Source organism: Zonotrichia leucophrys, chromosome 19 (genome assembly GCF_028769735.1).
Source record: "Zonotrichia leucophrys gambelii isolate GWCS_2022_RI chromosome 19, RI_Zleu_2.0, whole genome shotgun sequence".
Lineage (NCBI taxonomy): Eukaryota > Metazoa > Chordata > Aves > Passeriformes > Passerellidae > Zonotrichia > Zonotrichia leucophrys.
In genome coordinates, this window is record NC_088188.1 from 631,860 (window position 1) to 767,717 (window position 135,858).

Below are 135,858 nucleotides of genomic sequence, written 5' to 3' on the forward strand. Positions count from 1 at the left end.
GTTCAAAACATCCATCCCAAATACCCTCCAGAGACACCTCACCTTCTTGCTAGCATTTCCCACAGCATAAGCACAACCTTGAATGTTATCTGCACCGATTGGTATCCTTCCCAGAAATTAGGCAGGCGGTATTCCTTGAATTTATGGTGTCAAGAAGGCTTGCTCCACTACTGTTCCCTTCCAAACGAAGACGATCCCTTCCATCTTCCTCATGCCAGAAGTGTTTCATTCAAGTTTGGAGATCAGCTTTACTTTTCCCTCAGAAATCCATGCTCACAGTCTGACTCCGAGTAGAGTTCTCAAAGATAATTAATAAAGCACAGAGCTCCTCTTCATGGCTGGAAGTTCCCAGGAAATAAAAAGGCCCCCAAACACTGCCAAAGTTTAGACACGAAGCCCAACAGGTATCAGGCAGAAAGTTACGGCGTATCTGGTTTCTCTCGCACTATTTCTGTGCGCGCCCCAGTTCCGGTATGACCACTTCCAAGCACACGTTAAGAAGATCCTGACTCAAGGCCCCACAAAATAAAATAGAAAGCTCCACGGTCTGCCCAAAGGTCACATGAAACGCATCGACGAGTCTTCATAACTGGGAGAATTAAGACAGAAAGTGTTTTTGATTAAACTGAAGTTACAGTGATCGCATGGCTCTGGAGAGAAAAGAGGATATACAAGAAAAAAAACCTTTGCAAACCTGTTAGGCAGTGAGCCTGCTGGAGTCCGCAGGGGCCGGGCCGGGAGGGAATCCTGCTGTAAATCCCAGGCAAAAGTTATTTCCAGTAGCTTAACAAAACCGTGTGGCTCTCTCTGATGATGTTTGGGTTCGGTCTTAAAAAAAATAGAATTGGAATTTCTAACCAAAAAAATATTTTAAAAAAGAGGAAAACTCTCTCTTGCACACACGCAGCAGGCAGGTAGGTGCAACCGGAGCTCCACAGCCCGAAAAAGGATCCAGGGAGATCAAAGGGAGAAAATTATAGCAGGCAGAGAGCTCCCGAGGCAGGCATGGCTGAAAGTGAAGTGTCCGCATGTAATCGCCCGACCTGCGCCAGCACCCCCGCGCGCTCCGGGAAGGTTTCCAAAGCGCGGCGTCCCCGCAGCGGAGGCGGGCACCGGCCGTGCCGGCAGCGAGCGCGGACGGCGAGCAGAGCTGGGACATGGGCAGCGACCCGGCGGCGGAGCCGCTGCCGGGAGCGCGGGCGGCGGGGCGGGTTCGGAGCGCGGCTCCGGCGGCAGCGGCGGAAGGTCCCGGCGGGCGGGGAGCCCCGGGCCGGCCGGGCGCTCGTACCTGCGGACACGGGCGGGTGGAGCAGCCGAGCCGCCGCCCCCGGCCGGGCCGCGGGCTCCCCCTCCCGCCCCGCCGCCCGCCTGCAGCGCCCGGGCCCGCGGGGGCGGGGGACACCCGGCCGGGCTCGGCCCGCCGCCGCTCCGGGCCGGCCGCGCTGCCCCGCGGGGCTCTGCCCATCGCCCCCGCGCTCCGGCTCGGGCTCGGGGAGGTTCCAGGTCGGGCTGATGTCAGAGGTCTGGAATTCCGCCGCTCGGGCTCCGCGGGGAGGTGCAGGATGCTGCGGGCCGGGGCCGCGGGCTCGGGCCGGAGCGGGGATCGGGAGGGCACCGGGGAACCCACGGGCGGCACCGCGGCCGGGACCCGCGGCGGGCCGGGACCCGCGCCCGCTGCTCCTGGAAAAGGGGCCCCAGGAAAGCGAACTGGTCAGCAAGCGGGGTTGTAACACCCCTGGAGTCACTCACGGAAATTAATCAATTATGCCAACGAGAAGCCGGTCCCCTCTTTTGTAAACTTGTCGCTGTGCTGAGGGTTGTTTGTCGTGACAGCCACAACTACTGAAACACGACGCATGTTTTCAACTACAACACTCGATCATCTGCAATTTAAAACACATAAAAAATGCAATTCAACACCCATTTCTATTAAAAAACTTACTGCAGATTCAGTATAAAATGTCATGTTATCTATTTAAATATCTATATACTTATCTAAATATCAATACACCTATGAAATGTCAATATACCTACAACTATATACATATAACCATATATGTAAATCTAACTATATACACAATATAATTATACACATATATCAATATACCTATATATAAAAATATATCCTATAACTATAGACATATATATAACTATAGCTACATACACATATATAAATATAGCTGTGCACACATATAAATATAACTATATACATAGGGAGCCCAGCTGGCAGCTGCTGCACATTTTCACATGCTCTCTCTTGTTCCTTCCTTTCCAAAGCACCCCCACTTGAAAGGCACATCTGCCAGCAGATGGAGATCTAGGAAGAAGCAGGAATGCTGAGTAAATCTGGGGCCTTGTGTGTGTCCCCTGGCACACACATGGTGGGTGTGCTCCTATCAGGGACTAAAAAATACAGCCCCAACTTGGGAATTTGAGGCCTGCAGTTCAAAGTACAGGAATCCTTCTAGTTCTTCAAGCTTTAAATGTAAAACAACAGCAACAAAACAAATTATCAGCAAAGTTCTCCCACGCTCCAAGATCTTTGCCTTCCCTTCTATGGGTACCAGCTGCCCACTGTTAATTAATCTAAAGGCTGGCAGGACCTGCAGGAATGCCCCACGTGGGACACACACACCTTCCCCAATCCATGAAGGGCTTCACTGCCTCAGCATTGCCAAGGCTGGTGCTAAGATCCTACAGAAAACTTGAGGTGTGACAGAGAGCACAAACAAGAGGCTCCTTTTTTTTGTAAATTATCCTAATTCAGGGCAATATAGGGATATTTCCAATGTCTGGTCAAGAAAGTGAGCACACACCCTTAAGTCCCCACAGCAGCCCTGGGAATGGCACCCAGGAGAGCTTTAATCTCTCAGCAGAGACATTCACATCTGAGGCAAAGAACTGCAGCCCTTGTTCTTTCTCTGTACTGACAAAGACACTTCATTCTTCCTTAAATGTTTGAAACTGATGGGCGTTATGAGCTGAATTATTAACTAGCACCATTATCTGGAATCTACAAACTCCCCTTTGAAGTGAGCAACAGCTCTTCCAACTCCACCACCAGCTCCTGGATGCACAGCTGGGAGGGAAACAGCTTCCTACAAGGCTGAAGGGGGCTTTGGCTCTAAAATGTATCCAGAGGGCTCCTGGTGTCCTCTTATGTCTCACTAATCTGTGGACAATTTAGGTTTCTCTTTTCATTACTAGATTAGAGGATTGTTTGCCCTCAGATATTCTGCTGCTGGTTTTTCTCATGTACTTCAGCATAGAAATCAGCAGGCTGGTACAACATTTATTTTGTGATTTGAGATGTAATATTTGGACTTCTACATCAACTTCATCAGTTTGGTGGTTTTTTTTCCCAGTTATTTCCAGAGTCATCTGATTACTCAGTGTTTCCCTTAGAGCACTGCTGCCTTCAGCAAACACATCTGTGGACATCGGCTCCAAATTGTGACATCCAGGTTTCTGACAACTCCCAGAACTTCAGGTTTTAAGTACTAATTTAATTAATACCTTTTCCATGGAAGAGGAATTAGTGTTAGCATCTCTGCAGAAGTGTGTTGGTAAGAGTCCTAAGAGGCTGTACAAATGTAATACCTTAACTGTAATATTTTAGGATTCACACTGCCATCAATAACTAAAATATTCCTATTTCCCCTTTCTTTAATAGTATCAAAGTAGTTTTCCTGGCAATCTCTTTAAAAAGTAAAATCTCTTTTTTACCAAGGGAGAGAAAATTGTTTCCGTTAGGTTTTACTGCTGAATCTGTCCCTTCTAGAGATTCAGTCAGATGCTGAGTGTCTGAATGTTCCCAGATCACACTGATGTTCTCAAGGAAGGAAGGAAGGAAGGAAGGAAGGAAGGAAGGAAGGAAGGAAGGAAGGAAGGGAGGAAGGGAGGAAGGAAGGAAGGAAGGAAGGAAGGAAGGAAGGAAGGAAGGAAGGAAGGAAGGAAGGAAGGAAGGAAGGAAGGAAGGAAGGAAGGAAGGAAGGAAGGAAGGAAGGAAGGAAGGAAGGAAGGAAGGAAGGAAGGAAGGAAGGAAGGAAGGAAAGGAGGAAGGAAGGAAGGAAGGAAGGAAGGAAGGAAGGAAGGAAGGAAGGGAAGGAAGGAAGGAAGGAAGGAAGGAAGGAAGGAAGGAAGGAAGGAAGGAAGGAAGGAAGGAAGGAAGGAAGGAAGGAAGGAAGGAAGGAAGGAAGGAAGGAAGGAAGGAAGGCCAAACATCACTCAATATTTCCCTGTAATCACTTCTGCATAAAATAATAAGCATAAAATAATAACTATTCTTCTCCACCCCAAAAGGGCATCTAAGCTGAGGTGAGCACTACCTGATTATGTTACATAATACATTAATAATTAGTAGTAATACATTAGTAACTCAGGACTGAGGGTGCCAGATTGAAACTAAGCTCTTACAAAATTAAGCACAACACAAAGTCAGAAAAGTAGAATTCACAAAGTTAGAGTACATGTCCTCACAGTCTGAACTGTGCCCTCAGCCATCAAACTGGCCAGAAGAAATAAGCCAGAATCCCAGAATGGCTCAGGCTGAAAGGGACAACAGAGGGTCCCTGGTGGCACCTCCATGCTCAGGCAGGGCCATCCGAGAGCACAGGGCACAGCATTGTGTGCACAGGGCTCTGCAGGATCCCCTGTCCCTGTGTGCAGGGAGGGGCAGAGCAGGGCCCAGGCTCTGCTCCAGGCCCAGCAGTGGCACCAGAGCCACGGGCAGGGCCTGAGCCCAGCACTGCCCCTGCCCAGGAGGCACAACTTGTGCCCTGGGCAGTGCCCAGCCCTGAGCAGGCTGCCCAGGGAGGGGCTGGAGTCTCCCTCAGCACTGGGGATCCTGCAGAGCCCTGTGCACACAATGCTGTGCCCTGTGCTCTGGCATGGCCCTGCCTGAGCACGGAGGTGCCACCAGATGTGTCCCTCTCATAAGTCCCACCAGATGAAACCAATGTCCCAAGTTCCTTCCAACTTTACTAATTCTGTCATTCTGTGAGTCTGCTCAGTGTTAAATATATATATATTGATAATATGTGAATCATATTCATAGAATTACATTTGCATTATTTTACAGTGTTATCTAACAATATTCCTGAAGACCTGTACAAATATAGTAACTGAATACTCCAGTTTGGGAAGAGAAGAGTTAGAGAAAGGGTCTTTCTGAAAAAAAAAGAGAATCTTTCAAACAAAAGGGCTGAGAGTCCCTGAATTGCCCTTCAACACAGAATAAGCTCCAGTCATTGAGCCAGCTCATGTCCAGGACCACTATCAGCCTTCTCAGTAGTTACCCAAGACATGGGCCCTCACAACCAAACCATCTCTCCCCAAAACAGCGGGCTCACACACCTGATCCTTCAGTTCCTAGCAAGGAAATTTGGGCCCCAAACTCCAAACACCTTCCAGCAACAGAGAAAGTGCCCAGTATCTGAAGGAGCCAACAGGAAAGATGGAGCAAGAGTATTGCTGAGGGATGGAGGGACAGGATGAGGGGGAATGGCTTCCCACTGCCAGAGGGCAGGGTTAGACGGGATATTAGGAATGAATCCTTGGCTGTGAGGGTGGGCAGGCCCTGGCACAGGGTGCCCAGAGCAGCTGGGGCTGCCCCTGGATCCCTGGCAGTGCCCAAGGCCAGGCTGGACAGGGCTGGGAGCGCCTGGGACAGTGGGAGGTGTCCCTGCCATGGCAGGGGTGGGATGGGATGAACTTTAGGGCCCCCTCCAGCCCAGCCATTCCATGATGCTGTGACGTAGCTCTGTAGCTGCAGCTCAGGGGCTATCAGAGCTGGCAGTTTGGGGCTGGCCAGCACTGCACACAGGGAATGAGGCTTGAGGGAGGTCCCACCAGCTCCAGCACCAGCACCGGGACCAGCACTCTCCTGAAGCCTGTGTTTGGTGCCGTGCCAGGGACACCCAGCACTGCCCCACTGCACAGGGCACTGCAAACCTGGTGTACAGGAACAGCAGGCACAGGTACACAAAATGCAATTGCAACTTGTCAGGCACCACCAAATATAAGCCTGTGAGGATGCTTTGTAACAATCAAATGTTATTAAATTATCATTTCCACAGGAAACAGAAACTTAATATCTGTTTAGCAGAAATAATCTGACCACTTGTGTAAATTTTCAATGAAAATTTTTGCCTTCAGTGGCAAATCTCAAAATACTCTTCTATATAATATTAATACAACTTCTAATAGCTTCCACTTCATCACCATGAATTCACCTGCACTCAGTTACCTGCCAAAAACATTTTCTTCCTCTTCAAGGGTTTGTCCAGTTTTACATGGGATGACTCCCAAGGATGCTTTTATCATTACAGAGTAGGTCTGAAAGCTGCTGAAATGTTCTCCTGTGATCACAAGCTGACAGGGCACAGTCACCTCCAAAGGCCTTTTTCTTTAGTAGAATTCATATAGATAAAGCAACCTTCAAAGCAGAAAGAAGACAAGGAGAAGTTTCAAAACCAGCAAGTCCTACCCAAGAGAAACAATGAACCCCATTTTTAAAACCAGTGTCTGTCCTGCTCCTTCTTCTGGAGATAAATCAGAGTTAAAGGACACTGGAAAGGTAATTCCTTTTGACAAAGATGAGTCATATAAATATGATAAAGAGAAACTCAGGTATACTTAAGATACAGGTTTATTTTGGAAGAGATTTAGGGATGAAGGATTAGTCCTTAGTGCCTGATTATCCTCAGACTTTCTGGCTGAGGTAATGGTTAATAAAAAGCTAATTCCATGGATGAATTAATGAAAACAGGAGGCCACAGGATCACCTACGAGGGAAGTCGAGTCCTGCTGTGACCCATGCAGATGAGCCAGCCTGCAGACAGCCATCACCTGTGGAGGGGGGGAAAGGGAGGGGAAGAGAAAAGCTGGAATTGGAGAAGTTTAGGGGTGAAGTTAAGCAAAGTCCTTCCATTAAAGGAAAACCACTTTTATATTTTTGAGGTCTGGGTTTAAATGTAGTTCCTTTCATTTAATTTTTTTTCAGCGGTATTTTTTAAACCACAAACAAGGTGTTTCTCTTTTGCTTCATTGGCTGATTATTGTCTGAAGCAGCAGGATTTTAGGTAAGATCTGGCTCCCAATTCAGCTGTCCAGGGATGGATGAGCTCATCCTGCCAAAACCAAACCCATCTGCACTGCGACTTCTTCTGCCTCTTCTCAGGGCCCTCAGCTCACACCTGCAGTAGGACAGGTCATCTTCTGGGATGCAATACAGGATCTCACATGCATCTCAAACTGAAAAAGTGCTCCAAGTGCAATTGAAATTCTTTCAGTTTCTCTAGCTAGCACAGACAAGAAGAGACAGGGGCAGCAGTAAAACAATGAAAAGGGACAAAAGATGGAGAAGTCAGGACTCAGAAGTCAGGACTCAAAAGACTGATGGTTTGCTATTCACTTGAGCTCAAGAGTAAAAATGGTCAAATTTAGCCAAAGTGGTGAAAGGGAAGATGGGAGTTTCATTGACAACCAGCCCTTTTCAGGGACTGCCATGACTGAACCAAAAGCTTTGGAATAATTTTCTATCTCAAACATCCATTCTGAGGTTTGTGATCTGTGATTGTGACTCCCACTGTTCTGATCCTTAGTCCTGGATGAAAAAGAAGCTCATGATGAAAATGAGAGGACAAAGATGGACTGGGTGAAAAATAAATATTGGAATATCAATGGCTTGACTGGCTGCTGGCTATTCCCATCCTTACACCAACACATTATCCTAGCCATACCCTGGCCAAGTTGGATATGGTTGGATAAACTTGGATAAGCTTATATTTTAAAAAGTAATCATGAATAAAAGACAAAGGTTGATATTTGCAAGGCAGGAAACTGGATGATCAAGCTTGGGTAGGTCAAGCCTTTTTCAACACACATAAGCATAACTTGCTTTGCTTGTCCTTTGTGAGGGGAAAAGAAAGGATAAGCTTTATGCTGTAGTAGAAAAGGAAGCCCTTGCATTTTCACTTCAGATCTTTTGATATCTGATAAGCCAGGCCCTCCAAGTAAGGAGCACTTTCCTTACTTGGAATGATATAAGGCATTTAGAGTAAGTCCTGTTGTTCTCTTTAATAAGGCACCTTGGAGGTGGGGCTGATTCCAAAAGTCACCATAATTTTTCTCATTCATCAAGTGAAACTCAGGGCTGCAAAAAGCTGTCTGGGAAAAAAAGTGGAGCTATTTCCCAGTCTTTTCATAATAATAAAGAATCTCTTTTTGTCCAGGCAAGGACATTCTTCAAAGATAAACATAGACTCGTTAACTAAGATAAATTCTGGTGAAGTCAAGCAAAAAACTTTTGAAGAATAAACCACTGCACTGATGAGGACACCCACTATGCTGCTGCCCTGGAACCTCACTTGAATTACAGAACTGCTGTTTCATGTTCAGGGCTTCTTTGAAATAGATATTTGTAACCCACAATGCTTTCCCTTTTCTCAAGCGGATCCATTTTCAAATTTATAGCCTCTATTCTGGAAGTGCAGAAGCCTCCAGGTCTCTCCTGCAGCCTCCCCTGTCTCCCCTGCTCCCTGGGCTCCCTGAAGGTGCTGCTGCCATGGCAGGGGAGCTGCAGAACCAGCACAGTCACTGACAGGGCTGGGGCTCAACAACCCCATGGGGGCTCAGGGATCTGAACACAGCCACCAGACTCCTAAAAGTGTGCTCACTTTGCAGAGTGCTATGGCTGACTTTGATTAACATTTCAAAAGTCACACAGTAAAATAAATTCCAGAAATGTGTTCTTACCCAAGTGATTTGAAGACTGATTTCTTTGTCTTCAAAAACATTTATTCTAATATATGTTATATATTCTATTTATTGTCTGTATATACATATATATATGTAGTATTTATTTTACATATATTCTAATAAAAATGAAATTGGAAAATTGATCTACACACATATAGAAACTCCATAACCACAGTCCACAGTCTTTAGTGTTTTACTATCAGCCTTTTGATTTAGCTGCTTGACTTTATCATCACAGCAAGCCACAGAAAGTGGATTCACATAGGAATGGGAATTCACAGTGAAATGAAACACTGATTTTATTCTAAAAATCAACTTTGTAGATGAGGCACTTTTCTTCAGGTATTACTTGGAGATACATAGAGATAATTTAAAGGCAAAGGCATTATTTGCAGGGCAGACAGTCTTTATACTCTGCAATTGTTCTGAGCAAGAGAGAAGTCCTTGATGAAATCAAATTTAGTCCATTGTTGATAATCAGTAAATGTAACAGGTATAACTTAGGATGGGAAAGAGCTCAGATAATTAACTTGCAATGCCTGACACTTAAATGTGATTTTACACGAGATCATTGCTATGATTACCAAGAAGGTTTTTAAAATCTCTGCCTATTTAAAATCTCTCCCTTTTTAGTAGGATGTTGCTGTATTTTTGTGCTGTTTGGAGCAACAAACCAGGGAGCTGAACAACACAGAAAGAGCTGGTGGCCATCATTCCAAAGCAGCAAATGTGGGAATGACTCACATTACCCAAAAGCTAATTCTGAGCAGCTTTATGATGAAATCTGGGCATCTTTGAGAACATTCTGTGACCTGTGAACAGAACACAATTCTGGATACTGCCAAAACCCCTAAACGATATCTGTGAATCTCTCACTGCAAGCTCCAAAGTGTGTTTGTACCAGCAAACCTGAGAAACCAACAAAAGAAACCTTTGAAGGGCTCCAGTGAAGACAAAGTGAGCGAGCAATAGCGAGAGAGAAATTTCTTGTAGCTTGTTGGAATGATTCCATGGGAAAACAAACAGATACTACAGAAAAACCCAATCTTCTAAGAAAAAAAAAAAGGAAATATCTGAAGGGAAAAGGTGCTTGTGGAATAGGAGATAAGTGTTAGACATCAAATCCAGATCATACGCTGTTAAAAGCTATAAGTAAAAAGTCAAAACCAGTGAAGGAAGTGTTTGCTGAGGGCAGAGATATCAAAGGGGAAGGTGGCAATTAATTTCTAAGACTCCAAGATTGAAGCAAGAGTCAACAAAGAGAGCCAGGAGACTTCACTCTCATGTTCTCATCCTGCCCTCTTCATTCAAGAGAAGTTTCTAAGCTCTTTTGTCTAAGAGCTTGTGGTTGATCCAGACCTACCCAGGAGAAATTACCAGCTACAGCCCATTCTCTCACCAGCTGTCATGAAACACCTGATTGGGAACAATGATCTCCTTTGAGTACTATGGTAACAGGGATGAATGGCATTTTATGGAATAAATCAATATTTACTGATAAATTACAAAAAACCACATCTCCTTCCTTCTTCCAGACAAAACAGATCATCCTTCAAACAAATTTGGTTTGGGTCAGAAAGGAGATGTACTTGGGCACACAGAAGCTCTGGAGGGACCCTGCACCTCAGCAAGAACATACCAGGGAAGGCACATGGATGGTGGACAGACCACTGTCCTGAAGAACAGCAAAGTAGGGCAGGATCTCCATTCCAGAGAAAATGCAACTGAGGGAGCTGAGATAGAGGTGTTTAAAATCATGGGCCATGAGACAGACATGGATGGAGACCCAGTCACACCAAAGCCAAGTGGCAATTGAATGCAGGAGGCTCAAGGGACAGGGGAAGGTGGCTCTGGGCACAACAGCCCCAAGGTGAAGTCCTTGGCACAGTCATGCATGTGCCACTGTCTGCATCAATTGGGACAAACGAACTCCTGGAAATTAAATACACCAAGGGCTATTACAGACAACTTATGGTTAATTAATTCCCTCAGCCCACATGGAATCACAGAATCATTTGGGTTGGGAAAGCCCTCCCAGACCATGGAGTCAAAATTGTACCCAATCCCCACCTTCTCCCCAGCCCAGAGTGCTGAATGTCATGTCCAGGCCTTCCTTGGGCACCTCCAGGGGGGAACTCCAGAGCTCCCTGAGCAGCCTCTTCCAGTGCCTGAGCCCCCTGCCAGTGAGGAAATACACTCTGCTGGAGGCATTGTGGGAATGCATCAGTTCCTGCTTGCTGTGCTCCTGCCTCCTCCTGAGGCATCACTGTCCAAAGACACAGTGAGATTTGGGATGGGAGTTTGGTCTCACCAAGGCCAGTGTTCTTATCTTCAAAGCAGAGATCTGTTCATTGGAGAATTATTCAGACATTCACTAAATTCTGCTTTCTCAAAACTGGAAAAAACTGGATTAATTGGATAGAAATAAGCATGTGAAATCTAGCTGGAGGGTGATAACACTAACACCACATTCTTACAGACACCTTCCTCTTGAGACAATATTACTTTGTGCCTCTCAGTGTTCCAGTAAAGAACAAATCAATCACCACTTCAGCTGAAGACACAAAGGCTGCAGCTTTACCAGTGACTGTATCCAGTTCCACTCTCTGGCACAGAGGCTGTTAATACTGGGAAAATCTCTCCCTCTTCCATCTCAGAGCTGCCACATCCAAACAGCCTGATGGGAATGGCCCCACGCCAAGCACTGTACTAAGCCCAGCACTTTTGGGGAGAGCTCTCACCAGGCCAGTGGTGCAGTGATGAGGCTGAGCAAGACCCCCAGGCACTTCTCCTAGGGGGGGACCTGCACTCAGGAGGGGCCCACATCCTACTGAGGGCTTTTCACAGGTCCCAGGGCTACCTGCAAGCTTAGGAAACCTGAAAGCCCAGAAATCCAACCTGGGGTCCCAGCACAGCAAGGACATGGACCTGTTTGAGCAAGTCCAGATGAGGCACCAAGATGATCAGAGGGATGGAGCAGCTCTGCTGGGAGGAAAGGCTGGGAGAGTTGGGATTGTTCAGTCTGGAGAAGAGAAGGCTTTGGGGTGACCTCATTGTGACCTTCCAGTGCCTGAAGGAGCAAACAAAAAAGAGGGAGAGAGACAATTTACAAGGGCCTGGAGTCACAGAAGAGGGGATAATGGCTTCCCACTGCCAGAGGGCAGGGATAGATGAGATTTTGGGAAGAAACTCTTGGCTGTGAGGGTGGGCAGGCCCTGGCACAGGCTGCTCAGAGAAGCTGTGGCTGCCCTATCCATGGAGGTGTCCAAGGCCAGGCTGGACAGGGCTTGCAGCACTCTGGGGTAGTGGAAGGTGTCCCTGCTCATAACAGGGGTGGAATGGGATGAGCTTTAAGGTCCCTCCCAAATCAACACATTCCATGTTTTTATGGTTCTAAATAATAAATGCAAATCCAACATGACCAGCATCAGATGTGTTCCAACCTCGAGGTAGAACGTGCTACCTCATTTCTCCAAAGATCTGCTGGAAATTGAAGCAATGTCCAGATCATTTCCAGGCAGTGAGGGTGGGAACGGGCATAAAAAGGGATTATCACCAGCTCAGCACAAGACAGACCCTCTCCAGCATCATCCATCCCACTCAAGCACACACTACATGGGAAATACTGAGGAAGTAATTTAAGACCATCCTTCCACTGGGAACTTATAAAGTCAGGCCCAAAAGCTATGCTTAAGGGGAGGTAGTTACTCATCTGGGATTAACAGAACTCAAAGCTGTGCAGGAAATTAGGGAATGCAGCTGTGCCTGTTCCTGCCTGATCAATGAACACTCGGAATGGGTCTGGATACAAAATCTGCAAGTTCTGGTTCTGTACCAACCAAAGGACTGATGAAAATGAAAATGATCTCTTCACTGAAATGAAGAAAGTCTCTTCAAGAAGAGAAAATGGGAGAGACAGTGTTGTCTGCACTTCGACAGCCAGGTGGGATTAATGCCTTCCTGCCACAGCCCCAGCGGTCTGGTAGCTGTCAACTCCCTGCACACTTGATGAATTAATAGGCTCATCAGAAAGAAATTAATTGTCTTCCAAAGGCATCCATCTAAGAAAGTTGGAGTGATTCAAGCTCTGGGAGGTGCCTGTTTCTCTCCACTGACTCTCTGTGCAATCTCTGTGCAAGCCCAGGCACATCCAACTGACTATTACACATTCAGATGAATCTTAGGCAAGATGAATCCTACAACGAGTTTTGCAAGTGCATTACTAATGCAGCTATTCTGCTTTTCTCAAGGGAAAATGTGGTGCTCTTCACGCTGTGTTAAAGCAGATGTTTTCAGCTGCTTCTTATTTTAAGAATCCCCTTTTGGCCATGTGAATTTTAAGCCCTGCATAGAAAGACAATTATTTATCTTAGCAGGGGTGTATCAATCAGAGCACCACGACTGCTCTGAGGTTAGCACTCACCACAAAGGTGATCATGGGCAAAAGAACCTCGGCCACTGATGCATTTGAAGGCATGACTGGACTTGAGAGGTCAGGTGCAATCAATAACTCCAATTTCTCACATAGCCCCTTGACTGATTTTTCGTTATTCTCTGATAATAAAGCCTCACTGCATTTCTCTGATCCAGCCCTACCTCTAGCAAAGGTTTTGCTAATAGTAGAAAGCAAACAGAACTAAACTTCAAATAATTATGTTCTAAAAGACCCAGGTGGGCATCTTTTCTTTTACTGCTCACACAGTGAAAAACCCAGAGAAATCTTCTTGTTGCTGAAGTCAACGAAGAAGTTTGAACACACATAAAAAGAAACCTTTTCACAAAGTTCTACTTTGAATTAATTTACTGAGACTTCAACAGTGATATGAAAAGAGTCAAGAATAAGATTGAAAATATATCCTTTATTCCCCTCACTTAGGAAATACATATTTGAAGTATTACTTTGCAAATAAGCTAATTTTGGTGCTGTGTCCTTAAGATGAAGGGAATGTTTTTATGTGAACACAAGAATTAATAAGCTTTCAGCATTCTGTATGTAACACTGCAGAGAAGGAAGGAGAGCTGAGAGATTAAGGGATACACGAAATCACAGAATTAAAGAATGGTTTGGGTTGGAAGGACCTTGAAGCCCATCCAGTGCCACCCCTGCCATGGCAGGGACACCTCCCACTGTCCCAGGTGCTCCCAGCCCTGTCCAGCCTGGCCTTGGGCACTGCCAGGGATCCAGGGGCAGCCCCAGCTGCTCTGGGCACCCTGTGCCAGGGCCTGCCCACCCTCACAGAATTTTTTTTTAGTAACTTGTTTCAGCTTCTCTTCTGAAGAATAAAAATATTTCAGTGAGACTGAAAATTTTAGCAGAACCATTTTGGATGAAAGCAAGAAGTCATTATTTTTGTACTTTCTGCTCTTCAGTGCATAAAAAATACAACATAAAGAAGTTAGACAAGAAAAAGAAGTATTAGCAGAATGAACTGTTCTACATAATATTTTTGACTAATCTTTGCCTTTAAAAACTTAACCTGGGAAAACATGAGACTGAGAACTGTTCAATGTGTCATCAGTTCTTTATTGTCCTAATTTTGCTTAATTAAAAAAAATATTAATGTTAGGCTAACAGTGACTAGTTGCGGACAAATGTTTTTCTCCTTGCCCTTAATCCTCAGCAGGGATTGTCTGGAAATTACCAGGGAATGATCAAAATCTGGAGGAAGGGCAGGAACACCAAACAGAGAACCTTTTGGCTTCAAAGGTTTCTCTTCTGCTTAGACTTTCCAATTTCTATCCAATTCTCACTTGAGATATACACACGACAGAGCTCTGCAGAAATATATGCAAAAATATCACTTTTAACTCTCTTTCTGACAAGCAAGTACAGAAATTCTTTTCATACCTGATGGACCTGAGTCCTGCCCTGAGGATGTGCAGAGCTGGAGAACAAAAGTGGAGGTGGGCTGAGCCCATTGCTGAAGTGCAGCCGGAGTGGAAACTCCTTTATCTGGGAAAGTTTGGGAATGTTCCTGTCTCTGGGATGAGGTTGCTGTGTAAAAGCATGGAAAGAAAGGAATAAAAGCGCCCTGAGTCCACAGTGCTGCAAGGGGTACAGGAGCCAGTGAAACGGGTGCTGGGGAGAGACTTTTCCCAGGCAGTGCAAGGCAGCAAGAGGAGCTGAGGCTGCACAAGCTCAGGGGGAGCAGGACCACCCGTGCTGCACTGGCCCGGGAGCAGGCTGTGTCCCCACCCTGAGCTCACGGTGTGCTGCAGTGGCCGGAGGACACTCAGTCTCCTCCAACCTCAGGAACAAGTCAGCAGTGCTCAGAAACGCACGGAAACCCCACGGTGTAGGAGCCACTAAAGCAGAGCAGTCATTCACAAAGTGATGTGTGTTAAACCTGACACCGTGGTAAAAACCCATTGAAATCACAAAGCCAGGCTTCACCAGAACTCCAGGGCTAGCAGCTCCTGGACAGCTTCGGGAGAAGCAATGGGCAAATCCTCTGGGTGAGCCTGACAGCACTTTATGACAAAGCAGTTTCTCAAGAATAAAAATTCAAAGTCCACTTTTTTTCCAGTCAGCTCAACTAGTTCAGTTTAGACAAAAATATCCAACACTGCCATTTTGTAGATACTCTCTTTATTTTTCTCTTAACTTCCTCTCTTGCTGATTATTTAATTAAATTAGCTCATAAGCTGTGACACTTTGTAGTAAATTTGTCCAGTCACTGTCAGCAACACCCAGGATCCCTGTGCTTGCTGAATTCCTACAAACACACCTGCATTCGTGCCTTTTCTGCAGAGATGTCACATGCCAAGCACGAATTTCAGGATAGTTCACACCAAAACGGTTCATCCAGCAGCTAGGCTTTCTCACCCTGGAGTTCTAAATGAATTTTTAAAAATAGCCTCACATTTACCTCTTTCTGTCCTCTGACAGTCCAGCTTAGATGGGGCTTGGAGCAACCTGGTCTAGTGGAAGGTGTCCCTGCCCATGGCAGAGGGGTGGAACTGGATGGGCTCTAAGGTTCCCTCCATGCCAAACCATTCCATGATTCTACGATGGAAACTAACTCAAGATGGACAACTTACAGTCATCATTCTGCAAGTCCACATTAAATCATTAAAATTCACTAAATAAATACAACTTGGTCTTGAAAATCTATTAAGAGTTAACATTTAGGACTGATTATTTCCTGCTCAGAAAGAGCAGAAAGTAAACATTTTAATTTCAATTAGTATTTTTACCATATATTAACAGAGAATGACCAGACATCTGAGAATTCCCTTGTTTATATTTTTCTTTTGGATGGGGAAATTATGATTGTCTAGTTTTAGCATATCAACAAGAAACCACAGGATGCCAAGCTAGGAGGAACAATTGCTTGACATGAGTTGTTCCTGGATGTTTAACAGAAAGTTCCATGTTGCAAGACATTTGGAACAGACTGATGCTTTGCAAACAAAAATATCTTTTATCTCTCAAATTACCTCACATTTACAGCAAAGCCATGCCTAAATCATCAGGACAGGGAACTGTCACCATGTCAGAACTTGGCTGCACATGAAACCCAATGTTTACCTTGTTCTGCCTTTCTAGAAACTGCAACTCTGAGAACCAAAGCTCCCTAAAGCTGCATCCCATAGAAAGAGAGGCCAAAAAATCAAAAGGTCCTGTCCTAGGGTTTGCTCGACCACTGCCCTGCAGTGCATCAGGCAGAGCAGGCTGCACTGAAGTCTATAATGACTCATCTTCATCTTAACAATGTTGATACCAAATCTTAACTTAAATTCTTCCTAACTTGGTATTGAGGTTAGTTTTTTGCTTTCTCAAATGCTTAGTTCTATTTTCTTGACATTACAGATGAAGTCCCACAGATACCACAGAAAACACGTCAGGAATCAGATGGGAATTCCTGCTCTTAAACAATAACCAAAAATAAGGATTAGGATACTCTGACCAGTCCTAAAGGTGGATGGTGCTGCAGGAAGCAGGGTGAAGGTGTCACAGCAGCACATGGACCTGCAGGCTACGGACAGACTGACCCGGGAGCCTGCACATGCACCTGCATGGAGAACAACTCCTTCCCTTCCCCGGGTGACCCGAGCAGCCCTCACAGCCCCGCCATGCCATCACAGCCCCGCCGTGCCCTCACAGCCCCGCCATCCCCTCACAGCCCCGCCGTGCCCGCACAGCCCTCATAGCCCCGCCATCCCCTGACAGCCGCGCCATGCCCTCACAGCCCCGCCGTCCCCTCACAGCCTTCACAGCCCCGCCATGCTCTCACAGCCCTCACAGCCCCGCCATCCCCTCAGGCCACATCGCCCTCCCGCGCTGGCCGAGGCCCGGGGGTGCTCAGCGCCCTGAGGGTGGGGCTGAGGTAATATGGCAGGAAATGGGAGCTGCCATGAGGAGCGGCTGAGGGAGCTGGGAAAGGGCTCAGCCTGGAGCAAAGGAGGCTCAGGGGGCCCTTGTGGCTCTGCACAGCTCCTGACAGGAGGGCACAGCCGGGGGGGTCGGGCTGTGCTCCAGGGAACAGGGACAGGAGCAGAGGGAACGGCCTCAGGCTGGGCCAGGGCAGCTCAGGGGGGATTTGGGGAAATTCCTTCCTGGGAGGGTTGTCCAGCCCTGGCACAGCTGCCCAGGGCAGGGGTGCAGTCCTCGCCCCTGGAAAGGTTTAACAGCCGTGCGGATGTGGCACTTGGGGACATGGGTCAGTGCTGGCCTTGGCAGTGATGGAGAACAGTTGGACTCAGTGATCTCAGAGGGTTTTTTTTCAATCTTAATTATTCTGTGATTCTGAAGCTGCATGAGCAGCCTAAGCTTGGTGAGACTAAAGCTGTGCACTGCTTTTGTCAACTTTTTTTTGTTTCAAATTATGATAACTTTAAACATACTGGAGGATGCATGCAGCATCTTTCATCTACAGACAATTATTTTATCTAGGGACACACAGAGACACCAGAGGTCCCATAAATAAATGGCAGCACCCCAAGTTCACTTTCACAGAAGCCCAAGATTTTGGGAGTGAAATGTGTGAACTATCACTGAAAACAGACACACACTTCAGAAAGTTCGGAAATCCTTCCTGCCTGTGTCCCTCACTTTGAACTGTCTCCTGCACAGGACTCATAGAGTTCACAAGGCCACACATCACGTTCCTCTTCCTCTTCTTCCTCCACATCCCTGGCCATTTCAGTGTTATCCATTAACACACCTGAGTAACCCCAGCCCTTGCCAGCCTGACCTGGCTTCTCACTACACTGAAATGTGTGTTTATTTTGTTGTGTGGCTGCTGAGATAGCGTGGCACATCACACGCAGCCCCAGTTGTTAATTCACCAAGGATTCCTGGCAGTTGGTGCATGGATGGGGAAGGCTTTGATGTCCCTGTTTGTGCTGGGTTCAGACCCATTTCGGCAGATATTGATTACCTCAGGTTGAACGTGTTGGCAACGAGGGCTTTATGTTCCTGTGGTGATAACACTTCCCTCCATGCTTAATAAGCAGGAGAGTTCAGTGCTCTTCGCTGGGGTGGCCAGGCTGACGTGCCACTAGCCACAAGTGTCCTAGCAGCTTGTTACTTAATAAATACTGTTTATAAATAATGATTTATCTTTTAACTGTGCATGGGGGAATTGTGCTGTGGTGTTTTCCTTGCTGGGAATAAGAAGCCAACAGGTCCCACCAGTCAGCCTTCTGCTGCCTCTCCAGGTGACATTGGGACTGCTAAAGATGGAAGTTAATAAGAAATGGCCTTTTCCTGCAAAAATGCTGGTCATGACTAATATTGAGCAGTGTTGCTGTGGCAGAGCACCCACCACAGGTGGGACCGCCATGCCCTGACCACCTGGAACAGGTGGTAGGAAAACATCAGTGAGGAGTGAGGGGATCATAGAATCAAAGAATGGTTTGGTTGGAAGGACCTTGAAGCCCATCCAGTGCCACCTCTGCCATGGCAGGGACACCTCCCACTGTCCCAGGCTGCTCCCAGCCCTGTCCAGCCTGGCCTTGGGCACTGCCAGGGATCCAGGGGCAGCCCCAGCTGCTCTGGGCACCCTGTGCCAGGGCCTGCCCACCCTCACAGGGAACAATTCCTAATTCCCAATATCCCCTCTATCCCTGCCCTTTGGTAGTGGGAAGCCATTCCCTGTGTCCTGTCCCTCCATCTCTTGTCCAAAGTCCCTCTCTTGGAGCTCCTTTAGATACTGGGAGGGGCTCTATGGTCTCCCCAGAGTCTTCTCCAGGTGAACAATCCCAACTCTCTCAGCCTTTCCTCACAGCAGGGAATCCTGCCTAACAGTGCTTCCTTAGAAAGAAAACAGCTCCTTGAGTCCTTACAGGAGAGGCTGGAAGGCCCTGGTTATCCTGGGAAGGACATCCTGCAGGTTTGTTTGGAAGAGGGCAGAGGTGTTCTGTGCCCTACCTGTGATTCTGATTGTGAGAAGGGATATTAAATCCCTAATGCACCTTAATCAAGGGGAAAGCAGCTTGAAACACCCTGGGCAAGCAGAACTCCCCACAGAGGAAAGAAGGGGCCAAACCCAGCAGCACTAATATAGAGATTTTATTTCAACTGTATCGAGTTGTACAGCACATTTTGTTTGTCACAATGCCATCAAACTGACTGGAGTTTTTGCCAGCACATTGTGACGCTGGGACTCACAAGAGCTAAAAGCAGTTTGGACTAATGGCCTGAATGGGAGGGCCAGCAGTACCTGGTTTCTGGCTTCCTCATCACTTGCAGTCATTCCAACATGTGCAAAACAGGAGCAAATCCAAGTTCCTTCTGCCAGGCCAATGATCACGCTTTCATGTTCAGCAATGACTGCAAGGTACAAGGCAGGGGAGAACCTGAAGCAAGGTGCCTTCTCTTCCCAGAGCCACGTTGTTTGTTCCCAGTATGGAAAAGAAGCACAGTCTAAGTACAGGGTCTTCAGAAGATGAGCTTCACTTACACAAAACCAGAGGCTGACAAGTCAAAGTGCAGGAAAGGGTCCTTATTTCATTCCTCCTGATGGAGATGACAAACCATTACTGCAAGATCTGGGAGATCACAACAGAGTCAAGTCCTTTGCCTTGTTAGCAGACCAAGGTCCTCCCTGCCACAAACCAAGTCTCAGCTCCTGAAGTGCAGAATATATTGGAAAGAAAACCTACATTTCTGCAAAGAAACACTCCACTTTCAAACTCTTCTTCCTGACTAGTATCCACAGATGCCTTACAGAGGAGGCAGGATGGATGCTCCTCAAGGGATCCAGGGATTACAAGCCCACTGAAGCCCACTTTATAAACCATTCTTCCTTTCTAAACCCAGTTCTTTGTCCTTAGGATGAGTTGGGATTCCTGCTCTCTAGTTTAAAGAAGAAGCAGAGAGGCATTTACAAGTTGGCAACTCTGAACTTTGACCACTGTACAAGGAGACAAAAAAGAAGTCAAATTCAAGAGGCATTTCAGGTAGCACTGGGGCAAGTCAGAGAGATTGTTTCCACCACTGAACAAATGCCACACGTCATGGTTCTCACTGCAGCTGTACATCCTAAAGTGAAAAGCACAGACCGTAGTGTCTATGTCAGCCAGTGTCCTTCCCCACCCCCAATTTGGTATCGATGCTTCATTCTCCCTTCTTCGGGTTACATTAAGTGCACAGAAATATATAGCAGCATTTGGACTGAAACCCTCACATACACCAGACAGCACATTCCAGGAGGTAAAACAACACATTATGGCCTATACCCTCAAGGTATCAAGTTTTCAGGATAAAGAGCAGTAGGAAGTGAAGAGCTGAGGGCAGAAAAGGGGAGGAGGAGCAACACAGGAACATGAGTTCTGTTTCCATGCCAGGAGAAGATCAGGGTGCCATTCCTGTGTTAGCACCAGGCTGTGCACAACCGCAGACAAAGCAAAGGGGCAGAGCAGAAGTGAAAAGCCAATCTCCCATCTCCCCGTGGTGTTGGGGGCAGGGACAAAGTCCAGTGCGACACTGATCCCAGCGGAGCCTGAAAATGGGCACGATCTGCTCAGCCCTTTTCAGCTGGAATGAATTTCTCTTCAGAGCCCGAGAGAAAATCAATTAGTGATGGCTAGTGAGTCTTGTTCACCAAGCTGATCGCAAATCACACTCATGGGAAGAAAATCTACAGATCTGCTCCAGGCTGAGGCCCTTCCAATGCCCACGGGACCATCGGGAGCTTGCCCTCTTCCTTCTTACACAGCAGCCTGCCTTTGGAGGGGGAGGTGGTTCTAAACATGCCTTTCTATTGCTTTGGGGGGACTTTGCACAGGCAAACAGGTGTGAAAACGTTGCTTTCCAGACCACAAAAGGAAGAGGTTGTGATCTTCTCTCAGCCCTAGGCCATCAGGGCTACAACACACGGGCCCACCAGCTCCGGGGTGGGGACACAGCAAACTTTGATCTGAGCTCCTCTGCTCCAGCCCGGCAGCGAGGCTGCTGCAGACAGTGCATTCCAGCTTGGTGTTCAAGTGTTGCACCAAAGGCCTTCACAGTTACCCTGGAGGCAGAGTCACCCTTCAAACCCATGAGAGAAAAGGCTGGGCTTAGACAGGTCCTTTGTCTGGCATTCAGCTGGAAGCTGTGGCAATGGGTTTCTTCATATGTTGGCTCATGAGCTCCCTGGCACGAGACACTTGGATATGGTCAAAACAGGAGTTACAAACGAGGACAGGGTCGTACAACTGCTGATCAGGGATGGGCAGCTTCAGATGGCAGCAGGTAGCACAGAACACATTCCCACAGTTCCTGTCAAGGAGCAAGAAAACCAGTGAGAAGAGAGCTGAGACCACCACAGCAGAACTTCAGCAAGTTCTGGTCCAGGTCAGGGCAAAGCACCAGCCTGACTGAGGATTGTAAATATGTTTTTTATACTGTGGTCAGCAGTGCAAGCAAATTGCTAGTGCTGACAGGGACTCACTGCTGTCCCAGAAAGGGATCAAAGGCCTTGGAAAAATAGAAACAAGAACAATGTAGAATGGAACTCTGCAGGGAACTGATGAGGCCTGGCATGTAGTGGAAAGACCTAAAAGCTTCTCCTGGGAGCTGGAGGGAACAGACTTGGCAGAGGGGCATTTTGTGACACCAGGCCGAGGGGAGGATGGGCCCAGAGCACTGAGCACTGACATTTTTACCTGCAGTGGTGCCTCCGTTTGGCCAGCCAGAACTCACAGTCACAGTTGAAGCAGTGTGAGGCCATGTGGTCTGGGACCCACCGCGTGACCTAGGGCAGACACCAGTTAGCTCCCATCTGTAACCCCCCAGTGACAGCTCTGGGCAAACTGGGGGTGGCTTTGGGCCACACCTCACAGTGAGCCTACCCCACCTGAGCCATTAGCAGCAGAGATGTGTCAAGGACATGCTCACTGCCTCACTTCCAGGCCACTCTCTGCAGCTGTGCCCACCCAGGTCAGGTGCAAAAAACATTCCCTCCCACTGCATCACAGCTCCATGATGGGACACATACCTCAGTCTCCTTCTTATCCACAGGTTCCCAGCTTGCTTCTGACAAACATTCCTCACTGTGGTCCGAACAGAAATCCTCCGTGTCACTGCCGTCTGATTCCTTAAGACACGTCTGCAAAAGGAGACCAGGTCACCAATTCCCTCTGCTGCTGGGCACACACTCCAGGGCACGCCCTGCTCCACACACCCTGTGTGCTGGTGAGGGGCACCCAGGTGGCTCCCGAGCCCCCAGACATGGGGCAAAGCATCCATGAGTGTGTAGGAGTTTGGTCCTCAAGCAGCAGAGATACCACTGGGTGGAGGAGGACATGGCCAGGACAGGGACACAACTGACAGAGGAACAATCTTTCCCACCCCCCCAAAAGGTATGGAGAGCTGTGTGTTGGAGAGGGAGGTGTCCAGAGGTACAGGGACCCGGCGTGGGGCGGGAGCGGCCTGTACTCACAAAGTCATCCTCGTAGTCCATGGGGGGCTCGGCCGGAGGGGCGCAGAAGTGGCGAATGTCCAGGCGCAGCTGCAGCTCCCGCACCTGCCGGCGCAGCTGCTCCACCTCCTGCTTGTAGCTGGCCTCGATCTGCCGCAGCCGGTGCTGGATCACATCCGTGGGGAAGGGCAGCCCGTCGTCATCCGGGTACACAGGAGGCACGGGAGAAGGACATTTTGGCGGCAGGTGCTTGGGACCAGAGGCTTGTTTCAGGTGACAGGGCAGCCACAAACGGCTGGGCTTCCCGAAATGTGCGCTCACATGGCCAGCACAGGCTGAGGGCTTCCCACCTTCCCTGCCAGACCATGGCCCACTGAGGCACAGGCCTGGGGCTCGCAGGGGTTTGCTGCTCAGCCTCTTGCTGCAACAGCCATAGGAGAGGAGGTGTCTGGGGGTGGGCTCCCCGTTGGGGAGCGATGTCACCATGCCTTGAAAACTGTCCCAATTGCACCCCAGGAAGGAGAACTCGCTGCTTTGGCTCTGGGAAATGGGCTTGCGCCATTGCTCCAGCAGGACCCTCCCCGGCTGGCCAGGCTCCTCGAAGGGCATGCTCTGGCCAGCATCACCTCTGCCCTTGTCTGCATCTGGGCATGGGATACCCAGGGCAGGGCCTGGGATGTCCTGAGAAGGGGTGCCTGGTGCCAGGGACTCCTGGCTGGAAATGTCTGGGCAGGTGGTGATTCTTTTAGGACAGCCTCCTCTGTTGGACACAGTGCCAGCAGCCTTCAAAGGTTCCTGAGGACAGGTTTCCAAATGCCTTCCAGAACTGGTGGAAACCTTGTCACTGTTTTCCTGTCCAGAAGGATTAGGATCTGGACCTCTGCCATCCAGTTCCTCCATGAGTGTTCCATTTCCCTCTTCCACCTCCACAGGGACACTACTGGCTGGCAGAGCAGACTGGCTGCCCAGCTGCCTGCCCGGTCCTTCGTGCTCAGCATGGCTGCTGCCTTGCAGGGAAGGGTTCTCCTCCTCCTCCTCCCTGGGCTGTGCCTCTCCTGTGGTCACTGCAGCACCTTCACCCCCTTCAGTGTTGGCATGCCGGGCCTCCAAGCCCACCCGCACCTCCTGACAGTGGTTGTTCAGGTTGGGGTCACTGGATGTGCGGGTCAGAGGGCTGCTGGAGTCACAGGCTGAGAGCAGGTCATCCATAGATCTTGTCTTTGGTAATCTAGAACCCAAAACCAAAGCAAATCTTACAATAAACCCCCCAAAACTTCCCTGGTTTCACTCAAAACTGAGATGAGGACAGGGAAATATTCCCCATTACAGCTCCAGCGGTCAGTGGAGATGGGCAGTGCAGCTACAGGAGCTGAAATGCACAACACCACAGTGTGGCCTCCTGCCTTTGGGGTGCAGCAGGGACCTCAACTCTTTCTCTAAGTGTCTGGGGCACTGCTATAGAGCTCTTGCTCCTACAAGGAAGATGAGAACAATAACAGAGAAACTACAAGAAACTACAAGAAGGGCAGGAAGATCTGTGGGTATGCAACACCTTGAGCCTGAAGCTTTAAGCTCTTACCTGTCCAAACACCTGCCACTGAAGTCCTGGCTCTGAGATCCGGGGGGCATGTAGATGTCCATGTCCTCCTGTCCCAGAGGATGTGGCGAGGAGGCCGGGAGGTACACGGCTGTCCAGAGGTGCAGGGCGCGCACGTGGCACACGGGATGCAGCACCTGCAACAGCGTGGTCAGAGCCCGACGCCTCGGAAACCCCTTAGCCCCTCCCCAGGGGCTGCCAGGGGAAAAGCCTGCAAAGAGGGGTCAGGAGCTCCACTGACCTGCTCGGATCCGGGCATGTAGAGCAGGTTGTGGAAGTTCTTGTTGCCAGCCCGCAGCAGGGACCACACGGAGCACGTGCGCTTGTAGATGTTGTGCATCTCGCGCTCGCAGGGGCTGTTCCCCAGGAAGGTCCCGTAGAGGCAGGAGTACGTGTGCTGCACCAGCTTCACCTGCGGCGGGGAGGGGGAGCCACACTCAGAGCCAGGGGAAAAGGGGGCTCCTGCCTGCACGAGATGGCTTCCCCTCCTCTGGGATGACTCATGCACTGCCTGCCCTGGGTGACCTCACTGCTGTCCTTGCTTCCACACTGGGCAGGACAGGGATCACTTCAAATGAAGGGAAAGTAATACTCAGCTGATACCAAACCCATCCCTCTAGAACCAAATGACTCTCTAGAACCTTGTCCTGCATTTTTTGGTAAGACAGAGATTAATTTTTTTCCTCTATTTTTTAAAAAACATTTCAGACCCATATAGCTCTGAGATATGCAAATCAAACCAGTGCTGCTGCTGGCATCTGAATTCCCTGGGGTGGAAAGTGACTGGAGAAGGGATTCAGGAAAACCAGAGTATACAAACTCTCCACCACCCCTTCACAGGAGAACAGATTTGAACTAAAAGAAAACAAATTTAGATGAGATGTTACAGAGAAATTGTTCCCTGTGAGGGTGGTGAGACCTGGTCCTGTGGCTGTCTCATCCCTGAAAGTGTCCAAGGCTGGACAGAGCAATCTGGATTAGTGGAAGGTGTCCCTGCCCATGGCAGGGGATGCATGGAATGAGATGGGCTTTAAGTTCCCTTCCAACCCAAACCATTCTGGGATTCTGTGATCACATCACAATGTCCCAGGTTCTGCAGACCCCCTTTCTTTCAACTCCAGTACTGTAAAACATCATGACCTTCCCTTTTCTCTGCTCACATGTATTTCTTACCAGAAAAGCTTCATTAAATTCGAAGAGGCAGGGAAATTGCTTCAAAAGCTGATGCACAGCATCCAGCCACTGGAGAAAAACTGGGCACTGCTCATTCTGATCCTCCACCTTTTCCTGGTGACCACAGCGATCCCCAAACTTGTGACCAAAGTCCAGCCAGTCTGATTCAACGAGCACCTGGAAGCCCTGTGATTAAAAGAAAAACAGCTGCAGAGACTTTGCCGAGGACATGTGGCAGGACAAAGCAAGCCCCATCCACCAGTAAAGGCTGGGAAGGAGGCTACTGCGGTGCCTGGTTTGGGAGCAAAGCTCACCAGGGTTGAAGGTTTCCAGACACAAACTAACAGTTGTTATGTCTGTGCAGTAACCAGCTCAGAGAATTCAGAGCAGGGAAGCAGCTGAACTTTGAGCACAAGATGATATTTCCCACGGCACTTCCCCAGGCTGGGCAGAGGAATGACGAACAGTTCACCCAAAACAGGCAGGAAGAGAACAGGGAAAACTCAACACCCACCACAGCAGCTCAAAAACACCACTAAGCTTATTCCCAAACGCAGTGCTGCTCCTTTCCACGGGGATTCCAGGATAAAAGCTGCCTTTGAACAGACATGCACTGCACCAGAACACAATCCTACCTCCATGGTCCTGTAGTAAGGGTCCAGGAGAATCTTTGCCAGCGCCACAATCTGCGGGGTCCTGTCCCAGCCGTCGGAGCAGTGAACCAGCACCGGACGCCCTTCCCTGTCCACGGCACTGGAGACCAGCACTGCTGCCTTCAGCATGACAGACAGATGCTGCAGCCACTTGGTGCTCTCCAGGGCTGAAAGCCAGCTGCAAAGGGGAAAAAAGGCAAGAATGGTTCCTTAGCTCTCTAGTGAAGAAAAAAAACCAAACATTTTAATTTCAGTTTTCCTGGAGTCCTCAGCAAAAATCAGTCTTTTCTAAAACATGTCCCAGAGGACTCAGGGAGCCTGGGAAGAAGGGAAAAAATCCAACCCCAAATTTAATTATTCTCAAATACACCCAAAATTTAGAAACCCCCAGAGGATACACACAACCAGTTGACACTGAGACAGTGCCACAATCCCATCTGGATTAATGGATCGAAATCAGCAGCATTCAAGTGCTGTGAACATTTTCCCATCCCTCCATTTTCTTAGTTAGAAACCTGGGATAAAAAAAGGAAAACAGAGTGGAAACCCCCCCCCAGGTTACTGACAGATATGGCATCAAACTCAGCTAGAGAAGAGTCACTCACTTGCTGGGGTCTGGCACCTGACTGCAGACAGCACGCAGGTACTGGAAGCTGTTCCGGATGGAGTGGATGTTGGCCATGCCCATGAACACAACTTCACAGTTGGGATAATACTCTGACACAAGAGACAGGAACATTTAGAGAGAGCTAGGGAGCTACAGAACATTCTGAGCTGGAAGTGACCCACAAGGGTCATCAAATCCAACTCTGCTGCTACTGCAGCAACTGCCTCCACACCCCAGTGCAGCCACCCCTCCCACACCACCCCTGGTGTTCATTGAGTCACTCAGGTTGACTCACACGGTCATTTCCCAGCACTGCCAAGGCCACCATGTCCCCAAGTGCCATATCCATGGACCTGTTAAATCCCTCCACAGAGGGGGACTCTTAACACTGCCCTGGGCAGCTGTGCCAGGGCCTGACAACACTTCACTGAAGAAATCTTCCCCATATCCAACCTAAACCTCCCCTGGCACAGTTTGATGCCACTTCTGCTCATCCTGTGCCTTGTTCCCTGGGAACAGCAGAGCCTGACTCTCACCTGGCTGCCCACTCCTGTCAGGAGCTGTGCAGAGCCAGAAGGTCCTCCCTGAGCCTCCTTTTCTCCAAGCTAAGCCCCTTCACCAGCTCCCTCAGCTGCTCCTGTGCTCTAGACCCTTCCCTAGCTCCATTCCCTCTTTGTGGTCTTTCTTGTCCTGATGGGCACAAAAGTGACCCCAGTGGCCAGATAAGGGGGACTGTCACTGCCCTGTGAGCACTTTATTGCTGGTACAGCTCAGGTGTCATTGACCTGCTGCCCACCTGGGCACACCCAGGCCCATGTTCAGCTGCTGCTAACCAGCACCTCCAGGTCCTTTTCTACTGGGCAGCTTTCCCGCCACTCTGCCCCTGCCTGGAACATTCCAGTGGCACTGTTGTGAACCAAATGCAGGACCTAGCACTTGGCCTTAATGAACCTCATCCAACTGGCCCTGGCATGTTGATCCAGCCCCTCCAGATCCCTGTGTGGGAACATGCTCCCAGGGACCAAGCACCAAAATGCTGTCCCGCTCCCCAGCTGTGCCCTAAGAGCCACTGCCAGGCTCAAGAGGAAGATCTGGGATGTTCTTGGCCCTTGGTACCTTCGCATTCGCAGCCTCCTCCCTTGGCCCTGTTGGCCACGGCTGCCGTGTAGGACCTGGCATCGAGGATCAGCAGCTTCTGAGGGGTTCCTGCATTCTCCACGCCCGAACACGCTGTCAAGGACGAGTCTGCAGGGACACACAAGGACTCAGCTCGTGGCACCTCCCTCTCTCCCCCCAGTGCCACCGTGAGCCCAGAGAGCCCAGCACACACCACAGTCAATGGGGCCAGGGTGTGTTCTGCCCCCGGACATTGGGGTAAAGCCCCTCTGCCATGTCCCCATTGAGGAGGGCTGGCAGGACCCCTCTGCCATGTTCCCATTGAGGAGGGCTGGCAGGAGCCCTCTGCCATGTCCCCATTGAGGAGGGCTGGCAGGAGCCCTCTGCCATGTCCCCATTGAGGAGGGCTGGCAGCCCCTCTGCCATGTCCCCGTTGAGGAGGGCTGGCAGCCCCTCTGCCATGTCCCCATTGAGGAGGGCTGGCAGCCCCTCTGCCATGTCCCTGTTGAGGAGGGCTGGCAGGAGCCCTCTGCCATGTCCCCATTGAGGAGGGCTGGCAGCCCCTCTGCCATGTCCCCGTTGAGGAGGGCTGGCAGCCCCTCTGCCATGTCCCCATTGAGGAGGGCTGGCAGGAGCCATCTCACCGAAGTCGGCGTCGCAGGGCTCGCTGCCGTCGCTGCTCCCGGCCTGCGGCGCGGCGCCCGCCGCCCTGGCGCCGGGGTTCAAGGCACAGGCTTTGGCAATGGATGTCACCAGGTACTCGTCGTCGGCGTTCCGCCAGCCCCACCAGCTGATCTCGGGCTGGCTGCAGCGCGCGATCACCGCCCCGTTGCGCACGTGTCTGCAGGGACACACACACCGAGCCCGCTGAGCCCCCGCGGTGCGGGGCCGGCCCGGGACAGCTCCCTGTGCACAGCCACAGCTGAGCTCTCCTGGCTGCAGCTGCTCCATCCACAGCACTGACTCTCATCGAGGAGTGAAACAACCATTTTTCATCACCTCAGCACTGACAGAGAGGCTAAACCAGCCTCATACTTTTATTTACAATAATATAAAATCATGTAGGTTGGAAAAGACCTTCAAGATCCCAAGTCCCATCTCTGACTTCTATTTATATATATTAATATATCCTGTAACCTATAAATATATAAAATAGATATTATTGTATATAGATATGCCTGTATTTATAAACCAGAGAGAAGAACTTAAAATCATTATGGTTTAATTTATAAATACAGTCATATCTATATACAATAATATCTATTTTATATATTTATAGGTTACAGGATATATAAATATATATAAATAGAAGTCAGAGATGGGACTTGGGATCTTGAAGGTCTTGTCCATTCTATGAAATAGAATGGAATATTTTTTGGGAAAGTATTAGTTATTTCATAGAATCATGGAATAGTTTGGGTTGGAAGGGAGGTTGAAGATCATCTTGTTTGACCCCCCTGCCATGGACAGGGACAGCTTCCACTTGATTTTAAGGCTGCTCTGTTCTCTCCTTCTCCTTATTTTATTCCTTCCTCCAATTCCAGACCCATTGTTAAACCATTTCACATATCACCTGTAAGTTGGGAAGATGAGCTCACTTGGCATCAGACCAGGGAGTTTCTGGGTGGAGGCCTGAGCTGGTGTTTATCAACAACCCCTAAATGTGAACCCTTCCCTGGCTGTGCTTACTGACAAGGAGATCTGAAGTAGGAATCAGTGCATTTCTCACATGAACACACTGGTCAAGTCATTCCCAACTGGCCTGGGAAGGGAAGGGACTGTGATGTGACAAAGCTGCTGATAGAGAATGACCCAGAGAGTGTGAAATTTAGCATTACAAGTGAAGAGTATTTACAGATGATCAAAGCATAACCGCAGCTGTGACATGGAGCAGTTTGGTGCAGATCCCAAAGGCTTTGAAGTCACTGGGAAGCTCTCAAAAGCCTCAACTCGGTGCTCAAGAGAAGCAAGAAGGTTAAGGATGTGCTAACAGTTACTGGGAAAGGAGTAAGAAATAAAATATTATGGATTCACATCTTAACCATCCTAAAATGACACAAACTCCTCTCAAAAAGGATCATGTTGTAGTTAAACCAAGCTCCAGAGATGGGTGGCACAGACACAAGCAAGCACTGGAATGGCCATGCCATGTTTCAGAAACACAAGTATTTCTTGGACAACAAACAAAACCAGAGTGGACTCACAGCCACAGCGCAATGTGGAACTACCAACTGGTTCCAACACTTGGTGGCAGGTTCACCAAGTGACCATGAGACAGTCACCCATTCTCCCAAATGGGTGTAAGAAATCTAAGATAGCAGATGCTCCGAAGATGCACCAGGAAAGAGCACCTGCATCCCTGTCTCATTTGTTACCTGCAGCATCCTGAGGTGCTGCTCCTGCTGCCTGGTCCTTCCTGGAGATGGGAAAATGAACTCCACAGCCCTGAACCAGACCCACACACCAACCATGCTCAACCATCCCACCACCCCTCCTGCAGCATTTATCTGGAGACCACAGAGTCAAGGAATGGTTTGTAGTGGAAGGAACCTTAAAGCCCATCCCATTGCACCCCCTTCATGGGCAGAGACATCTTCCACTGTCCCAGGTTTCTCCAAGCCCCATCCACCCTGGCCTTGGGCACTGCCAGGGATCCAGGGGTAGCCCCAGCTGCTCTGGGCACCCTGGTGCCAGGACCTCACCACCCTCACAGGGAACAATTCCTTCCCAGTATCTCATGTCACCCTGCCCTCTGTCAGTTTATGTAGCTTCCTTAATGAGATCTCACAGATAATAACAACGAAGACTTTAAACTGAAGCCTTCCAAAGAAATAATGTTCATGTCTGGCCAAGTCAAAACACCGTGGGGACCCTTTACTTGAAGTGCTGCTCTGTTTTGCAAGGTGACTTGCACAGCAGTCACTCCCAGGAGATCTATTCCTGCCTTCAGGATCACTCAAGGATGGATAACAGAGAGCAGCAAAGGCTTTGTTTATAGTAGTAAATGAAACAGAGCCAAGGTGTGGACTTAAGCACCAGCCTGTGATCATCCAAGCCTGTTTGTGAGCCACCCACAGCTCCTGGCCTGTGCCAAGCAACATTTTCCCAGACAGCTTGAGCACGTTTTGGGAAGGGCAGGTGCTGTGCCAGGGGCTGCTCCCGGCAGGCAGCCTGGGGAACAGGACAGGGCGCGGGCACTGCAGCTGCAAAGCTGCCCGTGTCGCCACGGTCGCGCTGAACTCACAGAACTCTTGGTAACACAAACCCCTGAGCCCTGAACAACGGCTGGGGACCTTCAGGGGACACGGTGACCTGCCAGCAAACAAGGAAATGTGGCAGCACCAGGGCGTGTGAAGCCACCAGCAAGCAGAAAGTACAGCAGGTGCCAGCAGAGGAACCAAAACCACAGATGAGCTTGCAAGGAGCTTCCCAGGGCAGGGGAGCACCAGAACCCGACTCTGCCTTCCCTGCACATCTCCCCAGCACCAGCACAGGAGCCATTTAAGGCCTTTTCTTATGTGGGAGTTTTGGGGAGGTTTTTCTCAAAGGAAAAAGTTTCTTTCTTGAAACTGGAATGTCAGAAAGTGCCAGAGTGTTTTAACTAATATGGAGCAAATGATTCTTTAGGGATCCTCAGTTTAGTTTTGACTAAACGACTCAAGACCCTTTCATGGTCCAAAGCTGCAATATGAAGTGCCTCTGTAGTTTATCAGTTGAGTTTTTCCTCACAGAACTATTCTGAGCACAAGGCTAGAGCACATCTGATACTGTCAGCACATGCCATTTAACCTCCAACAATCCTCCACAATGGATTAATACATAGTTTAGTGGAAGGCAGCAGCAGGGGGGCTGGAAGTAGACAATTCTCAAGGTCCTTTCCAACCCAAATCATTCCATGATCCTATGATCTCCCAAGTATCTCTGTTATTTCCTGGACAAGTCAAGGAGCTTGGTTTACAGCACAAGAAAGAGCCTGGAGAGGGTTTACTGAGCTGAGCCTGAAGGTTCCCAGCTGAGATGTGTGTGTATAAACGCTCCATTTCCACATCCCTGGGATAAACTCCTGTCTCACTGTGGCAGGATGTGAGAGCCGAGAGCGAGGCTCAGCCGTGGGGGGGAGCAGGGCCCGCTGTCCCCTGGCAGGGGATGCTGAGCATGGGGAGGAGCATTCCTGCTGCCACAGGCCCAGGGTCTCTTCAAGGGGGCTGAGCAGACACAGCCAGAATTGCCACACCATGCCCGACTGCCTCTCTACTTAGCTAAATAATTGATTGCATCCTTTGCCTTGTTTTAGAAGTGGATTGTGCCTGGAGGCTTCTGCATCTCTCCTGTGCATCTCCACTGAGGACTGAGCTGGAGACCTGAATTTCTGTTTTACTTAATAGCTAATTTATACTTTTTTCAAGAAATTTGATAATGGGATACCTTTGGTGTCATGTTTTACAGCTCTGACTGGGACCCAGTGAGATCAGCCTTATTCAAAAGCTCTGAGGTCTGTCAGAGTCCCTTGGGATGCAGGCACCCATCCATTCTCTCCTGAGCTCCAAGTGAGGAGGAGGAGCTGAGTGTCAGGCTTTTCATTTCCACACAGCACAAGGCATTGCAGAAGCAGCCTTGACCCTCAAGGACCCTCCTGCTCCAAAGACTTCAATCTTGAGGGCAAAGACTAAAAAAAGTGCATGAAAATCAGGGACACATGGGCAAGCACTTGCCTCATCTTGTAACATCACTTGTCAGCGTCTTCTAATCTGATCTCAGGCTGCAAAGGGTTGTACTCAGCTCATAAATTACTGGGTACCATTACAGAGATGTAAAGCAAGGAACAAAATAATTGCTGGAGTAGGAAAAAGACATGGCTTTGCCCTGGGGTGGGTAGGCACAGTGGGACAAGCTCCAGGACCAGGCCATTTTTAGCAAAAGGAATCACAAATACAATTAACTTCTGAGCTGAGCTGGCTACAAGGAGGGAAAGGCTCCATCCGATAAGCTGTGCTCATTCCCACTCTGCTGCAGAGCTGAGTTCCAGAAGGAACACACAGTGTTTTGCCACATCCAACAGCAAGCCAAGAAGTGTGCTGATACAGAGTTAAGGTACCTGTAAATTCACTGGTTTTCCTTCCTGACTTTCCTATTTTCCAATTCAGCTCTGATCTTTTAAGGTATTTTTATATTTGGATTTGGTGACTGCTAACACACAGTCTAAGGCTACAAACCATAATGTAGATTTTACAACAGCACAACTGCCTGGGTGCCTCTTTCCATCAGCCTGCTGTTGGTTTCAAACACATCAGTCTCCTGGGAGATACATTTAGGTTAGGGTTAGGGTTAGGGTTAGGGTTAGGGTTAGGAACCAGCCCCTACTCTGCAGAGCCCTGCTCCATTGACTGCATGGCCTCCTGCATCCCCCTCTAGATTATTTCTGGAAGCAAGGTCAGGGAATATTTCATAGGATTACAGATTATTCTAAACTCAAAGGGACCCCCAAGGATCACCCAGTCCAACCCCTGGCCCTGCACAGACACCCCAACAATCCCAGCCTGGGTATCCCTGGAGCTCCTGGAGCTCTGGCAGCCTCAGGGCTGGGACCATTCCCTGGGCAGCCTGGGCAGTGCCAGCACCCAACCTTTCCCTGAGATCCACCCTAAATGTTCCTGACACAGCCCTTCCCTTGGGTCCTGTCCCTGGTCATCCAAGAGCAGAGATCAGAGCTGCCCCTCCACTGCCCCTTGTGAGAAGCTGCAGATTTGGGCATTCCCAGGTCTGTCCAGGCCTGCACACCCTGCTGAGCACAGGGCACCCAGCAGGCTCCTTTTGGCTCAGATTTCTTTTCAAAGTAGCAGCCAGACAAGGACCAACGTGTGGAAAGATTTTGAAACTCTGAGAGAACTTTAATTTGACCTCATCTTGCAACATCTCCTGTAGGAGGAAAGTCACCCACACCTTCAAATCTGACTGAGAACAGCAAAGGACAGTTCTGGAACACTGCTTCTCTCTTCTGGAAAACACCCTGCTGCAGATGGTGCTGGGAGAAGGAGCCCTGGGAGCAGGCAGGAGGCAAAGCACAAACAGCTTTCCTGCCATCCCTGTCCAAAGCCCCTGCAAGACTGTGAGGACATGGCAGCTGTCATGGCTTTGGGGGAGGGAATTTGGGTTTGCATTTACCTGTACACCACCACAGGGATCCTCTTCCATGACCTGAATGAAGCCACATTCTCCAGCTCCTTGTCAGTGATCCAGACAGGGACCAGCAGCTTCTGGGGATAACTGGAACAAAGTCTGGAGAAGAGAAAGCATGAAAGGCAAGATGAGGACTGAGCAATCAAAAATCTGTCCCAGAGCAGCTCACATTTCCCCAAACTCAACCTGCAGGATTTTGTCTCTTCCTCCTCATATCTGTCTCAGCACAGTGAGACAACATGTGCTGTCAGGAATGCGCTGAGAGAAGACAGCCTCCTTTCACCCCAGGCCTCATCTCTGGCCTCATACTAAGTATCCTAGTACTTCTCAGAACACCTTTGGAACAACCACTGGATTTAAGAATTCATGAGGGTTTAGGGGAACAGTCAATAATTTACATTAAGTTTTTGTTTTCTTGTAGCAGGTACACACAGAACTTCTGGTAAAGAATAGCCAATCACTTTCTGCCTGAGAGAACAGGATACATTGTTCAGTGAGGAAGACACAAATCTGCCCAGAAATTTAGCAGTGGGGACTTGGGGGTATGCAAATAAAGTGACAGGAGTGAGATCTACATCATAACTTGTTTGTTGGGTGCCAGAAGTCAAATTCTTGTAGTTATCTGAACACGCACCAGCAGTGAGAGGAGAACTCTGAGAGGAGAGAGCACTGTCAGAGGGCAGGGTGACATGGAATATTGGGGAAAAATTGTTCACTGGGAGAGTGGAGAGACCCTGGCACAGGGTGCCCAGAGCAGCTGTGGCTGCCCCTGGATCCCTGGCAGTGCCCAAGGACAGGGCTGGGAGCAGCCTGGGACAGTGGGAGGTGTCCCTGTCATGGCAGGGGGTGGAATTGGATGGGCCTTAAGGTTCCTTCCACCACAAACCATTCTGGAATTGTAGCACACACAGAATTCCAGGAGTGCAGGGGGGGCTCTCTGGCTCCTGCAGCTCCTGCCCTGCCCCTGCTGCTCCCAGCACAGGCCAAGGGCAGGCTCAGACACAGCAGGGCCTGGGAGCTGGAGCAGCTGAGCCCCTGCAGCCAGGCGGGCACAGGAGGGTACATGGCAAGGAACATCAAAGAGCAGCTCTGGCTCAAGGTTATCCCACATCATTTAGCAGGAATGTTTCAGGGTAGATGGGGAGCAATGTGAGGAGGGTGAAAGGATCCAGCCAGTAAGCTCCAGAGGATGGTCTGGTGTTCCTGAGCCCAGGCTATTCCAGCTGATGGCAATGACCACAATTCAGTATTAGTTTATAGTGCTAGTGAAGAACTGCCTGCCACGCTGCAAAATGGCACTCCAGTGTCTAGACAGCTCCTCTGAGAGCCCCAGGCAAAAAGCAATGGTGGCTAAGGGATAAAAACAACTGGGTGAGGATGAGGAATTCAGGAAGCAAAATTAAAGCTGTCAGTTAAGAAGGTGAAGTCCAGGTTATTTGTGGTAGGATGTCTGGGCTTGGACATCTCTGAAATGCCTGAGATTCCTTAAGTAAAGGTGGTCACGAAATTAGAGAAGCAGTGAAGCATGACTGAAGATGCAGGAATGTGGGAGAGGGTTAGCACCTGTTCAGGTCTGGAGGAACTTCTGGAATAGCTGAGTCTATACGTGAACAGGCTCTGCTGAAGTGCAAACAGTTCCCTGGCACCTCAGATGAAATATGGGTGATGTTTTAAAAGTACAGACTGGGGAGAGGTAGTCCAGAAGAGGCTCAGGAGTGTATCTTGCAAGAGTTAAATCACTAAAACTCTGCAGCCTTAGGGAAACACTAAGATAGAAATCAATAAAGTTCAGGTAGGAAACAGGACATCTTTAAGAAGTGAAGCCAAATTCAAGCAGGGTGCATAGAAACAGGGAATAAGGTTAAGACAAAGAGACATGTCTTTCTAGGCTAGAATTCCAGAGGAATACAGTAGAGGAAGTGAAAACCCAGGATAAGCAATTCTGTTGGCTTAACAGTATCTTATAAACCGATACAAGGAAGGATATCTGTGGCACCTTACTTTTCAGGGTACAAGCTTTATAGGAAGGCCTAAATAGGCTGAGCTTGTGAACAAAGTGTGGGCAGCTTCCAGGGGAAGGTGGCAGTGACAGTGTAATACTCAGAGTGACCAGCATCCACCAGAATGTGCACAGATCAAATCCCAAGCCTGAAGAGAAACAGGACAGCATTGAGACAACACTACCAACCCCTGGAGTGACAGTAATGGCATCCACAGGGGCTGGAAGAGAAGCAGAAAGGCTGCAAGGGCAGAAATTCCCATGGGAGACTTGTTTTGCTTCCACACAGGTCTGAACTAAAGGTGACATTTTCAGACACACACAGGTGTTTCTTGGTGCTACCAGTAAAATCATCAAGTCTCTGACTCTTCCTTTGGACCTAAGCTGCTCCAAAGCAGAATAACTGAAAACTCCCTTTGTTACAGCATTCATCACTCAGTAGATTCAGTCATGTTTTTAGAGGGGATGAGGCTCCCACAACAGCAACAACAACAAAAAGGGTCAAGTTCAGGGCACTTGGGGTTTGAGTCAATATGGCTCTTGGGAGGGAGGTCACTCCTCATGTGTGAGAGCTACCTGAAACATCAGTGAATGAGCAGATAGGGCAAATTTAGATTTTCAGAAGGGGTTGTTTGAAATTTTTTGTGTGCCTGTGTTTTTAAACGGGTATGTCCCCACAGAGCTGAAGAATGCCCCTTTAGGAAACAGCTGCTCTTGAGAAGATCAAAAATAGTTCAGAAGCTCAACGATCATTTTTCACCACAACAGGAGTCCTAAAGGAACCACCTGCAGCGGGGTGCCCTGGAAAGCCCCAGGACCAGCCTGAGCCAGACAACAAAGGGAAACAGCCTTGAACTGTGAGGTCTGATGGCAGGAGAGGGCAGCTGGAACAACACAGGAATCAGCACCTGTGAATGGGGATTGATGGAGAACCTTCTTAGCACAGAGATAACAATGAGGGAGAGGAACCATGAATACTCTGGTTTGGAAGGGATCCATGAGGATCGAGTCCAGCCCCTGGCCCTGCACAGGACACCCCAACAAGCCCATCCTGTCCCTGAGAGCCTTGTCCAAGCTCTTGTTTCACAGAAGGCAAACACATGTGCCACTAACAGTCCTCACAGACTTACTGTCCACATGTTCCTGTGGCAAATCCAAGCAGGGACAGTAACTATCCCCTTCCAATGGTATGGATACTGTTAAAATTTATAGAGAAGTGTAAAAAAAGACAAAATTTGAATTAAGAGCAGTCTCAGAGACCAGTAGGAAACACCATCTGGCTAGAGCAGTAACAGAACTCCAGGCAAACTTTCTCCTCATAAACTCAAAAGTTAAATAAAATCACAACTGTAAAAAGATGAAACCTAAAAATGAGCGTCAACACTGGAGGCAAAGTGTTTTTGGTGTTTTCCTTTTTCTGAAGGAACTACATGTGTACCAAACACCAGTGCTAAGGCTGATATGAAACAACTACCTCAGAGAGCCTGTGTGGACCAGATGGGCAATGCTGGAGTGATCCCATTTCCCTGGGTATAACACCCCTGAAGATGTGAGAGCCAGGGAGAGACCATGTAATAATTTTATTATCACTGTAGACTTTTATCAAGATTGAAGGAGTGGTTATTATAAGCTTGTATTGCTCTCACTTTACGAGGGCTGTCGCCAGGAAGGAGATAATAGTTCCCAGATAAGGACATCTCAGAACAGACTTGAAAGACAAGGAACAAAGCCATTACCTTGGAGTATCCTGTCTTTAACAACACTGTTTTGCCAATGCAGGGAAATAAAAGATAAAAGGACTATAAACAGTTAAAAAGTAACCTGATCCCTGTGAATAGAGGCAGGTGGTTATGATCAAAAGGCAGGGCAGGATTTAAAGCTACACTCCCCCAGCAGCAAGAGAGAACTGGTTTGAGTCGCACAAGGCAATTGCACCACCCCTGAGATCCTGGGATGTCTGCAGGAAGCTGGGACCTGCAAGGATCTCCAGGGAGGAACTTGGCAGGTGGAGGGAAGCAAAGCCAGGCCCACACCCAGCTTGCTGAGGTTTGTTTTAAGTCCTTTCTTCCCTGGTTTGATTGGAAATCAAACACCTGTCTTCAGAGAAGGTGGTTAATGGCTGTGAATTATTGGCCACGAAGCAAAGCACAGATGGTCAATGGAAGCTGAACCTCCTGAAATAGTCAGAGGGAACCACACCCCAAGACCCAGCAGGGAAGAAGACCCTACACACAGAGACTTTGTCTAGGGCAGGAACCCAAAGGCCGTGCCCTCCAAAACAGAGGAGTTCAGGACAACAACTTTTATTTGACAACCTTGGAGAAACTGTGTAAACGCCAGCAAAGTCATGTGAACAGTCCCAAAGCAATGATGTGGTCAGTGGGGCAGAGGTAAAATGGAAATCACCCCCCAAATTTAGTGCTTGTGGCCTGGATTCTTCAGGAAAAGAGAAGAGGCAGCAAGCTCCAAAACTGGGATTTCCACAGTCCAGTGTGAGTGAGATTTCTCATGGTGTCCACAGGAAACCAGTGACCTACAACTGTCCAATCCATAGGTGATGGGGATGTCTGGACTGGCTGGGACAGAGAGGAAAGGCTCAGGGATACCAGTGGTTTCAAGAACAGGATTATAGGAAATGCACAAATGAGTACGTCCATCAAAGTTTGAAATCCCATTGGCTTATGCCACCTGCTGCAAACAGTGCAGCTGCCCTTTTCCAAGAGTCCTGAGCTCCTGCCGGAATAGAAGGCAGGCTGGAAACACTGATTAGTGGCAAAAGGTCCCTTCCACTGTGAGAGTAGGAAAACCTTGCAGAGATTTCCACCCCAATGCCCACAGGGAACACTTTCAACACTGGCTCAACCGAAATGTGACACAGTGATGGAGAAGCCCCTGTGGGACGTGCCCAGCACACCACCATGTTCCCAGGGAATGCTCTTTGCCCTTCCACATTGTGATGCTCCCAAGCTGCACTTTGGGACTGCCACCTCTTGTTCTGCCATGTGCCACTGCCAGAAGTTTTACTCCATGCCCTTTGGGAATGCCTTGCCAGCAGCTGGAGCAGATCACCCTTCAGCTTCTGCTGCTCCGACTGAACGAGCCTCGCTCATTCCCAGACTCCTGGGCCTGCAACAGCTCTCCACTGGCTAACCCCAGCTCCTCACAGAGCTGAACAGCTGCCTGAGTGCATGAAAACTGTGGCTGTTATGTCAAACTGAGCATTTTAGAGAGGAGGACTGACCACAAAGACAAACCCACAATGGATGGACCTCCAGACTCCCAAATATTTTCCATGAGGAACAAGAGCTGATAAACTACCTGAGTCAGCATTTACAGTTCCTGCTAGCTCTGATGTTTGGACTGTATTCCCTGTCCAGTTCCACGATGTGAAAGGCAGAAAGAAAAGGGATCTGGCTCATACTGTGATCAGCCTGGGGGCTCTCAAGGCCAGGAAGGAGGATTAGCTGGAGTTTGCCTCACCCACTGCTCCGCATGGGGATTGCCAAGGGAAAAGGAAGGCAAGAGGAGAGCGGGGAGGGGCTGTGATGAAACACAAACACTCACTTGTAGTTGTTGTTGATGTCAGAGACACGCCAGGCGTTCTGCAGGTCGAAGCCCATCCTCGCCAGCTCCATCTCAAAGCGGAACCTCACGTGGTCCCCTGAGGAACAGAGCACAGGAGGTTACTGACAGCACACAGGAATCTGAATCTGTTTGTGGAACTCCACAGCAACTGGCACAGGCTGGAGAGAGGCACAAAACCACAGAAAGGTTTGGCTCAGCAGGGACCTGAAGCTCATCCTGTTCCACCCCCTGCCATGGCAGGGACACCTCCCACTGTCCCAGGCTGCTCCCAGCTCTGTCCAGCCTGGCCTTGGGCACTGCCAGGGATCCAGGGGCAGCCCCAGCTGCTCTGGGCACCCTGTGCCAGGGCCTCTCCATTCCCTGATTCAAGAATTCCTTTTAACATCCCATCCAACCCTGCCCTCTGTCACTTTAACACTGTTCCCCCATGTCCTGCCACAACCCACCCTTAAGAGAAAATCTCTCCCTCTTTTCATAATCCCCTTCAGGCCCTGGCAGGGGCTCTGAGCTCTCCCTGGAGCCTTCTCCTCTCCAGGTGAGCACCCCCAGCTCTCTCAGGCTGGCTCCAGAGCAGAGGAGCTCCAGCCCTGGGAGCATCTTTTGGGCAAGGAGAAACTCATGGGCAACTGTATGGCAGAAATAATTGTGCTTCAGAAGGCAGGAAGACTTGACCCTCACAGGGGTACCTCTGCTTGTTTTGTCAAGTCAGATCTCATCTCAGGGCACATAAACAGCCTCTCCATGTCAAGGGGGTGTATGAGGGGTTAATTTAACCTGCTTCTGCCCATGTGGCAGAGACAGCTTCCAAAGTGGGTGTCGGGAACCCTATGGCAAGGAGCACTGAGCACCCACCTGAGGCAGTTCCTTCCTCCAGACTGCTCTCAGACACTGACTCAAGGTTTCCTCTGTTGTGTTTTAGCCTTGCCTCACTAATTCTGGATGCCTTTGTTGCTCCAGTGTCAAATCTTGTTAATAAATAAATACTGCAAAGCTCTTTACCTCAACCATATCCTGCAGCAACAACTTGAATCGGTGAGTTTATTTACACTAAACACTTTCCCTAAAGGAAACACAGCAAATATCTCTGCTAGGGTTTGGGGTATGGTAAGGAGACAGAGCTTACCTTTCCTCTATCAGCTTCCCTTGGAATAGCTGTATTACTGAACCCCACCCTCCACCTCACCTGTCTTTGGACATTTGATTCAGGCTACTGTTGCTCTCCTCTAGGATCAGCTCATTTTTCAGTCTAAAGCCAGGTTTCTCACTCATTTTAATTCTGTTTTTAAACACCCTCATCATTGATAAGACAAAGCAACTGCAAGCAAACTTTGTGTTCCAGGGAAGGGAGGCTCCCAGTCCACACGAGGGCACCAGCACAGCTCTGGTTTTCTCTTCATGGACTCAAAGCTTTGATTTGCTTTGATTTTCTCTTCATGGACTCATCCTGTGTGAGGATGAGCCAGAGCTCTCCACCGACCTGATCCTGGCAATGTCACAGCATTTTTGGGTGTTGATGAAGAGATACAGATGGGCTCATAATAATTAGGCTGCCTCAAAACTGATGCTGTTTGCCACTCCAGGACAGGACTGCCTGAGGTCTCTATCACTGTGATTAGAGAACTTAAGTATGGGATGTTTTCTCTCAAGGAGAAAGGGAAAAGCTGCTTCTGTGTTGCTGGTTCAGAAAGTTTTTTGCTGTGTTTGTTACTAATTCCTTTCACTGTGCTTCTTATCCAGCAGGATATCAAGCTGGATCTCTAGGCCAGGCACAGGATGACCCAGGGAGGCAAATTTGAAACTGGACAGGGTTTATGAACAAGAGCTCAACTGCAGTGCAGGAAGGGCCAGGCAGGAGCTCACCAGGACGGCAGAGATGTGCATGTTGATCCTCCTCATCCACACACACCCCCAAGCACCAGGCGTGGTAGGCGAATGCAAAGAGGTCCTCAGGCTTGGCAGGGCGGGCAATGGCTCGAGTCAGCCTCTTCAGCCACTCCTGGCACTGCTTGAAGGTGGAGAAATGGCACCTGCAAACCCAAAGGCAAATCACCCTTAGTGGGGGACATTCACCCAGCCAGGACTGAGGCAGGAAAAGGAACACGGCCCCAAGCCTCAGAACCCTGACCAAGGGCAGCTCAGTTCCAAAGCATCACAGGGGGAGCCACCAGAGCTGGTCCCAGCCTGCAGCACCAGCAGCTGCACCACAGCAATAAACCAGATACCTGATCACTTTGGAGTCTTTGCAGATGATGTGAAGCTGGAACATATCCCGACACTCCACACTTTCCATCATCCTCAAAGGCACCTGCAAGGGAGGGACAGATGTAGGGCATGACACCACAGGCCAGAGCAGCCCTGGCAGCCGTGCCTGCAGGCTCCTCACGCTGCAGACAGTTCCACCAGTCACGAGCTGCTTCTGTGAACTACAATCCCACTCCCAGGGTTATGGAGCTCCATGAGTCAGCACAGAGCTCTTCTATGATTATTATTCTGATTTCTGTTCTCTCCCTTGGTGATCTCCCACTTGGGGCCAGTTCCTGACTCAACCACATCCAGTCAAGCACAGGTAACTGAGCCAAATAACAGCTGCAGTAAGGGACAGCAAATCAAGGCAGTGAGAGAAAGCATCAAGCTCCCACTGTCTGACTCTGCATTGGTGAGATGTCTCATTAAAACTGGCTTCCAAGAGACCTCAACAGCCTTAAAACCACCAAAGTTATTGCTTGAATTTAAAGAGAACACCGAAGGAAAGACCTAATTACTATCCAAAGGAAAACCCCATCCTCACACTTAAATACAGTAACCAAACAGCAACAGCACGCCCAGGCCTGGCATCCTCCAAGAGGAGGTTGGAACACCTTCCTGTGCCACAGCCCCCAGGAACGGGGTATTCCCACCCCTCCCTGCTCTGAAACCCTGGCAGAGGTGATGGTGCAGGCAGGGCCAGACTCACATTGATCACAGAGTCCTTGAATTTGATGTGCAGGCGGTAGTTGGAGATGGCGATCACAGCGTCGTTGGCATGGCCCAGGTACTCCACCCCCTCACCCTGCAACACAGTGAATGGCACCTGCAAGGGAGACAGCACCAGTCAGGTCACACAGGCACCTTGAGCACTGAATTCCCAGAGCCACTCTTCCCACTGCCTCCACAGTGCATCTCCCAGGTGTCCCCCATGCCCTGAGAGCAGGACAGACAGCGCGGGCACCGCTGCCCAGCCCCGCACACGGAGCCAGCAACAGCTCCTGAAGGATCACCTGTGTGCCAGGCACACCTGGCAGCGAGGGACAGCTGCTCTTCAGAGAGGGGAAGCCAGCCCTGGCACAAGAGGTGTGGAGAGGGACATGACTGCAGCACAGCTCAGAGAGAAGAGGACAGTGCTCTGCCCAGCTCCTGAAAGAGCCCAGCTGCATGGGAAGCACTGCAAGGGGCTGCCCAGGGAGGTGGTGGTGTCACCATCCCTGCAGGTGTCCAAGGAACAACTGGATGTGGCACTCAGTGCTCTGGGCTGGGTGACAATGTGGGGATCAGCCACAGGTTGGACATGATGGTCTTGGGGGTCTTTTCCAGCCTCAGTGATTCTGGGATTCTGTCCCAGGGCAGTGTCACTTATGTGATCCTGCTGTGCCATTTAAACATGGGGTGCCCTCAGCTGCCCTGTGAGACTCAGTAGTACCATCCAGGTAAACAAATGAACCAAAGCTGTACCCAGTTTCTGCTAACAAGGCTCTCAGGGATTCTGTGTATAGTTATTTATATGACTGACGAGGCTTGTCCTGATTAAACTGCAAGAAAGCTTCATTAAAGTTACCTCCATAATCAAGTATCTGTTTTACCCCATCAGTCTGGACACGTCATAGTTGTTTTTAAAACACAGGATTCTGGCAGACAGTCAAGTTTGACTTTTTTTATATTAAAAAAAACAAAAAGAAGGCAGAACAGCCTAAAATTCACCAGGCCTCTTTGTCCTTAGCTAATCAGGTTCCTCCTGCTCCCTGAATGCCACCTACACCAGGTGATGTTGGTACCCAATTATGCAAAAAATGTCACGACAATTTATCATTTCAGCCAGAGCTGAAACCTGCCAGACAGGGCAGCTGATGACACAATTCATTACACTGTAATCAGTACAAGCCAGACCACCTTCTCTTTATTTTGAAGTTGTTTCTATGGCTTGGGTATAAAAACCTGAATTTGAAACTTCAAGTGACAAGTGTACTAACAACTTCTCCTTTCTTTGTACAAAAATAACCACCCTAGCCTGGCATCTGTCCGAACACTCCTCAAAAATATTAATTATTTGCCTAAGAGAATATCCTCTCTTTATTTCTGCAGTTGATTTCTGCAGGCTTGCCAGAGCTGTTTTTATCTGGCATGTGTCTCTCCTGCTTACGTGGCTCTTTCACACAGCAACAGAAGGAGACAGAACAGGAAGGGGCTGGTAAGGGAGGGAAATCCTGGAATAAACCAGAAGGTGCCCCAATACAGCTTGTTATCAACTGATGGCATCCCTCTAGAGCCACAGGATCCTGGAGTGGTTTGGGCTGGGAGTGACATCCCAACCCAAGCTCATCCAGTTCCACGCCCTGCCATGGGCAGAGACACCTTCCACTGGGCCAGGTGCCAAGTCCCATCCAAGCTGGTCTAGAACACTCTGCTTTACAATAAATTAACAATTTACTGAAGGCAAATTACTCTTGGGAGGGTAGAACTTTACTTCTCCAAACAGCAAACTAAGGCAGAGTGTGCTCTTCTCCAGAAGTCTCAGCTCAGAGTCGCCTCAGCAGCTTCACCCCCAAAGGCACAGCCCTGCAGGCCTGACCCTGCACAACCCCCCAGCCTGCAGCTGTTCCTGCAAGCCAACAGCTCTCAGTCCCTTTCCCCAGCATTGTTTGCCAAGGCAGTGACAGTCTCAGAACAAACTCAAAGCACTGCAGCAGCAAGAACAAGGTGAGCCTGGCTCCAGCCCCAGGACTGTAAGCATCGGAGGATGTTAAAGGAAGCACCAATTCCCAGGCGGGAATGCTGCCCTTGCTGCACAGCAGCAACAGCACCCAGGGCTCTTCCCGGGGCTCTCTGCAGCAGGAGGCTGGCACCATAAGGAGCTTCCTTCTTCCAGCCACCATGCAGCAGGAAAACGCCAGGGGCAAGGTGCTCGAGGGGAGAGCAGGCAGTGCAGCTGCACAGAGCACGGCTCCCTGCTCCAGAATCTCCCTGGATGCAGGCTGCAGGGCAAGGCAGGCAGCAGCACCTCCCCCAGGGAATGCCAGGGCTGGCTGTGCACTGCAGCAGCTCCAGCTGCATCCTGCCAGGGCTGGGCAGCCAGGGCCAGGGAACAGCCGGCCTGGCCCCCACGCACAGGGAGCTGCAGCCCCGAGTGTGCCCCAGCCCGGGGCCTCCAGGACGTGCTGGGCTGGACAGCTGCTCTGCAGAGCCCAGCCTGCCACATCCCACAGCTGTTTGGGTGTTTTTACTCCCTTACCTGCAGTGACTCCTCCTCCTTTATGAGCTCCTTCGGGGGGAACAAGTCCTTGGCCTGGATGTACTCCAAACTGGGAGGGCCTTCCTCACCCTGCATTGCAAACAGAACACACAGTGAGACAGCCTTGGCCAGAACACGCTGTGAAAGCCAAAAATTGAAGCTGCTGGATACTCTTGGCAGCCCAGGAGCTTGGGGGTACCTGTGCATGGAAATGCCTGTTCTGCCTCCAGACCCCAGCAGTTCCTCTGGCTGTTCAGAATGCCCACAGCACAGTGAAATGCTGAAGCCTCCAAGTGCCACCTCTTCCAGCTGAGTGGTGTTTGGAAAGCCAAGCAGACACACCTTGGCCACGGGGACTGATGTGACAGTAACTTGTCACATCAGCTGTTCCCGTTACGTGGCACCAGAGGAGACACACCATGACACAGAGGGTGTCCATCCACAGGCCAGTGCCAGCCTGCTCTTCCTTCTCTTAAGGATTGCTTTGCTTTAGGAGTTTTCTTTTCACTCTCACACCAAAGAAGTCTGGGAAGAGCCTGAATCTTCTGCAGGAGAAGATACAACTGTGACAAACCTAAAATCCTATAACAGGTGCACCCCAGTACACGTAATTCACAACAGGCACTACTGATTGGTGCCAGCACCAAGGCCAGGGCAGCTGGGTATGTCCAGCCTGTTCAGATGGACACCCAAAAAAAACCCACAGAGGCCTCAGGATGGTCACACAGAACCTGCACATCCCATCCTTGACATGTGGAGTGTATGTCTCAGTTTGGAACACGAGAATCTCAATGCACTGATATAATCAGAATATCCTGAGCTGGAAAGGATAAGGATCATCAATTCCCACACCTGGCCCTGCACGGGACATCCCAAATCCCACCACATGTCTCAGAGCATTGTCCCAATGCTCCCTGAGCTCTGGTGTGAACTATTGGTAACAATTTTCACCAGCCCTCACCCAGGCCCTGTCACATCACTGAACTGCTGCCAAAGGAGCGCCAGACATTCAGCTGCAGATGCTCATTGCTGGGAGTCCAGGATGCTGCTAATTCCACATGTATTTGGTGTGGGAAGGTTTTCTTCAGAAGGCTGCTTGCTCTCTAGCTCTAGGCTCTAGCATTTACTAGGAAACACTGTGTTCTGTGAGCACTGAGTAATATTTTAAAATGAATAATAAAAAATCTTTCTGGGTATGTCACCCAAGCCAGAATCCCAATTTCAACCTGAAAAAAGGAGATCCCAATCCTTCTGGCTCAGGAATATTTCAAATTATGCTGAATTCTCTTGTGCTTCTGACAGGGCCTGAAACCTCAGCGCCTGCAGGAAGAACCTGGCCTGAGGTGCTCCCTGGACCTCAGACAGGGGCAGCCAGACCCCTCCCACCTCACATCCAAGGAACCTGCACACATGTAACATGCTGTTAGAGCCTTCACAAAACTCAGCATGAGGGAAAGGCACTGACCCTGTCACCATGCTCTGAGGGACACAGGGCACAGCACCAGCTCCAGCAGCAGCCAAAGCTCACTGGAGACCGCGGGCGGCCCGGGCCCCTCCTGCCAGTGGCTCCCTCCAAGGCTGAGGCACCAGCTCAGGGGAGCACAAAGGGAAGGTGTGTGCCCGTGTGCCGGTGCAGCAGCCGGGAAGCAGAGATCCTCTCGCATCCTCACTTCGCAGCTCGCTGAGAAATCCCAGGGAGCAGCAGGAACTGGAACAGGGCGGCCCGAGCTCTCCCCCCGCCTGGGTGTCCTTGAGTCCCTCCTCGCCTGCAGCACAGGGCAGGCGGAGGCCGAGCATCCCCATCCGCCACAGCCCCATCCCCGGTACCGGCAGGGCGGGGGGCAGCACCCTGCTCTCTTCACAAGCCCTCGGCGCCCATCTGGCCAGGAGTGCCCTGGGGGGTGGAGGGTGGGTCTGCAGGAAGGGTCAGAGCAGGGAACCCCCCCTCGCTGAAGGTATTAAGGGTGCCGAGTGCAGGACCCCTCAGCTCAGCACCGCACCGAGTGCAGGAGCCCTCAGCTCAGCCCAGCACCGCACCGGAGGGGTCCTGCACAGCCGCGGCCAGGGAGGGGGCGCGGGGCTCCCGGGGCTCGGCCGCTCTCGCACGGCAATTCCCCAGCTCCAGACAGGGCGCGGAGCCTGCGGGGCCCAGCAGAGCGGCCAGGGCCTGCCGGGGCTCAGCCCGCGGCGCCGGGCACTGCTGTGCCCTTGGGCCCGGCCAGGGCAGCGGGGACGGCCCACGGTGTCCTCCGGCGGCATGTGGGAGCCAGGAGAGGGGGATCCCCCTTCTCCCCGGGCAGATACAGAGGATGCCTCCACCGGCATGTGAGCTGGAGAGCGCAGCTGGCTTATGGCTCCGCTTCCATGGAAGAGAGAAGGGGAATAAAAAGCAGCACTTACAAAGCAGTTAAGCATGGAGCAGGAGACGCGGCCTGGCAGACTCATGTTCATTTTCCGAGACGGCAGCAGGGCCAGGCAGGCACAAGCAGCATCTCCTCCCTCCGGCTGCGAGCTGCGGCCCCGGCACTGCGGCAGCGTCCCCGCTCCGCCGGGAAGGGCAGGAGCATCCCGGCCGCCGGCGGCCCGAGCAGGTGCCGGTGCCGCCGCCGACAATGGAGGGAGGGCGGGCGGAGGACGGGCAGACTCCACCTCCCTCCCAGGGCCGCCGAGCGCGGCTCTGCCATCTGAGCGTCTCCGTGACGGGCGAGACAGAAAATGGAGCGGGCGGCGGGATCGCGGGCGCTGCCCGTTCCATGGCGGGAATTCCCGGCCCATGGCGCTGCTCCCGCCGGCGCCTGCCTCGTGCCGCACGGATGGCGGCACCGGGAGCGCCGGGAACAATAGCGGGAGGGCTGCTTCGTGCCCCGGCACCGCGCCCTCTGCCCCAGGCCCTCCACCCTGGCACCCCGGCACAGAGCCTTCTGCCCCGAGCCCGCTGACCCCACACTAACGCCTCCACAGCAGCACTGAGGCCTCTGCTCCGAGCCCTCTGCTCCCTGTGCCCTCTGCTCCGAGCCCTCTGCCCCAGCCCCGTGCCCTCTGCCCCGAGCCCTCGGCCCCAGCTCTGTGCCCTCGGCCCCAGCCCTGTGCCCTCTGCTCCGAGCCCTGTGCCCTCTGCCCCGAGCCCTCTGCCCCAGCCCTGTGCCCTCTGCTCCGAGCCCTCGGCCCCAGCTCTGTGCCCTCTGCTCCGAGCCCTCTGCCCCAGCCCTGTGCCCTCTGCCCCGAGCCCTCTGCCCCAGCCCCGTGCCCTCTGCCCCAGCTCTGTGCCCTCTGCTCCGAGCCCTCTACTCTGGCATCAAGCCCTCTGTCCTGAGCCCTTAACCCTGTGCCGACCCCTCCACCCCAGCATCAAGCCCTTGGCCCCAAGGCCTCGGCACCAGCACTGACCCCTCTGCCCGCAGCCCTGCACTCCAATGCCGAGCCCTCAGCCCTGGCCCTGCTCCCAGAAGCTCAGCCAGTGGAACATCTCTTCCGTGCCTGGACCAGGAGATGAGGATAAAGGGGCTGCCTGCTGCATCTCACCACTCAACGCTCCCCAGACTATAAGTCCTCTGTTCCAGGAGCTTCATGTGCACAGGGACTAGTCAGATGTGCCTGGCTCCCACCAGCACCTGTGTGCTGGAGCCTGTGCCCTGGACTGGACAAGGCTCCCCTTGCTGACCACTTGGACACTTAGCTCCCATGTGAAGTTTCCCCAGCTCCCGTTAGAAATGCTCACAGACACAGGGTAAGGCCACGGGCGTAGGAAATGCTGTGGTTGAGCACCCACCTCCCCACACCAGCCCCCTATGAGCTCACTTTTACTACCTCCTGTTCATCAAGCCCAGGAGCAAATAGCTCCCAGGTTACAGTCTATCTCAAGAACCACAGAAGCAGCTTCTTGGGCAAGCCCATATTCATTTCTACCATCAGCTGCTGCTCTGCTCCCACCACTGAGCCAGAGGGAGAATCTCTGTTAAAAAGCAAAATTAAAACCTGACCCTTCATCAGTCCTCAAAGGCCCCAGTATCTGGCTCAAATCACATCAACTTTTTGCTCCCAAAACACAAATCCAAACAGAGCACAGCCTGTAGCCATTGAGCTCCTCTTAGATGTGTTTGCCCCAAAGACACCACAGACAGCTCTCCCCAGCAATACCAATGGGATCTCAGAGAGCTTTTCTCAACTCAGATAAAAGACTTCAGCAGTTCTCTACAAAATTGTTCAAGATTAGATTATTCAGAGCTGCCTTGGCTAAAGGGACAGCTTTGTGACACCCAGACATGCTGCCCACTGTCCCTTGCAGAGCAAAATTCAGTTCCAGGAGCTCCCTTGCTGACAAAACAATCCCACAGACTCACATGGTTACACTAGTTTCACTACTTAGGATTAAAGACTTAGAGGAACACACAGCCACAGCTGCAGATAAGCTATGAAATCCCATCTCACCCTCGCCTTGCCCCACTCCACCATTTACATGGAGCACAGAGGGTGGGTGGTAGGCATTGCTCATCCTTAGGGCACCTGAACCAGCCAGCACCCACAAACCAGAGCACAAGGACAGAGGGTTATGGACACAAACAGAGGATTACACATAAGGACAGAAGGTTATGGATGAGGTTACAGATTTGTCTTGGCCAAAAGTGAGTGGCAAGTGAGATGCCCTGCTCCCTGCAGGTGACCTTTGCCTGGTCACTGGAGGGAATGCTGAGAGAAGACAGAGTAGCTAAAGCTGAAGGAACATTTTATACTAGAGAGAAAGTGTGGCTAGAAACATTGCAAAGCCAATATTTATTGGGGTTTTGACATGTATCAGGGGAAAAGCAACACAGCACATTCGGGGAACAGCTGAAGTCCAGGAGTCTCTTGGGCAGAGTGTGAGCACACACAGCACAAGACCAGTCTGTAACACACAAAATCACTGACAAGGTAGGTAAGAGGTTTGCTCCAACCAACAGTAAGATTTTTAGGGCCAAGGCTCAGTTCAGGGTACAGGAATTGTTTGCATTGTAACCCCTCTAAGCTGCAGCTGTGCAGAGTTAAAGGGCTGCTCGTCAGATCAGTACTCTGAATTTCCAACCAAAGCTGACCTGAACATCCACAAATAGAACTTCTGCTTTCACTGAAATATTTCTGCACTTTTAGTATCCGAAGAAGATTCACACATGACTTAGAAACTTCTGCCCAAGCATTGAGCCTGCTGCAGAGCAGAAACTTTGTTCTGAAGTTTAGTGGCTTCACAGACTTTCAAGAGGAACTTGATTCAGACTCTGCTTTCACTTCCTTCAAGAGTTCCCAAAATACCTGCCCTCCTTTCCCTCCAGTGACCCAGGCAAAGGCAGGAGTGGTGCTGGGCAGCCCAGCACAGGACTGCACAGTGCTCCAGACTCCTTAGCTGGCTTAGCCAGAGGGAATTCCTAAATGCCACCCCGGATGCCTCCCCAGCTGGGCTCTCTTCTCCACTGCCACGGAGGAAGAGAAGGTTATTTCACAGAACTGGGCTCCTCTCAGTGTTCTCAGTGTGTGTGTGTTCATGTAAGCAGAGAGAAATCTCCTTCATCATCTCCCAACCACCCTTACAAGTGTTTCTCAGTTCTGAGGAAGAGGAGCTGAATATTATGTGGGCAGCATGTTCTTAAGGGCAGCTGGAAGTGATTTGCCCCTTTTCCCTCCCATAGCAATGCCCACTGTTCCTGTGCTGCTCCTCCCACCCCTCCAGACATCTCTGGGTCCACGCTGCAGGTAAACAGCTTGCAGCCTTCTCCTGAAGGTCCCAAAAGGGATTTAGAGGCTTGGAGATGATACAGTGCTTGGCAAAGATAGGACTGGCACTCAAGGGGCCATCCTGCAGCCTCCAAAGGAGATGATATTCCTCATGGAGACACACCTACATGCACAGGGTTCACAGGGAACACCTGATCCCACCTGCCCAAGGAATCTGCATTGGAGCATGGGACAGGCATCAGGATGCTGAAATCTCTCTTGTGGTCTGGAGCCAGTCAGCATCCTGAAATGAATCATTTTGCCAGTGGCTGCTCCAGCTTTCTGCAAGTTTGGGAAAGTGGGGGCCAGGGAGCAGCTAATTCCCACTGGGCCAGGTCCCTTCTAACCCAAACCATTCCATGACTTTAAGAGAAAAACTGGTCCCATTCACTGCAGGGAGTTGCCAGCACACCTGACTCAGCCTTCCACAGACATGTACACCCTTCCCAGCCCTAGCGTAGCTTTATCCTCTATTTCTTTTTGGCACCACAAATAAAATTGCTCTCTCCTTAGAAGGCACCACACCCATCCCTTCTATAGATTGAGGGTGGGCTGCTCCTCACCCCAGCACAGGCCATCATCCTGCAGATGGAGGGGAGGGAAGGCAAGGGCTGGCAGGAATGTGCATGCACAGCCCTGTCCCTGGTAGCACATCCACTGCACAGACTGCCCTGATCTGCCTCCAGCTGGAGAAAACCGACAGAAAAATTGGCAGGAGGAGGAGACTGCCCTGGAAAGGGAATTCCAGGACATGAGAAGGCAGCGGGAGCCAGGGAAGCTCTGTCTGACAGCCAGGGGCACCAGCAGCACAGGGGCCATCAGGATACTCCACTTTAGATCCTTCCAGGTCTGAATATTTATTTTCAGTGAAGATCAAACTAAGAACTGGTTATCTAGATCTTTTTTTCCAGGCGAGACGGGGAATGGAGAGACTTGCATCACTTATCTTATTCTAAAAGTTAAAATTTATTCTCTTTCTGCCTGGCAGATGCCTACATTGGGTGAGATGAGCTGCCCTCAGACACATATTTCTCTTTCTCCATAAGCTGATGCTGAGACTGATGAGCTGTGGCCAAAGGCACTTCTTGTTCTGCCTCCCCTGCTTCTGTCGCACAAAGGCATCTTTGTTTCAGGTCCTCTTACATAAATAGTTAATTTCCTCAAAGGCTAGGGAGGTTTGTGGGTGAACTGAAAGGCTGCTGAGCCTGAGGTGGAAACAAACCTTAAACCTGTGCAAAGAGAAGTTACTGTTTTATACCCCATAAATCAGGACTAGGATGGTGGGTGTCATCTTTTAGTCTGGATAGGATGATAGAATAATTTATAGACCTGTAATACTGCATTTGGTATTTGTTCAGAAAGGTGCCCAGAGGTGAGCATGGAATTGAATATGCAGCAAGAAACCTTTGAGGAGAGGGACAAAAGGGCACAAGTCATGGGCTGTCAGCTCCATGCAGCAGCACGAGGGAATGAGGGGTGGCTGCCAATGCCCACCTCGGGTGAGTCATGGACCCTCCACAGGGTAAGAACCAGACACACACAGTGCCAGTGCCCCAGCAGCCAGGAGAGGGAATGCTGCTCTGGGAGCATCCCAGCAGCCAGGAGGGGGAATGCTGCTGTGGGAGCATCCCAGCAGCCAGGAGGGGGAATGCTGCTGTGGGAGCATCCCAGCAGCCAGGAGGGGGAATGCTGCTCTGGGAGCATCCCAGCAGCCAGGAGGGGGAATGCTGCTGTGGGAGCATCCCAGCAGCCAGGAGGGGGAATGCTGCTCTGGGAGCTGGGCACTGAGTGCCAGCACAGCACCTGCACCAACCCACCTGCCAGATTCCTTTTCAGTAATGTATTAAGGTACTAAGTGCTTGTTGGGGCTCCATTAGCCAGAGATCAGGATTAAACCAACACTAGTGCTGTCTTCAAGGTCATCCCCATCAGCAGCTGGTTTTGGGGAAAGGTGGGAAGAGTTATGCAACCCAAGCTGTTAACACTAGACCACAAATGTGGAGCAGCAGAAAGGGAAGAGCAGGTGGTGAGGCAGCACATCTGGGGTGCTGCTGAGTAAGGGCAAAGCTTCTGGGCCTGCCCTTGCTAACCACAGGACCCTGGTGCTGCGGCCTCAGCCTGCCCTGAGCACAGGGAATTAAGGCAGCACTCAGTGTGGATCCAGGCAGCCCCGAGGCACCCCTAACCCAGAGCCCACCTCCAGCCCTCCCTGAGACTGACTGAGGAGCCACAGTCCTCTGGAGAGGGCACACAAGGACCCCAAGGAGGCTCTCAGGAGTTTCCATCAGCTCTCTGCCTTCAGCTGCTGGCAGAAGCTCAGCTAAGGGGCTGAAGGTAAGTGCTTATTTCTACAGCTTGCAATTACAAGTCGCTTTCTCTCCCTTGCCATGGGAGACAAAATGCACACAGTCTCTTCCCAAAACAGTGGGTGAAATGGGAGGGGCTTTTGGTGGTTGGTTTATTTTCTCCAAAATGACAAAATAATTTTCAAAAAATCACAGGAGCATTTTAATGAAATATTTAAAAAAACAAAACCAATCTTTTCAGAAGATCCTTTGAAACGGTAAAGTTATCTTAGCATACTGATAAGGTGTCGTGGTTTGAGACATTGACAGGAAGTAGGGTTTTTTTTTGGATATGCTGTGGCCACCAATAGGTGTTCAGATTTTAATAAGGTTTTCATTTTCCTTGTGGTTTTTTTTTTCTTTTCTTGTAGTTTAGTTAATAAAGTTTTCTTTATTTCTAAGTAGGAGCCTGCTTTGCTTATTCCTGGTCACATCTCACAGCAGACACCAGGGAGAGGGTATTCTCATGGGGGCACTGGCATTGTGCCAGGGTCAAACCATGACATAAGGAAACCCTCTCATGCAGAGGAAATCAAACAATGATTACACCTAAGGGTGGGCAGGGCCAGGTCAGGGTAAGGTGTGTCCAGACACAAGAAAGGAGTTCAGGGAAAAGCAAAACTTTCATGTTTTAGTAAATCCAAAATTCCTGTCTCTGCACTCAAAAAAACAAACAAAAAACCCCCCAAAAAAACAACAAGAAACACAACAAAAATCCAACCAAGCAAACCAAACCCAACCCCTGTCCCTAAAAAACTCCAAATCCCAAAAAAAACCCAAAAAATCACAGGTCCATGGAGGGGTGATGAGAACTAAAGATGGCTTTGCTACAATGAATTTAAAAGGCTCTTCAGATGTCTGGAATGTGTGGAGATCTGCAAAAGGGGAGGAGATGCTCACAGGCAGCACCACACTTTATTGTTATTCCCAATACAAAACCAGCCAAAACAACACGGGGCTGGTTCCAAAACAAAGCAAGAGGTGCTCGGCAGCACAACTCTGACACAGCTAAAAATGTTCACCTGGTTTTTAAAAGCCTGATGATTTCATGGAAGGAAAACCTACCAAGGGCTCCTAAAACATCAATAAATAGTTTCTGGATTACCAAGTCGCTGAGCTGCAGGTCCTGCCAGGTGAGGGCACACAGCTGAGTCACAAACCCCTGCAGCAGTCACTGGGCCCTGTCACTCGGCTGTCTGACCAGCCTTGCCCTCAGGGCGCTCGCTCTGGCCTCTCCGTGTTTCCTGGGGAGATTTTTGAAGCGTTTTCCATGTGTTTATTCCCTTTTGTTCATTCATATCTGGTTACACCTGCATCCCTCTCACCTCACACTGGGTTTCAGGCCTCCAAGGTGACACCAGGGCAGCTCCAAGCTGAAGCTGAGGCCTTTCTCAGGATCTGACAGGCGAGGACTTTCACCTCCCCAGCCCAGACTAAGTTCCTCACCCTGCAGTGTGGGGATCAGCTCTCCCAGCAGAAGCACAGCAGATCTTGAGGCAGCACCAGGGAGCATGAGCACAGGGGCTGCAGCAAAAATGCTGAGTGTGTAGCTACTGGAGCTGAGAGCTTAACTCATGCAGAGAGCACGTTTCCTTTCCTATTCCAGTTGTTAACAAAATACATCGGGGACAATCCCTCAGGAGACGTCACCATTTCCTCAAGCACTCTGCCAGATTTTTAGATTTTTTTTTTTTTCTAATGTGTTTAAGCTAAATTTTCATGTCCTCAGTGTGAATTTCCAGCCCTTTGTCTGTCTCTGCAGTTCTCCTCAGCACCCCACATCAACACGAAGCTGGTGCTGGTCTGTGTCACTGCAGCAAGTTCAGGCTCTGCCCACCCACAGCCCACATGCACATCACCCCTCTTCAAACCACCCCCCTCAGGACACCCTCAGCACATCTTTCAGCATTCCCAGTCTCCAGCTTTTTCCTCCCAGCAGATCCCTTGTATTTTGGGTTATTTCTTGCTGGTGGTATTAGAGGCCCTTTATCCAAGTTTATCAGCAATCTGGCTGCTTTGGCTGTGGTTCAGATTCTCTGCTACCACATTTTTCTGTGACTAATTCTTGTGAAATTTCTGCTTCTTTGGTGGCACCAGAGCTGTTATTAACATGGTGTGAAATCCTTCACTGAGAGGCGACAGAGGAACACAATGAGAAACCCCAGCAGTAAGTTTTAAAGAAAAAATAAATCAGTAAGCCACAGAAACTGAATGACTATGTCAGTAGTACAGGGAGACAGAAGGGAGTTTCAGTCTTACTTTTTTTTCCCAATATATTCCAATAAGAGATTTAGGAATAAATGTTTCCTGTTAACAGCATCTTGGTGACAGTGATAAATCCCCTCTATTATATTATTGTATATAATACACAATACTGTTGCACTCTTCTTGCCCATTCTTGTATTTCTTCTCCTACATTTAGCAGCAGTACAAGATTTGGACACACAAAGAACAAGGCCACCCAGAGAGGACAGAGGCAGACCAGATCCATGAAATCATTAGGGTTGGAAAAGCTCTCTAAGATCAGTGAGTCCAACCACCCCCAAAGCACTGCCAAGGCCACCAGTGCCCCATGTCCTCAAGTGCCACATGCACAGGGCTGTTAAACCCCTCCAGGCACAGAGACACTGCCACTGTCCTGGGCAGCTGTGCCAGGGCTGGACAACCCTCCCAGGAAGGAATTTCCCCAAATCCCCCCTGAGCTGCCCTGGCCCAGCCTGAGGCCGTTCCCTCTGCTCCTGTCCCTGTTCCCTGGAGCACAGCCCGACCCCCCCGGCTGTCCCCTCCTGTCAGGAGCTGTGCAGAGCCACAAGGGCCCCCTGAGCCTCCTTTGCTCCAGGCTGAGCCCCTGCCCAGCTCCCTCAGCCCCTCCTGGGGTCCAGGCCCTTCCCACTCCTCAATGTCCATCCTGTAGAGATGAAATAGGACATGGACTCACCATCCTCAGACACCGTCCAAACCCTCCTGGTTCAATCACAGCTCAGTCTCTTCTTGTTCTTCCACAGCAACAGTCTCACCTGCACCAAAGAGGAGACAACCCAGACCAGAAGTTTAGTTTACATGAATTTAGTTTAGAAATTTAATTTACAGGAATGGTACTTCAGTGTGAACACAGAGGGGGAAAAAAATCAAGACCTCCGAGGCCAGTGCCCAGTCTCTCCCTATCCCTGCCAACCTCTGCTTTGTGCCCTTTCCAGGAGCTGCTGGAAACCAGGTTCAGCATCAGGGGGAGCCACCAAATCCTTTTGGTCACTCACTCACACAGCACCCAGGACTTGTCACATAAGCCTGCAAGAGCCTGTGCCCCACAAGCACAAAACCCCCACTTTGGGGGAACACAGGAGGGAGCTGAAGGAAGACAGGCTTGGTCATTGCAGTTCAAGGACCTGGGGAAGATCCTTCACAGGGAACTTCAGTGTTTGGAGAAGATCACTGTGGTCCTGGGAGGAAAACACCTCTAAAACCCATTGGGTCCTGCCTGGGAGGTGGGGCAGGATGCAAACACTCCAAGGAAAAACGAGCAAGTCCTCCTGCCAGCTTTGCCCTGCTTGAGGGAGGTCACAGGGGGCCATCTGTAGGAAGAGGAAAGCCAAGCAGCAAGACTTGAACAAGGTCCTGCTCCAAGATCTTTTCCAACAGGACCAGATGCTCCCACAAGTGATCCTGGGAACTCCATGGAGGAAGAGACCCTTCCTCAAAGCTTTCAGGTGTCTCCAAGATCAGTTGATCACCAATACCTCTCACATCTGCCCACATTTTGCCTCTGTTTTGCTCTTCCAGCCCCCCAGAGGGGATGGAATTATCTACAAAAAACGCTGGGACCAGGGATGGGCTGAGCCCTGGGCACTCCTGTGCCTGAGCAGCCTCCCACTGCCCATCCCTGGCAGTGCCCAAGGCCAGGCTGGGTGGGGCTTGGAGCAGCCTGGGATAGTGGGAGGTGTCCCTGCCATGGCAGGGGCTGGGATGGGCTTTAAGGTCCCTTCCCACCCAAACCATTCTGGGATTCTGTGAAACAGCACAGAAATCTGCATGTGTGTGTCCCAATGTTTTTAAATACAACATTTTAAACAGGGATCTTCAGTATTTCAGTGTAGGTTGAGGGTGGCTCAGAGCTCACCAACCCAACCTGATTTCTGCCAGTTCCCTGTAGCACGTCAGAACCCCTGGAATGCTCAAAGTCTTCCGTAAATTTTGCCACCATTCATTTTAACCTTTCTCCTCCTCAGGTGAAATACAAATGCCAACAAATGTGCAATTGGAGATTATCTAAACATCTCACACAACACATCCCAGCTGGGAATCCCCCTCCTTCCACAACTCAGGAATTGTGTTGGCTACAGAAGAGCTCTGAATACCTGCCCAAGGCTTTCCTTTGCTCAGGGATTTCCTTCCCAGCCCATAATTCAGTCAGGTTTGACACCCACACATCAGAAGGCCAAGCTGAATGCCAGCATGGAGGAGTCATTGCTGAGATGTGATTCCCACAGTGAGGCAGCTGCTCCCACCCTGCCATGCCCAGACTGGAATCATTATCCTTGGCCTTTCAGATCATCTCTCACATCCCGCCATGCACTTGGCAGGAAAGGACAGCAGAAAGGCATGGCAGGTCAGAAGGGACTTCAGTCTTGCGCAATAGATCTCTACATTTGATTCTTATCTTTCTGGGGCCATGGAGCTGCTCTGAGGGCTGGAGCCAGGCAGGGAGAGCTGGGGGGTTCACCTGAAGAAGGAAAGGATCCAGGGAGAGCTCAGAGCCCCTTGCAGAGCCTGAGGGGGCTCCAGGAGAGCTGAACAAGGCATGCAGGGACAGGACACAGGGAATGGTTTCCCACTGCCAGGATGGGATGTTGGGAATTAGGAATTGTTCCCTGTGAGGGTGGGCAGGCCCTGGCACAGCTGTGGCTGCCCCTGGATCCCTGGCAGTGCCCAAGGCCAGGCTGGACAGGGCTGGGAGCACCTGGGACAGTGGGAGGTGTCCCTGCCATGGCAGGGAGTAGAACAAGATGGTAAGCAAGGTCTCTTCCAACCCAAACCATTCTGTCACATTACCTTACACTTAAAAGCAGATCACCAAGTTCCAGGAAACAATGAAACTGTGATTCCCACACATTGGGAATCGAATTTCCTATGAAAACAGAAAAAACCAAGCAGTGCACTATCACCCTTCAAACCCAGATCAGTCTGGCTCTTTTGAACTATACAGGCCTTTTTCCCACTACTTAGCAAATAATCTCACATATCAGACTTCACAGAGGAAAGAGCCTCCAGCAGGAGCTACAGGAGAATCACTGCCAGCCGGTGACTTGCAAGTGATGTGAGAAGCACAATCAGTTTGTAGGTAAGAAAGGGAAGAAAAATGTTAAATATGCTTTTTTCACTAAATCTGAAGATACTTGAATTATTGCCAACACTGAACAACAGGAGTACTGTTCCTGCAGTGTGCTTTGAACCAATGCATGCAATCATTGCTAATGGCCAGGGCAGTTTCTCTGTTCCTTCCTTGTACAAGTGAGTAATGACCAGAAACTGAAACTGTGGCTGGTCACGACTGAGGAGGCTCCTCCTCACTGCCATCCCCCAGCTCTCTGGCCAAGCTGCCCAAGAGGAAGGCAATCCATGGCAGCAGGACTCCTGGCCCCATGAGCTCAGCCTGCTGGAATGCTGCTGCTCCTGTGTCCCCAGGGCCTTCCTCCTCCTTGGGGGCAGGGGCAAAGCTGAAGGGGTTCCTGAGGATTAATGGGGTGAGAAAAAGCCAGGAGACAGCACAGAAATCCAAGTGCTGCTGGTACCTCTGGGGAGCCTCCAGCCTTACCCAAATGACACCCGGCCCAGGCCACCAGGCAGTCTTGCTCCAGCACTTCTGCAGATCCAGGTGCTCCTGGGCTGGATCTCAAATGCATCCCTCTGCTTCAGGGCTGGCCATGGCCATCCTCCTTTCACAGGCTGCCGTGTCCCACTGGCTGCTGGCTCTGCCCTGTGCCCTCTAGCCCTTGGGAGAGAGGTGGCAGCTCTGCACCCAGCAATGGTGTCCAACACCTCTCTGGGCTGCACCCACCAACCTCTCCTGTGGAAGTCAGGTTTGGCACCTGCTCAAGGAGCTGCCTCCCATGTGAGAGGCTGGATTACCCTAAAATCCAGGATAGAAGCTCTCCTTAAAATCTTGGTGATGGGACGGGCTGGGGATGGCCACCTGCTATGCCAAGGTGGAGGCTGATGCTACAGAATTAAATGAAGAAGGGAATAGGGACAGAGAAAGCCAAGACAAAAAGGATGGCACTGAAAAGAAGATAAAAGAGAACAATGGCCTTTCACACACAGATGGAATCAATCACAAAATGCTTTTGGTTAAAAGGGACCTTAAAGGTCATCTTGTTCCAGCTCCATGGGCAAGACCAGGCTGCTCCCAGCCCCATCCAGCCTGGCCTTGGGACACTGCCAGGGATCCAGGGGCAGCCACAGCCTCTCTGGGCACCCTGTGCCAGGCCTGCCCACACTCACAGAGAAGAATTCCTTCCCAATACATCGAACCTAAATTTCCTCTCAGTCTGAACCCATTCCTCCTTGTCCTGTCACTGGCACACCAATAGGTCATGTTGAGTTTTTTCATGTTGAGCCACCCCAAAGCCCAGAGGCTCAGGCTTTTCTGCTGCTGTGCAGCCACAGGCAGAGCATGGGGCCAGCAGCTGCCTGCCCTCCCCATAGCTCACCGGAGGGAGGCACTGGTGCTGCTGGTGGGGCAGGTAAGGTGATGCCACCTGACACAGCTGGGCTGCGGGAACTAGAGAAAAGAATTAATTTCTCTTGAGCATTTTTATAGCTTGTAACCTCCTCTGGAACTCTCAGTCTGGGAGACAAACCCTCAGATAACAAAGCCGTGTCAGGGTTGAGAACACTCGTAAAACTCTTCATTTGCTCTGCTGCTCGCGTGACTCACACCACACTTCCTTATGCAACCACTCTGCTGCCTCCAGGGACCTTTGGCCCTCCTGGTGAGAGACAGAGAGGGAGGGACTGGAGCAGTGTGGAAACCTCTGTCCCCATTCCCTGCAGATGGTGGAAGATGCTGCTGGAAGAACCTGGCCAGGACCACCAAGCTGTGCCTGCATCCTCCAGGATGCTCAGCCCTCATCCCTGGCCAGGCCGCCACACAAACACCAGGAAAGGACTGCTCCTTTTCCAAACTGCAGCTCCCCTCTCCGCTGCAATCCAAGCCAGGATGTGACAGGAACTGGGAATCTCAGCAATCCCCACAAACAACTGGGCTGTCAAAACCCAGGAGAATCACTTCCCATCCCTCAGGTCTCACGGAGCTGCAACGAAAGCACAGTGCTGAGAATTTACAGGAACCTCTGGAAAAAGCTGAAAGTCCTGCCTCTAGCTCAGTGGGATGAACAAGTGTGGGGAACACAGAATATTGAGGAACAGCTCCCTGCCAGCACAGCACCAACAGGGTCCTGTGGGGAGGAGGGAGGGTGCCCACACACACGGAGCTCTGGGAAGCTGGGAAAGGGAGCAAGAGCTGGCTAAGGCTTCCTGGTTGCAGGAGTGCCATGGGTGCCCCAGGCGAGCTGGGTGGCCCCTGGCAGCTCCTCACTCCCTGCTAGGAGACTCGATTTTAATTGCTCATAAAACTCCAGCCATTGTTTGCAGTTGGAGCAGAGCTCTCTGCACTCAGCATCTGCCCCAGGCAGAGATTTTTGCTTTAATTTCAGCTAAAATGGTAGAGTTGGTCCTGGTACACTTAAAGGGGAAGAACAAGTCCAATATTAAACAGGGGATGTTAGAAGGGAAAAACCAGGAAACCTATTAGCCTTATTGTGATCCCAAGTGAAACAGAAACAGCCATCTCAAGCCTCTCACTAATTAGAGGCTAAAAATGTAATTGTCAGACCCCACAGTTACATGCAAAGCAGATCTTATGGGGTGGTCTTTGTTATTTTAAACAAAATCACAGCTAAGAGGGTTGTTTCTAATGATGGCCATGACCAGCTGCTCTTCAACAACAAAACTCTTACTGCTGAATAACTATTAAAAAGAAAAGATCGGGCTACCGGAGCCCCCGAATGTCACAGCAATACCAGATGACGGTGACAAGTTGCCAAAGTATTCAGATTGCTCTGCAGCATGGAGGGATTATAATATATGGTCTAACCAGGGGGAAGGGCTGAATTCCAGGATGAAGAATTACCCATGGATGAAGGGCTGCTGCAAGTCCAGATTAGAGGCTCTCACAGGCATCCCCACTTGAGCTGCTCAGCAGGGACTGGCAAAAAGCCCACTGCAAAATGTATAATAGCAGTGATGAGAGAGGGGACTGATGGGTGGCACTTCTGTCCCCAGCACTGCTGGGACCGTGGCTACAACTGCCAGAGCTCAGCCAGCACACTTGGAGCAGGAAGAACAATGCCATGTACTGATCCAAAGCAAAACCAGCTCACCTATCAGCTTAAAAACCCAATGATAATAAAATAAAAGAATTCTTTGATATACTGCAGTATTTATGCTAAGTATTGGTCCTGCTGACAAGGACAGATCTCAATCCAATTGCTGGTAGATGAAGTTTCAGAATGGAATCAATTCCATCAAGCTTATGGGAAAAGTTGTCCTTTTTATTGATTGGAGTGTTTAAAACTCCATGAAATGGAGTACTGGAATACTTGTTTTAGTCCAGGTCTGAATACATGAATCTCCACAGGCTCTGGTAAGCAGAGCTGCCCATGGTGGCACACCCCAAGCACCCACCTGTTCCCAGGATCAGTGACTTGGGCTCACAGACTCTCGTGTTCCAAGCTATCCTACCTGGGAGATGTGGGGAGGACAAGAGGAATCACCCCAGGGGACAAGGCCACCTGCCCTTACACTGCAGGGCCCATCCTGAGCTCCAGGGATGGCCTCAGGCCAACACAGAGCCACTGCCTCACTCAGCCCATGGCACAGAACCACAACCACCCCACCTCACCCACAGCCACCAGGAGAAGGTCACAACTTGTAAACTCTTCCTGGTCATGCAAGCCAGGAGTCAGGTCATGATTAAAATACCCTTGAAAGCATTTTTCTTCATATTTCAAAGTAATCATGGACTTCCTGAAGGCTGCTGAGGCTTCAGTTGCATTCCAAGGGGGAACATCTAGGTTCAATCATGGAATTGTTCCCAAGAGCTCAGACCAGGACACATAAATCAGCTCTCTGCAGGACTGCAGGGTTCAGGGAAAGGTGCCATAGCCAGGAATGCTCCTAACTGCACAGCACCATCCTGCAGCAGAAAAGCCCTCAAAAACACCCACATGTGGCCAGTGCTGGGCTGCTCCTCATGCCCATTGCCAGGGCAAGCACACAGCTGCACAGGGAGGATGCTGGAGGCTGGGCTCAGCCACAGAGGGACACAGGGAACACAGGGACAGATTATCCAGGCCTGAGGGACAGAATATGCCTGTGCCAGCTGCAAAGCAGGGCAGGAGACGTGTGAGGATAAGGTTACACAGGGCAGCAGGACAGAAACCAGAGCCCTGCTGGGACAGCAAATCCCCAAGGAAGAGCAGGAGGAGCAGCAGAGCAAAGGAGAGAACGGGCAGAGCGAGTTCAGGATTTCCTGAGCACAACTGCCATGGAGTCAAATCTCCCAAATGGTGAAGGTGGGGAGAATAACATGGAGATTTAGCCAAGCTCAGGGTTCTGCAGCAGCAGTTCCAGGCTGAGGAGATGAGGGACTTCACTTTGACTGGGCTGTGTCCAAGAGACTTATCACAGAAGTGGGGGAAAAAAAATAGGCATAGGAGGTGAGCAGGAGCAAAGGAGAGCTTTGCTTTTAACAGGGGAGAAGCTACACAGCATGGAGAAGGATTCAGAGGCAGCTGAGAAACTGAGCAAGGGGGCAAGCAGAATAGTGCAACAGGGAGGAACAGACAGCACAGGGGCAGAGATCAGAGGACAAACCAGAGGAGAACTTGTGCCTGGTGCAGGGAAAAGAGCAGAGTGCCAGGAGGAGTGCAGAGAGGCAAGAGGGATTGCTGACACTGTATTTGGATCTTCCCTCTCTAAAGAAATAAGGTCCTCTGCAGTAAAAAAGAAGAGGAAAGAAGGTTGGAGAAATCAGAGGGGTGCCTGGAGCAGCCACAGGCTTAATGCACAATAAAAGCAAAGCTCTGGTTTAGTAAAACCCAGAGCAGCTCTGCCAGGAGCCCTGAGCCTGCACAGCTGTAGGCAGGCCTGGACCCCAGAGCTGCCATGGATGCACCACTGCCAAAAGGGAGAATGAACAGGAGTCATTTTGGAAAAGGAAACACAAGAGGTAGCTGAAGATCACAGAGCCTGGGAAGAACAATGCAGACCCTGGGGCAGAGTTGCTGGTGGGAACAGAGGTCACTGAGCTGGGCAGGCACCACTGGAGCAGGAGCAGCACTGGGGTACAGGCAGTTTTGGGGTTTGTGCTGCTGAACAGGGTAGGACTGAGGACTGCTGAGGATGGAAGAGCAGTGGAAGCTTTGGAAGGAAAGATGCAGGAATGTATAAGAGGGTGTGGAAAGAGCTGGAGGGGGAAACAGGCAAACAAGACTAGATCTTGGAGGAGGAAAACACCACTAAAATGTAAAAAATGCTGAACTCGATAGGCTGGGCCGGGGATACACCTGGAGCCAAGACCTGCCAGCCAACTCTGTGTCCGGCTCAGGGGACAGCTTAGCCTGGGGACACTGTCAAAGCAGTGTAATGACTACTTGTTTTGCAGAAGAGTGAAGGAACCGGGGAGGGGGAGATCCTTATGGCGCATCAAAGCTCCAGGACCATGTTCCCAGCAGCATTTTGTCTGCCCCATCCTTGCCTCTGCCACATCTTGCTCAGCCAGGATTCAGGAGAGATGGATACACATGTGAGCCAGAAAGCAGTTTATATACCATGTGCAAGATGGAACAAAATTACCTTTAAGGTCCTTTTCAAACCTTGCATTATGTGAGTCTGTGAGATGGGGGTGCACAGGCAGATTCTGACAGACCCAAGCTGCAGGGTCCAGCAGTGTCACCCAGATGCCATCAAGGTGTATGGGATAATGAGGGAAGAGAACAGAGCCCAGCACTCTGCCAGCAAACGAGCACTGCTATCCATCTCTGCAATGATTTTAAGCATAATTAATTTCAGCAGCCAGCCTGCCAGCTGACTCTGCTCTTTGCATTAATGACAGTGAGATCGGAGTTTCAAGGGGAACGCAATAACGGTGAAGGAAGCAGAGGCAGGAGCAGGAGTTTTGCAGCTCATCTCCCCTCTCCTGCCGGGGCTGGGGCAGCCGGTGGCACCAGGTGGCAGCAGCACACCGGGGACGGTCCCCTGCCAGCTCCGCGTCGGGCTCGGAAGGAGCAGGGCCTGGCGGAGGCGCTGCCGTCCCCGCACGGATCCCTTCCCATCCCAGCCGGCCCCAGGCACCGCACACAGGGACAGAGTCCTCGGCCTTTTCCATGGGGGCACTGGAGGAGCCGCGGACCGAGAGAGCCCTGCTGCCCCCGTGCCATGCCCACCCCACAGGCCTTCCATCCCAAGCTGCCAGAGAAGGAATTAAAAGCCAAGGCCCCAAGCTGAACTCCATAACCAAGCCACTGACAGAGACAGGAAGCACAGCTTTGGCAAACATTTTCAAAGTTGCCTGTAATTCCAGCCTGTTGCTCTCCAGCTTTGTTTGCTTTTCTTTAAAAAAGCAGTTGGGACATTTCAAGGCTTTATTCAAGTGCAAACAATTGCCTGGTCCCTACCCAAAGCAGTGCAGCCGGACCCATCCCAGCTGCCATGCAGGCTCCCCCTGCTCCCGGCTGCGGCTCGGCAGGGAGGGATGTGCCGGCCGGGGCTCTCCCTCACGCTACCCCGGCCCTCCCTGCACTGGCTCCCCCTGCTCCCGGCGTCCTGCAGCTCGGCAAGGAGGGATGTGCAGGCCGGGCTCCCCCTCATGCTGCCCCGGCCCTCCCTGCACTGGCTCCCCCTGCTCCCGGCGTCCTGCGGCTCGGCAGGGAGGGATGTGCAGGCTCACATGCAGGGATGTTCTCCCCCTCATGCTGCCCTGGCCCTCCCTGCACTGGCTCCCCCTGCTCCCGGCTGCGGCTCGGCAGGGAGGGATGTGCAGGCCGGGCTCCCCCTCACGCTGCCCCGGCCGTGCACCGACTGCAGCTCAGCCTCAGCAAGGAAGCAGCAACAGCTTCAAGGAAACGGTGCCTGCACTGCCGAGGTCACATCCCAAGTCGCCAGGCCAGAGAAGTGCAGTCTAAACTGGTCTTTATGCAAACACTCAGTTCTCATTATGCACAGGGAGAATTCACCTTTAACTCCCATCAGCCTGGGGAGTCTCTGACAGCCACAGTTTTTTCTGAAAGGCAATCTTTGTGACTGCAGAAAAAACCTGAGATATGTGACCAAACACACCAAAAGGCTCTGAAATCCAAAGCCAAAGACCTGAAGCATGCCACTTCCCCTCCCTACCCCACTACAGATTTTCCCAGCCAAGCTCAGGGCTTTTCCAAGCACCCATGTCTAACACCCTGGCAATCAACATGTGGGTACTTTAAAATAATTTCAACCAAACAGCAGCAACACAATGTCAGCCCTGTTATTATTACAACAAATGTAACTATTATTATTTTATACAAGTGCACAAACATACCCATGTGGTATTACTTTGGGAGTCCTAAGGTTTCTGAGGCATATTCCTGCAGCCAGAGGACAGGATGGATGGGGGGAACCAGGTAAAGGGCAGTCAGGACACCTCTGGCATCCAAAGAGGTGCCTGCCTGCAAGGATCTGGAATCTCCCCTGGGACAGTCAACAGAAACAGTGTCTGAAAGCAGAAAATACTGCTTTTACTGCAGGTGATCACAATAACACTGCTGGGATTCACAGCCCTGTCACAGCCACACTCAGGTCCGGCTGAGGCTCCTCAGCTCTGGAAGCTCATGTTGCTGGCTGGAGGCAGACCCAGGCCAGAGCTCAAGTGCCACCATTCACCACAGGCAAAATTTCTAGGAAAACCTGTGTTCTCCAAGGGTAGCTTTCTTCCATAGGAATAAAATGAAGCATCTTTTAGTAACCCACATAAACACATATGTGAAAAAGCTGTGACCGAAACCATCAGCAGGTCTGAGAGGACAAGGAAGCATCAGGATTTATTCTCTTGACTCACCCAGACCAAGCCCAGTTTCCCCAGCAGCCTCCTCACAAGGGACAAGGAGGATCCTGTGCCAGGCCCTGCAGCACTTGACCCTTGAAACGTGGCTGGGAACACACAGCTCTGCTGAACACCCCTCCCCACTCCTGGGGGAAAGCCAGTTCCTCTCCAAAACTTGCAATAATTGTGCCATCACAGGAAGAAACTCTAAAACAGAGCAATGAACATCTGCTCAGGGCTTCTACCATCAAGCTACAGAAGACCACAAGAAGAGATGAAAACCCTTGAGAGTTATTAATAAGCTAAGAGCTCACTTTCAATTGCATGTCCAACCTGAGCATGGTCAGAGCTGTTTGCTCCCATGGAAACCCTGAGTTTGCAGGCACTGTCTCCTGATGGTTTGTTATGTCTACAGCTTGAACATCCTCCTTCCCAAGGAACCCTCTCAGGGTTTTGTGTTGCCACAGCTGCTCTTCACAACCAGGCAACAAGCTCAAACTCGGAAACTTGGCCTTCATGAAGCTTTTCTGGAGGTGGCATCCCTCCCAAAACCAAGCAAAACCTCACCTGGTGTTTAACAACTCCCCTTTCCCACCCCAAGCTCCCAAAGTTTAAGAAGGTTAAATCAGAGCCTTTGGTCTTTACTTTCCAAGTATCTGGAGCCTTTCAAACCTGGTTTGCACTTCAGCAATGGAAAATCCCACGGAGGTAGTGCCTCGCACACTGACCTGCTTTCATTAATAACCTCACCTCAAAGGATGCGGGCAGGTCAGCAAGTTCAGTTGAGCTTAAGTGCTCCCATCTCGTGCTCTCTCTAAGCACGAGCTTAACTGCTTCTAAAAACAGCCCTGGCCACGCCGGCTGCTCCAGAGGCACTCACAGAAAGGGAAATCCCCAGCCAATTGATACAGGGGAAGAGAAGGCAATTTGATATATATAGCAAGTGCCCAGCTTATCTAGCAGCAAGAGCTGCTCAAATTCACACACCCTGTCCCTTCCCTGCTTCCAGCAGCATGAGGGATGAGGGTGGGCACATGCTGAGCTCAGTACTGAGAGGAGCCAGAGGATTTGGTCTCATCTGCTGCAACTCACAGAGGAAACAGAGCCTGAGATTTCTTCCCCTTCATAATTGACTATAATAAAACTCATTGAGGATCAAATTCCTACCTCTACAAGGTTTAGGACAAGACTGCAATGCATCAGACTTTATCTAACCCAAAGACAAATCTCAGGAAGCATTGGGATTTTCATCATCTTTGCCCAAACACAGTTCCCTTCCTCCTGACAGGGCATCATTGACATGCACTGATGGAACCCCACAGTCACCAACACCAGTGGCAGCTCTATCAGCAATTCTAGCTGAATCCAGGCTTTCCCCAACGCTGTGTTTGGGCTCCAGCCCGTGCTGCATCCTGGGCTCCAGCCCCACAGCTTCTGGAGAACAGGCAGAATGGAAAGCTGGGGCTGCAGCACTCAGTGAAACATCCCAGCTCCTATTGCTCCAGTATGAAGCCTCAGCTGTAGGGAGGAACAGGAGTGGCAGCACAGGGGCAGTGGGATCCCACCCGCTGGGCTGCTGCTCCCCAGGGAATTCCAAGGAGGAACTGGCTGCTCATTCCAGCTTCGGTTTTGAGTGCTTTGTCATTAGTAAAACATGCTGAAAATGTGACTTCCTCTGCCATGAGGCCTATTGAACCTTTTCACAGAAGTCTAAGGAACTTCCTCTTGTATTTCAATAAAAGACAAGCTCACAGGAAGAACAGTTCCTCTCATGCTTCTGGGAATTCCTCTAGTAAAAACACCTATTGAAGAAGGAACAACACAGTGGAACAAAGAGAAAGGGAGGTGGGGGATTCACTTGTCCATAAGTCTGTGGTTTATTATAAAACAAAACTATTAATCCACTTCACAGCACAGAACCACTTTTACTTCCTCTTTTGCCGCATTTAGCAATGGCAACAAAAGCTTTCTGCAGAATTTCCTAATGAGCTAAATCTGCACAGAACCTCTGCATTCAAGAGCTTCACATTAAAAAATAATCTCAATTTGATCTCCTTGCTGAACAAAACAGGCTCTGTCTAGGATCATCTTAGCCAGATCCAAAGGTGCTTAGCTACCCACTTTGGTTTGGAAATGCAGACATGAGACAGCAGAGAGGGATCCATCTGCTCACTGGCATGCTGGGAAGAGTGGCACTCCCTGGAGAGCCCTGACAGATTAACTTGGCAATTCCAGAAAGGGGAAAGAGCAAAGAACAGGGTAAGGAAGATCTGACCTCGAGGCAGCCCAAGGAAGTGCAAAGGACAGCAGGGAGGGATATGAGTCTCTCGCTGGCACATCCAGCCCTGGCATCCACTTCCCAAGGATCTGCACCCAGCCTGTGCTGGCTGCCTGCCGGTACCGTGGCATTCCCTCTGGCAGCTGCTGCAATATGGCTCCAGGCTGCCCTGTAACAAGCACAGTACCTTGGATGCTGGGAGCCACAGGCTCCCCGAGGAACACTCAGGGGTATGAGTCAGCCAGAGGCACCAGAAAGGACGTGACCAATTCCTCAGGCCCATTCATTCAGTTCTTCTAATCATGTATTGTCTCAAAGTCCTGCAGAGGTTTCTATGCAGCCCCTGCTCCTCCCTACATCCATCAAATCTCAGCCTGAGGCAGCTCTACTAATTATCCCTTCCTGCACCAAGACTCATTCCTCACCTTCAGCAAGCAGCAAAGCTCCTCTCCAACACAGTTCTTTGTGCTCCCATCAGCTGTGGGAGACAAAGGATCTGCTCTTCCAGGGTGATAATCCCCAGTATCACCACATCACACAGAAACAGCCAGCATCCCTGTGGAAGGTTTATGGCAAAGATGAACTGTGCCCAGGTCATCTCTTGGAAAGACGCTGCCCCAAACGCCCCCCGTTGTTCTCACCAGGCATGGTGGACACCCACTCCAAGGATCCCAGGTGCCAGAGGGAACAGAAGTGGAGCTGTCACAAAGCAAAGCTGCTGCAGCAACAGCTCTGCTGAAGGGACCACTGGCACGGCCCTGAGGGATGGTGCAGTCCAGCAAAGATGCAGGGAATGCCTGGGACTCACCCTTGGGGATTTCTGCACCCCCCTCCAGTGCCTGGGAGTCTCCCACAGCCCCTTCCCTCACCTCAGCAGTTCTAAAGAAAAGATTCTTGTCATTATTCTTGTCATTATGTGCCCTTTAGGAGGCACCACAGGTTCAACATCCCCTAGCAAATAGGGACTTCACAGCACAAACCAGCAGTTCTCCTTGGAAATCAAGGGACTTTCTCTTCCTGCAGGCAGCAATTTCCAAACACGAACGTTCAGGGCACAGCACTAACAAACATTCAGAGGCCAATGCAATTTCACCTGAGTTGAGAGACAGCAAGGCCCTGAGCAGGGCAGCAGTGAGGGAGCTGGAGTGCAAAGAGGAAGGAAATGGTTATCCTGGGTATGATAAAGCTCCCTCAACATAGTAACAAAATTACTTTATAAAGGCACTGTACTCTGTGAGCTGTAGCACCAACCAAGGCTGGCAGGGTCCGAGCTGGCATCACTACCAAAATTCCCAATCAGCTGCTTACCAACCAGCTCAGCTAGGTTACAGCTTCTTTGGGAAGAGCCACTGCTGACCTCAGCTCATCCCTGCTCCTGCACATGGTGTTATTCCCTCTTTCTGCAGAAGGGAAAGGGGCAACAGGCAGATCCCTGGGCACTCAGTGGAAACCAGGTCTAGAGGAGATGTTTCCTTGCTACAAGCAAGATGAGAATTCTCATTGCCCAGACTCCCTCTCACTGCACCCACTGCCCCTGGCTGGGTTTGCACACACTTCCACGGCCTCAAGACATCACCTGTTTGTTAGAGAAGTGTGTAGACACAAGGAACCTTCTCATCTTAGAGAAGTTACCTCTTGTGAAGGGGTGGATATGAAAAGCACAAGCCAGGACTTCCTGATAACAAAATATTAAGCACTGGCACCTTCCAGGAGCAGCAGATCTTCCCTCCAGGTGATGAAGAGCCCAGTGCAGGTGAGACAGATACTTGCAGAGGACTGAGAAGAACCAGGCACATTGTTTGGGAGCACAAAGGATCCAAACACACAGAAGGACAAGCTGATACCCCAGAAAGAAGAGCCAGAGTTAATCCCTCTGCAGGGCTCCCAGCCATGCCACGGTCCATTGGGATTGGAGGAAATGGCTGCCCTGGAGCACACAGACAGACACTCACCATGCCAGAAGTCAGCAGCACTTCCCCAAGTCACAAGGGCCACAGCTTTTAAAAAATAAAGCAGCACTGAACTATAGCATCAAAGGAAACAAATCCCACATAGAGAAGACGTACGTCTCGGGCTGCAAGAAACCCTGAAGCAGCACTGGAGAGGGAATGTATGGCTGAAAAGGGTCCAGACCTACCCAAGGGCACAGGAAAGTTGACAAGAGGACACAAACCATGAACTTCAGCACAGCCAGAGGGAAGTTTAATACCCCAGGTCACTGGGAATGTACCACAGGCACAGCATCCTCAGTGGTACATAAAGCAGCCTGAAAAACAAGTCTCTAGTGTTTCCAGAGGAGCTCACCAACTCCCACTTGGCTGTGTTTCTTCCCACCAAACCTCCAAATACTTCACAGCTGTCCTTCCCCCATCCCAGCACACACACTGTCCTGGCACATACAGGCTGCTCCATCCCACATCCAACCTCAGTGTCCCTGGGCCCCGTGCCTGAAGAGACTCATTTCTACTGCCCCAAGCCTGAACTCCAGGGCAGCACAGGCTTTTTGGCCTGTGTCCAGATGCCATGGGCTTGCTCCAAAGTTTTCAGCAGGAACAGAACATTTTAGCCTTTGGGAAGTTCAGTCTGCCTTTGGGAAGGAAGGCAGAAGTGCCTCTGGCATGGGCACAGCTGCAGGCCTGACCTGGGGGAGGCAGGAAGGGGGTGCTGTCTGGCTGGAAAGCAGAAGTGAATACAAGCCCAAATGATGCTGACTGGGGTGAGAAGCAACAACTTCAGGGCTCCTCACATCCTCCTAAAGCTCCTCCTGAGCACCCCAGGTCACGAGGCACCTGCAGTGAAGCTGCCAGGTGGTGCTGGCAGCCAAGCTGAGCTGCAGGAAGCACGGGCATGACCCAGGCTCCAGGCTGGCAGCCTGCCATGCTCTCCCAGGACACCCTCAGTGAGACATTCTCCAAACTGGGTGTAGGTGCCCATAAATGAGACACTCAACTGGACAGCACTGCTCTCGTTCCCATTAGAACAGTGAAACAGATCCCACCCAGCTCACACTGCTGTCCCTGAGTGCTGTGTGCCAGTCATGCTCCTGCTAGAAGGAGATTTCTGCTGAGTCCTTTGAAAGATTAAAAAAAAATTATTGCAAATCCAGGCAGCACAGTTGAAACAACAGAGACAACTGAATAGATTAATGCTGGATTGCCACAAGTCACTCATCCACTTGGGGGAAGCTATCTACTTCAACAAGTTTCTAGAATAAAACAAACCAACAAAACCCTCTGAAGTTTCCAGAAGGAACAATGCAAACTGCAGCCGTCGCTGGCTCGGAGCGATCCCCAGCTTCAGCAGGGACCAGCAGGGAAAGGCTGGCAGAGCCCAAGCAATTGAACTGACTGTAGAATAGAAAGGCTCTGAAGGTCCTTACCATAAAGCTGTCACTCACAGGCAGTGCCATGTCCAAGCACGTTCTGAGAACAATTCCACAATTCCATTTTGCAGTGAAGAACTGGTCAAGTTGGAAAAGGAACAAGGACTCCACTTCCCAGCCAGTGCTGTTCTGACAGCATGAAATGGCAGAAAGCTGAGCTCCAGAGAATACCCCACTGCAATTCTGGGCTTAAGTTCAGCTACAAGACTTTGCCCCCGAGCAGATAAGTTGTGAGCCATGTCTGCCTCTGTCTCTGCTGCAGGCACAGGCTCCTCTGAAGCAGGGAGGAGCTGGCAGTGGTCAGCAGCCTCAGCAAGAGTCACCAGATTTGGCTCTTGCTCCATCTCAGACAGAGGTACCCAATATGTCTTCTGTACTTTCCCACCTATCTTATTTCTAGCAAACCCCATTCCCAAGGCTTAGGAAAACCACAATGCTAACTGCCATCCCCCCTGTCAATGCTGTGCCAATCTCTGTGGCAGGATCAGACCCACAGCCCTGCCAGAGACAGCGCAGTGTTTCTGTCCCCCAGGAAATAAAAGTTGGCAAAAGCAGAGCTCTGTCCTGCATGGCCGGGCCAGCCAACCATCCTGGGTGTGCAGTGCCTGGGATCAGCTCTATCTCACAGCTGCTGAGCAAACACTCCACCTAGAAGTGAAGCAACAGGATCCACGAGGGAAGGGAGATCAGGAATGCTCTCCACCACAGACTAAAGGGAATAAAGCGCCTAAAAAGCTCACAACATAAAAGGAAAGCTCTGAGGCCAGAAACTTGATACATGTTGAAACAGAATATACTGACACATAACTCTCCTCTCTTGGGATAGGCCCTGGGGCAGGCTTCTCCCTCTAGAAGAAGAAATTTGAGGGCATCTCCCAACTGAGAAAGAGCAATACAAAATAATAATTAACAGCAAAGGCCTTGCCGCTGTTAAAAGCGGGAACTGTCGGATTAGTTCTGCTGGGCTCTGTCCCACTGAAGTCACCTCTGTGTGGAAAGGCCCAGGCTGCTCCCAGAGCCACCACACACAGATCACTGCACAAGGACATTGCAAACACACCCCCTGAAAACCATCCCCACCCCGCTGGGAGAGGCAAACCAGGTATGTCAGAGCGACCAGAGGCTGCACAGCAAACCTCAGCATGTGTGTCAGAATGTCTCAGCAGCCCAGCATTGACTAAACTAGAGAGAAAGAGAAGAAAGTTGGAAATAGGTAAAGGGGAATGTGTGCAGCTCAAAGAGGACTCCAAGAGCTCAGACTTTGATACAAGGTGCCCCAGTAGCAGCACAGGCCTCCTGGAAGGAACACAGGCTCATTTCAAACACGATTCAGGCACTGACCATGTCTCAGATTCATTTCAGTTCACACTCCCAGAAAAGAGCCGGTTTCCAGAGCTGTGCCAGCACATCCAGCAGCACTGCTGCTGCCAGAGCCTCCCTGTCAGTCCCCCTCTGAGGCTCTGGCTGCAAGGCCACAGCACCTTGCACCAGGGCAGTTCCTTCCACGTGGGAATTGCCCATCTCAAGGGAAAGCATCCCCCTTTCCTTGGATTCGGCTCTGGGCCACAACGTGTGGATGCAGTTGTACTCACTGCTTTGGACAGAACAGGCACCAAACCACCCTGGAAAGTAGGCCTGAGCAGGCATTTGCTATTTATAAGCCAATCAGCTGATCTCTCCGGAGGGAAATCCTACCCTTTGGGGCTGTTGGGAGTGTGTGGAACTGCGGGAATGTCAGGGAGGAACAGGAGGGAAGCTGTTACACTGGCCCAGAGCGTGCTCCAAGTGAGCAGACAAAATTCCTCCCTGCTCCATCACAGCCCCAGCATCCTCCTGAAGAACAGGCAGTGATTATGAGCAGGGATTAAAGTGTTATGCTAATTTGCTAAGAGCAAAGTAATTTTTTAAATAGCTCTCATCTCCATTCATCATTATCTAAAAAGGGCCCTGATCTAGTTCTGCAAAGAGCGACAAGTCTCACAGCAAGAGACCACTAGAAATCCAAAAACACACAGGAAACTGGCTGGCTGGAGCTGCCTTGGAAGGGGAATGGTATGAGCTTTCATAACTCTTTGATAATTATTAATTCCTTGTGGGAGCATGTCCTGGAAAGTTGAGTATGATGTGCAAGTATGCAACACTGATTTCTTTCCTCCTGTTCACATTTCTCTCTCATAAAAATAACCTGGGTTAGATGACACTGCTGGATTTTCCTGTGAAACAATGCTCAGTCATTTCCAACACCACTGCACACACTCAGTGCAACCACACACACCACAAAACAATCTCAGTTCTCTCCACCCTCCTTTTTCCTCACCTACCAAAGTATTGCTGAGAACAACCCTCTCCCTCTGCTGACAGCAGCCTCTGAAACAAACTGGAGACAGCAAAGAGGGATGGAAATAGCTCAGTCTCAAACAGCACAGACTAAAACAACATCTCTTGGAGGAGAAGACCCAATTCCTAGAGCAATCCTCACCAACAGGGCAGACTGGAGTCCCCCAGGCCTGGCACCTCCTCCAGGTGAGCAGAGCCCAGCGAGACACGGGCACCAGGCTGAGGGAAGGCTGCTCACATCAGCGCTGTGCTCCCCAGCACTGGCACAACAGACACTTTGAGAAGCCCCATGTAAACAAAAAACAAAAGCAGGCCAGTGCATATTTGGCAGATTGAGATCACAATAAAAAGCCAGCACAGCAGCATTCTCCAAAGTCTCTGTGGCAAGATCTGTCCCTAAAGCTTCCCTTGATTTGGGTTTTGGGTTTGGTTTTTTTTCCTTTTAGCTTGTTACAACCAAATCTGACAGGTAAATGACACCATTGTTGAGACAGATGGGCTGGACCCTGCCACAAAACTCACAGCAGTGACACCTCTGAAGAAATTGTTCCAGTCAAGGCTCTCTCAAAAAAATTAAATAGCTGTCACAGCCAGATAAACAGATTCCTGAGAATGCAGCAAGAAAAGGGGAACTCAGATGTTCCTAGAAATGTATAAGTGAAACATTTACATTTATTTCCCAGTTTACTTAGATGTCCATCTTCCAGCAAACCCCCTTAAGGACAGCACAGCCACCTCACAGACCCCCAGGCAGAGCAGCCCCCAAACTCCTGGGACTGTGAGCCCAGCTGCTTTTATTAAAACAACGAAAAACATGGAGCCTCCATGTAAAAGCTGGCAGCCAATACAAAGTCATCATGACTTAGGGAAGTTTGTTCTCAGGCTTGCATCTCAATCACCTAAAGATTTTGGATTCCATGTACATACCCTGACCAGCCAGACTGAATTCCCAGTCTCCAGCCTCTGTTCTCCACAAGCAGATGCAGACTGGCCAGATCTTCTCTCAAGTTCTTGCTGGAGAATGCAGATGGAGCTCTCTCAGCACCACATAGCAGATTTTTCACCTTTATTCCCACCTCATACATATCCAAACTCTGTCCAGCTTTCCACCAGCTCTGAACTACACACAACCACAGCAGCTTTTGCACCAGCTTTTTTGTGGGAGCTGAGTTAACACTCCCTCTCCTCCTCCTCCTCAGTGAGGTACCAAAGACCACCTCCAGCCTAGCTCCCTGTGTTCAATGCATTCATGAACCCAGGCAAAAATTCCTGCTTCCCAGGACAGATCCCACTTCTCCCTCCCCCATTTCTCTGCTCCCATTTCAGACTCTTCCTGAAGAGTCTACTTCTTTGCTTTCTCTGGTAAAACATATGTGGTCTCCCCAAAGTCCAGTGCCAAACTAACCAGAAAAGTGTCAGATTCTCATTTCCCCTTTTTTGCTCAGCACTCTGAGTTGCTCATGCAGTTTCTCAGCTTTTACCTGTCAGCTTCCTTCAAGTCATTGCCAAAATCACCAACAGGATCTTTAGAGACAGTTAACATAACATGCCCAATAATGTCCTAGGACCCTCATTTTACCATGGATTATTTTGAGCTCATTCCACTTCAGTTAATTCAGCAGGAAACCCCAAAGGCATCACATTAGCTGTTTTAGGGAAAGCAATGTTTACAATACAGTTAGCTGAGGAGGTTCTAAATAATTGTCAAACCTGCATCACCATCTCCACACCAAACTTCAGCCAGCCACAGTTCCACACCAGCACAGAACCAGCACGGAGGGGAGGCACCTGCTCCGAACACGGCCGCGCGTGGCCTCCAGGGGGGCACCGAGCAAACCCCACCGCACGCGAAACAGAACCGGCTCCGTGCCGCTACTCCGGATCTCTGCGACACAAGAATCTCCCACCCGCAAGCACTGCCAGGCGGGCTCTGCACGGCCCCAGCGCGCGGGGACGGGAGAGGCGGGCGAGTCGCGCCCGCAGCCCCGGCCCGGGAAGGGCTCAGGCCCCGCGGCAGGGCCGGAGCGGGCAGGGCCGGCCCCAGCGGGAGCTCCGCGGCCCGTTCCTCGGTCTGACTGTGACCCCGCCTCCGCCCGCCGGCGGCACCACGGAAGCTCGGTGCAGCCCGGCCCGCCGGGCCAACGCCGCCACCTCAGCGCTGCTGCCACCGGGCGGTGCCGCCCCTCACGGACAGGCCCCGGGGAGGCCGCGCTCACCGGGCGGCGGGGAGAAGGAGCGGGGCCGCGGCGGGCGGCGGCCCGAGGAGCGGCGCTGGGCGCCCAGGGCGGCGGGAGGGGAGCGGGGGCGGAGAGTCCCGGGCAGCCCCGGCCTCACCTGTCCCGGCGGGTCCCGCCCGGCTCCGGCCGCGCCGCTCCCGCCTCTGCCGCGTGCAGCTCCCGCCCGGCCCCCCCCGCCGGCCCGGGCAGCCCGACCAATCAGCGCCCGGCACCGCCGGCGCCACCGACCAATCAGCAGAGAGAACGCGTCCCCGCCCAGCGCCACCAGCCGCCAGGCCACGCCCACCCACACTCCCGCCAGGCCTATCCCGTGACACGAGAGGGGGCGGTGCCCGCCGCCCGACGGCCAATGAGAAATCACAGCGCGTCCCGTCGCAGCCAATCGGCGGCCGCGCGGCGCCGCTCCTCTGACGGGGTGGGCGGGCGGCGGGAATGGGGGTGGCTGGGCCGGCGCGTCACGTGACCGCCCGCTGGCAGGGTCCCCCTCATCCCCCGCGGGCTGGCGGAGCCCTCAGTCCCTCGGTGCCAGGCAGCGTCCAGGGAACAGCATCGGTGCTTCGGCCGGAGGAGGCTGGCGCGGGGTCGCTGCCTCCGGGCCAGGCCTCGCGTTCTATGGAAGCCCCCGAATAGTCAAGAGATCGTGAAGTCTCCCTGCTCTATGGCCCCGCTCAGCCTCGGGCAGCGGCTCCTTCTCTCTGCCTGGCTGTGCTTCCCCCGGGGCTGGGTGGCCTCTGCCCCTCGCCTCGTCCCTGCGTTTCCCTATCTGTGTCGTTACTTGTGCCGTTCGCATCCCCGGCCTGCCTGCGGTCAGAGGGCAATCTCAGGCTTCCTCACATTCTGGGTTTTACCTTCCAGCATCCCGCGGGCTGCATCACAGAGCAGCTGAAACTGGAAGGGCCCTGTGGAGATCACCCAGCCCAACCCCGCTGCCGAGGCAGAGTCACCCAGGGCGGTGACAGGAACGCGTCTGGGTGCGTTTGGAATGTCTCCAGAGAGGGAGACCCCACGGCCTCACTGGGCACTGTTCCAGCGCTCCCAGCTGCCAGCACCAGCTCACCGGAGGCGGTGTCTCTCTGCAGCCTCCGGAAAGGAAGAGCTGAGCCCAGCCTCAGACGGGTCTGGAGGGTTTGGGGATGTGGACAAAGGGATGTTGGTCCTCGACAGAGAACAACCATCCCTGCCTGGTATCAGCTGTGAGTGGGGCTGTCCCGGGCCTGCCTCTGGGAGGTGCAGAGGCACCTCTGCCTCCTTGTCCTGCAGATGTTGAATCTTTGCAAATGCATTGCTTTGGGCAATTTCCCCGGGAAAAATGTGTGGGAAAAGGAGGAGGTGAGTGATGGCAGGAAAAGCCTCTGGGCTGGAGAATGAAGAAGGGAGCAGCACCCTGGCTTGGCAATAGGGCGAGGGGAGCAGGTAGAGAGGTGATAGGGAGGAGGCAGCACCTGGAGGGAGCTAGCTTGTGGGGCAGATGGTGCCATCCTGAAGACGAGCTGCTCCAGAATGTGCAGAAAGAGTTTGTGGAACATGTGAGCCACCCACTGATCTGTTGGATGCTGGACAACTGCTGACCCAAGGGGTTCTGAGCCTCGGTCAGGTGGAAGAGGTTCAGGATCAATGCAAGATGCACGTGGATAAGGCTTGGCTCTTCAAACACTGTGCTCCAGAAAGGGCACCAAGGCCAGCCAGATTGTCAGTGACAGCCTCAGGATGCTGGAGCAGCTGGGTGTGAGCTGACTCAGGTGAGAGATGAAGGGCTGTGGTGTGCTCCTGGCCAGAGCCTCCAGTGGGATGCGGGAGCAGCCCTGGGGAGTGCCTGAGGCTCAAAGGCAAGGGGCAGTCGGGTATCACAGCCCTGAGACCCCTGTGCCACCCTGTGATGACAGAGCTCTTGGGGGTGGCTGTCCTCCCTGGGCCTGAACAGGATCCCCCAAGGGGCCCTGCCCTGCATCAGCCCCTCTTGCTGCAGGCACTTCCCAGTGTAACTGAGGGGCTTTCTGCTTGCAGGCCCTTCTGCTGTGCCTTTCCTAACACTGAGGTGCCCCCTTAGCCCCCGCTGGCACCCAGGGCCAGCACTGGATCCAGCAGTACCCCCTGAGTACTGCGGCATCAGGGACTGAAGGAGCCCACATGCTGTGGGCAGAGCAGGTGAGAGGAGGGCTGGAGCACAGCCCAGCCCCCTGATGGAGCAGGCATGGCTGAGGGGAGTCAGGGGTCTGCCGACCAAGGAGCAGGGCAGGAGATCACGGAATAAATGAGACTGGAAAAGACCTTGGAGGTCATTGATTCCAGCCTTTCCTGCAGGGAGCCCCACGAGCAGGGCAGGCCGCAGTTCAGGACACCCGCAGGTCCCTGCAGCAGCACCAGGGCCAGGGCTCTGTGACCGCCGTCCCTGCAGGCGGGACTCCCACCCCTCCCCGGCTCTGCTGCTCTCCCTCTCCTGCCAATTCCATCTCCCCCGCGAACCATTGCGGTGCAAATTGGCTTCTCCTGCTGGGTCTCAGATGGCTCCAGGCCATCATGGCTGCTGGGAGAATAGGAAAGCAGAAGCTTGAAGAAAATACTCACATCACTTGTGTCTTCCCTAGGATGCCCTGTCCTTTCTCCATGCTGTTGGCCAGATGGGCCAAATAGAATGATCTGGGAGAAGGTGCCCTAGTGTCCCGGTCTGGCACCCAGCATTAGTCACTGTTGCAGTGAGGGACGCCAGTGAAGTCACACTGGACATCTGTCACCCCAGATCCCGTGTCCCTCAGGTCACCAACAGGCTCTATTTCTACCCAATGCCTGACAGAGCAGTTTTGAAGCCATGCCTGCAACAGTCACATAGAGGTCTTCCTAAAGGTGGCGTTTGTGGTTCAGCTGTGCCAAGGATCAGACATCCTGCTTGGAGCAGAGCTCAGCCAGAACACGTCTGTTCTTGGCAGGCTCCTTGGGAGCAGGCTGTCAGCAAGAGCTCTGGTTTTGCATCTCTGGAGGCATCAGCAGCCTGACACTCGGCAGGCACAGACCCAGTGAGCTGGTGCAGCCCATGGCATCCCTGTGCCACCAGACAGATGCCTGGACGTGCCCCTGGGATATCTCTTGAATTCCCTGTACCCTTCCCATGCAGGAACAGAGCTGCTCTCATTTCTCCCTGCTGTCTCTCTCACCCCAGGTCCAACAAAGCTTCCCTATGCTCCCTCAGCAGAAGCCATCACAAGGATGAACTGCAATATAGCTCTGCCTCTAGAAAGCTCTACCTCTGCTCAGGCCACTGATCTCCTGCCATGGTGGGACTCTTCACCTTGCACCTTGTAGCTGCCTTCTGTCTTTGCCCCAAACCTGGTACCTGGCCAGCAGGAAAGAGTGGGGAGAAATCCCCCACAGATCCTGGGCTCCAGAGTTTGTGCCTTAGTCCAAAGGTCTTGTGTGCTGATAGCTGGGGCCAGACCCCACCCCCAGCTGGCTGGTGGCACCCAAGGACCTCATTTCAGTAGCTTGTGACTCTGGAGCTTATTGGTCTGACATTCTTCACAGGAAAAAAGTAATACATAAAATTGTTTGAATTTAAGAGTAATATAGTAGAAAACTCAAAGCCAATGCAGCCCAGCTCTGGAGAGGAGAGGGAGAGGGACAAGAACAGCTCTGCAGAAACACAGCAAATCTCCAAAGCAGTCCCTGGTGTCTGCTCTGCTAGGCAACTACAGCCAGACCTGGAGTAAAGCATCCTCAGTCTTCTGCCCTCCCTCCCTTTTGGGGCCTCCAAACAAGCCCAAATTAAGCAGACTCATCCCAGGGAGCAGCAGACACCTGGCTCTGGAGCAGCAGAAGCAGAGATGGTTAGTGTGTCTCTCTGCTTCGCACACAGAGTGTGTCTCCAGTTGTGACAGAGGTGATTTGTCACCCCCATGGTCACTTCTGCCCTGTCCCTGGCTTTACCAGTTGTCCAATAAAGGGATTTTTGCAGCAGAAACCCTGCTCCTCTGCCTCCAGCCCACGGTGGGTGGGGGTGTTACGCTGCCTCAGGGGGATGCACAGCAGGTGGGAGGGGAGAAATTGTCGGGAGCACAGGGATGAGGCAACACCTGCCTTTGGGACAGCCTGGGCAAACTGCTCCTTGCTCAGGAGGCAGATTCCCTCCCTCCCCAATCCTCACACTCCCCCAGGCATAGAGCAAAGTTGCAATTTCCCCTGGAAGCCAAGAAAGATCTTCAAGCCTGTGTCTCATGTGCACTGCTCCCACAGCTTGTCCCATTAGGGCCCAGTCCAGCTGTCAAATCCCACCAGCATCCCTGCTGCCAACTGAGAACCCCCTCCTATGCCCCCCACACATGCCCTGCCCACCACGGCCACATCCAACCCCTGCTCTGCCTTGGCATGGATTCAGCTTTATTGCACATTCTGCACAGTCACAGCCAGATCCATGGGAGGGTCTGGCAGCAGGAAAACAAGAGGGCTCTCCTGCCCCTCTGTGTGCCTGACACCTCTGTGCAGGCAGACAGTGTCCTGAGCCCCTGGTACCCCATCTCCCTGAGAGGTGGCAGGAGATCTCAGCAGGATGCAGGCGCCTCTCTGCTCTGGCTGCAGGAGAAACAGGATGGGAGAAGGTCTTGCAGGCAGGATCAGACTGCAGTGAGGGCAGCCAGTCCCAGCTGAGCCCATCCTCAGAGCCCGAGCCCTGCATCACTGTCCAGAGCTCCTCAGGACCCACATGGTCCTTGCACAAACCCTGGTTCCCAGTGCTACAGCTGTGGCAGGAAATTGAGGACAGCAGTGATGAATTCTTCAAATTTATCCTGATGGACTATGTGGCCTGCACCTTTAATGTACTGGATCTCTGCCTTGGGGAAGAGACGTTCGATCTCTGGGTAGTCTCTGGAGCTGCAGGACAAGGGAACATGCCATGATCAGAGGTCCCTCTTGGTGTCTTCCCTCACCCTCCCCAAGCAGAGGATGATCCCAGATATGACTCCTTTCCTGCTGGGAAAGCCCAGGAGGCCCCCAGGTTCCCCCTCGCTCCAGTGTGTCGGTGTCACTGGCTGCTGGAGGAACAGCCCTTGCTCAGGACCTTCCTCATCCCACGGGCTCCTCCCACTCTTGGCAGCTGCAAAGAGCACAAAAGGTCAAACCACAGACCTGGAACTGCTTCTATCCAGTCTCACCTGATATAGGGCGAGTCAGACCCTCCCAAGAAGAGTGCAGGACCAGGATATGGCTTTTGGAACACAGGGAAGTTCATGAGATCTGTCAGGTGCCGGGAAATGGCCTCCAGGTTCACCCGCCACACGTAGCAGCCCTCCACCTCCACCAGGTTGGTGAGGAGGAACTGTCTCAGCTGTGGGAGCTGCCATGGAAGGGGATCATGTACTCTTCAGTAAGAGCAACAAAACAGGATGTCCTGGCACCCTCCATCCTCCCCATCTCCCACAGGATGTCCTACCTTGACCACGGGCTGCAGCTGGTCGTCGGCCAGCTGGCGTGCTGCCGAGCGGGACAGCCCCGCCGGGACCTTCACCTCCTTCATGGCCGAGATGTAGGCAGAGAACTCGGACACGGGGGCGGTGGGGCCAGGACCAACGTCTACGGAGATGAGGCGCTCCACCAGGTCTGGCTGGAGACACAAGCAGGGGAGGTCAGATGCCATGATCTTCCAAGATCTCCCCAATGAGAGCAGGCACAGAGCTCCACTCCCAGTCAGATTCCCTGGAGGCTCTTTGCTCCCTCCTGTCTCAGTAGAGACCTCCATGTGCCCTTCCCAGAGTTGTCCTCAGCACAGATCTCCAAGCTTCCTCACAATCAGTGCTGGAGGCACAGGGCAAGCATGGGCTGGTGGACATAGATTTGCTCCTGCTCCTGCAGCCTGGCTTACACCACCCCCCCTAAAACAGACAAGTCTCTGTGGAGCTGGGGACAAAGCCGGCCCTGGTGAACAGTCTCAGAAGGTGCTGAGGGCCTTCCTACAGCTCCCCCTGGAACTTCCTGAGCCTGTGACCCACTCCCAGCCCCGTGCCTGCTGACCCGCTGCAAGGCCAGCGTCATGGCTGTCTTGCCCCCCATGCTGTGTCCCACGAGGATGCACTTGGTGATGCCCAGGCGGCTCAGGAGGTGCTGCACGTCCAGGCTCATCGCTTCATACGTCATCATGGGGCTGTGGGGGCTGCTGCCGTGGTTCCGGGCGTCCACTGTCAGCACCTGCCTGGGCAGAGCAGCGTGTCACCCCAGGCACTGCCCAACATGACCCTGACCCATCCCTGTGTGCTGCGCCTCCCCCCACGCCCTGCGTCTCACCTTGCCGCTACCACGGCGTGCCAGTGTCTTGGCCACTGTCTGGAAGTTGCTGTGGCTACCAAAGAGCCCGTGGAGCAGGACGAGGGGTGGCCGATCCCTGCGACCTTCCACCTCCACGTGGGTCAGGGGCACTGCACTGCAGGGAGACAGGAATGGGGCATGGCCAGAGGTGCAGGGGGGAAGTGAACTTGGCCCTCTGCCCAGCCCTGGGGAGGCACATTTGGAGTGTTGTGTCAAGCCCTGGGCTTCTCAGGAAAAGGGAGACAGAGCTCCTGGAGTGGGGCCAGCTCAGGCTGGGAGGATGAGGAGGGCCTGGAGCATCTCTGTGCCCAGCAAAGGCTGAGGGAGCTGTGGCTGCTCAGGCTGGAGAGGAGCCCCAGCTGAGAGGGGCCCTCAGGCCTGGCTGTCCCTGTGTGCAGGGAGGGGCAGAGCAGGGCCCAGGCTCTGCTCCAGGCCCAGCAGTGGCACCAGAGCCACGGGCAGGGCCTGAGCCCAGCACTGCCCCTGCCCAGGAGGCACAACTTGTGCCCTGGGCAGTGCCCAGCCCTGAGCAGGCTGCCCAGGGAGGGGCTGGAGTCTCCCTCAGCACTGGGGATCCTGCAGAGCCCTGTGCACACAATGCTGTGCCCTTGCTCTGGGATGGCCCTGCCTGAGCACGGAGGTGCCACCAGGGACCCTCTGAGCCCTGCCCAGCCGGGCCCGCTGGGACTGAGAGCGCGGTCAGGGCTGGGCCAAGGGCAGGCAGGGAAGGGGACGTGACGGAGGCGTGGCCAAATCCGTCCACCACCCGTGTGGAGCACCTAGGAGCAAGGGGCGTGGTTTGAGGGAGGCGTGGCCAGATCCCTTGTGGCGGCCACGCCCCTGCTCGCGGGATCCCCCCTCGGGACCCTTCCCGGGACCGCTCCCGCCGCCCCCGTCCCGCCCCGCGCGCAGCCGGGCCCTTACGTGGCCACGGAGCGGGCGGCAGCGGCGGCGGGCTGCGGGCGGGGCGGCGGGGCGGGGACGCGGAGCAGCCGGCGGAGCATCATGGCGGCGGCAGCGACGGCGGCGCGCGGGCCGTGACGCGACGTGCTCGAGTCGCCCCGCCCCGCCGGCGGCGGGCGCCCCCTCGCGGCAGGACGGAGGCAGCGCGCGCACGGGGAGGCTCACGGCGGGGCCGCTCCCGCTGCTGCTCCCGCGGGCCCCGGAGCGGGCAGCGGGCACAGGGACTGGGGCTCGGGGAAAGTGAGCTGGGCGGGGCGGCTCCCTGCGGGCGGCGGGGGTTCCGCACGGCCCTTCTGCCCGCTGTCGCCCGTAGGCACAGCGGGACCGGCGGGCTCGGTCCCGCACTCACCGCCCCCGGCCTCGCTTTCCCCAGGACCGGCCCCGCGCTCCTGCGGCGGCTCCTGCCCCTTTGTCCCTGGCCGCTGGAGCGTGGCGGCGGGCGGGAGGGAGCGGCCGAACAGGGCGGCCTCGCCCCAGCGCGGCTCCCGGGCGAGGGAAGCGCTTCGCGGCCCCCCCGGCGGCCCCAGACTTTGGACTGCGGGCAGGGAGTGTCCCTGCGGCATCCAGCGGCTCCTCCGCTGCTTCCCGCCCCGACCGTTCCCGGAGAGCTGCCCCTGGAATGCGCGGGGACAACGGGTCTCCACGCCGAGCAGGGGCGCCCGGCGCGCTCGGCTGAGCCCTCTGTCCCCAGCCCGGTGCCGCTCGGGTGCCGCCGTAGCAGGTGCCTTGGGGGGCTGGGCCGCCGTGTTCCCCCTCCCCGTGCCCACCTCGATCGTGCCGCACACGTCAAGGACACTCGGGTAGCAAAACAGGACACGTTTATTGACAAATGTAACCGGTACAGACCACGCGTAACAGGGACAGACGGTGCCGGGCCAGCAGCGATGGGGGGACACAGCAGGGGGCCCCGTCCCTGTCCCGTCCTCATCCCGCCCCACCGGCATGGCAGGACCTCGCCGAGTGCCGCTTCTCCCGCCGACCCGAAACTGCCTCGTGTTTAACCGAAACTGTCTCTATTTACACAGCCCGGCCCTGACCCCGCACCCGTCCCCTCCTTCGCGCCTCCCCCCGCCCCGGCGCTGCCGCCCCCGGGCCCCACGGAGGGCAATGAGGGTCCCAGGGTGGGTGGGTGGGGTGGGGGATATCGAGGGGGGCCGGGGGACCCTGGGGGGGCTCAGACATAGTTCCTCTTGTCGTAGCTGGTGACGGCGGAGCGTGGGGCGGAGTAGGCCACCTTGCTTGTGGGGTACCTGTCGTCTTTGGGGGGGCAGGAGCAGCAGAGCAGGCCCCCCCCCAGCAGCAGGAGTGCGGAGGCCGCCCAGCCCACGTAGAGCGAGGTGCCCAGCTCCCGCTTCTGCGCTTCGATCACCAGCGGGTTGTAGAAATCCCGGATGATGGTGTTGGCCGACCAGCAGACAGGGATGAGGGTCAAGACGCCAGAGAGGAGGAAGATGACGCCGGAGACGATGGTGATCTTGGCTTTGGTGCTCTCGTCCTCCACGCAGCGGGTGCACTGGGCGCCCACGATGGCCACCATTAAGCCCAGCACGGCCAAGATGATGGCCACCACCAGCAGGGCGCGGGCGGCTTGCAGGTCCTGAGGGAGCGCCAGCATGGAGTCGTAGACCTTGCACTGCATCTGCCCCGTGCTCTGCACCACACAGTTCATCCACAGCCCTTCCCAGATGATCTGGGCCGTCACGATGTTGTTGCCGATGAAGGCCGACACCTTCCACATGGGCAACGCGCAGCAGATGATGCTGCACAACCAACCCAGCACCGACAAGGCCACGCCGCCGATCTCCAGCCCCATCGACATGGTGGACGGTTCAGTGACGCGCTCCAGGCGATGGCAGAGAAGAACCCACGGACCGAGACCGTCGCCACCACCCGCCGCCGCTCGCAGCTGGGGGATCAGCTTACACCTGTGCGCAGTGCTATTTATATGGGCTGGCCCCGGGGTGGGGTTTCTGTGCTGGCTGCTGGACGCTCCTCTCTGCTCCTCCGTCACCGTCACCTGTGTCCCACACCCTCCCCTTTGTTTGCAGAGATGGCGCCGGGTAACCAGAGAAGGGCGGGAGGAGGAGAAATGCCACCTGCCACGGCCATCGCCTGGTTTCGGCCGATGGGTATCAGGAAGCACTAGCAGCGCGCTCATTCCCACCAAACCCCTTCTGTGAACCTGGAAATCCCTAGGGTTCACCTTTCCCCCACGGAGGAAATGTGGCAGGTCAGGGTTTGATTTCTGTAGTGTTGTCAGTGCTCATGTTTAACTGGGGTTCGGTGAGCGTTGGGCACCTTTGCATCACCGTGCAAAGTGCAACCCCTCCGCCATGCCGTGAGTTTGTGTCACCATTCCAGGGGACCTGTGGGTGCTCCTGGCCCTGCAGGAACCCCTTCAGCCTGGCCCCTCCTGTTCCCACCCTGCTGGGCCAGGAGCACAGTCAGAGATCCTCTGACTGACTGATAAATATCTTTACTCATCCTGCACAAGTCTTGTGACCTTGAAGGAAGCAGATAATGCACGTAACCACCCCAGCAGCATCACCCTGACAACCTGAGCTGGCACTCGGCAAAGGGAAAAATATCCCAAGGCATGAGCAATCCCTTCAGACCTGGCAGCAACAGCCCCATGGCTGTGAGGTGCATGTTTCCCCCCCAGCCTTGCATGCTGGGGGTAGTGCCAGTGCTTCCAATCCCCCTCCCCCAGGAATGTGATTGCTGGACACAGGCTTGCTCCTACCTGTTCCCTGCCTGCTCCAAAAATCTCCTCTACAACTTATTAACTACTCAAGAGCGCAGTGGGATGCTGGCAGCTGGCGCCGTGCAGTTGGGATGGGGGGGGAGCCCTGCAATGCCTGGCTGTGCCCCACAGTGCCCTGATATCCCACAGCCAGAGGGCTTGGGGTTGGGTGCCCCCAGAGCATCCCAACGCCCCATAGCCAGAGGGGTGTATGTGGGTGCCACACAGCGCTCTGATACCCAGTATCTGGTGGGTCACCTTCTATTGCCCTGCAGCACCCTGAACCCCACATCCAGTGGGGTCACCCCACAGCACCCTGATACCCAATATGTATCTGGGTCAGCTGTTGTCACCCCATGTCACCCCAGCACCCCATATCCACCCACCCTGACCTCCAGCCCCCTGCAGCACCCCATGTCTGACCTCCACCACACTGTGACACCCCAATACCCCCATATCCAGCCTCTGCCAACCCACAACATCCCAAAAATATCCTGTACTTGGCTGGGTGAGCTTGTGCCGCCCCAGTGTACTGTGATCACCCCCTCGAGGACAGCAAAAATCCCCACAGCCAGCCGGGGGTACCCAGGGCAGACCCAGCCCGTGCAAGCAGCCCCCAGGGTTCTGTGCCCCTGCTGGGGCGCTGGGGGTCCCGGCCCTCGGGCTGGGTGTGCACGGTGCCGTGCTGCCACAGGGCCGGGCTGCCAGCGGCCAGCACAGGGGGCCGGGCTGCCCAGGGGCCCACGGGTGCAGGCAGGGAGTGCCCACAGCCACGGGTGGGGGAGTGCACACACGGCAGCTGAACACACACAGACAGGTACAGGCACACAGATACAGGCACACAGACACACAGACAGGTACAGACACACACAGACACACTGACAGGTACAGACACACAGACAGACACACACTGACGGGGACAGACACACACAGACACAGGTACAGGCACACAGACAGACACACACAGACAGACACACAGACAGGTACAGACACACACAGACAGACACACAGACAGACACAGGTACAGAGACACACACAGACACACAGACAGGTACAGACACACACAGACACAGACAGGTACAGACAGACAGACAGACAGGTACAGATGCACAGACACAGACAGGTACAGACACACACAGACACACAGACAGACACACAGGTACAGACACACAAACACACAGCTACAGGCAACCCCCCCCCACATACACACACACATTCAGACACACACACATACACACACACAGGTGCAGGCACACACACACACGCACAGACACACAGACACACACAGACACAAACACACACACACACACACACATACACACACCACGAACACACAGGTGCAGGCACACACACACATACACAAACACACACACACACACACATACACACACCACGAACACACAGGTGCAGGCACACACACACACAGACACACACACAGGTGCAGGCACACACACACACACACACACACACACACACACACACACACACACACACACACACACACACACACACAGGTACAGGCACACACACACACAGACACACACAGACACACACACAGACACACACGACACACATACACACACAAACACACACACACACTACACACACACAACACAGGTGCAGGCACACACACACACAGACACACACAGACACACATACACACACACACACACACACACACACACACACACACACACACAGGTGCAGGCACACACACACATACACACACAGACACACACACAGGTGCAGGCACACACACACACAGACACACACAGGTGCAGGCACACACACACACACACACACACGCACACACCCCCTCTGCTGGCAGCAGCGCCCCGGCATGCAGCTGCGCACAGAAACACATGGACACATAGACACACAGACACACAGCGACAGACTCGGACACACAGACACATGGAGACAGACAGACACACGGACAGATTCACAGACACACAGACTCACAGACACGTAGATTCAGACACACAGACGCAGACTCCCAGACAGACTCAGACTCACACAGCCAGACACTGACACAGAAGCAGAGGTGAACAGGCAGTGGTACAGGTGCACTCACACACACCCTCCCCCAGTGCACATGAGGCTGTGGGCAGGGGTTCCCCTGGCAGGGCTCTGGGCCAGGAGGGGACCCCAGGCAGGGCTGGGGTATAAGGAAGGGGAGTTGGCACCCCAGACAGGGCTGTGGGGCACAGAAGTAGGGGCAGGGCTATACCCCCAAGTCTGTGGAACAATGGGAATACTCAATAGCAGGGCATGGGGCAGGGAAGATAACCCACATAGGAGAGAGGGATACCTCTGGATAGGGATATGGGACAGGGAAGATATTCTAGGTAGGGCTGTGGGGCAGGGGAAGAGTGGGATACTCAAGGCAGGTGTATGGGATAGGAGCTACTGGGGCAGAGCTGGGGTGGGACAGGGCAGTGAAACACCACAGCCCCCGAGCCTGCAATCAGAGCCCCACACGCGGCGTCCCCACTTTGTCATCCCAAATTGCCCAAAGTACAGGCTGTGCCCGCTGTCGTGCCGGCCTGGGGCAGCTGCCGCCGCCTGACTCACGACGGAGGAAGGGGCAAATCACCGGGGTTTCGGGTTGCTGGCCACCCCCGGCAGGACACATTCTTGTGGTGAGCAAACCAGAGCACTGGTGTTTACTGAGGAGCTGAGCAGGACCAGCGTCCCTGGGGGATTCCTGAGAGCACCCCCATCCCAAGCACTGCATCTCCCTCCCCAGAGCAGTCCCTCTGCACTTCCACACAGCTGGGGAGGGATGAGGATTATCCAAGTCCCTCGGGATGGGGACAAAGTGTGGTGGCTGCAAGAACTCTGGTGACACGGGGACAGGTTTTCTCTGCTGTGATGCAGAGACCCCGAGCAAATGTCAGACCCAAAGGTCACGGCAGCATCACCGGTTTGGTGGCCCCAATGGAAGGCCACCTGCGCTGACAGGGGGGCACCCACTGCAGCATCCCCCATCCACGCACCGGCAGCACCCGGGGGTGCGCGGGAGGTGACGGCAGAAACCGCCCCGGGGCCGCGGGGCCGCGTCCCGCTCACGTGTGCGGCGGGGCCGGGGTGTTCCCGCCGCTGCGGTCGGGAACGCCGGCGCTTTTCCCCCGGGGCAGCGGGGCCGGGGCGCTAAATGCCGCCTCGGCTGCTTATATTTCAGGCGCGGGGCTGCTGGCTCTGCCCCGGCCAGGGCACACAGGCAGCCCATTGTTGGAGCCCCTTCGGCGCGGCGGGAGCAGGTGAGGCGGCTCCGAGCATCAATGGCAGCTCTGTCTGCCGGCGGGGCGGGGAGGCGGCTGCGGCACTCGGGGCTGGGGGCGGCGGGGACACGGACCAGCGGGATGTGTCGGGGGGTTCGCTGCGGGATGCTGGACCGTGCCCCGGCATCCCCACCCCGGCAGATCGGACCGTGTTCCCCAGGGCTTTGCCGTGACATCCCGCTTCCTCCGAGCATCGCCGGTGGGGACACCCCCATTGCACCGCCGTGACCCCCTTCCTGGTCCATCATCTCCCCCATCCCTTCGCCAGCCACCCTGGCAGCGCTTAGGGGTGGTTTCCCTGTCGGGAGCCACTTGTTGCATAGAAACTGGACAGAGTTTTGACTTTCAGAGCGACTTCAGGCCGAAGGTCCCTTCTCTCCCTGCAGGGACCCCACAGGTCCCGGCGTGCGGCTCCCCTCCCGATAAGACTTTGCTTTCCCCCAGCGACAAACAACCTGACTGTGCATTTTTGAGTGGGTCGGAGGGATTTATGTTGGGCAAGGATGTTTTTTGGGAACATTCAGTCTCTGGGCTGTCGGTAACTAATCCTCAGCCTCCAGCGGGGAGAAGCTGCCCCGCTCCTCACAGGCTGAGTGGGAGGGTTGTTGGCCGTGCCTTGCTTGGCAGATGTGAAGCCAGAGATCCCGGTGGATCATCATTTGCTGGCAAGTCTCACCTGCCTCTTTGGGACCTTGAGGTAGCCAGGTTGGTGGGTCCATGTGTGGGTCCTGGGGGATGAGGGGCTCTCGGCTCAGTGGTGTGGGCTATATGAGGTGGGACTGACACTCATGTCCTGGGTGGAGGTGTTCCCAAGACCTTTTTGGCAGGAGATTCATGCCCCAAGCCCTCTCCCTGCGGTGTGTCCTCCACCCTGAGCAAGGCCAGGGTGACACAGCCTCTGCTGTGCACCCAGCAGTGTCTGGCATTGTGGTGACACTGTGTTTAATGTCACCTTCCTGCCTGGGAATGGCCTCACTGCCCAGCTGAGGGGCTGCAGTGTGTCCCCATGCTGGTGAATACAGAAAAAGTGTCAGAAGCTTTTCCTGATGGATGTGCCAGAACGGGAGCTCTGCCCTCACAAACCCTGTTAGCGCAGTGTAACAGGGATGGGAACCCAGGCTCCTGCATGTCCTTCAAATCCCACTGCATTTGGGGCAGGGCATCCATGGCTGTCTGGATGCTGGGGCAGGTGCTGGGTGGTGAAGGCTCAGGATGGGTTGAATGTGTTGAGCAGCCTGTTTTGGGGTGGAGGAGCTTCCTGCTGAGCAAGTGGGCTGTGGTCCCACCAGGACGTGTGCCTGTGCCATGGCTTCTTGCAGGTGACACTTGGGAAAATCCGGGACTGGGGTCCTGCAGGATGCCCTAGGAATGAGCATTGGGATAGGGCTGTGGGGCTGGTGTCCGTGTGGGGCTGGTGTCTGTGGAGTGGTTGTCCTGGATGGCATGTCCTGAGGCGCTTGGTGGTCCCACCTGTACTGCACCACCATCCTCAGGCTCCAAGGGCTCTGGGGTCGGCTGCTGATCCTCCATGCCAAGCTGGTGTCTGTCTGTCCTGCAGTGCTGGGGACGCGGGGCCAGCAGTGCTGTCCGGGTGGGTGTGTCACTCGGGAATGTGGGGAAGGGCACAGGGGCTGCCCCTGCGTGGCAGCTGCCAGGTGGAATATATGTCACGTTCCAGCATTAATTACAGTAATTGGCTGTCAGAGGCCGTGCTGGCGCCTGCTCTGCCTCCGAGGGCGAGATGAGCAGCTCAAGCTTTGATGCTCCGTGCGCGGGGGAGTCCCTGTCCCCACCTTGCCATTTGTCCCCAGCCCAGAGACATGTCCCCACGTGCCTGCGGGGACGCCGTGCCGCTGGGAGCCACACACACACACACACACGCGCACACACACACACACACACACAGGAGGGCGTGTGCCTCTCTCCAACCCCAAACACTGCGGTGGTTACGGCAGCCGGCCGGGAGGGGAAAGCCTCAGGCAGAGTCTGGCCCCGGCGGGGATGCTCCGGAGCCTTGTAGATTAAAGGGAGCCCTTGACCACAAGGTTCTGGCCGCAGGGTAGACACACTGGTATGTGAACAATGCGGGCGTTCCAGCAGGACAGAGGGACGGAGCCTGGGCAGCTCCTCTGGCACAGGTCGGGCAGGCAGGACCATGATCATCTCCCTAGGCTGGGGTCTGCTGTGAGACGTGGGTGTCCCCAGGCATCCTCCTGGCACCACAGTGCATGGGCCACCAGGCTTGTCCCACCACACTGGGACATGATGCCCAGGGACATCCTGGCACGAGCAGTACCAGCTCCAGAGTCCGTCCCACCAAGCAATAAGAACAAATGATTGAATTGTGATGGTAACCCAGTGCTCAGGAAAACTAAGATTACTGCACTGCCTCTTATCTTTTCCTGGGGCCCAGGATTAAGCTAGGGTGATGAAACAGTGCAATGTCCGTCTGTCTGTCTGTGCCATCTTTCTGGTGTCGTGCTGTGCCTGTGCAGGGGCTTGGAGGGAGTATGGAGGGAGCCCATGTGGGAGTCATGGATTTAAAGAGGACAGGTCAGCATCAGCATGGCATCAGTGTTGGCATTGGTACTGGCATCAGCACTGGGATCAGTGGGTGTGGCTCTGGATGTGATCAGTGGGATCAGTGGGTATGGCTCTGGGACAGCTCGAGGCTGCATTTCCCCCCCGTAGCCCCAACCCACCCAACCCCACCACGCAGGCAGTGGGACACAGGCAGAGCTGGGGCTGAGGGTGGCTGTGTGAACCCTGGCTTGGCACTGGAGCACAGGTGAGCTGGGTTTGGGGTCTGCCCCCCTGTAGCCCCAGGCAGTGCCGTCTCTCCTTTGTGGGGAAATGGCAGCCGCTCCAACCGGTTTGTGGGTCTGGGCGGTGGCACCTCCTGCCCGAGGCCTAATGGAGGGCTGCAAGTGCTGGTATGGATGCCAAGGAGCAAACAAGAGCCGCTTGTGTCCTGCCGGGCATGGAGCCCAGCAGCCAGAGGGAACAATGTGCTCCTCCCCCGGCATGGGGCCATGGGGGGCCAGAGGCTGGCCTATGAGCTGGAGGGAAGTTGAGGCATGAAGGCGTGAGGGGACCCCATCCAAGGGATGGAGCAGAGGGTTCTGGCAGGGATGGCAGAGATACCCTGGTGCCTGGACACTGGCTCTTCCCCTTTAGCATCCCGGGCTGAACCCCAGTGCTGCCCTGGGCATGTCCTGCCTGCCCACAGGAATGGGATGCACTCCTGCACCAGGGTGGCCTGGTTCCAGTCCCCTGCATCCTCCTCCGTGGGAGCAACCGGGATATTAAGTGTCATCACTGCAGGGAGAAATACAAGTGGAAGAATCCCGGGAAACTGGTTCTACCCCTCCGTCCGGTGCCGGCGGCAGGCCGGCGGCTGCGGCGGCGCTCCTCCCTCGGCAAAGGCATAAAATGCCTGCCATGGTCCCGGCAGCCGGCACTGCGCGGCGGGAGGCGGGCGGGGAACAGGCGGCGAGCGATGGCCTCCATGGGGATGCAGGTGCTGGGCATCGCCCTCTCTGTCATCGGCTGGCTGGCCTCCATCCTGTGCTGCGCGCTGCCCATGTGGCGGGAGACGGCCTTCGTGGGGAACAACATCGTGGTGGCGCAGATCATCTGGGAAGGGCTGTGGATGAGCTGCGTGGTGCAGAGCACGGGGCAGATGCAGTGCAAGGTCTACGACTCCATGCTGGCCCTGCCGCAGGACCTGCAAGCCGCCCGTGCCATGGTGGTGGTGGCCATCGTCCTGGCCATCCTGGGCACCCTGCTGGCCGTCACCGGCGGCAAATGCACCAATTGTGTGGAGGATGACACCGCCAAAGCCAAGGTCATGATCTTCTCCGGCATCATCTTCATCGTCGCCGGTATCCTCATCCTCATCCCCATCTCGTGGTCAGCCAACAGCATCATCCAGGACTTCTACAACCCGCTGGTCTCTGACTCGCAGAAGCGGGACCTGGGCTCGTCCCTCTACGTGGGCTGGGCGGCCTCGGCGCTGCTGCTGCTTGGGGGGGGGATCCTGTGCTGCACCTGCCCCCCCCGCGGGGAGAAGCCCTACTCCGCCAAGTTCACGGCTGCTCGCTCCTTGCCAGCCAGCAACTACGTGTAGGAGCCGCCGCGCCTGCCTGGACCCCCGGCCGCTCCAGGGCGCAGGGACCTCCCAGGACACGCAAAACCTCCCCGGCCGGGCTGGGGCTGGCCGGGCGCCGGGGCGGTGCGAGGGAAGGCAGACAGAGCCGCCTTTGTTCCACCGGGGTTGCAGCCGGTTCTCTAATCTCGGTTGAGACAGGGGACAAGGAGATCCTGTCCTGGCTGTCCGCGGTGGGGGCTCTGCTCCCCCCGGAGCGCGCAGCTGAGGCATCTTCTCCGAGACATCACCTGATCTCCTCCCCGAGCATTAGCTGGCTCCCGGTATCGGGGTGTGCCGTGTGGTGACACAGCTCCCAGGAGCCCGTCCCACGGGTGGCACGGGGCTCTCTTTCCCCGCGTGAAGCTCCCCGGGACGTGTCTGTCCCTCGGGGTGGGTGGCGGTGTCGGTGCTGATAGGGACCGCGAACCTGTCCCGCGTGGTTACAGGGACGTAGTGGTTCTGCAAACCCCGGCAGGGTCTTGAGGGGTGACAGGGGCTGTCACCTGCCTGATCTCTAAATTATGACTTTGACCTACTTTCGGGGCTCGGAGCGGCCGTACAGAGTGTGATTTCTCGCGGCAGCTCCCCAGGGCGGGGGCATCATTATCCTGGGAGTGGGACGGCAGCAGCCGGGCTGGGAAAACCGGTCGGGGAGGCGGGGCGGGAGCGGGGCTGTGCCCCCGCATGGTGGGGGGCGTCCCCCCCGACCCGACCCCATCCATGGCCCCAGCGTGGGGCGCCCGGGGCGGGAGCGCAGTCTCACGGTACCCCTGCCCGCGTTCAGCCTTCCCGCATTAAACGGCAGCTGCTCACACCCCGCTGTGCCTTGTGTTCTTTGCGCTCTCCAGCACCCGCCTCGGTGGTGGGACAGCCCGGTGCTCCTGTGCCCTGGGCTCCCGTCCTGCTGAGAGATCACCCAGATCTGTTCTTAGGAGTCTCCTGAGATCCCCGCCGCCTGTTCCAGCCCTGGCGTCCCCTCCCCGTTCCCGTCTCGGGCCGCCCGGGGGTGACAGTGGCACAGAGCCTTGGCGGCGCCGGACGGGCTGCAGGGCTGTCCCACGCCTGTCCCACGCCTGACCCGCCGCGATCTCCCCACCCGAGCCGGCAGAAGGCGGCGGGCGCCCGCCGGGGCGGGTCGGGGCGCGCTGGCCCCGGTGCCAGCCCGGAGCCCCGGCCGGGAGCGCCCCGGGCCCGGCGTGGGCAGCGCCCGCTGCTTTGCCTATCTCGCTTCCGGCACGGCAAGCGCTGCTCTGCCTTGGGAACATCCTTACTTCCTTCCTTCCCACCTCGGCGTTTGCGGGGACGGGGGTGACCCCGCCTAGCTCTGGGTATCTCTTCTGGATCTGAGGGCTAGAAGGCTCCCAGCTCCACAGTCCCTTCACTGGGCCCGGGAATGGTGGAAAACATGCCTGTAACCCTGTGGTGCCAGTGGGCAGGTGAGCTCAGTGCTCTGCCGAGCATCCCCGGGGATCCGTGGAGGCACCACTTGTCCCCCTGCAGGCGCTCGTGGGCCCTGTTTGGGATGCCGCATGTGGCCAGGTCCCGCCGTCTGGGGAAGGGTGCCAGGAATGGTGCCCACCATGCCGGCCCCTGCCTGCCTGCAGCACGGGGGAAGGGGCTGTCATTTGGGCCCAAAGGGTCTTTCATGGCCTGGGGGATGCCAAGGCCAGTGTTGGGTGTCCATCAGGCTCCTGAGAGATAAAAGGTGCTGGGTAAGGAGTGAGTGTACAGCGGGAGAGGAGAAGCTGGAGAAACCAAAACCGAGACATGGGAAATGATGGTGAAACCTCTGGCAGGAGCCGCAGGGTGTGCCAGGCACAACCGATACCCGCTGAGCTCGGGGCCATAAAACCCCGGCTGGTCCCAGGTGCCAAGCACGGCACGGGCACCCAGGGGTGAACTCTGCTCCGTGAGGGGCTGAGCTGGATGTGGGCTGAGCCAGGGCCACAGCAGTCACACGTGGCCATGTTGGAGCTGCCAGTGTGCCCAGCATGTGTCCCTATACCAGCCACCCCTCTCCCAGGGATGCCATCTGTGGTGACCCCACAGCTCCTCACCAGGGTTCGCCCTCTTGGGCTTCTCTGGGATGGTATCGCAGAAGATCTGAGCCCCAGACCTGGGTTCTGGGCAGAGCTCAGCTCTGATCCATTTCCCTTTTCTCCTGGAGAGGAGATCCTGGGTCCAAAGGGCACTGTTGAATGGCTGTGAGGGCAAAGCCAGAATGGGAGCAGGCAGTGCTGAGTGCTGTGGGGGGCTGCCTTCCCTTCCCTGCCGTGCCCTGTGCCCTTCCCTGAGCCCCTGGCACAAGGCCTGTGGCCGGGGAGGCTGAGTACCCGTGCTGGAGTGGGACATGGGGTGGGCACCGGGGGGTGGCCACCAGGGCAGGGCATGGGATGGGTGTGAGGTGGGGGGTTTCACTCTGCAGCACTGGGGGATGGGCCCACCTAGCCCCCCATAAGCCATGCTTTCCCTGACACTTGCCATGGCCTGGGAAGGGGGGATGGCAGAGGCTGTGCTGCACTGTGGGGACAGTGTAGGGGCCAGTGTGACACACGGGGGCTCCTGCTTGGGGCCTGGCTCCTCAGTGCCACATGTGTCCCCATCCTGTCCTGCAGCACCGCCCCATGGCACTCATGTCCCTGTGCCCTTCAAGTCCCTGTGTCCCCTGTGTCCCCATGCTGTCCTGCAGCTATTCCCATCCTGGGGGGGAGCAGGGCATACCAGACAAAGCCCACGCTGTCCCTGGCTGTGGGCTGTGCCTGTGACACCGTGCCTGTCCCCGCAGGAGCTGTTGATGGCGATGATGACGATGCAGACGGGAGGACTGATGATGGCCACCCTGGGCTGGCTGGGCTCCATCCTCACCTGTGCCCTGCCCATGTGGAAGGTGACGGCCTTCATCGGCTCCAACATCGTGGTGGCCCAGGTGTTTTGGGAAGGGCTGTGGATGAACTGCGTCTATGAGAGCACGGGGCAGATGCAGTGCAAGGCCTACGACTCCCTGCTGGAGCTCACCTCCGACCTGCAAGCTGCTCGTGCCCTGGTGGTCACCTCCATCTTCGTGGCCTGCCTTGCCTTCTTCATCGCCCTCTCGGGAGCCGACTGCACCCGTTGCGTGGATGACAGCGGCACCAAGAGCAGGATCTCTGCGGTGGCAGGCGTCATCTTCATCATGGCCAGCATCATGCTGCTCATCCCCGTCTCCTGGTCTGCCAACAGCATCGTCAGCAACTTCTACAACCCCATGGTGCCTGAGGCCCTCAAGAGAGAGCTGGGGGCTGCCCTCTACATCGGCTGGGCCTCCAGTGCCCTGCAGCTCTTCGGTGGGGGCGTCCTGTGCTGCTCAGGATCCCAGTCCCAGCAGGACCCCTACCCCAAGAAGTACAGGGCAGTGAAAACCTGCGGCCCAATGGGCTATGCCATGAAGGACTATGTGTGAGCCACTGTGCCCAGGTGCCAGCCCAAGGCAGAGCACCGCTGTCCCGGTCCTGCATCCCCGTGCCACACCCTGCCCCTGCACTGCCTCCTCCTGCCCATCCCCACGCTGGCTCACCCCCAGCACGGTCCCCACATGTGCCCTTCCCCAGGACAGGGACTATAAACATCCTGGTGCCACCAAGGCTGCCTGGGCTCATTTTGAACAGCGCGGTGTGGGGAGGATGGTGACGCGTCCTGGGGGTGCTGTGCCCTGCCAGCTGCTGTGCTCCAGCACCTACAACATCCCCATCTTCCCAAGGGGAGCAGCAGCAGTCTGCCAGCTCCTGGCATTCCTTGCAGCAGGAAAGAGGCAGGGAGAGGATGCTGAGAGCTAAGAGAGGCACGGGGGGACACCAGGTGCTCTGAGCCCCCATGAACTGGGAGGGGACCCCAGAGAAAGGCTGAATCCCCCCTCCCAAGCTCCTGGCCACCCACCCTGGAGGGGGCACATTCCCACTGCTCTGGGAACAACACACAGCCGACAGACAGCAGGGACAGAGCTTTATTGAACAGGCAAGTGTAGGGCTGGGCACAGCCACAACCCCCAGCTGCCCAGGGGACAGTGTTGGAGACAAACGGGGAGGGAGCAGTAGGACTGATGAGCACAGGGACCCCAAAACATGGGGTACAAAGCAGAAGGGTGGCAAGAGCCATGGGGAGGGTGAGTGTGGAAGATGTGGGTGAGGAACAGGGACAGACACAGCCATTGCCTCACACTGAGAACAGCTCCTGAGGGGAAGGATGCAACCTCTTCTCCAGGAACATGGGAACAGGATAAGCAGGAACAGGTCTGAGGGAAGGGAAAAATGAAAAAAAAACCCCAAATATTCCAGGAAGAGATTTGGGTAAAAAACTTCCCAAGGGAGCAGTGGAGGAGGAATTGTGAAGGCAGCCCAGCAAGGGGCTGGGGGAACAGGCTGGGCAGGCAGTGCTGGATGGCTCCTGGGTGGGGAGCAGCTGCCAGCTCCCCAAATCCCTTCCAAACTCATTTCCCCTCCCTGAACATTAACTACAAAGCTGTGGGAAAATGAGATTCAAGCAGCTGTTGTGGGATGCAAGGCAGATGTGGCACTTGGAAAGCCTCTCCAGCTGGGAGTCACCTTGGCGTTGCTGCTTTGACTCTGGATGTGGAGGCTCCTGCACCTCAGGGCTGGCTCGGTCCCGAGGGAGGAGGAGAGGCCATAGGACACAGCAGTGGGGAGCCACCTCCAGCAGTCCCCAGCTAAAGACTCTGGGGGTAGGAGATGGAGAAGGATCCAGATTTGACCATGAGTGCTGAGATGGGGAAGGTGGGGAGAAATCCCAGACTGGACATGCCTCAGAACAGCCATGTGGGTCTGTGAGATGCCATGGTGAACGGTGAGGTGTTGGGGTCAATACCTAAATGTCAGAGCTAAAGGTGGCACACAGGAGACCCTGGTGAATCCAGAGACCCTCCCCGTGCTGTGCAGCAGACAAGGGCCCCAAGCCCAGACCTCGGTGAGAAGGAACCAAGGAAAGGAATGGGGAAATTTCCCCAGAATATTCCCCCAACTCTGTCACCCCCAGCAGCTGCCTTGCTGCAGGAGGGGGCCACTGGGCTCTGTTTTACAAAGGGTCAAGTGCTCACCCCCCCTCCAGAGCCATGCTAGCTCTCAGCCCTCCTCGAGGTTGGGAACAGGGCACTTCTGGTAGATGTAGACCACGCCGGAGATGTAGCCAGTGCCCTGGGTGCTCTCCTCCTCGGAGGTGGCCCTCTCCCAGTACTCCACTTCCTGGGCCTGCAGCTTCTGCCAGGCTCCTCTCTGCTCCAGCTGCCCCAGCGCTGCCTCCAGCTCCGCCTTGTACCGCAGGTTCGAGGGGTTGCTCCTCGTCGTCAGGCACAGGAAGCCGCCTGCGGGACAGGAGAAGGTAACACTGACACAGCGGGGACACGGGGAGGCACCGAGAGCCCGCCCGGAGTCAGCGGGCACGGAGAGGGCACGGACAGGGCATGGACGGGCACAGACAGGGCACGGACGGGGCAGCGGGCAGGGGACAGGCAGGACAGCAGGCAGAGATGGGCAGCACAGGGGATGGCAGGGCATGGGCGGGATGTCCCGCCTGAGCACAGCTGTCACACACCAGCACCCTTACTCACTGCCACCTTGTCCCGCTGCCCAGCCCTGGCAGCGGGCAGGGTCAGGGACCCCATGAATCGCCCGTGTGTGGCAGCATGGAGAAAGCCGTGTTCCAGCTGTGCCACGGGCCCAGCGCTCAGCGGGGGACCCGCATCCACCGGGGCTCGGTGTCCCATCCCAGCCCGCCGGGGGTCCCAGAGCGGGGGGAAGCGGCCCCCCCTTACCCGGCTTGGTGACCCGCAGCAGCTCCGGCAGCACCGTGCTCGGCACCTGCCCCTCGCCCAGGGCCCCCACCACCGTCACGGCGTCGTAGTGCTCTGCGAGGACACGGGGCATCACCGGGGGGTCCCTCCGGGGCTCCCCCGCCCGGTGCCGGCCCGTCACCCGTGAGACACGCGGGTGTCACCGAGGGGTCCCGGGGTCCGCCCCCTCCCATTACCTGCGGGCGCGGGCAGCGGCTCCCTGCCCAGGACGCAGAGCCGCAGCTCCTGGTAGAGCCCGGTGCTCCGCGCCCGCTCCAGCATCCCCGCGCTGCCGTCCACGCCGTCCACGCAGCGGAACCCGCGCCGGTGGAGCTGCGGGGACAGAGGCACCGTCACCCCCGCCCCGCCCCGTCCCGTTACCCCCAGCCCGTCCCGCCCTGTCCAGTCCCGTTAGCCCCGGCCCGTCCCGCCGGTACCTCCCGCGCTACGAGCCCGGTGCCACAGGCCACGTCGAGCAGCCGCGCCTCCGCATGCGGCGCGGGGAAGGCGAAGGCGAGCGAGGCGGCGGCGAGATACGGCGCCCGGTACTCCAGAGCCGCCACATCCTGCGGGGACACGGCGGTCAGCGGGGACACCCACGGCCCCGTTCCCGTTCCCTCTGTGTCCCCGGTACCTGCTCGTAGAGGGCGGCCCAGCCGTCGTAGAGCCGAAGCCGTTCGGGCAGCGCCGAGCCCCGGTGCACCGCAGCCACGCGGTCCCGCACGGCCGTCGGCGGCCCCATCCTGGTACCGCCCGGTACCGTCCGGGCCGACTGACCCGCGCCGGGCCCGCCCCCGCCACCATTGAACCGGAGGCTCCGCCCCGGACACGCCCCTAAAGCACTTGGCCCCGCCCCCCGCTCGCGACGCGCCCCCAGTGCCTCATTGGCTTCTCTGCTCGCCCAGGATACGCCCCCAACACGTTTCCACAATGACCCCGCCCAGGACCGCCCCACAGAACGCGCGAACCCGCCCCGGCCAATTGGTTTGGGGCGCCCCCGGCCACGCCCCCGCGCTCCATTGGTTGGGGGCGCCCGCCCCGGCCACGCCCCCGCGCTCCATTGGCAGCCGGAGCTGCCCCTCCGGGCGTTAGGAGCGACCAAGTGCGCTGGGCAGCGGTGGGGGGAGAAGGATCCGGTGTCCTGAGACCTGACCAAGCGTCCGAGTGGTGACCAATGGCCCAGGGAGGCGTCAGGTGTCCTGGGGGCCTGGCCAAGTCCAGCAATGGTGACCTCAAATACCCCAGGGCCGTGACACCGAATCCCCGCGGGGAGCGGCACCGGGGGCCCCAGGGCGCCTGTCTCCAGCAGTGTCCTCTGCTCCTGCCGCTGTCACCTGCAGGGGTCAGTGCCCATTGCGTCACTCATGTCCCAGGCGCGGGGACAGTGTCCTGGACAGGTCACCTCCTGCCCGGGCCCTGGCCCCAGCCCCGCACGGCCCCAGCGCTGCGCTGTTCTCCATCCTGCCCCCGCATCTCCTTCCTCCACTCCGTCACTCAGCGTGGCCGCCCCCCGCGCCCGCCGTGCCGCACCGTGTGCGGCAGTGACAACCCGGGACTGCCCCCGGGGAGGCGGCCACGCACTACCGGGCAGCTGCTGCTTTTCCTGAGCGGCCCGTGCCGCCCCTCGGGCCGGGGGTCATTGTGCGCTGCCCCGTGGGGACAGGGGACAGGAGCGGGCCGTGGCGGGGAGGGAGAGGCGCGGGCTGGCTCCTGCGAGGAGCGGGGAGCTGGGGTTGATGATGGCTGCCGGCTCCTTGCAGCTCGCGGGGTGCCATCAGTGTGTGACCTGGGTGAGGTTCGCGTTTGACTCAGAGCAAGAACAGCCCTGAGACCCCGCGCGATGCACGGCGGGGGCGGGATGTCACCTCCAGGTCACAATTCCCCGGAGTGCCTGATGCAGGTGCCCAATGTTTGTGAGGTTCCGTACCCAGCTGCGTTATCCCTCCAAGGGCGAGGTCACTGCGGGAGTCCCCGTTAACCTTTGGTGTCGCAGCGAGGCCGAGGGACAAGCTCTGGGACAAGCCACAGCTGTGCCCATCGCCTCCGGCTGTTCCCAGAGCGAAACAGACGGATCCAACCACTAATTAGTGACAGATTCAGCTGCTAATTAATGACGGGAAGAAAATGCGGTGCCCTGAGGGAGCCAGTGGCCGCTCCGAGGCCGCGCTGGTGGCCTCGTCACCTCCTGTGTCCCTCCCTGGGGCCCGCTCTGTGTCACAGGCGGGGCCGGCTCACCCGCGGCCGGCCGGTCAGTGCTGGCCGGGACCCTCGAGAGGGAGCCCTCCGCCCGCGGGACGGACCCGCACGGCCGCGCTCGGGGTTCCTGGCGGAGCCGCAGAGCACAGCGCGGGGCTGGGGCCGCCCAGGGCTCGGCCCGGGACAGCAGCGACAGTGCCACCCACTCCAGGCACAGGGATGGCTCCCGGGCTGGGGCTGCGGCGCTGTGACAGCTCCTGCCACTGTCCATGGGCATTTTGTCCCCCCTGCTGCCACCAGCGTGGGCCCAATCCTGTCCCTCGTGCTTGGTGTCCTTGGGAGGGCTGTGGCCTCCAGCACGGCTCTCTCAGTCTCGCCATGGTTCCCACCACTAAGTGAACTTCCCTCGAGGAAGCAGTGCCAGGATGCACCTCCAGCACTCCCTGTCTCTGCTCTGCTCTCCCAGGGCCCACTGGGCCTCGCCTTCTGCAGCCTTGACCTGGACGGATCCAGCCCCGAATCTGCTGGTGCTTTCTCCGTCCCCTTCCCGTGGCTGGCTGGCTCTGTCACAGCACAGCTGTGCAAACGCCTGCACCCCGTGCCACCCCCACGGCTCTGGGCTGGCTGGGGCCCAGCACGGCCATGCTGGGGTCTGCACAGGGCCTGTTGCCAGCGTGGGATGGCCTGGGCCATCCCTGCTCAGGGCTGGGGACAGAGGTGGCAGCAGGTGTTGGCAGGCTGGAGCGTCCCATGGCTGGTGCTGGTGTGAGGCTGGACTTTGTCCTGACACGTGGCCTGGTGCTGGCGGGCTCCCACTGGGTCACAGGACGTTCCTCTCTGATGGTGCAGTTCCTTGGGGCGCTGTCCTTGTCCCCTGCCAGGGGACACGGCTCTCTCTGTGCCCTGATGGGGTGCTGGGACACTGGAGCTCAGCTCAGCTGCCCTGATGGAGTGTCCCCACCAGCCCTCAAAGGGGACCATGTGCTCCCAAGGCAGGGGCTGAGCCCCCCGAGCCCACAGATCTCTGCTGGGGCCTCGCCTGCCCTCCCTCCCCAAGGAGCTTCTGCAGGGGTGGAAGCATAGCTTAGGTGGGGCCCTCACCTCCAAAGCTGCCACTGAGCTGGGACAGGAGATGACAAAGGCCAGGTCTGTGCCTGGTTTGGGCCAGGCATCTCCAGGGTGGGCAATGTCACCTGACACCAAACCTGCCTGCAGGTCCCCCCTCTGAGCCTTCCTGGATGCCCAGGTGAAGTGTGGTGGCATTGGTACCCTGGGCAGCTGGGCTTGCATGGCCCAGGGCCTGTGCAGGGCAGCCCTGGCACATTCTTGGCCCTTGGGGTGGGACTGATGCTGTCCCCCTGGACATCCCAATGATGTTGGAATGTCCCTAAGCTTCTTCATCAGGCTGGAGTGACAAAATGCTCAGCCCCATGGCCTTGTGCACCTCAGAGACTTCCTGGGTGGCCCACACAGCTCCTGGGTCCAGCTGTGGTGTGGGTGTCCCTGGGGCAAGGGACAGATTCTTGCAGGGGGACAACGGTGGACTTGGCAGCTTCTGGCTCAGAGGACTTTGGGGACAGTCATGGTAACTGTCACTGGTCTGTGCATCGGTCCTGACTGCAGTTTCTTGGTAGTACAGGAGCCTACCAGCACCAGGGAATGGCTTCAGGGCATCCCAAGATATTTCCAGTTCTGGAAAAAGGCCCTTCATGGTCCTCTGAGCTGTCTGCTGCATTTCCTGGGCGGGGAAAGCATGGGCAACCATCCCAGGGGGCACTTGAGCCACACAAGGTGGAGGTGGAATGCTCTGCTGGGTGCAGAATTGTGCAGAGCAGGGAAGGAAAACCCTGTGGGGTGAAAGCCAGGTGTGATCTGGAGAGCCCCCATGGGGAGACAGAGGGAGGAGGGAGGATCAGGTTGGAAATTAGCAAAGATTTCTTCACTGAAAGGGCAGTCAGGCCCTGGCACAGCTGCCCAGGGCAGGGTGCAGTCCCCACCCCTGGAGGGGCTTAACAGCCCTGTGCATGTGGCACTGGCGACATGGGGACATGGCCTGGGCAGTGCTGGGGGAATGGTTGGACTCGATGGTTTCAGAGGGCTTTTCCAGTCTTAGTGATTCTGTAATCTCCCCATGGCCGAGGGGGTGACAGACAGCAGGACAGGGCCGGGGTGGCAGGTGAGGCTTCACGTACCCTGTGTGGGATTGCTCTGCACTGACATCCTTAGAGGAAAGAGCATTTTCCCTTCCCAGCATCCAAACGTGACTGGAATCTGCCCGCTCCTCCCCTCACCCCCACCCCCCGGTGTTCAAGGGCCGTGGATTTTGCCCCTGAGCCCCACTCAGACACATGAGCTCCCCTGGATCCCTGGGCTCCTGCCCGACTTCTGAGTCTGCAATCTCAGCGTGGCTGGGACCGATGGTGCCCGGGGCTGCGGTCACCAACCCTCCTGCCCTGGTTCCACGGCCTGCACGGCTCCGGGCAGGTGACAAGGAGGGGCTGAGGTGACAATCACCGGAGCTGGGTGGCGATCGGGGTGGGTGGCGCGGCCCGGAGCGGCTCATGGAGCCCATTCGGGGGCTGGAAGGGCTGCGCTGTCTCCAGCGGGGCACGCTGTCCCCGACCCGCGGGGAGCCGACCATTCCCTGAGTGACATGGGTGAGTGTGGCTGTCCCGGCCATTCCCCGAGTGTGGCTGTCCCGGGTATTATTCCCTGAGTGTGGCTGTCTCGGCTGTTTCCTGGGTATGGCTGTCCCGGCTGTTTCCCAGGTGTGGCTGTCCCGGGTATTCCCTGAGTGTGGCTGTCCCGGCCATTCTCCGAGTGTGACTGTCACCCACAGGGCCCTGGCCATGCCCGGTGCCCGGGGCCAGCAGCAGAGGGCCGTCCGTGCCATGCTGGGAGCGTTCCCTGGCCGCTGTGCTCCTGCATCAGTGCCAGCCCCTGCACGTGTGTCGCCTGCATCCCGTCCTCCCTGCAGCCCCAGCGGGCCGGGCTGCCCTCCCTCCCGCGCCCCAGTGCGTGGTGCTTTCATCCTTCTTGCATCTGAAATCCTTCATGCTCCTTTTCCCTGAACTGCCAGTGTATGGATTCCACCGTCCCTTTGTGCTCCTGCTGCACCGAGCTCCACACCCCTCTGCCCCTCGGCTCCACATGTTCATAGGGGCATGGTGCTCCCACACTGGTGGCATTCCCATTTCTCCTTATCCCCATCCCAAATGCCAGTGGCTTCATTCACAGTGTGTGCTCTGGCTGCAGTTCATAGCTGAGCAAAGCCTCTTCCTCACCTCTGAGCAGCCCCACAAACCACATCCACACCCCCAGCCCATGGACTTCACTCCTTGTCCCCCTTCCCCCTTGTTCCCTCTTGTCTCCATTGTCACCTGCTCCTTTCCCCTGACTGGGGACTTCCCACCATACCCAAGACACCCAGAGACCTCAGGTTCCACCCACCCCACGTCCCCCATTTCTCTGTCACACCCCATCACCTCCTGTCCCTCACAGCCCTTCCTGCAGCCAGCTGAGTTCCCCTGGTGCTGCCTCCCTGTTCCCATTCCCACAGGCAGTGCCATGACATCACCGACACCTTGGCACACCTCAGGCCGGTGACTCAGTGTCCCTCCTGGGACAGCACCTGTGGAACTCATCACCTTCGTGGAACAGCACCCTTGTGACTCAGTGTCCTCAGGTCCACGCCAGGAGCTCCCTGTTCCTACCCTGGGACACAACGTGACTCACTGGTCACATCCCTGCCACTCCTGCCACTCCAGGTGTGGCTGCCCCACAGTACCTGGCTCGATGCAAGCCCACCCGACCGTGTCCCCAGATCCCCCCGGCCACCTGCCCTGCCACCAGCCTGGCTGCCCAGAGCACTCCTGGGCCCGTTTGGATCTCCTTCCCGGGACTCCCCTCTTTGGTCCCTGCACCGTGGGCAGTGAGTGCCACCTCCTGGGAAGAGCGAGGGACAGGCTGGGTGAGGTGTCAGAGGTGGAAGTTGCGGTAAAGCCCAGCCCAGCAATAAGGTACAAACTTTCACTGGAGCAGGAATTAATGAGTGGATTAGTGGCTAGAAATAAACAAAGGATTTCTTGTGACTTGTAAAAGATGACTCAGTGGTTTCGGGAAAGCTGGCTGCTCTCCAAGGGATCTCGGTGATCCCAGGGCAGTCTGGACCTTACCTGTCAGGCTCATCCTGATGATCCTAAAGCACTTCTGAACCTTTGGTGATGTCAAGCCACCTCAACTCTGTCTGCACAAGGGCTGAGGTGGTGTTTGGGTATCTGAATCCTAAAAAGCAGTTTGTAACTTCCTCCACCAACCTCCAACTCTATAGATATTCAGGAAGGAGGATGGGCTGCTGTGCCCGATTGCTGTTATTTGTTTTATCCTCAGGCTCTGGTAGTATTTCCTGGAGACCAGTCTTTCCTTTCTCAGGGACATCCCTGAACCCCAGCTGTGATGTGGGCCCGACAGATTGCCATTGGCAGGAGAGATGGAGAATCCCTATGCTGCTTCATCCCCTGCCCATCCTGCCCAAATGAGGAGTTGAGGGGGGGGGCCTGTGGGAGTGAAGCCAAAGAGGTCAAACCATTTTCACCGTCTTGAGCTGAGCTGAACCTGAGCTGAGCTTTGCCAATTCCAACTGGAACCAAATCACCAGACTTGGACCGTGTCCCCCATGTAGGGAAAGCAAGCTGAGAAGTTACACAAGGGATTTGGAGTGAATGGAGTGGGAAGATGTCAGTGGGCTGGGTGATGATGACCATGGACTGAGTGTTCCTAGAATCCCAGAAAGGTTTGGGTTGGAAGTGACCCTAAAGACCAACTTGCACCCCACCCCTGAGTTCATCTATCCTAGAGCCTGATGGCATCTGTGCTTGTTTTGGAGATGATGCCAGCCAATCACTGCTGGCTGTTGAGGCTTGCCCTCCCTGTGCCGAGCATTTCAGCTCTGCAGCAGGATTGCATCCTTGGGATTGGTGGCTGGAGCTGCTGCTCTGAACGCTCCCCAGCCTGTGTTGATGCCTGGCTAGGCAGGCTGGTGCTGGGTGTCTCTGAAGGGCCAGTGCAGCTGCAGGGGCTGTGCAGGGGCTCTTGGAGGAGCCACAGCGGTGAAGGCGGCGCTGGAGCTCCTGGGTCAGGGAGGGTCCTGCTCCTGCAGAAACAGAGACAAGGGAGTAAGTTCAGGGAGAGGCCAGGAATCCGGCAAAATGGAAATCTTGGGAATTATCTCAAGAACAAGGAGGAGGAGCCCAGACAGCGGAAACAACTTTAAATCATTCGAGACAGGGCAGCAGGAGTGTGTGAGCAGAGGCAGCATGGCCTGCCGGGGTGGCTGATGGACTTCCCAGGGTCCAGAGGGAAGGGAAGGTGACCCAGGGTGATCCTGCTGACCCAGCGTGGTCCCTGTGGTTCTGGGGAGGTGTGACCATGCCTGGGTCTGGGGTGGCTGCTTGGTCACCTTCCTTTTCTACACTGAGTGGGGAGTGCAGGTAAAGTCCTCTCTCTCACAGGGCTGAGCTCAGCCTAGGCTGGGCTGGAGGCACAGGGAGCCTGGGTAAGTCCCACATTTCCAAAAGCCTGGTGATGGACTTTTGTCTTATGGCACTTTGAACACTATCTGAAGAAATCTCATCTGTGGATTATCTCAAGTAACAATTAAACTCGGAGCTCACGTGTGTTCAGAGGGTGGGTTCAGCTCGAGTTCATGGAAGAAAAATACCTCAAGGATTATCACAGCCAAAGGCTCAGCTCTGGCTCAGGATGCCCATGAAAATTGCTGTAAGCTGGGAAAGTATTTGAGGCTGTGTCACCCTGTGTGGGTGCTGGGTTTCTGCTGTTGGGGGTGAAGTGCAGGGGAGCTCTGGGCCCTGCTCCCCCACTCTCTCAGAACAGGGCAAGGTGGGAACCTCCTCCTCCAGCACTTGGAAAGGCAGATGGGAAGGACATGGGTCTGACCCTTGACTGCTGTTTCACAGGGCCATGACTTCCCTGGGACTGTTATAATGTGTGTGCAGGTGTGGTTCCCACAATCCTCAACACCCTGGAATCCACAGCCATGTGAGAGAAGCCTTGAAGGACCAACTCTAAGTGGGCCTGACTTCTTGAAGAAATTGTATTTTTACAAAAGTTACCCCCACAACCCACCTCATTAAGGGAGATGACCTTAAGGCTGACCCTGGTGGAGACAGGGGCTGGAGGAGCCCCACAGAGGCTGGAAAGGAGGACCAGGACCAGGACCAGGATCAGGAGGAAACTAGTCTGATCAACCTCAGCAAGGGAAGGACAATTGCTCTGCTGGTAGAACAAGGATTTGGGGGTCAAGATGCCACAAATTACCAGTGTCAGAGAAGATTTCTATGCCAGGACACAAGGAATGACTCAGAGGGCAGGGCTGGATGGGATATTGGGCAGGAATTGTTCCCCGTGAGGGTGGGCAGGCCCTGGCACAGGGTGCCCAGAGCAGCCCCTGGATCCCTGGCAGTGCCCAAAGCCAGGCTGGACAGGGCTGGGACCAGCCTGGGACAGTGGGAGGTCTCCCTGGATGGGCTCTGAGGTCTCTTCCAACCCAAACCATTCCATGATTCTGTGCTTCTCAGCCACCCAAGTCATGCTGGTCACTCTCTACCGGTTCCTGGAGCCTTGGGGGTCCTTGCTGTGACCTCCCAGGTGTGCAGACCCCCCAGCCCCAGGTGCCTGCAGGCTCTGTGTGCAGCACAGATACTCTGGGCCATGCCAGATCCTCTGTGTTTCTTGGCCCCTGGCTCCTCGGCCATCTCGCCAGGTATGTAACTATCCCAGCTATTTCCTGCTGTACTGCAAGGAAAAATGAAAAAATTAAATCATCCAACCTTTGGCCCTTTCTGATCCAGATCCAGGCTGCAGCATTGCAGACGGATTGCGTGTGGTGGCAGCGCCGCCAGCACCCCGTGCCCTGCCTGTTCCCTCTGGCAAGGGAAGCGCGAGGGGCTGCCACGGCCCTGGCCTGCAGCCAGCTCCCATCACAGCCCCCGTGATTTATGGCCTGCATTCCTGCTGCTGACAGGCACATCCTGGGATGCTGTGCTCCTGGAGAGAGGCACTGGGGCTCTCTGGGGCTGCCCGTGCCCCCTGGAGCTGCCCTGGCCTTGGCAAAGAGGGGCAGCTCCCACCAGTGCTGCCAGCGGGCTCTGGGCTCAGGAGGGACCCCTCGTTCCCAGGGATTTATTATGTTTTCTGTCTCATGATGAGAGTGCCAGGGGTCCAACATCCCAGGACTACACTCCATAATCCCAAACTGGCAGCCCCTGCTGCCCCGTTCCCAGGCTGGTGTCATGGGTCCTGCCCTGCGGAGGGGCTGCCGGGCTGGGCCAGGCAGTGCCAGGCTGTGCTGCCTGGGCTGAGCTGGGGTGCTGGGCTTGGCTGCAGGGCCCAGAGCAGGTCCTGAGAGCCTGAAGCCCCAGATGTGCAGCTGAGGGCAGCACAGCCCAGCAGCTGCTCTGCTCCTCCCCTGTTCCACGGTCCCTGGGGGGATTTGCCATCCCTGGGCCCGTCCCTGCTGCCCTCAGCAGGTGTGCAATGGACACGGCAGTGGGGGCAAGGCAAGCACTGGAGACACGATGGCCACTGGGTTTGCTGGCATTTTGAGCTGGTATTGGTGGGAGCAGTGGTTTCCTCATGCCCAGACATCCCATGGGAAGGCCAAGCCAGGCTGGAGGCAGGGCTGTGAGGCTGAGGGTGGGGTGTGGGACACGGTGTTTCTCCCCATGCCTCCAGATCCCATCCTGCCAGCATCCAGTGACAGGGGCTTGGTGTCATGTTCCCTCCTGGCTGGGCCTTCAGCCTCCTGCTCAGGCAGGGATCTCTGCACTTGTGGGACACAACCCAAGAGAGGGAATTGCCTCAGCTCCCCTCCTGTGGCCAGAGCTGGGAAGCACCAGGGATGGATCTGGCCAGGGCTCCGTGACTGCAATAGCATCTCATCCTGTCCCAGGCTGTGCTGGGGTGTGTGGGACCCCAGGGCCTGTCTCCCCAGTCTGTGGGATCCACCCCAGGCTGGCAGGAGCCATAAGGACCTGACAAACCACCCTGAGTGCCTCCAGCCCCATCCAGTTGTAGGCACAGCCCCGTGCCCCTGGCTGCTGCCACACACCAGCTCCCCAGGGCTGTGTCCAGCAGGCAGGACCTGGTGCTTGTGGCAGGTACTTTGTTATTTTTTCATCTTTTTTTCCCCAGCAAGAGCAGGCAAGCCACGGTCTGGATTCCAGTTTGGCTGCAATTGTGCTGTTATCTCTCCCCCAGGGTCTGGTTTCACTCATGCTTAGGGTCTCTGTGAGTGAATGGATGTCTCCATTAGGGCTGTTCCAAAGCTGCCCTCTCCCACTGGCCATGCTGCCCTTGCTGACCTCTGCACTTCCCTGGGCCCTGAGCCCCAGGCCCTGCAGGGCAGAGGTTCTGGAAGCCCCTGCAGTCCTGAACCTGAGTGTCCCAGCAGCCACTGTCCCTCAGCAGGGCAGGGGACCCAAGGGCTGAGGGGGAGCTGGGCCAGCAGGGAGGAGTCCCTGGAGGCTGCTCTGCTTCCCCTGGGCTGCAGCAGGACTGGGGGTGACAGCCGTGGCTGGCAGCTCAGGGAACCCCTCAATTTCTCCTGATGGAATTATTTTCCCCTATGACAGTCACAAAATGTGGGAATGGAGAAGTTGGTGGGGCTTTGCTCTTGGGCATGTTGAGAACTTGACTGGCCTCAGGGAACATCATCATCATCATTACCATCATTATCATCATCACCATCATCATCATCATCACCTTGGAGCTGCTGTGCTGGGAGAGTGGGGCTGGGCCAGACACCTCTGCAGGGCCTGGCCCACCTCCGGCACTCTGGAATGTTCTGATGGAGCACAGCCATGTTTGTGGCAGTCCCTGAGGGACTGGAGGCTCTGGGAGATGGCACCAAGCAGGGCTGTAGAAGAAGGTGCAAATCATGAAGGAGGTTTGCAGAAGAGGAGGGCACAAGATGAAGAATGGCTCTGCCCTGGGACCTTGACCTCCTTGAGCTCTGAGCTGTTCACTGCAGGCTCTGGTTGGAGCTGGGATATTTCCCTGGAATGTGACCCTGGTCTGGCTCTGGCACCCTGCCTGGCACCAGGATGGTCCTGGCTCCTGTTGGAGCTGATGGAGCTGCACATCCTCTCCCCAGTGTCAGAGCAGATGTGACAGGCTGACCCCAGACATGGTGCCTGCTGCCCCTGGGATGGTCCCACTGCCCATTGTGGTGAGGACTCCTCTTCCCTCACTGTCCTCTCCTGGTCTCAGGGTCAATCCCCTCAGTCTGATTTCTCAGACCCTTCAGAGGATGTTCCCCACAGACCAGCCTTGGGATCCCAGGATTCCAGGGCTTCACTTGGCTGCTCTCACATCTCCCTGTTCAGCAGCAGCCCAGCCCCTCTGGCTCCAGGGTCCCCAGGGTTTGGGAATGGACCCTGACCCCTCCCAGGATGGCTGCTGGTTACACAAACCAGGACACATCCCTGTGTCCCTGGCAGTTCCCAGGCATTGCTCCAGAGCTGGTGGGACACTGCTTGGGACACTGGGATGCGTGTGGGTGCTAATCTTTGGGGCCATCAGGCCAGGCACTGAACTGAAATCCAGCTCTAATTGGCCTCTTCCAGTAATTCTTCCTGACAAAACAATTAAGTTTCTCAGGCAAGAGATGTTCTTTGCAAATGCTCTGTGCCAGATGCTTTTGCTTTTTTTATCTGTGGTATTTAAGGATCTTTTCCTAATACTCATTATTTTATGAGGCACAGACTGGTTCTTCCTGCCCTTTTGAATCTCAGTATCACACTCATGTTTGTTTGTTGTCTCAGGGCTTCCCTAACTGCATGTGAGGGGGTTTTTGTTTCATTAAAAAAAAATAAAATTAAATAAACATTCTTGATTTGTAAAGGGCTGGGCCCTGTGAGACAGGGCAGGGAACGGGATGGGCTCCAGCCCTCCCGAGCCTGCAGAGGCTGCGTGTTCTGCAGTGGGACTGAGGTCAAAGCTGGAAAATCTTGCAAGGCGGGATCAAAGAGCAGAGCCCCTGCCAGACATGTGGAAAACATGAGCCAGGGGTGGCTGCAGTGGGGGCATGTCTGGCACTGCCCACAGTGCCCCCTCACCCCTGCCCACCCCTGGGAGCCCTCAGGCTTCTGGAGGGCTCACAGTCCCTTGTCCCTCCACCTGGGAGCTTTGTGGCTCCCCCTTCCTGCCACCCACTTTTAGTGGCTCCAGCTCCTCCTTCGGGGGAGCCCATCCCGGCTTTCCCAGCCTGGCTCGGCTCAGGCTGCTCGGGATGTGCTGCAATCCCGAGGAGCTGCTCCTCCACTGCTGCCCTTCCCGTGCCCTGCCCTGCCGGTGTTTGCCCCAGGCTCAGGGCTGGCGTTCCTGCTCCCAGGAGAGGGAGCAGCCCTGGGGATGGTTCAGCGCTGGTTCTGTCGGGAGCAGCTCCCAGGGAGGCTGGCAGCTCTTGGGAGCGGAGTGTTGGAGGAACAAGAGAGCATCGGGACGGGCTGTGTGTCGGGTTTTGGGGTTGTGCTCTCTGTGGGGTGACTGGCACAGTGCTGGGTGTGTCCTGGTCCTCATGGACATCTCACCCAGCGACTCCTGCACTGCTGGCTGCTCTTACGGAGGGTCTGGGCTGGCCTGGGTGTTCTGTGACCAATGAGACTCCAAGTGTTACCTGGCCTGGCCTCTCTGGAGCCAGGAGCGGGTTTGGAGATGCCGGGGAGGGCAGGGTGGGGTTCTGGGGAGAATCTCAGGGGAGAGCACAGCCGCTGTGCGAGGTGTGAGCCCCACACAAGAGGCCTCAGAGCAGGCCCCAGCCCTGCTCTGCCACCGATGCATCCGCACGGGGAGGGGACAAACAGCTCTGGGGAGGGGGTGGCGGCTCCCTCCGGTGTGGGTGCGTGTGTTTGTGTGTGTGTGTGTGTGTGTGTGTGTGTGTGTGTGTGTGCGTGCATCGCTCGCAGCCGGGGGCTGTGCTGGCCGGAAGGGGAGCCCAGGTGTCCCCGGCTGTGGCAGGTGCCACCGGCTCGCTGTGACCTCTCCCAGCGGGCTCCGGCCCAGGGATTCAGGCGCTCCATAAATCGCCGTCCCTGACTCAGGGCTGGGAGGGCCCAGCTGCGCAGCCATCTCCGGTGAGGAGCCGGGGTGCCAGCGTTTCCAGGCGAGAGACAATCAGGCTTTATTTCCCAGCCACAAAGGAAAAAGAATAAACATTCCTCGGGTTTGTTTTCAGGCCGCTTGGTGGAATGAATCTCAGACTGTTGTTGTCTCCCCAGGCTCCCCGGTCCCGTGGAACTGCCTGTTCCCATTCCATGAGTCACCGGCCCTGGCGGCACCGCCGAGATCCCGTGCGGTGCCCGGGGCTGCTCCGTGCCGGGAGTACCGTGGGCACCTGGAGCAGAGCATCCATGGGGAGCTCAGCTTGGCACTGGCGTGTGTGGGGATCCACGAGCCCCCCGACACCTCTGCAGCCTGGACAACCCTGGTGACCTGGTGTGGGAACTCAGCACATCACTCCTGATGTCCAGAGTTGCTGAGGCAACCCTTGGGGGGGGGGGGCTCGGAAATCCTGGAATGTTGCCAGAAGTGCTTGGTGGTGGGATGTGCCACCTGTATGAGGACAAGAGGATCACTTGGGGATAAGTGGTGAAGGAATTGATTATTCACAGGGTGAAAACACAGGTTTTGAGATTTTGGTACAGGGGGGTTTTTAGGAGACAAGATGGAGGAATTAGGGCGTGTCTTGTCCTTCTCCTCTTCTTCTTGTCATCCATCTTTGGTGGTGATGTTGGCACTTTGGGATTGGTTCACATTAAATCTGCACTTGTTAATAAGAGCAAAAGGTATTGGAAGGTAAAGGTAAATATCTTATACGTAGTTTTTAGTATAAAAATAGACGACTGCCCAGTGGGAGGTCAGTGTGCCCTTGGCTGTCTTGCTGGGCAGACCTCTGTCAGGCTGGGAGACAACTTTGTAGATAAGAAATAATAAACAATATTGAAGACTGAAAAATCTGAAGAGTGCTCTCGTCCTTTGGAGCGCGGGTTGTCCCAAAGCCATTCTACGCCCAACCAGGCAGAGACAACAGGCCGAGAACAGAGAACCTTGTCCTCTGGACCTGGCTCTTCCTCCAAGGGCCTGGGTCCCACAGCATCTCCCATGGGCAGGGCTGTCCCACGGGACAAGGGCTCTCCGGGAGGAGATCGGCTGGGGCCAGTGGCCATTCCCATCCCCTCTGCCTCGGGGGGAAGGAGATCCAAGGGATGAGATGGCCTCTGTCCTTCCACCTGTGGGAACATCAGTCAGCAACGCCCATTTGGAGTGATGGGATCTGGCCCCCTTCCACATGGTGCCTGATGTTGACCCTCATTCTGGAGATGTGGGGAGGAGGTGCCCACAGCCCTGCCCTGGCTGATCCCCATGGAGGCATCCCATTGCTGTGGGAGGTGTGTTGAGAGGGAATGGTCAGTGGAACGTGCTTGGAGCCAGGTTCACACACTGCTGATGCACCAGCTGGGTCACCTGGGCGTGGGACACAGCAGCGCTGGACTGGCACCTCCTGGAGCAGCAGATCTTGCTGCGACCAACGAGCAGGGATGCCCCACACGACTTCCAAAGTGTGCCCAGCTCCAGTGTGTCACCCAAACCTTGTCAATGGTCCTCCCACAAGTGATCCCACTGTGAAAGACCACGAAGACCCTGGAGGGTGGTGTGGGCAGAGGGCTGACCCCAAGCTGGGCGGTGCCTGCTGTGAGTGACCTGTGCTGATGAGCTGAGCCCCTTGGCACAGGTTTGGGGCACCTGAAGGTGCTCCTCTACATAGGAAGGGGCAGAGGTGTGTCCAGTGGGTACATGAGGTAGATGGTGACCTCAGCCACAGCAGCGCCATGCACGAGTCCCAAAAATAGCTGGGTTTAAAAACATGAAGTCTGCTCGTGCTGTTGCCCAAAGCATGTTGCAAATGTAGCGGCAGCTGAGTCCAGTGAAACTATGGCCAGAAACAGCGTGAGTTTCGGCAAACAAATCAGCTTCAGGAATGAAGGTGGCTGGGAGGGACTGGGGCCACAAGGCTGCCAAAAATGTGGTGAAGGATTCTGAGGTGAATAATGAATAAAAAAGCCCAGCCTCAAAGGTAAAGTTTTTAAGTGCCTCACACTTAAGGAGGGAGAATGGGATGAAGAATGAATGAAATGCTGTTGCCAGGAGGGGCTGTTCAAGAACAGAACAGCCGAAAGAGAGGCTGGATGAGCACTGTGACCCTGGGCAGCAGTGGCCCAGGGAGATGCAGGGGCTCAGCCCAGGGGCAGGACAGGAGCTGACACATCGCTGATGGTCCTGGATCCCACAGACAGCCCTGCAGGCAGCCCTTCTCTCATTAGACAGGGCTGTTTAGGTGAAACATGGTTGCAGCTTGCAGGAAAGGCTCTAGGAGGGAAAGTCATTCCCTGGAGATGCTGGGTAGAGGCTTCTAGGGCTGTGATTTGCAGTCAGCAGCACAACTTCTCCAAAGTCTCTATAAATCAGACAAGAACTGGCCTTGCACAGAGCTCTGGGCACTGTCAGGGTAGGGAGTGAGGGGCTCTGCTGGTGACAGGTGAATTCCTGGGCTCAGGATGGGGGATCTGTAGGCACCAGGGAGCACCACGGCTGTGCCCGTCTCAGCCATCAATGAACAGAGTGTTTATTTGGACATCTGAAAGGTCAATTTGCTAAAATTCGAAACAATTGCTGGCGTGACTGACTGGGACTGTAAATTTAGAGTGGGAGGTGTTAGCAAAAACTGGGACTCGTTCAAGGACATCTCAACAGTGCCCCAAAAGCCATGATTTCACAGCCCAAAATAATTCTCCCAGAGAAGAAGCTGTCAGAGGCGGTTTGGACATGTCAGTGTGGTGGCTGCAGCTGCAGGGGGAGGACCAGGCTGCCCAAGGGCTGCAGCAGGTGGGAACCAGGCGGGGGCCTGGCCAGCATCTGGGGAAGAGGCAAGGAACTGAACGAAGGCCAAAGCGTTGGCTTTGTTTTGCTGCCTTGGAGAGGGCAGCATGCCTTCCCCTCTTCCTCATCCTTCTGCCTCTGCCATGATTTCTGGAGGGGTGACTCATGCTGACAGGCAGTGTCACATGGTGAGGAGGATGTGGTGTGGAGCTGAGCAGCCATCGGATGGGAAAGGAGATGTTGGTGGCATATCCTGGGACAGCAGGACGATGGCAGCTGGTGAAGGCCTTGGGAGGGATCTGCTTCAGACCCAGCAGAGCCCCCAGAGTCCTGGCTGGGCTGCTCTGTCCAGCTGGGAGCGGCTGCAGCAGATTGTGGACAGAGGCAGGAAAAGGCTGCAGGAGTGTGGATGGAAAACCCAGGGCTGGCAAGTCAAGCAGAGTCCATCTGGCCCATGGGACACTTCCGTCTGTCCTGGAGGCGACAACTCCATCAGAGAAAAGGTTTCTGCTGAGAGCCTGGTAGGTGTCAAAACCCAAGGGTCCTGTGCATGGGCTGGAGAAGGAGGAGCACACCAGGGGGATGAGGAACAGGGAGGCCTCCAGCAATGTACAGAACTGCTGGTGGTAGGAGGGGAGAGAAATCAGTGAGCTGTCACTGGCTGATGGCCTTTGAGAACATACATTTAGGACACCCAAGTGAAGCCAACCCCAAATCCCAGTTTTGCGTAAAACAAATGGGGCCTAATCCTAACAGTGTTCAACAAACGACTCCACCCTGTGCAGGGTCAAAGCAGACACGTTCAGTCCTGGCAGGGTAAAGTAATTAAATCTGTAATGAGGGAGACCAGGGTAAAGCAATTACATCTGTAACAAGGGAGGCTGTGCAACCAGAGACCAACAGGCCTGGTTCACTGATACCCTGGAGCTGGGAATGAGCTGCTGGAAGAGTCCCTGAAATGCTGACACCGACATCGAACAAGTCCTGGAAAGACAGGACAGTGCCGAGGACTGGGACACCTGCCATGGGCAGGGCTCGATGGCCCAGGAGGGGCAGGGGTGGCCCAGGGGGGGCTGTGCAGCCGGACAGGGCTGTCCACTCATCCCAGACTCTGCTCCCAGGGGCTGGGAATGGGCTGCAGGATGCGGGGCGTGGTTGGTCCCCATTGCTCTGAGGAGCCTGGGCGGTGATGTCACCGTTTTTATAGGTACTTGCACATAAAGATATTTCCTGGTGGGGGATGCACTGGGGAGTGTTGACAAATGCACACCACGGCCCACTGGCTGCAAATCTAATTTAGACAAACTCAGCCTCGAAACAAGCTGCACTTTCCCACTCTTTGAGGGTCACCAGGCACTGGAGGAGATTCTGGATCTTCGGAGGATTCACCACTGCCTGGAGCTCTGCTGCACAAGGTTTTTCTGTGAGGCAGGCTCTGGGCCAAGTTTGTAGGAGAAATTCTCCAGGTAAGCTTTGCTGGCAAAGACCACATCAAGGTGTTCTTCCCTTCCTTTGTGGCCCTTGTGGAGAACCAGCAGGAGCATGTATGGCTGCTTAAAATCTCAGAATCACTGAATCACTCAGGCTGGAAAAGCCCTCTGAGATCATCAAGTCCAATCATTCCCCAAGCACTGCTAAGGCCACCATAACCCATGTCCCCAAGTGTCACACTGACACATCTGTCAAACCCCTTCAGAGATGGTGACTCCCCCACTGCCCTGGGCAGTTCCAATGTTCAGTCACTGTTTCTGTGAAGTTTTCCCCAGCATCCAGCCTGACCCTCCCCTGGCACAGCCTGAGGCAAAGACCCTGTGAGCAGAGCCTGACCCCCATCCCTGGACTGCCCCCTTCTGTCAGGGCTTTCCCCTTTGGTAGTTTGAGGGCACCAAACTGAGGAAAGAGCAGAGTCCTCACAGAAAAGTGGGTCCAGTTCCATGTCCAGCAGCAAAGAGCTGCTCAGACCACAGGCCACTCACAGAGGACCATGAAACCAGCATGGGGGTGGACACTGGATATGGTGCAGGAGATGGACAAGGTGATGCAGGGGAATGGAGGTTGGGATAGAGATCTCAGCCACCAATGGTGACCATGCAGAGGGGGGGTGGACGATGCAGGGGACGAGGGTAGAGCTGGTGGCACTGACACCACCTGTGTGTCTGCAGAAGGAGCTCCCTTTGTGTGTGAGAAATGTTCTCCCACCTGCCCGGAGTCACCCAGAGGATGGCATGGGCAAGATCAGGATCTTTTCCCAGGACACCCAGGATGAAGTGGGATGCTTGCTGCCCTTCTGCCTGGGGGCACCCTTGCAGTCCCACCACTGCCCACTCCCTCCTCCTCTGCTCCATCCTCCCCAAACCCAAGGGAGAACGTGCTGATTCTTACACCCCTATGGGTGGGGCATGCTCCACTGCCACCTTCTGGGTGCCTCTTCCTGCAGGAGCTCTGGGGAAGTGGTGGGGGCTCTGAAGAGGCCATTTCCATGCTGGAATAGTGCCGGGCACTCTGCCTGGTGCCATTTGCACAGCTCATGCTTTGGCCGGTCTCCAGAGCCCTCCAGAGCTTTGTTTCCGTGGCACTCGTTCAATGGGCAGGATGAAAATAGACCCTGAGAGGAGACCAGATGAGAAACCACATCCTGGAGGGGAGGGGATGTGTCAGAACAGTGCACCTGAGCCCCAGGGCACACTTTATGGGAAGCTTTGGATCATGGGCATTGGATCTACAGCACTGGATCTCAGGCTGGCGCTGAATTGCCCCAGCAGTGGGGTCATGGACCTATTCCCCATTCCCTATTCCCTATTTCCTATTTCCTCTGTCCTTTGGGGATGGGACCAGAGGAGCCTCAAGTACCAGGGGATGGTACCAGCTGCTCTGAGCTCTGCCCAGCAGCATTGGAAGGGACTGTGTCTCTGAGGAGTTCCAAAGCAGGGGCACCCCAGGGAACAAGTGTTGGGGAAGATTCCTTTCCTCCCAGCATGTCCCAGGTTTGTGAAGGGTTCCTGGGGGTGGTGGCACCCGTGCTGGCTCACCCATGGAGGCAGCTTCCCACCTGCCCTTGTCCCTGGATGAGGGAGCTGTGCTTGGTTCGGGCCCCCGGGTGGCCTCGGTGGCACCCTCTGAGGCTGAGCTCCCCGGGGTTCAGGCTGCAGCCCTGGGCCCCTGCCCAGCTGGGGGTCCCAGCTCTGTCCCCTGCAGCTCCCCAGGGAGCTGCTCACAGATCCCATCCATCCCCTTCCAGCCTCGGGAGAGGTGTCCACTGCCCACTCTATCTCACTGTCTGGGAATTTCTCCTGAGACTTTGTTTGCATTTTGCTGTCCTTATTTGCACCTCTTTGGGCTCATTTATACCCTTACATCTTCTCCTCTTCCCCTTGGTGCATCCCCTTCCCTCTGCCAGCTGTGCTCAAGGCGCCTCCTGGCCCTCTCTTGGTGGCCCTGGGGCCATTGTCCAGCACGGGTGACAAAGGCCACCCACCCCACGACCCTGTCCCTGCTGACCCCTGTCCCAAGAGCTGATCTCTGGCCCACCTCCACCTCCAGCCAGGTCCTCCCTGCCCTGCTCCTCGCTGGCCACCAGGTCCCCACCCTGTGAGCTTGTCCCTGACCTGTCCCCAACTGTAGCCCTTGGTTTTGAGCCTGCTTTTGGCTTTTCTTCTGTTCCTGAGCTAAGGCCAGGCTCTGCTGGGTACCTGCACTTCCAAAGTAGGTGCAGCCTCTGTGTATTTGCCTGTTTCTCACCCCTCCCTGCAGCTCTGGGATAACACAGCACATCTGGATTCCTTGCATCCAGCCCCAGCTGATGTGCCACATCTGGATTCCTTGCATACAATCACTGTCTAACAGGCTGTGTCTGGCTTCCCAGCATGTGATTCCTAGATAACAAGTCACTCCTGGATTTCCTACATGTGATTCTTGGATAACATGGCATATCTGGATTCCTTACATTCAATTCCTGGACAATATGGCACATACACTCTCTGGCCAAGGCTGGGGCTGGAACAAGACTTTCTCCTTACAGTTTAAAGGATTTTTTTTTTTTCTGGAGAAAATGAAGCTTTGACCTGAATTCCTGGCTGCCTCACAACATCTCTCTTCTACCTCGGCTTTGGCTGCTCTTGGCTGGGAGCCTGGCTGGAAAACAAAGATCCTATCTCCCCCCACCCCCTGGGCTTTGGGACTGCTGGCGGTGGACATGCTGCCCCTCGCCAATCAGTGCTTACAATAATATTTTTCTCTAGGATTGAGCTTGGAATAACTTTGTTTTGACATAATCTGAACTAATGTCTCCCCGGCAATGACAGTAAACACTCGACAATAAGTGTCAGTGCAGCCCTGGAGCTCTGCACAAGGGGCTCCAGCAGCTGGACATGAGGGAGATGGGACAGGGCACAGCCTCAGGGAAGAGCCTGAGAAGAGTGGTGGCAGCGTGGACCAAAGTCCCAGAGGTCCACTTGTCACCCTTCTCCCCCCCAGCTCTGCAGAGGGTGATGGAAAATGCAGCCCAGGGCCGTTGCTAATCAGTTCCTCAGGCACCAGGAGTTATTGTGTCTGCACTGGTGGCAGCTCCAATTTAAACACTGTCACTGCACTATTAATGGTCCTGGCACTTGCTGACCCCAGAGCTCAGCCTGGGACTCAGCAGCAAGAATGTTTGTGGAGCCCAGCAAAAGCCCCTGAGCTTCAGTCCCTGTCCTGTGCCAGCTGTGCCCTGATTCCAGCCAGGGTTGGAGTGCTTGGGGTGCTCTGTGCTGGCACTTCAGTGCAGGATTCCTCCTCCTGCTCTCCCTCCCAGGAGAGGGCCCTGGGTGCTCTCACCTTCGTGAGGTCAAAGTAGCTGGACATGGGCATGGACCTGGGCATGGATCTGGACATGGGCACAGATCTGGACCTGGGCATGGATCTGGACATAGGGAACTGGGTGTGGGGAAGTTTGCATGGACATGAGCCTGGATCTGGATCAGGACATTAGCCTGGGATGGCACATGGGCATCTGAGCTCTCCACATGTCTCAGAGCCTCTGGTGCTGCTCCCTTCCTGTTTTAATGCCTGCACTGGTCCTGTAATTTAGTTCCTAATTTAATTCCTGTGCTGGCCCTGTAATCCCATCTGTCCAAGCAGGATCCCAAGCAGACACTTCTCAGGCCTGTTGTGATTTGTCCAGAGGCTGAAGCCATGGAAAGGTCTGCTTCTCTCCCTTCCCTGGAGAGCTCCATTTCCCTGCTGGTTCCCATCCATCCCAACTGCACCTCCTTGTCTCATCACACCCAGAGTGAAAACCAGTCCTGAGAGCTTCCTGCTGGTTCAGTCTTGGGCACCAAGGAGATGATCCTCCCTCATCCCTCTCTCCTGTGAGCCAGCCATCCCTCTCTGCTGGCCTGATCCTCACAGCAGCAAACAGCAGTGACCTCAGACCCCAGGGATAAGGACACCTGAAGGCAGGTGATGCCCCTCAAGCCATCCCTCCCTCCCTCAGCAGGGTTTGTGCTCCCTGGAAAAACAGAGCTGCAGCAGGACATCCACCAGGGCAAGCAGGACCTCAGGCTGCCAAACACGGTTCTCCTGGAGACCAGCAGGGCCTTCCCTGCTTCTTCTGGGGACCACAGCCCAGGAACTGGGTGTCATCCCTGCCTGGCCACTCAGCATTACAGCATGGAGTGTGTAGCCAGTTCTGAACATCTTCTACAGGATCTGGGCTGGTCTCAGCATCCTCCCCTTGGGCAGAGTGAAAGCTGCAGCTCCTCTGGTTATTCTGGAACATCACAGGTTGCCCACATTGGTTTTTTTGATGGATGAAACCATGTGCTTGATATTGGGGCAGGGAAAAGGAGCTGACTAACATGATGTAGAAGACTTCTGAATGTCTGAATTCTGGAGTGAGCCCTGGAGGACCGATGTAATTGATGCCAAGGAGGGCAGGAAAAGCCTGCCCTGGGCTGTGTTTCATGCAAAGAAAACAAAGTGGAATTGCTCACGATGGATGCAAAAGGGGCACATTTTAGAACTGCAGATCCATGAGCTGCTCCAAGTGGTCAAGGGGTTGGGAGTTAAGGAGCCATGTTCATGTTTCATGCTTTCCAGAAAGGAGCTCTTCACTGGTGATGCCCAATCCCTGGAAGCATCCAAGGCCAGGTTGAACAGGGCTTGGAGCAACCTGGGACAGTAGAAGGTGTCCCTGCCCATGGCAGGGGGTAAAATGGGTTGACCTTTGTGGTTCTTTCAACTGAAACCATTCAATGATTCTGTGAAGTTGCACCATGTGTCCCGTCTGACTGCATGTTCCCAGCAGGAGGAACAAAGGGGACAGGCAGGCAGGGGCAGTTTGAGCCGAGGGCCCTCTCATCAAGGAAATGGTGGGCTCCCAGAAATGCCTGGGACCTGTCTGGGTGGCCTTATTCATCCCTGTCTCCTTTTCTTTCCTCTTTGTCATGTGCTAGGAATCCTTTTATCCATGTGTTTGTTTTTCTTTCCCTCTCCTTGCAGATGCTCAGTAATTCTTTGAACATATCAGATGGGTTTGTGTATCCCTGGTCTGTGGATTCCCCACAGAGGAAAACAGGCACCTCTGGAGCAAGTTGCACATTGGCCTGAGGTCATGTCTACGGCAGCCTGGCAAAGTCCCTCTGGAATTCTTGCTCTGAGCCTGGAGAAGGCCAGGGAGGGTGATGCTGCACATGGGAGCAGTTTGCAAAGCCAGGAGGGATGGTGGGTGCTGACAGGAATAAACACTGCGGCACTGAAAGGATAAGGCAGCGGTGGCTGGGGAGTGTAACAGCCTGGGGCCATGGTGGAGCCACGGATGAGTCTGGCAGCTCCTCTGGAAAAGAGAACTTGGAGACCTTCCTCCCCTGGATGGCTCGTGGAGCATCAGTTGGTGACTGTGGGCGGTGGATTTTCCTGCAGGCCCAAACCCTCTCCAGGAGTGTCAGAGCATTCTCTGCCCAGGTCAGGGTCAGACACCAAGTCCTGAGGGTGCCTCTCATTCAGAGTCTTGCTCAACCAATGTTCCTCTTAAATGTCTGAAGGAAGATGTGCCCCAAAGCCAAATTGGTCCCTCAGAAAGCCACAGGCACACAGCCTCTCCAAACATTGTCCTTCCCGTGCCCAAAACCAGCCAGCCCACTCTGTGGGTGCTGTGTCGTGGCCCAAACCTGAGGGACAAGTTTGTGATGGATCAGGCAGGGTTTCTTCCCAAGTGCCCAGTCCTGGTCTGCTGGGGCAAAGGGAACTTTCTTTGGGACAAGGGCAGCCTTGCTCTGCAACCCAGTCCATCTCTCACACCCTGACCCTTCCTCCCTCCTTCCCAACATCCCATTTCTCTCCTGGGAAGGAGATACATTTATGTCCTCCAGGGACTTCCCTTCCCGGCTGGCTCTGCATTGCCCATCGCCTGCTCAGGGCAGGGACCTGCCCTGTGTGATGGGGGACGTGGTGGCCACTGTCACACAGGACAGTAACTCTCCCAGGAGCTTTGGTGAAGCAGGGAGGACTCGGGGCTGTGCTGGGGCTGGGGAGGGTGGCAGAGGAATGAGAGCATCACTGTGTGTGGAGAGCCAGCAAGATGAGCGTGGTCCCAGGGGACAACAGCAACTGTGGTCACAGGATTCCTGAGGTGACTTCAGGAGGGACCCACGAATGGACCTGGAGGGACAAGTCTAGAGCTCCAGTGGGGAAGCAAAGGCAACCTCATTGCAGTCCTGGCAAAAGCTGGTGCAAGAGATGTTTTTGGATAAATACTTACTCTGAAGACTCCCATCTTTGAAGACTTCCATATTTTTGGTGGCAAAATATAGAGGTTCTCCTGCCTGCCATGCTGAGCAGACTTCACTGGCCCAAAGGTGACCAAGAGGAGGAAAAGGACAGAGCTGCCATCCCAGTCACCCGCCATGGGGTGGGACAGGCTTGGGGCTGGCCAGAGGCTTCCAGGAGCAGCTCTGTGCCCCCTCCTTCCCAGAGCCACGTGCCAGCAAAGGCAGAGCAGAGCCCCCTGCAGCAGCCAGGGCCCCCCAGCAGCTTGGTGGCCCTTGTGCAGGGCCCTTCCCCTGCTGCCTGCCCAGGGGAGCAGCGTGAGCAGCATCCAGCAGCCGCCGCTGCCCGAGTGCAAAGGAGGCCTGAGGACATGGATGGAGAGGGGGGAGCAGAGGGAGGCAGCACAGAGGAACAATTGAAAAGAGGAAAAAGGAAATCCTCCTGGAGCTGTGAAAGTGTTTTCCCAGACTGTCTGGCCACTCCAATGACCTCATTCTCCGAGGTGCTGTTAATTGGGCTGGAGAACAGGACGTGCAGCCCTGGCAGCCCCTCTGCCTGGTCACCTGCACAGCCCCTGTGCCCCCCAGCCTCCCTCAGCCCACCCTGTCCCTGAGGGGTTCCCAGTGCCCAGCTCGTGCCAGGGGTCATTAACCAGGGTGAACAAGCCCCAGATTTCCATGAGCTCATCCCAACTGTTTATCCTGGAAACCCCCTCTGCAAAAGCAGTGATGCATGCACAGATCTGGAGTGGAGACTGGCACCAGAGTCCTGGGAAGAGAGAGAGCCTGGCCCCGAGTTCTGTGACCATCCCTGGGGTACAAGTGGCTCCTGTGATGGAAAAGGCATGAGGGACCACGCACAGAGGAGCAGGAGGCAGCAGCTTGATCCAGGTGGCTGGGCTGGGTGGGAGAAGCAGGATGGTGCATCAGAGGTGACAGGGAACTCACAGGGCTGTCCTGTTCCATGCACAAAGCTCCAAGGGGATGTCTCCTGCTGGGTCAGCATTTTAACAGAAATAATGGAGGTCTGAGTAATGGATCCCCTCCAGGATCATCTCTTCTATAAAGCTGTGGGCACCAATGAAAACTTTTTTCACATCCTTCCCTGAAGTAATTTTATGGATAGGAAGAGAAACAAGTAGAGCTTATTTCTTGACACATATTTGCTCAATTAAAAAAAAAATTACAGAAGCACAGAATGGTTTGGGTTGGAAAGAACCTTAAAGATGTTCTTTAAGGCTGCTGGTGGATTTGTTGGGCAGGAGTGGGGCTGGGGCATGTCTTCCTTCTGCTTATAGGTAAAACCTTACCAAGGGAAGCCCTTGTAAAATCCTGACTCAGGCTTATTACTTTGGCGATGTAGAAAAGAACTATGGGAAAGAGAATATTGAGTTAGGGGTAGAAAAACAAGTTATGTAACCGTTACATGTTCACATTGTGGTGTATGGTGGTTGGTTGAATTACATTTGTTATGATTTAAAGCTATGTAACTGATAACCAGCTAACTGATAAAAAGCCTGGCTTTTGCAATGAAACCCCTCCCTGTCACTATGGACCCTCACCCACAGCTGGTGCCTGAACAAAGATGAACTGGTTACAAGCCCCTGCCATGGGCAGGGATGCCTTCCACTAGCCCAGGTTGCTCCAAGCCCTTTCTGACCTGTCCCAAATCCTTACAAGCTCCCTCAGAAAGCCACTAGCTGTCATTCAAATTTCCCTGCTTCACACATCAGGAATGGATGAGGGACAGACACGAGATTGCATCAGCCTTGCAGAATCCAAACACCAAGTAAGTACTTGGGAGCTCTTTTATTTAGCAGAGGAATTAAAATAACGAGACCCAAAGGCTGGGAGTTAAAGCAGGGCCTGCTCAAGTGTGGATTAGCACATATTTCAACACTGACCATGACTGGAACTAATTGCGGAGAGCAGAGGTTGGATTCTGCTCCGTAGGAAGCCTGGCTGCCTTTCCAGCAGAGGGGCTTATGCCAAGAGATCATTCCTGGCTCGATGGTCACAGGACAGCACTCTCAGGCCCCTGATGTCCAAGTCATGTTCAGGTCTCATGGCCCTGAGTTTGGTGCATCTGAAAGGTGCCAAGCACAGATCAGTGCCCTGCAGCTGCCTGGTACCTCCAGAACAGGGGTCACCTCCCATCTTCTGGGCTCTCCTTCCTTCCCCAGGCAAAGTGGGGGTATTTTTAAGGTGGGAAAAGGTTTCTGTGGGTTTTGTGTCCCTATTAGAGAGGACATTGTCAAAGCCAGGCCCCTGGGACAGGGGCTGGAGTGGAAGAGCTGAGCATGTAAAACATGACTGGAAGTACAGCGTGTCCAAATCAGGGATTTTTTAAACTTTTGTCTTTCAGTAGTTAAAAGAGCTTCTATCTGCCATCAGCATTGCTGATAAACACTCTCCAAAATGCCAAATGCCATGTACTTGTAGCTTTCTTTAAAGATAAGAGAGGGTTTCCCATGGCATTGGATACTCTGTTCCCACTCCCTCTGGGAGCCTTTATCATGGTTTTAGTGCCATATTTGTCTGTTCCAAACTCCAAAAGGTCTTGGTATCTTGTTATGTGGCGTGTTGCTCTGGGATCTCAAATGCCAGGAACTGATAATGGCATTTTTTTGTGGTGGAATCTCATCAACTTTTCCTCCAGGACAGACAACAGCACACAAAGCCAAGGAGTCCTCCTGGGAGATGTTCTGTCAGCCATGAGCTGTGTCCTGACTACAGTTTTGGATTGGAATTGCTGTTTTGGGTTGAAGCAAGCTGCAGCCCTGCTGACAGCACTCGTGGGCCGCTCGCACCCGTCAGGACAATGATGGAGTTGTCCAGTTGTACATCCTGTACAGAGCCACTGCTCTCCATGGACACACAGTCTCATGTCCCTGTCCCCATTTTTTATTCCTGGGTGTTACTTTGCAACCCCCTTGTACGACTTCCTGGAATGTTTTGCAATTAAATGCAAAACACCTGGGATTTGCACACAAACGAGGGCAGTGAAGACTTTCACACAAATAACAGATGCCACCTGGTCCCAGGGCTCCCATACTTGGGTTTTTTTTCCAGGATTTCTTAACCTTTTCTGTGACAGTCTTTGTGCTTTATTGTTTGAGTATCTTCTTTTAATCATAAAATCATAGAGTTGCTAAGGTTGGAAAAGCCCTCTGAGATCACTGAGTCCAACCTTTCCCCCAGCACTGCCAAGGCCACCACTAACCATGTCCCAGTGCCACATCCCCATGTTTTTTGGAACATTTCCGGGCATGGTAACTCCACCACTTTCCCAGGGTTCTTTCCCAGGGTTTTGTTGGTTGCTGTTGTCATATTGCCATGTCCACATTATTCTCTGGAGCTGGGTAATCTCTTCCAGACCTGGAAAGTTGAGCTCTGCTCCTGCTGACCTTTGGGATATCTATTCCTTGGTGGGTAGCGAGAGTGTTTTCTCTGCAGGACTTGATTTTGCTGCAAGAGTTTTATTTTTTTGACATTTGTCTTATCTCTACCTACTTTATTTCTACTAGTTTTGCTCTTATTCCCCTTGGAAATGACTTTAGGTTGAGACTTCAAGCCCCCTTTTTTCAGAATACTGCTGGTTTTCCTTACGGGATGGCTTTAGCTGATGAGTTATGACTTCACCTCCGTTTTCCAAACTACTTGGGAAGGAGCTGATGTTAATTGTTGAGTCTTCGTGATGTCATGGGATTGTATTTGGAATGGAGCTTCCATTATGATCTGTCTCAACTGGAACTGCAGATTCTAAGAGTGAAATCCTGTTGTTTTGCTCTCCAAATTTGTTTTACAAGTCTCTTACAATGCTGATGAGTCCATCTCTTTCTTAAGGATGTCACTGAAAGCATTGTTATTAGGCAGGAGAGTATTGACCTCTGCATCTGGTTTTGTGTTGTTTTGAGACATAACTTGAGATCCAGATTCTTTGCTAATAAAATCATCATCTCAGGCAGAATTTAGAGCTGGCGTATTTTGTCCTAGTACTTATGTTTTAATTTTCTCTATTTCTGAATAAACAAACCAGACCTGAATGTGGTATTTCTTCTCTTTCCTTTTTTTTTTCCTTCCTTTTTCCAGTTTATTTTTTAGTTTAGTTGAGCCAACAGCTTTACATGGGTCCAGCCCACGCTGTTACTCACCTCTCTTGCCTAATCTAGATTTGAACTAATTGGGAACAGCCTCGTTTTCCCCTGATGAGCTACTGATGCTTCATTAGTGATGTTTTTGCCTCCAGGCTGGGACACCACTCCCTCTGTCCCCTTCCCTCACCAGTGTTGGTGGGCAGTGGTGGTCGCCCCTGGCTGGGGAGGGGCTGGTGCTCAGCAGATGCTCTGGAGATGCTCCAGCTGTGAACAGCACAAACTCCAACACGTGCACAGGCAGGAGCCTCCCTGGGCTGGAGCTGGATGGAAATTGCCCAAAGTGGCTTGGGGAAAGCACCTGGATGGAGAACCTTTGCTTTAAAGCAGACAGACATTCCTTGGAGAGAAAAATTCAGGGGCAGGGGAGGGGCTGGTTTCACCTTGGGGTCTGTGCACTGTTCCAGTGTACCTGGTGCCTTTGCCTGTCTAACAGAGAAGTGCTGCATGTGGCACTGACAACAGCTGCTGACGGACCCTCCAGGCTCCAGGAGAGCATCCAGGTGCCACCTGCTCCATCCTCTGGTGGAGACTGCTGTGGGCAGACCCTGCCTGGCTGGGGGTCTTGGCAAGGGGAAGGGCCAAGGTGCCTAAAGAGGGCTGGTGGAGACAAGGGCTGTGCTGAGACTCTCCACTGGGGTGCTGGTGGATTTGTTGGGCAGGAGTGGGGCTGAGGCATGTCTTCCCTCTGCTGGAGCCCCTCATCCTGTGGTCACCATCTCCAGGAGATGATCCAAAGTCTGGCTGCAGGAGAGGAGCATCCTGAGGTCCAGAGGGATGGCTGAAACAAACACTGAGGTCCAGCAAGAGTTGGGATGCTCAGGCTGACCCTTCCCAGACAGCTGTGCCTATGTCTTGCTTCCTCCCTACTCATTCTGCCTGTGCCCCTTGCTCCTGCCCTCCCCTTCCTTCTGTTCCTCCAGGACACCTGTGGGCACTGAGGGGGTGCTGGCAGCCTGTTCCCTCTGTCCTGGGGGGCTGCCATGGCATCCCTATGGCACCCTGCCCTGCTCTGCTGCTCAGCCAGGCTCTGCAGCCCTGGGGAAAAGGGATGAGATCCGGTCTCATCTGGGGTCTGGAGCAAGAGTCATAGAACCAAAGCTTCAGAGAATCACAGACTATCCCAAGTGGGAAAGGGACCCCCAAGGATCATCCAGCCCAGCTCCTGGTCCTGCACAGACACCCCAACAATCCCACCCTGGGCATCTCTGGGAGCACTGCCCAAACACTCCTGGAGCTCTGGCAGCCTCAGGGCTGTGCCAATTCCCTGGGCAGCCTGGGCAGTGCCAGCACCCTCTGGGGGAAGAACTTTTACCTGATACCCAGCACTGACACAGCTCCAGCCATTCTCTGGGTGCTGTCACTGCTCACAGGGAGCAGGGGTTGGAGCTGCATCCTGGGAGGAAGATGCAGCACCCGGTGAGGTCTGACCTCAATCTCCTCTTCTCCAGCTGAACATTCCAAGTGACCTCAGGCACTCCTCGTGTGCCTTCTCTCTGAGGGGGTGGGTGGGCACAGCTTGTCCTGTGGGGTGCAGTGACACCCGCACTGCCTCCAGCCTGTCCTGGCAGAGTGACAGCCCTGCCTGTGCTGCCCTGCGCTCCGGGGGCAGCTCCCGGACCCGCCGGAGCGGCTCCAGATGTGCCGGTGCCGGTGTCCAGCTGTGCGCTGCTGCTGGGAGCGCTCGGGGCCGGCTCGGCGTGGGGCCGGGGCACGGCCCTGGCACCCCTGACCCCCAAGCGCTGCCGGTCCGCGGGGAGCCCCTCGGTGCGGGACGGGCTGCGCCTCCCTCCAGATGTTGCCGTGGCCCCTGACCCCCTGTTCCCTCGCAGCAGGGCCTGTCTGGGTCACAGAAGGAGCCGGGCAGGCTCTGTAGCTGCGGCCGTGGCGGCAGCAGAAGCGGGTGAGAGGCGGTGAGTGCAGCCACGGACACTGCCCGGCGGTGCCAGGCGGCTGCTGCCGGCATCAGGGACAGGGCATCCCTCCGGGATGTGCTGGGGAGAGGCGGCAGCCAGCGGGAACACACAGCCCGAGCGGGGGTGGAGCGTGGAGAGCGCAATAGAGGGAGGGGGACTTGAACACAGGTAGAGAGAAACAGGACAAGGGGGAACAAAGAGAAGAGGTTGGGATTGGATGTTGGGAAGAAATCCTTCCCTGTGAGGGTGGGCAGGCCCTGGCACAGGGTGCCCAGAGCAGCTGTGGCTGCCCCTGGATCCCTGGAAGTGTCCAAACCAGGTTGGATGGGCCTAGGAGCAGCCTGGGACAGTGGAAGGTGTCCCTGCCATGGCAGGACACAGAACTGGATGAGTTCTGCTCTAACACAAACCATATCATGATTCCCCAATTCTCTGGTGTCAGTCCATCCCCTTGCCCGTGAAGGGCTAAGCACTCCCAGCTGCTGCTGGACTGCTTGGCCAACTATTGCCCGTGGGCAGTGTGGCACCAGGGTGGGATAATCTTGGGGACACATTCTGAGAGGCTCAGGAAGAAGCTCTGGTGTCTGAGGCAGCTCAGGGACCATCAGGCTTCAGTGAAAGTCCCTCGTAGCTTCAAACTGTGGGGTCCTGTGAGCAGTACAAGGAAACCTGCAGGTGGTGCCTGGGCAGAGCACAACCCCTCTGCTCTGGCACTTCCCCGTCTCTGGAGCACGGGCTGCTTGCTGGGCAGTGGTGCAGGGGCACCTGAGCCAGCCCAGGCTGCAGGGACCCTCTCTCTGCTTGGCAAGGACACCATGGTCCCTCTGTGCCAGAGCCAGGCTTGTGCCCATTCCCAGCCTTCGCCCCCGGCCCAGCACCCCTCAGTGCTGCCAGCCCTGGGACCCCGATGTGACCAGGGCTGTCCTCGGGCTGCCAGGGCCAGCCCCGTGTCCCCACCCATCGTTATCAAGTTCCTGCAGCCTTCCCCCCTGCCCGGGCTCTCTGCCAGCTGGGGCCGGGATGGAGGCGCTGCAGGTTCTGGGGGCTGATCCCACCCTGGGGACACCCGGGCTGCTCCTGCAGAGCTCTGACAAGAGGCATCAGGACCCCAACCCTCCCTACAAGCTTCTGGGGCTTTTGGGGCAGCAGGGTTGGGACACAGGGTGAGGAGGCCACCACCTGCACGAGGGGACCTTCAGGCCCAGCAGCCTTGGGAACACAACTGCCTGGAAGAGGACAGAGCTTTTCAGACTTTCCACCTCCCTGTGGCCCATGGCTGGCTCTGCAGGAAGCTCTCCCTGCCCAGGAGTCACCCCAGCTATCAGGAGTTGCTTGTGGATGAGAAACTCTCCAGCAGTGGATGGGACAGGATGGGCAGTGTTCAGAGGAAGGGAAGATGATGGGATGGGATGGGATGGGATGGGATGGGATGGGATGGGATGGGATGGGATGGGATGTCCAAATTGTGCCAGAAAGACCAAGCACTGCTGGGCCACCTCCACTCCCTAAGAAGCTTCTGGCAGCATGGAGAGGTTGGGCTGAGACAAGAGCAGGTGCTAAAGGACACATTCCTGATGCTGAACAGGAATGTGGAGAAGGAGTAGATGGGAATGCCAGAAAATATTTGGGGAAGGCACTGTGGGAAGTGTCTGGTCCCAGCTCTCTGGGGATGGGGCACCACAGGGTTTGGATCTCTCAGAGAGTCTGGATCCCTGGCCACTGCCAAATTTGTTTTGTGGGGCAGCAGAATCACAAAATCATTTAGTTTGGAAAAGCCCTCTAAGATCATTGAGCCCAACCATCCCCAGCACTGGAACCAAGGCCACCACAGACCCATGTCCCCATGGGCCACATCCACAGGGCTGTTAATCCCCTCCAGGGATGGTGACTCCACCACCACCCTGGGAGGCTGTGCCAGGGCTGGAGAGCCCTTGGGAAGCTGGAGAGCTGCTGCTGACCTTGGGCTTCTGCTCAAGGCCACAGAAAATCCCAGTGGGAGACCCAGAGTGACTTCTACTGCAATCTTGTCACACGGAGCGAGCCACACATCGGCTGAGGACCCAGGTGCTCAGTTATAATGAGTCATGCAAAATAAGCAGCTTTCAATGAAATGGTTTTTGTAACTTTTTTTCCCCAACTGCCGATCAAAATCCAATGTAACGTCAGAAAATGCACAAGATGTGATGAGAAAACAAACCTGAAGCCCCCAGGTCACTTTTCCCACGAGCTGTACCTCTGAACACGGGGGATGTGGTCTCTGCTGGCTGCACCTGGGTTGTGCCTATGGCTCTGGTCCTCCATGGCTGGAGGGGACTCAGCCCATCCAGTGGTGCTGGGGGCTGCCCTACAGCCTTTCACCTGGTGTCCTCCTCCCCCTGGGATGGGGTGGTGACTCCTGCCAGGGTCTGAGGTCCAGGCAGCCTCATGGCACAGGATCCTCCCATCCAGCTGCTCAAATGCCAGACTACTCCAGGTCATTTCTACAAGGAGCCAGGAGAGGTGGCCAAGCCCTGGGATCTGTGCCACAAGCTGGGAGCCAGAGACCAGCAGGCCCAGGGCAGTGACTGTCCCCTGTGCTGGCACTGCTGAGGCACCTCCAGTCCTGGGGGCAGTTGTGGGCCCCCCAGTACAGAAAGGATATTAAGGGGCTGGAGTGTGTCCAGGTAAGGGAATGAAGCTGAGGAAGGGTCTGGGGCCCCAGGAGCATCTGAGGGAGCTGGGAAGGGACTCAGCCTGGATCAAAGGAGGCTCAGGGGGCCCTTGTGGCTCTGCACAGCTCCTGACAGGAGGGGACAGCCGGGGGGGTCGGGCTCTGCTCCCAGGGAACAAGAAGTAAGAGGAAAAACCTTCAAGTTGTGCCAGGGGAGGTTTAGGTTGAGTATTAGAGAAAATTTCTTCATGAAAGGGTGGTCAGGCCCTGGCACAGCTGCCCAGGGCAGTGGTGCAGTCACCATCCCTGGAGTGATTTAACAGCCTGGTGTACGTGGCACTCGGGCACTTGGCATAGTGGTGGCCTTGGCAGTGCAGGGGAATAGATGGATATAATGGTCCTAAAGAACAATTCCTACCTCAGTGATTCTGTGATTCCATGAATGGCTTCTCCCTCCCCCATCTTGTGCCACCCTAACCCCGCTGTGCAGCCCTACAGCCCAGCAGGGCATGGGGCCACTGTCCCTTTGTCTTCAACAGCACCAGGGCAGGGCGGGGATCTTCTCTGGCCCTGACCTCCCTGTAAGGACAAGGTGTCCCTTTGGAAGGTGCATGTCTTGAATGCTCCCATGTGCCTTGGCAGCCTTGGCTTTGCTGGGTTTTTTGTCTGGGCCCCTTATCTCTCTGCCCCACCTCACTCAGTGCTGGCTCTGGTGTGCCCGGTGCCAAGGCTGCCCTGTGCCCAGCCCTGTGGCTCGGGAACAATTGGAGGAAGCCATGTCCCACAGCAAACTCTGAGATTTCTGCTGGAAGTGACAGCTGCTGGGAGGGCTGGCAGGGATGAGGCCACACATGGGGACTGGTAGGGTCTCAGGCAGCACAACAGGTCTGTGCCCTCTGCATCCAACCCAGCTGCTGCTGGAGGGTTCAGGTGTGGCAGGGAGCTGGGCACACTGCAGAGTGCAGGTGACCCTGGCCAGCATCCCACAGGAGTGTGACCAGCTCCCTGTGGCCATGGCAGAGCCCGACGAGGGAGGGGAGCAGCATGTCCCTGCTCACACACACCTGCCCAGCATCGGCAGCCACGCAGCACACAGACCCAGAGGCACAAGGTTAGGACAGGTGTGAGGGCTGCCCTGCTTCAGGACACAGACACAGCCAGGGCTGGGCATGGCAGCACCCAGACACGCACCACAGGGACCATGTCCACCCAGTATGCAGAGAAGGTGGTCACACACATGCACAGGTGCCCTCCTGCTCTGAGCCCCAGCCCTCCATGGTGTTCTGAGTGTCACCTCACTGCACCTCAACTCCTGCTCTGTGTGCTCAGGACTGGGAGCCTGAAAAGCAAGAAATCCCTGCCCAAACCCTTCCCCTCTGCTACCTCCGATGCCCAGGTGCCGAAGGCTCACCCTGCCTGTGCCAGCAGTGCCAGCAGTGCCAGCAGTGCCAGCAGTGCCAGCAGAGCAGGCAGCCTGTGCCCGAGCTGTGCTGGAGCACTGCTGGCCGTGCCCTCACCATCCAGGGTGCTTGGAGAGGGCAGAGGGAGTTCAGCTGGGGAGGACAAAATCCTTAAAAGGCTGGACATGCAGGCAGCCAGGAGTTCCTGGAAGTTGGCTCTGGGTGCCAGAGAACAAGTCTTGGAGAGCTGCACGGGTGAACCTTCCTGAAAGGAGCCGCCCCGTGCCAGCTTTTGCCCTGCCATGGGCTGTCCCGGGGTGGCTGCTGTCCCTGCACGTCCCCTGCTTGCTCCCACGATCCCTGCCACGAGCTCAGCTCCCAGAGGAGACCCAGCTCTCGCCCAGGCTTTGCTATTGCAGATGTGTGGCCCAGAACCTCCCTTATCACTGTCCCAGTGCCTCTCTGGCCCCGTTCCCTGCCTGGGAGCCCATCCCAGGCGCAGGCTCGGGCACCTGCCAGCCAGGACATCCCATGGCTGATAATTCACATGGCTTGGAGCCCTGTAGCTCCTTCTCATGCCCTGCGACCTCCTGGCCTTGCAGCAGCAAGGTGGGGTCTCACACCCTTCCTTCCCAGTGGGATAAAAGTAGGTCTCTCCTGTTTCAGCCTCCACATGACTTGGGAGCAGTCCAACTCGTCTTAGCCATGCCACATGCTTGGGATGCCCAGTGTGAATCCTCCAGGAAACCATCCTATGGGCCAGAGACATCTCCAGTTCCACAAGGGCACTTAAAAGGCACCTACTCCCCACCTGAGACCTCCCATGGCAGTGGCCAGTCTTGTCCCTTTGGAAACTGTGATAAATCCCCATCATCGAGTCCCTCTAGCGACCTGAGAACTTCTGGCCCTTCCTCTGAGTGCTCCAGATCCTCCCACCCAACATCAGCAGCCACTCCAGCCATAGCTGGACAGAGGATGAGACAGTGGGCAGCCTCCAGGACCTTGAGGGATTTCATGGAGGCCTGTGGACAGCTCCACCCTGTGCTTCCCAGGACAGGGAGAGGACACAGGGACAAGGCACAGGGTGGACAAGCAGCAGCACAGAGGTGGCAAATCCCATTCTCCAGGATCCAGGAGCCTGGCCTTGGTCACCCCAGCATCCTCTTGACCCTTTGACACAGCCACGTCTCATTGCTGGCTTCAGGGTGACACCTGCAGCCTGTCTTTGCCTCAGAGGCTTCTACCAGAACAAGTCCCCTCTTCCTGCACAGCCCCTTGGACCTCTTTAAGTGCAAAACCTTTTTGTTGCAGTATCACACTGGGCCTGCTTCCTGATTCCAGCTCTCTGTGTCACCCATGCCTGGCTCTCCTGAAGCCTCTTGATCCACTGTATTCCTTGTTGTTCCTCTTGTTCTTCAGGGATACTGATGACCTGGCTTCAAAAATGTGTTTCAGGGAGTCCTGCTATGCTGGCCCTCCAGCACCCCCTGTTCTGTCCCTTACAGCCCAAATGGTCCCGTGTCACCTCCTTCTCCTTCAGCCTTCCTCGCAGCTGCCTTGTCCAACCTCCCCCTGCAACCCCCAAAATGAGCTTTGTTTTTTTTTTAAGAGATGCCAAGCCCATCTGGTACAGTCTATCCCTGATAAACAGCCCTCCCTCGGGGCCTCTTGGGACCAGAAATAGCGCCGGGGCTGGACCTGCCCGAGCAAACATTCAACATTCCTCCCCGCACACGCACGTCTGCTTCCCGCTGGCAGCGCGGCCACCCCGGAGAGCAGCGGGGACAGTGCCACCAAGGTTCCTGCATGTCCCCGAGAGGGCTTTCTCTGCCCAGGGAGCTGCACATCCCTCCGGCCACCCCGGGACAGTGCCACCAGCAGCGGGGACAGTGCCACCATGGCTCTTCATGTCCCCGAGGGGCCTTTCCCTGCCCAGGGAGCTGCACATCCCTCCGGCCACCCCGGGGAGCCGCGGGGACAGTGCCACCATGGCTCTGCACGTTCCCCACCCAGGGCACTGCGCATCCTTCCGGACCCTGCCCGACCCTGCTCCGGGGCCCGGCCCGGCCCGGCCCGGCCCGGCTCGCTGCTCCTGCCGGGGCAATCCTGGTTCCTGCCAGCGTGTCCCCGAGCCCGATAA

General features: G+C 54.6%; 6 protein-coding genes across 10 annotated transcripts; 2 read left to right on the plus strand and 4 right to left on the minus strand.

Moving 5' to 3' along the window:
• Positions 1 to 19,261: 19,261 nt before the first annotated feature.
• On the minus strand, positions 19,262 to 76,622 carry MTMR4 (myotubularin related protein 4). 4 transcript variants are annotated; one of them, XM_064729128.1, is made up of 19 exons: positions 76,553 to 76,622; positions 56,025 to 56,103; positions 45,000 to 45,089; positions 42,471 to 42,587; positions 41,740 to 41,822; positions 41,378 to 41,544; positions 39,497 to 39,593; positions 33,919 to 34,032; positions 28,401 to 28,597; positions 27,757 to 27,885; positions 26,639 to 26,750; positions 26,016 to 26,211; positions 25,381 to 25,566; positions 24,449 to 24,619; positions 24,190 to 24,344; positions 22,632 to 23,838; positions 22,188 to 22,298; positions 21,856 to 21,944; positions 19,262 to 21,469 (listed from the first exon to the last, which is right to left on the minus strand). In XM_064729128.1, the coding sequence occupies exons 2-19, from the start codon at positions 56,025 to 56,027 to the stop codon at positions 21,292 to 21,294; spliced, it is 3,402 nt and encodes a 1,133-aa protein (XP_064585198.1). In that variant the 5' UTR covers positions 56,028 to 56,103; positions 76,553 to 76,622; the 3' UTR covers positions 19,262 to 21,291. The 4 variants fall into 4 exon arrangements, with proteins under 4 accessions (XP_064585198.1, XP_064585199.1, XP_064585200.1 ...); XM_064729129.1 differs by lacking the exon at positions 76,553 to 76,622 and adding an exon at positions 75,929 to 76,162; XM_064729130.1 differs by lacking the exon at positions 76,553 to 76,622 and adding an exon at positions 75,146 to 75,167.
• Positions 76,623 to 80,802: 4,180 nt separating this feature from the next.
• ABHD11 (abhydrolase domain containing 11) lies at positions 80,803 to 83,779 on the minus strand. Its single transcript, XM_064729510.1, has 6 exons — positions 83,668 to 83,779; positions 82,723 to 82,858; positions 82,453 to 82,626; positions 81,875 to 82,045; positions 81,597 to 81,778; positions 80,803 to 81,315 (listed from the first exon to the last, which is right to left on the minus strand). The coding sequence occupies exons 1-6, from the start codon at positions 83,748 to 83,750 to the stop codon at positions 81,177 to 81,179; spliced, it is 885 nt and encodes a 294-aa protein (XP_064585580.1). The 5' UTR covers positions 83,751 to 83,779; the 3' UTR covers positions 80,803 to 81,176.
• Positions 83,780 to 84,836: 1,057 nt separating this feature from the next.
• CLDN3 (claudin 3) lies at positions 84,837 to 85,587 on the minus strand. Its single transcript, XM_064729199.1, has one exon. It carries the CDS (start codon positions 85,523 to 85,525, stop codon positions 84,881 to 84,883), a length of 645 nt encoding a protein of 214 aa, XP_064585269.1. The 5' UTR covers positions 85,526 to 85,587; the 3' UTR covers positions 84,837 to 84,880.
• A 3,991-nt stretch (positions 85,588 to 89,578) lies between these two features.
• On the plus strand, positions 89,579 to 97,420 carry LOC135455861 (claudin-4-like). Its single transcript, XM_064729396.1, has 2 exons — positions 89,579 to 89,712; positions 96,669 to 97,420. The coding sequence occupies exon 2, from the start codon at positions 96,678 to 96,680 to the stop codon at positions 97,320 to 97,322; it is 645 nt and encodes a 214-aa protein (XP_064585466.1). The 5' UTR covers positions 89,579 to 89,712; positions 96,669 to 96,677; the 3' UTR covers positions 97,323 to 97,420.
• LOC135455737 (claudin-4-like) lies at positions 93,233 to 94,503 on the plus strand. The gene has a single exon (XM_064729183.1). It carries the CDS (start codon positions 93,233 to 93,235, stop codon positions 93,860 to 93,862), a length of 630 nt encoding a protein of 209 aa, XP_064585253.1. The 3' UTR covers positions 93,863 to 94,503.
• A 424-nt stretch (positions 97,421 to 97,844) lies between the features above and the next one.
• METTL27 (methyltransferase like 27) lies at positions 97,845 to 100,519 on the minus strand. 2 transcript variants are annotated; one of them, XM_064729395.1, is made up of 6 exons: positions 100,336 to 100,508; positions 100,139 to 100,267; positions 99,899 to 100,034; positions 99,684 to 99,776; positions 98,970 to 99,233; positions 97,845 to 98,150 (listed from the first exon to the last, which is right to left on the minus strand). In XM_064729395.1, exons 1-5 carry the CDS (start codon positions 100,441 to 100,443, stop codon positions 98,995 to 98,997), a joined length of 705 nt encoding a protein of 234 aa, XP_064585465.1. In that variant the 5' UTR covers positions 100,444 to 100,508; the 3' UTR covers positions 97,845 to 98,150; positions 98,970 to 98,994. The 2 variants fall into 2 exon arrangements, with proteins under 2 accessions (XP_064585465.1, XP_064585464.1); XM_064729394.1 differs by having other exon boundaries at positions 97,845 to 99,233; positions 100,336 to 100,519.
• Positions 100,520 to 135,858: the final 35,339 nt, after the last annotated feature.

Excerpts from the sequence above, each read along its gene's own strand:
- MTMR4 (XM_064729127.1), bottom strand. The coding sequence starts at position 47,450 with ATGAACATGAGTCTGCCAGGCCGCGTCTCCTGCTCCATGCTTAACTGC. Across the intron at positions 28,598-33,918 it reads ATCCCTGTGGTGGTGTACAG|ACACGTGCGCAACGGGGCGG; the intron begins GTAAATGCAAAC and ends GTGTCCCTGCAG. Across the intron at positions 21,945-22,187 it reads TGGATAAGAAGGAGACTGAG|GTCACGCGGTGGGTCCCAGA; the intron begins GTATGTGTCCCA and ends TGTCTGCCCTAG.
- ABHD11 (XM_064729510.1), bottom strand. The coding sequence starts at position 83,750 with ATGATGCTCCGCCGGCTGCTCCGCGTCCCCGCCCCGCCGCCCCGCCCG. Across the intron at positions 82,859-83,667 it reads GCCGCCCGCTCCGTGGCCAC|TGCAGTGCCCCTGACCCACG; the intron begins GTAAGGGCCCGG and ends GTCTCCCTGCAG. Across the intron at positions 81,779-81,874 it reads AGCTGCAGCCCGTGGTCAAG|CTCCCACAGCTGAGACAGTT; the intron begins GTAGGACATCCT and ends CTTCCATGGCAG.
- CLDN3 (XM_064729199.1), bottom strand. The coding sequence starts at position 85,525 with ATGTCGATGGGGCTGGAGATCGGCGGCGTGGCCTTGTCGGTGCTGGGT.
- LOC135455737 (XM_064729183.1), top strand. The coding sequence starts at position 93,233 with ATGGCCTCCATGGGGATGCAGGTGCTGGGCATCGCCCTCTCTGTCATC.
- LOC135455861 (XM_064729396.1), top strand. The coding sequence starts at position 96,678 with ATGGCGATGATGACGATGCAGACGGGAGGACTGATGATGGCCACCCTG.
- METTL27 (XM_064729394.1), bottom strand. The coding sequence starts at position 100,443 with ATGGGGCCGCCGACGGCCGTGCGGGACCGCGTGGCTGCGGTGCACCGG. Across the intron at positions 100,035-100,138 it reads CCGGGCTCGTAGCGCGGGAG|CTCCACCGGCGCGGGTTCCG; the intron begins GTACCGGCGGGA and ends CTGTCCCCGCAG. Across the intron at positions 99,777-99,898 it reads GCCGCTGCCCGCGCCCGCAG|AGCACTACGACGCCGTGACG; the intron begins GTAATGGGAGGG and ends GTGTCCTCGCAG.